The sequence below is a fragment of the Sminthopsis crassicaudata genome, chromosome 5 (genome assembly GCF_048593235.1).
Source record: "Sminthopsis crassicaudata isolate SCR6 chromosome 5, ASM4859323v1, whole genome shotgun sequence".
In the NCBI taxonomy this organism is placed as follows: domain Eukaryota; kingdom Metazoa; phylum Chordata; class Mammalia; order Dasyuromorphia; family Dasyuridae; genus Sminthopsis; species Sminthopsis crassicaudata.
In genome coordinates, this window is record NC_133621.1 from 47324621 (window position 1) to 47468799 (window position 144179).

General features: G+C 38.6%; 2 protein-coding genes across 5 annotated transcripts; both read right to left on the bottom strand.

Moving 5' to 3' along the window:
- Nucleotides 1–9918: 9918 nt before the first annotated feature.
- CFAP69 (cilia and flagella associated protein 69) lies at nt 9919–74062 on the bottom strand. 4 transcript variants are annotated; one of them, XM_074266581.1, is made up of 23 exons: nt 73517–74062; nt 67855–67917; nt 65919–65984; nt 63281–63390; nt 60407–60483; nt 55697–55795; nt 52629–52778; nt 52334–52511; nt 48174–48297; nt 45917–45965; nt 45669–45790; nt 43502–43718; nt 39521–39685; nt 36015–36127; nt 35199–35317; nt 33634–33715; nt 31760–31952; nt 28813–28950; nt 25634–25710; nt 22892–23089; nt 21282–21368; nt 19633–19737; nt 9919–10224 (listed from the first exon to the last, which is right to left on the bottom strand). In XM_074266581.1, exons 1-23 carry the CDS (start codon nt 73763–73765, stop codon nt 10060–10062), a joined length of 2946 nt encoding a protein of 981 aa, XP_074122682.1. In that variant the 5' UTR covers nt 73766–74062; the 3' UTR covers nt 9919–10059. The 4 variants fall into 4 exon arrangements, 3 of the variants coding, with proteins under 3 accessions (XP_074122682.1, XP_074122681.1, XP_074122683.1); XM_074266580.1 differs by lacking the exon at nt 9919–10224 and adding an exon at nt 18244–18625; XR_012482123.1 differs by lacking the exons at nt 9919–10224; nt 19633–19737 and having other exon boundaries at nt 21345–21368; nt 22892–22995.
- Nucleotides 74063–79720: 5658 nt separating this feature from the next.
- Nucleotides 79721–108587, bottom strand: STEAP2 (STEAP2 metalloreductase). Its single transcript, XM_074266583.1, has 5 exons — nt 108369–108587; nt 94032–94549; nt 84274–84801; nt 83800–83964; nt 79721–82234 (listed from the first exon to the last, which is right to left on the bottom strand). Exons 2-5 carry the CDS (start codon nt 94521–94523, stop codon nt 81950–81952), a joined length of 1470 nt encoding a protein of 489 aa, XP_074122684.1. The 5' UTR covers nt 94524–94549; nt 108369–108587; the 3' UTR covers nt 79721–81949.
- Nucleotides 108588–144179: the final 35592 nt, after the last annotated feature.

The window sequence follows — 144179 nt, forward strand, 5'->3', positions numbered from 1 at the left end:
TTATTTTTATATTTATTATATTTTTTAAAATTTCTGCAGGGGCATATTGAGACATTTCAGCTGAGTTGCTGCTAATCTTGGCTGCCTGTAATAGATCCCTAAAAGGGACCTCGAGGCTTATCTAATCAAATCTTTTTATTTCCATTTTACAGATAAGGAAACTGAGGTCCAGTAACGTGCAGTGGCTTGCTCCAGGTCATGACTCATGATTCCTCATTTCCTAGAATTTAAAATAAAATTCTCTTCCACCATACCACTTTAAACACTTCTCATTGCCTCTGCTTTTTCTTGGGCTCAGGCCAGTACTTTCAGTGTTCATTTTTACCCAATTTCCCCCATACTGACATCAGGTAGAACAAGGCCCCCCACTGTGAATTGTCCTGGCTCTCGAATCCCCCCGGAACGCCAGCCCTGGATGCTGTTAAAGCAGATCCTTTGCACCTGTGTATCTCACTGCTTCATTTTCCAGTTGAGAGGCAAAACTCAAATCTTGTATATGTTCTTAAAAGAACTAAACGACATTTGTGGCAAAAATAATGTAAAATAGGAAGTTTTCTAACTTCTCTGCTTTCAGTTTTATACATATTCAACCTCACCTCCCTTTTCTCCAAACTTTAAGTGAATAAGGCAGAAAAGGTTAAATAAATGACATTTGGGGCAAAAATCATATAAAATAGGAAGTCGGATAATTGGTCTGCTTTCAGTTTTATACATATTCAACCTCATCTCTCTTTTCTCCAAACTTTAAGCGGATAATGCAATTAAAGTGAAATAAATGACGTTTGGGACAAAAATCACATAAAGCAGTGTGCTGCCGGGCTTTCAGTTTAGTCCGCATTCAGCATCGCCTCCCTTCTCTGCTCGCTGCAGCAGTGCGGCAGAGGCACAAAGGCCCCCTCCTCCCTCTCGGGCTCCCCATCTTTTATCTGCTTCTCTCCGGATGGCCAGAGAACCTCACAATTTCTGCCTCGCCTTCTTCTCTATTCAGGCGCTTACAATATGGCCTCCACAAGCCCCATTCTGTTGAAATAGCTATTTCCATGGTCACTAATAGGCTCTTTATTGGAAAACCCACCAGCCCCCCCCCTCCCCGTCCTTATCCTCCCAGACCTTTCTGTGGCATTTAATAACACGACCATCACCGCCTTATGAATATTCTGTCCTTTGTTCCCAGCCCTGCACTCCCACAGCCTCCCCCCTCCTGATTCTCCTGGGTTTTCTTTGTGAACCCTAATATTCGTTCAGCCCCCTAAACTGGGGGTGTCCGGCTCTGTCCCGAGGGCCCCCCCCAGGAGGATGAGTGGGAGGCCCGGGGGGTGGGGGCTGGGAAGATGCAGGGGACAGGATCTTTTTTTTCTGGTCTGCAGTGAGGGACACGTGGAAGAGGGCTGTGATTTGTTCTCTCTGGCTGCAGAGAAAAAAAAAAAAATCGATGGTTGCTAAGAGGCCAATTTCATCTTAACGTGAGGAAAGAAAATTTCCTGAAAATCAGAGCAGTCCGAGGGGGGGGACGGTTGCTAGGAGAGATGGTGAGGTTGTCAAGCAGGCCTGGAAGATATTTGCCTTGTTGCTAGGTAGAATTAAGGCAGAGAGCTCGAAATCATCAGGCGCAGGGGCTGGCTGGGTGGGGGATGGGACTCTCCAGCCCGTGCAGACACAGCCAGTGTGGGGGCCCTGCACGGTGAGGGGGCAGAAGAGGGGCCAGGCTCGCTAATCAGTGCGGTGATGAAGCCGGAGTCGTTAGTGACCTTTCTCCCCCCTCCCCCCAGCCCCCGGCTTCTGCCTCATCTGGGGAAGCAGAGCGGTTACCTCGGGGAGCTTCCTTACTGTTGGGCTCGGGGTGGGTCCGGAAGAGAAATTGTTTATTGTAAGTGACTAGGCCGCGGTGCAGAGGTGTGGGGGTTCCACGGACCGCTGAAACACAGGCCTGAGTGCGCACACTGTAACACACAGACCACATACATTGTCATAGGGGGGTGCCTTCTACGGGAGCCGTGGCTGCGGGAGGTCTCACTCAGACCTACAGGACGGACCCCCTCGTGTGAGGGAGGAGGACGACACAAGGAGACCAGAGGCCCGCGTCCTCCGACCTCTCTCCTCCTCCCTCTGCCTCCAATTTGTTTCATTCCCAATCCACAAGGAACACCTGCATTAGTAAAGCCCCCTCCCCCCAACTCCTTCAAACTTTATGATCCACACTGCGGGGAACTGACCTGCGCCTTCCCCCAGGGCTGGTCCTTAACATGTGCACAAACACAAAGAGATACATATCCACTGGGTGTGTGTGTGCATGTGTGTGTGTGTGTGTGTACAAAGATATATGCATACATATGTATATATGTTCATCTGGTGTGTGTGTACAAATGCAAATATGTTCATTTGATGCATACACCAGCACAAGTATGTATTCATTGGGGGAGGGGCGTGCAGCCCATGTAGGGTCTCATCCACATAAAACTGGGAAATGGAAAGTGTTTAGAATCCTTTCCCTGTGGTTTCTCTCCTGCCGCACCGCGTTTCCCATCTCGGCCAGATGTCATTCTGTGGATCACCACGGGATGACTTTTAACTCTTTCGAACCTGGGATGCTGGATCCAAGTACCTTCAAAACTGAATGTAATTAACTAACATTCCCTCTATTCTTACCCGGCTTGTCAGTATTGGGAACATCCTATTAATTTCTAGATAGGAAATCTTAGGGAAGATTGACATGTCCAAAGCACAGCTAAATTAAAGGGACTCAGGATGCAGAGCCTGAAGATTATTTAAAGATGCAGGGACACAGTAATTTCCTTTACATATCTGTAAGGCTGTCATGGAACTGAGATTAGATCTTAGATACATTAGTTGTTTTTTTTTCCCCCACAGGAAGAATAGCAGTATGGAAGCTGGCTGACAGCTGCTTTCTAGCGTGGTACAAGGGATCTGAAGATTATTTATTTATTAAACCTTTTTATTTTTAAAGCATATGCATGGATAATTTTTCAACATTGAGCCTTGCAAAACCTTTTGATCCAAATTTCCCTTCTTTTCCCTCCACCCCCTCCCCTAGATGGAAGTAATCCAATGTATGATGTTAAACACGTTAACAATATATGTTAAATCCAATATATGCATACATATTTATACACTTATCCTGCTGAACAAGAAAAATCAGATAAAAAAGGAAAAACATGAGAAAGAGAACCAAAGCAAGCAAACAACAATAAAAAGAGTGAAAATGCTATGTTGTGGTCCACAGTTCCTATACTCCTTTTCTGGGTGTAGATGGCTCTCTTCTGAGATTAAAGAAGCAGGAGTATGGTAATTTTCCTTACATATTTGTAAGGCTGTCATGGAACAGATATTAAATATTATATATATATATATATATATATATATAAAGAGAGAGAGAGAGAGAGAGAGAGAGAGAGAGAGAGAGAGAGAGAGAGTTTTTCTCAGAGGGAAGAATAGCACTATGGAAACTGGATGAAAGCAGATTTTTAGCTTTGTAGAAGGCACCTGAAGATTATTTAAAGAAGCAGGGGTATAGTAATTTTCCTTACATATTTGTAAGACTGTCATGGAACAGACATTAGATCTTAGATTTATTTTTTTACAGAAAGAAGAATAGCACTATGGAAGCTGGATGAAAGCAGATTTTAGCTTGGTACAAGGAACCTGAAGACTATTTAAAGATGCAGGAGTATAGTAATTTCCCTTACATATTTGTAAGACTATCATGGAACAGACATTAGATCTTAGATGTATTTTTTTCCCAGAGGGAAGAATAGCACTATGGAAACTGGCTGAAAACAGGTTTTTAGCTTGGTACAAGGAACCTGAAGATCATTTATTTATTAAATCTTTTTATTTTTAAAACCTATGCAGGGATAATTTTTCAACAGTTGACCTTTGCAAAATCTTGTGCTCCAAATTTTCCTCTCCCTTTCCCCATCCCTTCCCTTAGATGGCAAGTAATTCAATATATGTTAAATCCAATATATGCATACATATTTATACAATTATCTTGCTGCACAAGAAAAGTCAGATCAAAAAGGGAAAAAATGAGAAAGAAAATAAAATGCAAGCAAACAACAATAAAAAGAATGAAAATGCTATTTTGTGATTCACACAATTCCTATACTCCTCTTTCTGGGTTCTCTTCTGAAGATTATTTAAAGAAGTAGGGGCACAGTAATTTCCTTTACATATCTGTAAGGCTGTCATGGAACAGAGATTAGATCTTAGAAGCATTAGTTGTTGTTGTTTTTTTTTTCCCCAGAGGAAAGAATAGCTGTATGGAAGCTGGCTGACAGCTGATTTCTAGCTTGGTACAAGGGATATGAAGATTATTTATTTATTAAACCTTTTTATTTTTAAAACATATGCATGAATAATTTTTCACCATTGACTCTTCCAAAATCTTGTGTTCCAAATTTTCCTCCTTTTCCCTCCACTCCCTCCCCTAGATGAAGTAATCCAATGTATGATGTTAAACATTGAAAATATATGTTAAATCCAATATATACATACATATATATATATATATATATATATACATTTATCCTGTTGCCCAAGAAAAAATCAGATAAAAAAGGAAAAACATGAGAAAGAGAACCAAATGCACACAAATAACATAAAAAGAATGAAAATGCTATGTTGTGATCCACACTCAGTTCCTACACTCCTTTCTCTGGGTGTAGATTGCTCTCTTCTGAAAATTATTTAAAGAAGAGGAGTATAGTAATTTTCCTTACATATTTGTAAGGCTGTCATGGAACAGACATTAGATCTTAGATGTATTTTTTTTTTACCAGAGGGAAGAATAGCACTATGGAAACTGGCTGAAAGCAGATTTTTAGCTTGGTAAAAGGAACTTGAAGATCATTTATATATTAAATCTTTTTATTTTTAAAACCTATGCATAGATAATTTTTCAATATTGACCCTTGCAAAATCTTGTGCTCCAAATTTTCCTCCCCCTTTCCCCATTCCTTCTCCTAGATGGCAAGTAATCTAATATATGTTAAATCCAATATATGCATACATATTTATACAATTATCTTGCTGCACAAGAAAAGTCAGATCAAAAAGGGGAAAAAATGAGAAAGAAAATAAAATGCAAGCAAACAATAAAAAGAATGAAAATACTATATTGTGATCCACACAGTTCCTATACTCCTCTTTCTGGGTGTAGATGGCTCTCTTCTGAAGATTATTTAAAGAAGCAGGGATATAGTAATTTTCCTTACATATTAGTAAGGCTGTCATGGAACAGAGATTAGATTTTAGATGCATTAGTTTGTTGTTGGTTTTTTTCCAGAGAGAAGAATAGCAGTATGGAAACTGGCTGAAAGCAGATTTTTAACTTGGTACAAAGAATCTGAAGATTATTTATTTATTAAATCTTTTTATTTTTAAAACATGCATGGATAATTTTTCAACACTGACCCTTGCAAAACCTTGTGTTCCAAATTTTCCTCCCCCTTTCCCCATTCCTTCCCCTAGATGGCAAATAATCCAATATATGATGTTAAACATGTTAAAAATATATGTTAAGTCCAATATATGCATACATATTTATACAATTATCTTGCTGCACAAGAAAAATCAGATAAAAAAGAAAAAAATGAGAAAACCAAATGCAAGCAAACAACAATAAAAATAATGAAAATGCTATGTTATGATCCACACACATTCCTACATTCCTCTTTTTGGATGTAGATGGCTCTCTTCTGAAGATTATTTAAAGATGCAGGGGCACTGTAATTTCCTTTACATATTTGTAAGGCTGTCATGGAACAAAGATTAGATCTTAGATGCATTAGTTTTTTTTTTTTTTTTTCCAGAGGGAAGAATAGCACTATGGAAACTGGCTGAAAACAGGTTTTTAGCTTGGTACAAGGGATCTGAAGATTATTTATTTATTAAATCTTTTTATTTTTAAAACCTATGCATGGATAATTTTTCAACCTTGACCCTTGCAAAATCTTGTGTTCCAAATCTTCCTCCCCTTTCCCTATTCCCTTCTCCTAGATGGCAAGTAATCCAATATATGATGTTAAACATGTTAAAAATATATGTTAAATCCAATATATGCATACATATTTATACAATTATCCTACTGCACAAATAAAATCAGATAAAAATCTGATAAAATCAGAAAAAATGAGAGAGAACCAATTTCCAACAAACAACAATAAAATGAGTGAAAATGCTATGTTAAGATCCAAATTCAGTTCCTACACACCTCTCTCTGGGTAGATGGTTCTCTTCTGAAGATTATTTAAAGAAGCAGGTGTATAATAATTTCCCTTACATATTTGTAAGACTGTCATGGAACAGAGATTAAATCTTAGATGCATCAGTTGGTTTTTTTTTCCCAGAGGGAAGAATATCACGATGGAAACTGGCTGAAAGCAGATTCTTAGCTTAATACAAGGAATCTGAAGACTATTTAAAGAAGCAGGGGTATAGTAATTTTCCTTACATATTTGTAAGGCTGTCATGGAACAGACACTAGATTTTAGATGCATTAGGTTTTTTCTCCAGAGGGAAGAATAGCATTATGGAAGTTGGCTGAAAGCAGATTTTTAGCTTGGACAAGGAATCTGAAGACTATTTAAAGAAGCAGGGGCACATTAATTTTCCTTACATATTTGTAAGACTGTCATGGAAGAGACATTAGATCTTAGATCTATTAGTTGTTTTTTTTTCAGAGGGAAGAATAGTATTATGGAAGATGGCTGAAGGCAGATTCTTAGCTTGATACAAGGAATCTGAAGACTATTTAAAGAAGCAGGGGTACATTAATTTTCCTTACATATTTGTAAGACTGTCATGGAAGAGACATTAGATCTTAGATCTATTAGTTTTTTTTTCAGAAGGAAGAATAGCATTATGGAAGATGGCTGAAGGCAGATTTTTGGCTTAAGACAAAGAAAACTTAATAGAGCTGTCAAAAAAAAAGAACAGACTTTCTCATAAGGTAAATACATCATCGTCATTGGAGGCCATAAAACAGTCATTTTTGTGGGTGTTGTAAGAGGCTTCTGCTTCATCATAGTGTAGACAACATTGTCTTATTTCTTAACTTTTCCACATTTCCAGAAAACAGGAAAGGGAAGTCGAGTCTTATTGTTCCAAAGGAATTCTGCAGAACACAGTATACTCCATGGCTATGATCTCCAAGATCAAAGTCACCTTCTATGAAAACCCACTCTGGTTCTAGCATATTAGTACAAAGCGGTGGAGACAAGGCTTGAATTTTATAGTATAATAGTTAGAAATCATTGGTCATTGAAATAAGTTGAAAAAGAATGCTGGGAGTGATATTTTTATTTATGTTTAATACACATTGCTTTATGAATCATTTGGGGAGAAAAAAATCCGTACAAAAGAGAAAAACCATGGGAGAGAAAAAAACCAGAAAAAAGTGGAAATAGCATATGTTGATGTATATACAATCTCCATAGTTCTTTTTCTGGATGCAGATGGTGTTTTCTGTCCCAAGTCTATTGGGATGTCCTTGGATCACTGAACCACTGAGAAGAACCAAGCCTTTCCTAGTTGATCCTCGCACATTCTTGCTGCTACTTGTACAGTGTATTTCTGGCTCTTGTTCCCCTCAGCATCAGTTTGTGTAAATCTTTCCAGGCCTTCCTAAAACCAGCTTATTTATTGTTTCCTATAGAACAGTAATATTCAATTACCTTCATGTACCACCACTTGTTCAGCCATTCCCCAACTGATGGCATCTGCTCATTCTCTGATTCTTTGCTATTACAAACATTTTTGCACATGTGGGTCCTTTCGTCTCTTTTAGGATTTCCTTGGAATACAGACCCACTGCTGCATCAGAGTATGCCCAGTTTGATAGCCCTTTGGGCATAGTTCCAAATGGCTCTCCAGAATGGTTGGATTCACAACTCCACCCGATTTCCCACATCTCCTCCAACATTTATCATGATCTTTTCCTGTCATTCATACCGGTTCTCTGTGGAACTGAAAGCGAATGGGCTTGTCATTGGAAATCACAGAGCAAAGTCTGGAAAAGCACGTTAGGGGCTATTGTATGGAGGTTTCTGCTTAAGCATGAATTGGATGGGAATACTCTGATGTTCCCTTTTACTAACTTTTTTTTTTTTTCCTGAGGCTGGGGTTAAGTGACTTGCCCAGGGTCACACAGCTAGGAAGTGTTAAGTGTCTGAGATAAGATTTGAACTCGGGTCCTCCTGAATTCAAGGCTGGTGCTCTATCCACTGCGCCACCTAGCTGCCCCCCTTTTACTAACTTCTGAGGCAGTCTATCTCTATATATGTGTGTGTCTGTCTATGCACATGCATGGGATTATGTGTTTTTTCTATCTATCAATAGTGGAGAAGTAATGGTATAGTTTGATTTTTATCCATAGGTAATTCTGATTGATCTTGATCAAGCTATACAAATGTGTACCTATAATACACACACACATATATAATTCGTATGTATATATGTGCCCATATATGATAAAAGTATGGAATGAATAAATATTCTTGTAATTTTATGGAGTGTCACAATCACTCACTCCCATAGCTAACCAGTCACCAAGACTTGCTGAGACTTCCACGAACACCTTTCTCCCGTCTCTCTTTCTCATCACCTTGGGTTGGGCTGTCCATTAGGCCTTAGCTGGTCTCCTACACCAGCCTCCTGATGCTTTGGCTCTCTCGGTTAATCTGCCCATCACACAGCTAGCAGAATAATCTTCCTCAGGTTTGCCACCTCATTCCCCACCCTACAACATTCTGTGGCTCCCTGTTGCTCAGATAGTCCTTTACAGTCTGATTACAGTTGATCTTTCCTGACCTATTTCATATTACTGTCCTTTATACCGTGATATTCCAGACAAACTGCTTCCTTGCTTTCTTCAGAATTTGTCATGTTTCATCCCTTGTCTTATATGCCTGGGATACACGTCACCTTGCATGGGGAAATTTTCTGGATGTCCTTAGTACTTAGTACACTCTTATCTGCATAAATGATGTATTTGGATAGCAGAATATAAGTTCCTTTTGCTTAGGAAGTATGTTTCATGCTTTTAAAATTTTGTCTTTGTATCCCAATATTAAATTCAGCTTTATCAGATACCTACTAGCTCAATCCTCTTTGCCTCAGTTTCCCCATCTGTAAAATCAGCTGGAGAAAGAAATGCCAACAAGAATCATCGAAAGTTGGACATAATTGAACAACTTCTAAACTCTCTAATGCAACGTCACAGGCCTCTTAAATTCTAACAAATGACTTAAGACAATCCTATGCACTGTGTGGCGGAATTAGAAATATATTTTTCGTGTGCTAGTCCTTATTTAATTCAATCTCCAAATATGGATGAATTGCTTACCTTGTGCCCTGCCCCACAGGTACAGCTTAAAGAGAAGATTGCTAAAATCTCTGAGGAAATCATTGCCCTCCTTGCACTAAGAAAGGGGAGAGAAGCGAGATATATCTCACCCTGATTTGGAAGGTAAATGCCATGAAAGGAGCTGGCAAAAGCTTGGCTGCTGTGCAGTCAGCCATGTCCCTCCCCTCCCCTTATGACCTTTCTGCACAGCTTTTGTGTTTGGTGGTTCCCACAGAATGGGAAATGCTAGTCTACCATTCCTATCCCATGTGGAGAAAGTGGAGGAAAATCAGGCTTCAAATGCATTTTCAGACGACAAACAAGATATTTTCAAAGTAGTTTATTTTGAATTTTTAAGCTAATGATAAACATTTCTTTTTATAGCAAGAATAAGTTAACTACCATATTTCTATTATTTAGTTTTAGAGAACATAAAGCTTTATTCAGCTAGAACTTTGAAAAAACTATCAATAGGTTCCTTAAGTTTTCTGATGCTACATGTTACTGAAATGTTCAGTCACAAAACACATTCAGAGAACATGGTTAATTACATATTTCCCACCAAACCCCATACAGTACTTTGCCAAAGTCATAATAATATATCCTATATATTTGCCATAAACATTTTACATAAAAATATATTTATTTGCTATAAAACTAGAAGCAGTATTTACTTTTTAAGTGTATATGAAAGTCTAATGATAGCTTTTTGGCTTATCTTCTACTTTAATTTCTTCAACTCTTTGTAAAGCTCCTCCTCGAATAGGCAGTCTTTTCAGGGCAATGTCTGTGTCTGCTAATGGACCCCCTATTAAATATAGAGGTGTACTTTTCACAGTTATCACTTCACCAGTGGGAACCTAGAAAAAGGAAATTCCTTTTAATCTTTCAAAATGATAGAGTAACGCCCCAAATCCTTTAGTCCAATTCTGAAGATCATCCCCCAGACAGATGTATTCACATTTTCTTCAGGATTACTCAGTTAAAGATCTGATGTTATAGTACGTGGTGGAAGGTAAATGACTATTTAATAGGAGTACACCAATTAATGTTTAATGTGTTAGGAATCTTATCATGTACGCTCTAACAGGTTGGATAGGTAGAGAAGTTCTGGTTTGTAGAAACACATGATAGACTAAATGATAATCCAACTAACAGTGAGGGAAGATCTCTTGAGCTCCAGTGGGGCCCAGAACTATTTTATTTTCCATAAAGTTAATATTTAGTCAATGCAAAGACAGTCAGGATTCAGTTGGAAGCAATTCAGGTTGAATGGGCGATAATTCTTTCAATTTAATAATAGATTTTAGAATTGGAGAATTTAGTATTTCTTAACAGTGTGCAATGTATGCTATTAACATTGTTTTGAATGTCCTGTTTTTTAAAGATATTTCCCCATTCTTATTGTTTTCAGCTTTGTACAAGTAGAGATGGCCACTCTTAGTCTTAATTTACAGAAGAAATATTCTGAGAGACATTAGGTGACTTGTACGGGCATTTTGTATGTACCAGAAACCCTCGTCACTATGTTTAGTGTGACCCTAACGGAACAGAAGAACACATACTTCTATGTACCACATACCTGTGTACACAGGCTGTGTAAATACAACAGAAAAAGTTATGTAAAAGGAAAAGTAAAAGAAAAAAAAAAAAGAAAAATAAAAGGCGGGCAAGAGCAAGGAAAGATGTATACATATAATGGGCAGTGTAGTGGTTGGCCACCCTTGTCCAGAGTTTGGTTTTGTTATTTCCCCAGAGAACAATTTCTACCCAGTTTATTCTGAAGAAGCAAAGGTGACTCAGCTAGAGATGAGAAAGGTAAACGTTTTTATTGGTAGACTTTATTTTATTGGTAGTCAATAATCCTTGTGTTTAAATTAATCCACTAAATATCAGATGTTTATTGCGTCCCTGGAAAAGCCATAAAAAATTCATGCGTATAGTGACCAAAGAGTGGAAGGAATGGTTTCTTCCATTGCCCACATTTCCTTGAATCAGTTGGTTTCTATCTGATGACTCTGTGAGGGGGTGGTTTTGTTTTGTTCCAGAGCCTATGCTACAAATGCATTTGTTATTTTCAGCTAAGAACCAAAGTGCATTTTACAGAGCAGGGGGAAGATTGGAGGAGCCAGAGGGGAGAGACTTCCCCTTTTCCCATTTCCTTTACTATGAAATTGGCCCACAATGAAACGGCAGTCCCAGAGAGCATAAGGCTTGTAGCCATGGCACGCGGGCAGTCTTGTCGCTGAGCTTTTACATTGTGGCCAGCAATCCTACTGTCCAAAACTCCCCGATGTGTTCCAGACAACTACATTAACAGAAGGCGGTGGTCAAGTTCCTCAGAGGAATGGATGGGTCTTAAAAATGCTATGTCCTGGTAGAGGGATTCAGAGAAGCCTGGGAAGAGCCGTTTGGAGGCAGAACAGAGTCGCAGAACCACAGTTTAGCCACAAGAATAAAAAGGAAAAACCTCTAAAAGATCTCAAAACTTGAATCAAAGCAGGGCCAGTCATGACTTTGGAAGCCTGGGGAGAAACCTGCTTCTTATTTCTTTGCAGACAGGGGGTGGACAACAGGTGAAGAACGAGGCATATGTATGTTTGTAGGCAGAGCCAAGGAGTCGATCTGTTTTGTGGGACTGTAATTGCTATAAGGTTGGGTTTCTTTGGGTAGTAAGAGGAATACAAAAAAAAAGTTTCGATCAAACATTATAAAATCACACAGAAAAGAAAAACAATACAAAGAGTGGAGCTCAGAGGGGATTTGACATGAAAAAACCTCAAATTTTTAAGTTCCCAGGTTCACATATAATCTTTTCTGTTCCTTTATTTAAACATTTTTTAAAATCCATAATGAAAAAGGAAATTAAAATAAAAAGAATGTTGATTGAACAATTACAAAGAAATGGTGATCATAGGGCAAAATGGAGAAGAAAGAAAATGAATTCAGTTTTGAATATATATTGAATTTGCAGTGCAGATAAGATATTTAGGTGGAGGTGTTCTCTAGGTGGTTGGAAATACCAGTCTGGAGCATAGACATGAAGGTAAGAGAGAAAAACTGATTTGATATCAATTATTTATGTGATCGCTGAAGCTGAGAGACTAGATGAAATTTGACAAGGGACAGAATGAAGTCTGTGTATATGTCACTGGATTGGGAAGTCCATAAGGGCAGGGATTGAGTCCTTTTTATTTAAATCCCGCTTCTCTCCCCCCACCCCGTTCTAGTACAATCTTTAATCAACAGTAGGTGACCAGTTACAGTATATGGAATTCCTAAATCTCAAATCAAGAATAGGATACATTAAGGGATCTTTGTTAAAACCAGATTCTGTATAAAAATTGTCCATCCCCGTACCTCTTACCCATCTGAAATATTTTCCTCTGGATCTGGGGTGATGTTTTGGGAAGAGGGAGACTGGCAAAATGGTGTCAGTTGACCCAAGAACACACAAGCAGCTCACTGCCCTTGTCCCCTCCCCAAAGGCACGGGGACCACCCTACAGTAAAGCAGGGAGTGAAATCTTGTCCAGGGGCTGGGGAGAGCGAGCCCCCACTGGCCAGGGACTGAAGTGGCCTGGCTGGAATGTTGCTGAGGCCCTGCTGCCCATCTGAGTTGACTGAGATCACCGGGCCCTGGTGCTGGGTGGGAGGTTCTGATCCTGGTCCAGGGAGGGCTTTCCCCTGGGTACTTCAGAGACAGTGAATCCACATAACCCCTGATTCACTTCTTTCCGTGAGCTAAGGATGCAGCTGCTTCAGGACTTGCTCCCCTTTCCCAGAAGAGGGAAAGCAGGAGCAGGTTAGAAGGCTAGGGCCTGATGAAGCCATAGAATATCCATGACATCGCAGCTTCTCACAATATCAATCACAATGCCTCAAGTTCTGGGGCTACGGGTGGAGTCATGATGAAACCCCACAGAGATGGGCTGGGAGGAGACAGTCTCCAGGGAAGCTGAAGGCTTTTGTATTTTGAAAAATTTCCTCTCTTAGTTTAATTTAAACCGGGCCAGTCCCACCACTGGGAGACACAGACTTTTGAGGAAAGCAGCCTTGATGTCTACAGGCCAATTGTTGCTGGAGGCTGGGAGGAATTCTGTTTTCTTAGAGCCCTGCCTCCCAGGGTGATGAGTTTCTGAAGATACCTCTGGGCGAGTGATTGAAACAGGAGCACTTTTGGGGGGCTACTCCTCTGCTGCCTTCCTTTGCTACACGGAACACTGGCTGGAGCTTACTAAGGGCAAGAGGTGCCGGAGAAGGGGATTCCATGACTTCAGACATTGCACCATGGCTGCCCGCCACGGTACCAGCAAACCCCAAGCCTCCATCTTGCCTAGATTTCACTGACACGGGTAGAAAGAAATCAGATTCTTAATGGAGGTTGTCTAAAAGCCAATTCCTTTGGAGGCTTTTAACTGGGTCTAGTGCTGAACATCATGTTGACTCCATGGTTGTCTGTTAAATATCCCAGGAGCTCAGTTGACTTTTAAACAATTCCTGAGTAGATCCAGTGGTCATTAGAACAGTCAGTACTGTCTAGTATCTGGCCATCTGCTTATTATTTATGACGTTTGATTAGACATTCCTGTTTTCCCCATCTGATATCAATGATCACCTTAGCTTTTTCTCTCTGTACGCCTTCCTTACATTCTCATTTTTCATGATTGTGTTCCTTGTCTGTGTGCAGTATATGAATGGGAATGTAATCCTATCTTCTCACTAATTGGCTTGATAATTAGATTTCTCAATCCACCAAAAAGGTGGTCTCATGGGGCTGATCCTCTCTGAGCCTCATTCTTCTTGCCTGATTACCTTTAATATATAATGCCCTCGGATCTTCTAGCTTTGTGATGTTCTTGTATCTTCTGGCAACTCTTTTGGTGGGTCCTTGCACTTCACTTCATTGCAGGGTTGGCCACTTTCCCACTGCCTACTTTCTCTGAGTGATCTCACCTGCCCCAACTATTATCTCCATGTAGGTGATGCTCAAATCTCCTCCTGTTTTTTCTTCTTCAAATCTGCATCAGGTTCTCATTGACTTGGAATGTTAATAAATCATGAAGATAAGAGGCAGAAATCCTTGTTTCCTTCACCTCTCTGTTGGTATTGATGTCAGTATAAAATGTTTTAAGTGCCCTTTAGAGTTTTGTTTTAAAGGAAGCTCATCCATTTGTCTTTATGTTTGCTTCATAACTTCTGAAAGAATGAAATGATTCTGACCAAAATTGTTTTATTAAGAATACCAATGTATACATTTAGCTCAATGTGTTTTATCCTGAAATAAAATGAGAATAGGTAAAATTTTCATATAAAGATATCTTTCCATATTTTTTTATGGATTCAACTGAACTGGTAAGTAATGATTATAAAGATATTGACAAAAAGATGTGTACCAATTCAATAATTTTGTTAAAGTAATGCCAAACTTGATGCTTCTCGTGACTTGGTTTTTACTAAGTATAGCAATGCTGACTCTCTCCTCTCTCTCTCTCTCTCTCTTTTTTTTTAGTACTTAGTTTTTTTAGTTTTAGTTTATAGCATTCACACCATTTTTTCCTTGTGGATAATAATACCTAGCACTCATAAAGTGCTTTACAATTATTGCCTCATTTTATCTTTACAACAAACCTGGGACTGAGGTACTATTATTTCCCCCATTTTATAGAAAAAGATAAGTGTCTTGCCTAGCATTACACAGCTATGAAGTGTCTGAAGCTGGATTTGAATTCAGGTCTTCCAGACTCTGGACTCCATGCGCCACTCATTGTGCCAACTAGTTAGTAAAGTATTTCTGAGTATCATTTTTCCTTGACAAATCCAGATAAAGTCTTTGATGCCCAAGCTCTGAGTCCTGTTTCCAAGGCTGCACAACACAGTCCCTCCATGTCTTGTCTTGCCTGTGTTTTTCAGGCACATCCTGCCTAAAGGCTTTTCCCAGTGTTTTGGATCTTTTAATATACCAAATGTACAAATGCAGCATTTTGATTGTTCATTTTTGGTCTGCCCTAATTCTTGTGCACATATATACTTGATGACATTTATTATGTCATTCCCTTTGTAGAGCCGTCATTATTAATGTGCTGTGGCAATCAGAAGCACTCCTTTGAATCCTTTGGATCACCTGAAATTTGGATTTTTTCAAGTTCCTGGTGTTTTGTTTACTATAGCCATAATCACTGCAAGAATATGGTTAATTAGTAGGGCTTTTCTGGGAAGTAAGCATCTTAGGATCACTGAAAAGCATCTTGCAATTTTCCAAACACGCTTTAATTCAAAGATGTGTATGTATGTGGTGTGTGTGTGTGTGTGTGTGTGTGTGTGTGTAGAGAAAGCTTAATGGCAGTATCTTTAATTAGTATATAAAACTATGAAAGGAAATGAAAATAAGATCTGCATTCTTTTCTTTTCTAACTTTCATTCAAAATGAAGTATAAGCTTTATTGAGGAGACAAGTCTTTTTACTTCCAAAACAAAAAATGCTGTCAAGTTCTGGGGAGTACAATGAAAGAAATGGAATGAATTGTCTGACTACCGAGAGGAGGAAAATCTTTAGTTCACACAAGAGACAGGATGGGCTCAGTCTTGTTACAACATTGTATAATGGTCCTAGGCTTCCTGGGACACAGTTCCATCTAGTGAGAGGATAAATCTGATTACTGATAAAGGGCTCTTCCACTTTTATTAATCCATAATAAATATCTTTGTCAAATATTCTCATTACTACTATTACTACAAGTAATTTTTGCACATGTATTTTCTCAAATATTACTACAATCAAGAGAATGGTTAATTCCTGATGTCTATTCCTATTTTTCATTTCTTTAATCCTTTTGGATTGTTATACAAATACTGAGACTATCCTTGATGAAAAATGAGAAGATAGGATTTTGCAAGTAATTTTCTTTAACAGACTATGCTTTCATAGTAAATTGCCAGAAAAATATAATGGTTTGCTGATTATTAAAAAAAATCTCATGATACATTAGAGCAAAATGCCGCCAGCCACAGAGAGTTTCCTATACCAAAGTGTTTTCCATGTATAGCTTAAGATGGAACAGGTTCTTTGATAGATCTAAGAGATGAATGTGATTCCCAATTCTCTGGTATTGATTCTGAGGGAAGCCAGGCAAAGTCCTATCCACTCCCCGCCATCCTGGCTCCCACAATACTCTTAATTCATGAAGCAATACACAAAAAGGGGAGTTACATGCTCACAAATGTGTTTGCTTCTAACATGGAGGATGTTTGGTTCTGAATATAAACAGAAGGATTCCATATGTTCATGTCTGCAATGCTACTGCACATAAATAAGATTTACTGCCATTTCTAGGAGTTTGATCTAATAATCTAGGGAGAAAATACCAAGTAGATGAGGAACGCCTATTGTCCAGACAATAGTTAGAGACAGGCAGTTCGCAGAGCTGGCTCATCAGCACACATATCATGGACAGATACTGCATACACATGGTGAACAGGATTTCATATTGAATAGAAGAAAGAAATGAACTTGACTTGGGAAAAACTGCACAGTTGTTTTAGTGAGCCTGAGCTTTTTCTTAAAACAAAACCCCAAATTCTTCTACTTAAGGTAATTTTGCAAGACCATAATTTAGAGAAAAATTGCTGATCTGTGTTGCTAAGTGGAATTTACTTCCTACACTGACTCACAGGACTAGAACAATAACAGCAAAATCTCCTGGGGTTCCTGTTCTCTATCTGTCAATCACAGAATGCTGCAGTTTTCCAAAGAAGCAAAATTTCAGGTTGAACAAAAGGCAATAGAGAGATGTACGGCAGTATAAAGAGGCTGCAGATTACTGCCAACAATGAATTATCCACAAATGTTTTAAAAGATATGATTTGAGATGTATGATCAGAAAACGAGGTGAGCCTCTCACGTAATGAGTCAAGGATAAAATATGGAGGGCTTGTGAGCTGCATTTGTACTCGGGTAACATTAAAAGGCCAAGAAAAAGTCTCCTGATACATTGGGTTGTATTATAAAGGAGACGGATAAGAAGTCGAGAATGGATTGAAATCTGAACTCCTCATAATTAAATAACCTTAGGCCCATTAAAAGATGAAGCAAAATCATTTTCCCTTCCGATGCTTCTGACCACAGGCTTAGAGGGAGGCTCAGCAGAAGAGGGATGTTGGGGAATGTAGCCTCGGAGACTTGTAGCATAAAAATGACAAGTGGCAAGGAACCCCCCGGACAGATCCTGAGGAGGAGAGCCCAAAGCTAGAGAGGCAGAAGGTCCCGCCAGGACCTTGAAACTATTTATGCTAAAGGAGACAGAATGGGAGACAGGGGTCTGAGTCTGGCTGAGACCAAACAATTGGCATTTTAGGACAAAGTGGGATGGGAAGCCCTGGCCCAAATTGTGGAGGCCGAGGGCAGGTAAGACTGGGATTAAAACAGCTGAAGAAGGCCGCGTGTTTTGTGTTTCTGCGATTTTCAGGTGCCTTTTACGAGTCCCCGAAGGCCTATTGGGCATTTATTCTTCTGTGGGGCCTCTCAAGCTGGAACGGCTGGGAGAGAGGCCCAGGGATGCGCCCGTCTGTTCTCGGGCTGGCTGTAAGATGGTGAATGTTTTGGCCACAGCGACTCTTGAAGAGTTGTTTCAAATTACAGAAGCATTCGAATCTATGTCGGTGGAAGAGAACCCACAATAAGGAAACCACAGGCCTTTGAAGTGTTGGGGGTAACTGCTGATGTGGGAAAAACTGGAAGACAAAAGCTCTCCTGGGATTAAATCCAAGCTACTGTTCCTAGAGTTTTGTTTCCATGAAACCCCTTCCTGCTAGGTATCTTAGACTACAGAAGATTTTTCTTGCAGCAGTTGTGTGAGTCTTCTTATATAGAACTTTCTCTCTGTAGAAATGAAATGTGTGCATACACATGTGTCCTAAACGTACATGCAGACGGAGCGCTGCATTTTACTTTTTCCATCCACTCCTAAGTGGTGAATTTTGTTTCTAATTGTGACCGAACTGTTCGCTTTGAGCGGTGATGGTGTCAAGTGCTTTTAGTATTTTTTGTTGTGATTTGATTATCTTTTGTTGTCTTTTTTTTTAGTTTTTTGGTCTGAGCTTCTGATGTATCTGTGAGGAAATTCCGTGTTAAGTTTTCCTGGTTGACATGTTTCACAGAAATATCCTGCTGAGGAGGTGGGTCTTTAAAGGCCTTCTTTAGAGAACTTCGCCCATCTGTTTTTTGTTCTAGCTTTGTTGAACAGACTTTCCCATCACTGCTTTCCTGTTTTAAAATGTGTACACAAGGTTTTAGGCATAAAGGTTTTGGCTTTGTAATTTTCTACTGTCCTATAAGCCTAAGTATTTTTCAAAATATTTTCCTTCTTATATTTGTGAATGTTTTAAAATATATATATATATATATATATATATATATATATATATATATATATATATATTTAGTTCAGTCACAAGTATTGCAAATAGTCTTAGCACAGTTTGGGGTAGAAATTATAAAAATGCAATTATAAAAAAAAACAAGCACTAAATAAACACTTTGCTGAATACTTGAGTTGCAAGGACAACTGATATTTTAAATATCTCAAAATTATTAAGAGGAAACACTGGATTAAAGATTACAGTGCAGCAGAAAGGGCGCTAGACTGGGTTTTAGGAGACTAAGATCCAGTCTGTGAAATATTTTAAAGGCCAAACAGTGGAGCTTAATTTTTACAAGAGAGGCAAGAAGGAATGCCTGGAATAGTGCTTTAGGAATATCAATTTGGCAGCTGTGACAATGACGCATTGGATAGGATTGATATGAAGATAAACCATATGAATATAAAGCATCACTTAAGTGCAAGCTATTGATATTATTCTTATAGAACATGAGAGCTGTGTTTTCAAAAAACAATGTCATAGCCTAAGAAGGAATTATTTTTGGGGAAAAGTATTGATTGCTAGCAACCATTGTTAGGATGATGTCCTGATTTAAATTTTTGCATTTATATCATCAAATTTTATTTTGTTTTCATGATATTAATAGATGTGTTATGATAGGAAAAAGGGATATATAGATGGATTTCATTTCCACTTGTATGAGACCATCACTAGCTACTTTTATAATATGATTTTGGAGCCATGCTCTATAGATGAGTGAATGTGGCCTTTGTGAGATCAAAAGAGAAGCATCAGTAAAGTTTAAAGCTATTCAGAAGCAATGGATAACTTGTTTACCTAAATCTCTGTAAGAAAATAGGTTCCTGGCATTAAGAGAAAAAAAAATCTTACTGTTATATTCAGGCCTTTGATATCCATTGGGTGAATTATGGCATTCTGTGGATATTCTTTGGGTCTGGAAGACTCAATGGCTTTTTCCTGAAGCTTCTTTGCTTTCTGAAGATATAACAAAGTTTAAAAAAGAAAATAAGAAAACTTCTACATTTCTACAGCAGCAATCACTTTTGTGTTCAGAATGACAGAAAGAATTTTTGTTTACTTTCTAAAGTCATTAGGATCTTATTAGAAAGTTATATTTTCAGTATATTAAATAAATCTGCATAATCTGGAAAGTTAATGTCATTCGTAAATATATTTGATTTAAAAATCAAGGATAAGGCTAGGCCAATGGGATCTGGCTTGATTCATGGAACATGGCTGTATAAAATTTTGAATTTAAATCTATTAATGCAGATTTCTGTATTATTTTGTATAAATCTATATGATTTGCCTAAAGTTAGTTAAAATGTAATAAATTAATATAATTTGTTGTGGTCATATTAAAATTTAACATTTGCTGGAGGAAGTAGGGGAGGGGAAAGGTAAAGACTAATCTGCAGAGGCAAGTAGTAGCTCATCTAGAGTGTTTCTCAAATCTGAAAGAGTGGCTGGAGGTGGTTTAAGTAAGGTTAGAAGGGCTGTTTCCCAGACCAGGTACCTCTGGCAGCTCTGTTACTGACTTTTTTTTAATACCAGAATTTGGACTAGACTGGTTGCCTTTAGATAGGAATTTGATGCTTGTAATCTAGCTAGGAACAGATTTGCAATGTTGAATAAAATATTACCAAAAATTGAATGGAAATGGTTTTAAAAGAAAGAACCCACATTTCTGAAATCTGCTGCCTCTCTCACTTAAATAAATAAATAAATAAATAACATCATCTATTAGACTGAATGGTGCAGCTGGTGCTCAGTTTTCAAATAGTAGAAGTGAAGATTTGCCCATCTTATACAGCATGTAGATCAGCTTTTCCCATAAGTCCCTTAATGTGTTTCACTAAACACTTTTTCTTTTCTTTTTTTTTTTTATTTTCCCCTTTATTAAAACTTCTTATTTTTCAAAATATATGCAAGGACAATTCTTCAACATTAGCCCTTGCAAGACCTTGTGTTCCAATTTTTCCTCCCCAACCCCCTCCCCTAGATGGCAAGTGGTCCAATATATGTTAAACATGGTAGAAATACAGAACACCTCTTCCCCCCCCCCCCACAGAAGTACCTAACAGATGGGCAGGGATACGGGATATAGAAAAGCTGTTCCCCAATTTATACCCCTGACTTCAATGTTTTTTTGAAGAAAAATCAGCCCACTAAGTGATGGACACAGGAATATAACAAGATTGAAAAAGAAAAATACTCTTTCTACCCTGCACGCCTTATCATTGCTTTTCTCGTGTCCTGCCTTCTGGCCTCTCACAGTCACTCATGCCATTTGTATTTCCCTCTGCTAAACATATTCCATGAAACTAATGGAACTTTCTGGTGGGAAAGGAAAACTACCATTTTCTAAATCATTGCTATAAACCTGTTATGTTGTGGCTGTATTGTTATTATATAGAAATGCTACCACAAATATGAACAAAAGTTGCTTTTGAAGCCTAATTAGTCTGTGAATGAACACAATTGCTTCTTAGGCTAGTATCATTCTTTCAAAATCTTACCTTTAAAGCTTTAGTATTTGATGTTCTACTCAAGAATTTTGCCCAAGATTTATTAGCCATATCTTTTTGCTTATGAGTGGCACGTATCTGTAATGAGAAATATTTTAAAAGTTTACAAATGTATGCATACTTTTTATTTTAAAAGATTTCTGCATGTAGCAAAGGAATATGGTTTTTGATATCTGAATTGATGATAAGTTATTTATTTAGAAAGCCCTAGATTTTGAAGGAGGCAATTCTTTCTCACCAAAGTGAATTTTCAGGCTGCTTATAAACTTAATTAAAGGAACTAAACATTTCAACATTAAAGATAGAATTAAATTTACTCTAAAAGATTCCTTCATTTTCTGTATGGCTAAGCTTTAGCTCAATATGTGAATCGCCAGTCAAAGGAATATTGATATAATATGATACTATTTTTTAAATAACCGTGATCTTCTAAAGCAGGTCTGATTACTCAGACCTCTCCATTCTCATCTTTGTATTCCCAGAGCACGTTGTCTGTGTGTTTGAATGAAGATAATATCTTCATTTTTACATAACACTTTAGGCTTTCATGTACTTTCCTCATAACAATACTGTGAGCTATATAATACAATTATTATCCCCATTTCATAGAAGAAACTGAATTTCTTAAGAAATCATTCAAAGGGACAAATGGCTTCCCTAGAGCCAACAAGCTATTAAGTGTTGGCAAGGTCAGGATTTGAATCTAGTTTTCATGTCCAAATCATGTGATCTTTCTAGTGTACCACAGCATCTCCTTTTGACTTTCTTACAGTACTTTATTTTTATTATAACTGTTTATACGCACAAACAATTCCCTTATTATATATAGCTTCACTCCTTAAAGGTAGTTCTGGATATCCACTCTTCCGGGGCATGGAAAGTCATTTATTCATGAGATATTTATCAAACTAAAGAACATCACAGTAAAACCAGTGAGCTTAGCAAAAGATTCACCATTTGGGCAATTATAAAAAACTAGTGGTGATGTAAGTTCAGAAAACCTGTTTGACTTGTTTCATCTTAAAATGCAAACGTTCCTTAACTACTCAGTTAAAGCGCTTTAAATATTTCTCTGATTCTTGTATCTTAGAGACGGTTGCTATGTGGCAAATGTTGCTACTCCCATTGAACAAAAGAATGAAAGTATATAGAGTTAAAGAGATTTTGAGGTAATGCAGTGTCTAGAATGTCAACAGGATTCTAGAAATATCTGTTCCTCAATGCCATCCCTCATTTACTTTGGGTCCATGTATTTTTTCCAATCTTGTCTCTCTGGTTTAGGAAAGCAGGAGCTCCTCTGAGTTCTGAAGGACTACTGCCCTGTTAATTCTACTTTTCCATTATGAAAAAAGAACATGGAAGACTGAATAGCTGAAGTGGCAGCTCATTAGAAATTGAAATTGATTCAAGGCACTGAAACTAGAGTTTTTAACTCTAAAGCTTTATCTTTAAACCTGAGTGAGGAATGTCTTAGAAAAAATAAAAAACAAAAAAAACAAAAAAAAAAATGGTTCTTGCAAAGTAAGCAACCCTTCTTATACATGTTAAATGAGCAGTTCTGTATGGATGGCTGCTTTTTACTTAGATGCCCTCCAGCTTACCTTTGTATAGGCTTTCTGTTCACTTTGAATGTCTTGGCTTCGTTGGCTCTCCACCATTTCATTCTGCAGTGTAGCCACCATTTTCCCAATGTTTTCTGAAGCTACTGTAATAGAGTCCAGTATTTCTTTATCGGTACTGATGGGTCTGAATCGTTCAACTTTTAGTTCTTCATTTATTTCATTCCATATTTCTCCAGTCTTTTATAAGAAATTAAGTCTTATGATGAGTATAGGTAAATTTTGGATTTTATTCCACTTGATTCCAGTTTTTATTAGAGAATTGACTCCTCAACAGTACTATGTTCTTAGATTTCCTTCTATTACCTCTCGAGAACGTTAGGCACTCTGTACGGCAGTGATGGCTTAGTAGGAACTTATTTATAATAGAAAGCATGCTAAATATTAAATGGTTTACATAGGGTCGAGGGAATAAGCCAATTTAAGCACTGCCACATAACTCTTACTCCAAGCTTATTGCTATTGCCTTCTAGTCCATGACCCTCAGTACTTTCTGAGAAGCCAAATGTTGGGTTGGCTTCCGTTACCTTATTTCCACTTCCTGAGTCACAGGTAAAACCTGGACCCAACCCTAAATGGAGATAGATTTAAAAATGATCAGCATTTGCTTCCTGATACCAGACAGAAGAATACATTATTCCTTAATTAAAGCAGATTAAATCCCTTATACTGTACTTGTTGAGTATTAGAAAATTTACTTAAATTAAGATAAAATTCCATCAATTCAGGAAAGAAGAAAATCTAAACTTTCTAAAACTGATGAGGAATGGATAGGGAAAATGTTGCTTAGGTTTGCTCAGGAAAGGAGGAGAATGTTTACAGCAACCAAACAACTTCCTAAAACCTTAATTTCACACACACACACACACACACACACACACACACACACACACACACACACACACACACACAAAACCTATGTAATAACAAAAGGGAAAAAATAAGAGAGAAAAGACAAAGTCTTTAGTTGGTACTCTGAAGTGACAGAAAAATAATAAAATGTATTATTTTTATCTATTCAAGAAATAATAATGTTTAACTGTGGACAACATTTTAGAGCTTAGTTCCAACTGCTAACTGTTCAAAAGCATTAAAAAGAAAAAAAAACTTCAACCACAAAGTTGCATGTGACCATAAGCCACTTTCCAATATATCTGTTAAAACATCAGAACAAACAATTATCAAAAGAAGAATTATAAACTATTAAAAGGCACTTGCAAGGATGCTGTACTGACAGAAATCCCAACCGGGCAGCCCCCTGCTGTAGTGGATAGAGAGCTGAATCTGGAGTCAGAAGACCTGAGTTCAAATCTAGCCTCATACACTAGCCGTGTGACCTTGGGCAAATCACTTCACCCTTTCTGCCACAGTTTCCTCATCTGTCATATAAGCTGGGAAGGAAATGACACAAACCCCTCCAGTTATCTCTGCCAAGAAAACTCCAAATGGGGCCATGAAGAATTGGATATGACTGAAAATGACCCCAGAGAACAAAGAATCCTGAGGATTCAGCTTACCCCCCCTACAAATTGGCAAAGATGACAAAAGATGGAAACAGTCAATGCTGGAGGGGTTGTGGGAACTCAGACACTTGTTGCGGGGAGTTGTAAATCTATACAAAATGTTAGAAATAAATTGGAAATTATTTGAAATTAAAATCAAATAAAATAACTAGAATATCCCTATCCAGTGACGGAAATATTCCATTTTTTTTGTTGTTGTTTAGTCCTCTCTGACTCTTTGTAATCCACTTGGGGTTTTCTTGGGAAAGGTTTGCCATTTCCTTCCCAGTTCATTTGACAAATAAGGAAACCGAGGCAGACAGGGTGAAGTGACTTGCTCAGGGTCACCCAGCTAGTCAGTGTCTGGGGCTGCATTTAAACTCAGGTCCTCCTGGCTTTATGCACTAGGGCGCCCCCTAGCTGCCTCCACAGATTCCTGGGCTTATACCCCAGGGAGTTCACTGACAATAGTCAAGTCCCCACAGATTGCCAAAATATTGATTGCAGCACTTTCTGTGACAGCAAAGAACGGAAACAGACACTTATCAATTAGGGAACGGCTAAACAAACAGGGGTACATGATCTAAGGAGATGCTATTGTGCTGAAAGAAATGAAGAAAGGGCAAGGGAAGATCTCTATGAACTGATCCCTGTGATGCAAGCAGAACCAAGAAAACAACACACTCATGCACTCACTACTACAACAGAAGCCGGAAAAATAAAAATAAAAAAAAGTCCAAACATTGCAAAGTTACCAAGAACAAGCAGGAGCTTTCTAAGTGCTAAGCATAGCAATATTCTCAGAGTTCTCTGCTGTACTCATCAATTAGACTGATTATTCCCTCTTCTTTCGATTTTATTTTTGTCATGAAATAATATTGTTTTATGAGATGGCTCTTTGGGAGGTATGTGGAGGAATATTGAAGAAAATTATGGTGATAATAAGACAATTAAAAAAAAAACTTAGCTAAGCCCATAGTCTATAATTTCATTTGACTATATATTAATTCTTTACATCCTTAAATAAATCATTAATCTGAATGAAAAAGAACTAAGATTGTAAAGAGAATCTGTTTCTTTAACAATATCAGATATTCTATAGAAACTAAAAACTATGTGATGCACCCAATAATGCTAACATTTAGTACTCAAGCTACCTGTAAATTTCTTATATAGTTTTTATAAATCACATTAATTGTAGGATCATTAAGAAGATACTCACTTTAAAATCAAGATATCTATGTATGACACAGAGGGTGACAAAATCTTCAGCAGACAAGCCTGGTAGATTTTCAAAATCTAAACAAAGTTTACAAAACAGGAATTACATGAACATCATAAGAGACATTAGAAAATACATACTTTTCATTGAAATCAATGCTGGTCAGTGTTACTACTGGGCTTATATCCCAAAGAGATCTTAAAGAAGGGAAAAGGACCTGTATGTGCCAAAATGTTTGTGGCAGCCCTCTTTGTGGTGGCCAGAAACTGGAAACAGAGTGGATGTCCATCAGTTGGAGAATGGCTGAATAAAATTGTTGTATATGAATATTATGGAGTATTATTGCTCTGTAAGAAATGAGCAGCAGGAGGAATACAGAGAGGCCTGGAGAGACTTACATGAACTGATGCTGAGTGAAATGAGCAGAACCAGAAGATCGCTGTACACTTAAACAACAATACTGTATGAGGATGTATTCTGATGGACGTGGATGTCTTTGGCAATGAGATGAACCAAATAGAGCAGTAATAAACTGAACCAGCTACACCCAGCGAAAGAATTCTGGGAGATGACTATGAACCACTACCTAGAATTTCCAATCCCTCTAATTTTGTCTGCCTGCATTTTGGATTTCCTTCACAGGCTAAATGTACACTATTTCAAAGTCCGATTCTTTTTGTACAGAAAAACAACTGTTTGGACATGTATACATATATTGTATTTATTTATACTTTAACATATTTAACATGTATTGGTCAATGTGGCATCTGGGGGGGGGAAGGAGGGGAAAAATTAGAACAAAAGGTTTGACAATTGTCAATGCTGTAGAATTACCCATGTATATATCAGGTAAATAAAAACTATATATAAAAAATATCAATGCTGGTATGCTAGCCACTTTTGTTTTTAACTCAATTTAATACCTCTCATCTGTGACTGACTGTTTTCTGTTCATGAACTTGTCCCGATTAACTATTAATAATTCTTTATTATAGAGTAATTGTGGAGGAAGAAGCCTTCCTGCTGCTCAGTAGTTCCATGTTTAAAATAAGAATTCTGAGCTATTTTAAAGGGGAAGAGGGTCTGGTAGCTTTGATGTAGCTTCCTAGGACAGAACCCACTTTTGCTGACCAATACATTAAGCAGCCAAGGGATCCTAAGAGTGCTGACTTTGGGACTGGAGAAGCTATTGTGTAAGTTAGTCCCTATGTGACCCTGGGGCACTGCCTGAACCATTCTGGGTCTTCTTCATCGGAAAGATGAAGAAATTGTTTCAGGTGTGTTCTGGTCTTCCTTCCATCACTAAGTTCACATCCTGTCCACCACTTCCCAGGCAGTAAGGAATTGAGGATTCTTTGGCACTACAGATCCCTATTATCATGATGGCTAAATTGATTCTATTATTTTTTCCCCTAATAGGATGGCAGATTCTTTTCTGGAAGTTCTCCTATAGCAGAAACTCCCCAGTTTGGCTTCTGCAACTTGATACACTGATTAAATGTCCTTCCTTGATTTATCCACACATTTATTTGAATGCTTACTGGCCCCTGAGGGCAGGAGTAGAGGGCGAGTCCCTGCCTTCAGGGAGGACCCTTGGCTTTGGGTCAATGGCGGGAGGCGCCGCCCACTCAAGGGGAAGTCAGAGGGGAGTCCTGGCAGGACGGGAGGGGGGCCACTGACCTAGAGAGGAGTGAGGAGTGGGGACTTGCGGGAGCTGGGAGGGCTTGCGAGGGTTTGGACACTGGCTGAAGCTCCCTGGCTACCCCAGGCAAGGCAGTCACTTACTATCTGTCAAGTTCCATCTCTGCAAAGATGCAGGAACCATGAAGGAGAGAGACCACTCTGGATCTGTTCTCCAACAAGGAGGGATGAGAACAATGGGAGCTTGGGGAGACCAGAGCCCTGTACATGGCCCGTGGTGATGGAGAGGAGGAGGAAGCTCCGAAGAGTTTGGAAGGGTGGATTTCAAAGCTCAGAAGTAACAAACAGGTCTGCAGAGAGAGTCGGCTCTCAACGGGAAGATCCCAGGAAACAGAGGGACGGCTCCATGGAGAAGGAGAGCATGGCGGATGGGCCCCACGAGTGAGCAGGACACAGAGACAAGGGTGAGCACAACCTAATTTAAGGGAAGATGAGGGGCTGCACAAACAGAGGTTGGAGGAACCATCTTTGGTCCAGCCAAATGGTCCCTTTGCAGAGGGATCATTTTTGGACCAGCCAGGCCCAAGGGGCCTGGTACCCGAACAAGCAAGAGAAAGCTTCGATACTCTATGGGAATTCAATCGCCTGGCCCAGGACACTGAAAGACATGGCAGATTGCTGTTGTTAGGGAGCTCTTGAAGACTGGAGAGAGAAAGGTGGACCCTAGGAATGGAGAAGGGCAAAGATCCTGAATTTCAGCAAGGGCAGAGAAAATGGAATTACAAAATCTATGTGAGCCTGACTTTGATTCCTGGAAAAATTCTAACTCTGGGATAATTAATGAGCATTTAGAAAAGGAAGCAGTGGTCACAAAAAACCTGTATAACTCTGGGAAAAAAACAGGTCCATAGGATAATGTGCTTTTCTTTTTTTAAGCCATATGGGGCAGATTGACAGAGCAAAGAATGCTGTAGAGAGTGTTAATCAAAGCATTTAACAAAATCTCAAATGCTACTTACTTGGAAAAGATGTAGAGATGTGGGCTAGATGATAGCACAATTAGATGGAAGTGCATGGAATGGAAAAGCACTTAGTAAGAACTGATAATTTTCTAAGCACTCTGTTAAGGGTAAAGTGCATCAGTCCTGGCTTTCAAAAAGCTCAGATTCTAAATGGGGGAGATAATAAATCAGGGCAGGTGGAAAATTAGCTGGAAGAGCCACATTCACCTCATCAGGGACCTAGAAGGGCCTCAGCCCTTAAGTGTTGCAAAGGCAAGTTCTTGGTGGGAGGAGGCAGGGGAAGCAGAAAAAGAAAGAGGGAAGATAGAGGAAAGGGAGTGAAGGAAGGAGAGAGAGACACACACAGAGAGGCACTGAGGATGTGAGGGTCCAGGGACCCGTGCAACTGTGGGGATGGCAATGGACAGAGGCAAAGGTAGAACACTCACTGGGCCAACACAGAGGCTCTACGGATTGTGATCTTATGCCATGTCTTCTACCACTTGGCCATTTCAATGAGTCTGGTTAATTTCTTACCTAGTTTGCCTAATACAGCATAAATTTTTGCTCTGATATTTTCAGAAACCTCCATGACTGAAGTAGTTGGACAGGAGGGAGGCGCTGGAAGGATTTTTTGTTCTTCTTGAAAAGTAGTAATTAGAGGTTTCTTTGCATCTAATGGTTGAATGTCATGGAAAATAAAGCAAGAGAAAGAGTTATAGTTACTAAAGATTTACTTTTTTATGAAATGTATTTAAGACATTAATAATACATATCATGAAGAAAAGAAAAAATTAAATTTGTATTTTTTTCATTATTCAGGAAAAAATCATTTTCATTCTTTAAAACATGAAAATGATTTCAAAATTGTTTTATTTAAAAAAGCATTTCCATAGAACTCTCTATCCTAATTTGATAAGTAATATCAGGCTAAGAATGATGGCATCTCTTCTATTGCTTATTATGTGCTATAATTAAATAAAAATTATTTTATGATTCAATAATTCAAAAAAAGCCCTAATAAAAATGATGACTAACTTGTTATTTTAAGAGGAGGAGTTGGTGGTGGAGTTGTGAAGTGATCCAGCCATTCTGGAGAGCAATTTCGAACTATGCCCAAAGGGCTATCAAACTGTGCCATGCCCTTTAACCCACTACTGGGTCTGTATCCCAAAGAGATCTTAAAGGAGAGAAAGGGACCCACAGGTGCAAAAATGTTTGTGATAGCCCTTTTTGTAGTGGCAAGGAACTGGAAACTGAGTGGATGCCCATCCACTCCACATCCAGCCATTGGAGAATGGTTGACTAAGTTATGGTATATGAATATTATTGTTCTGTAAGAAACAACCAGCAGGATGATTTCAGAGAGGCCCGGAGAGACTTATAGGATCTGATGCTGAGAGAGATGAGCAGAACCAGGAGATCATGTGCACAGCAACAAGATTAAATAATGTTCAAGTGTGATAGATGTGACTTTTTTCAACAATGAGGTGACTCAGGCCCATTCCAATGGTCTTGTGATGGAGAGAGCCATCTGCACCCAAAGAGAGAATTATGGGGACTGAATGTGGATCATAACATAGTATTTTCACCTTTTTTTGGTTGCTGCTGCTTGCTTGCTTGTTTTTTTTTTTCCTCTCATTTTCCCCTCCTTTTGATCTGATTTTTCTTATGCAGCATGATAAATGTGGAAATATGTTTAGAAGAATTACACATGCCTAATCTATATTGCATTACTTGCTGTCCAGAGGGGAGGGTGGTAGTAAAGATAGGAAGAAAAATTTGGAACACAAGATTTTGCAAGAGTGAATGTTGAAAGCTATCTTTGCTTGTATTTTGAAAAATAAAAAGCTATCATTCAAAAAAATTTGGAGGTTTTTAAAGGAAAATTTTGTTAAAAGGAAACACTTTCCATTTAAATCTGAATAAACAATAATTAGGTTTAAACAAAACTATGATATGCCTCTGATTCTGAAAGGCTGGAGCTCTGTGAGTTATTTTTTTCACCTAGAGAGTGGTAATATTTATACTTTCTATTTACAAGGTTACTAGAAGAACTTTATACATTTTAAAACTCAAACATAAATTTAAGTAATGATTATACTTGGTTTCCTCATCTACATGCTGGGGGTATTGGACTAATATTTCAGATTCTTGCCATTTCCAATTTGAGGAAAGAATGAAAGCTATCTTAAAATTTTCAATCCTTCCAAAGGGTGATTTAACCTTGTACTTATACAAAGGACCAACACAAGTGATTTGTCAATAACTTGGGGCTTCTGCCCACATTTTGGCAGAAAAATTTACTGTATTTTCAAGTCATACTTTTCAAAGATGAAGCTGCTTTAGATTTTTTTGATACTTTATTAAAAAAACTCTTATCTAAAGTGTATATTTTGTTCATTTTTCTTTTAATACACTCAACATTATTAATATGCTTATGTTTAACAGGTCATAAAAACACAAGCATATTAATAATATTGAGTGCAAAATGAAACTGTTTTTTGACATTTTATTGTCAGTTTTCAGTCAAAGAAATCAAAGCCATTTATAGTCATATGAAAAAATACATCATTATTGATTAAAGAAATACAAATGAAAACAACTGTGAGCTATCATCTCATATTTATCAGAATGGCTATTATGACAAAAAAGGAAAATGATTGATGTTGGAGGGGTGGAAAAACTGAGACACTAATACACAATTGCTGGAGTTGTGAATTGATCCCCCTGTTATGGAATGCAATTTGAACTATAGCTAAAGTCTATAAAATTGTGCATACCCTTTGAACTAGCAAAAGACTGCTAGGTTTATATCCCAAAAGTGTAAAAAAGTCCCCCCTCCTTCCTTTTTGTACAAAAATGTTTATAGTGGTTCTTTTTTTGTGGCGGCTAAGAATTGGAAATCAAAAGGACATCCATCAATGGAGTAATGGCTAAACAAGCTGTGGCATATGTAATGGAATATTATTATGCTGTAAGAAATGATGAACAGGATGATTTCAGAAAAACTTGGAAAGACTTACATGAACTGCCGCAAAGTGAAGTGAATAGAACCAAGAAAATGCTGCCCAGTGAAGAATTGTGAATGGCTTGGCTATTCTCATGAATACAATGATCCAAGACAATCCCAAAGGACTAATGATGTAGCATACTATAGGCCTCCAGAGAAAGAACTGACATTGCTTGAATATAGATTAAAGCATACTATTTTTCACCTTTCATTTTTCCCTTTTATTTGAGTCTTCTTGTACAAAATAACTAACATGACTAAAACTAAATGTTTTACACTATTGTACACACATTACCTATATCTGATTGCTTACCATCTCAAAGAGGGGGGAAAGGAAAAAGGGAGAATTTGGAACTCAAAACTCAAAAAAAAAAAAAACCCCAACAACCAAAAATTCAAATGTTAAATTGTTTTTCACATGTAATTAGGGAAAAAGAAAATAGAAGTATAAGAAAATGGGCTTATATTTACCAATTATCTTCCCATCTTTATCACGTTTTACTCCTAAGTCTTTTTCTTCTTCTCTCCACAGCTTAATTAAGAGATTTGCAGCTGTCTGGTCTTTCTTCCCTCGCCAAGTATTGACATGAACAGAAGTTTTGGGATTGTCACAGAATTCAACCATTATTCCAAGAATTAGATTACAGAAGTTTTTTTGGTTTAACTTTATCATGAAAAAGAGAGAAGGAAAATGTTGAAAGAAATTCAATAATTTGGACCAAAGTGAAATCTTCCTTTATGTTTCTTTAGATAGAAGAATCCAATTAAATAATATTTGGGATAATCTCCTGTTTAAATGAAAATAAATAATGCATGTAGTGCAATGGGAAATATTGCTGAACATGTAAAAATTAGAGAGAAAAAAATGAGATGACTGGCCAATATGAAAAGCAATCGTCTTTGAGGTATGTATATATACACACACACATATGTGTATAATGTGTATATATACAAATATACACATACACATATAAATATATGTGTATATGTAGATGGATATATATATATGTATCTTATATGTAAACAAACATATACATATATATTTATAAGAATTCAATAAATTGCCAATCTAGTTTAAAATCGATTCTCTTGTAATTTTGATTAGAATAAATCTGTATCCAGGATTACTTGGGCACATTGATATTAACTGAATCCCGTGATCATCCCAGGAAGTGCTAAATAGTTGATTTCCAATCTCTCACCCATTTCTATTGCCCAACATAGATATCTTTCTGGTTTAAGGTTTACTGCTCAATATTAGACTCACTAACCCCATTTAAAAAACTATATTTTCTCATGATTTTTTCTTCACTCTCAAAAGTTAGCCTCAATTCATTTTCATTCTTACAGTTTAAAAAGAAAGCAGATTTTCTTTTCTCTGGGCTAGAAGTTAATGGCAAAGTTTGGCAGACATAGTAGTTCTAGGATATAACTGAAAGTGAGAAAGTCTCAAGGACACATTTTTTCAGTTCAAAAAATATTCTTTTTTCCCCAAAAAATATTTTTAAAGAAACTTGTCCGTTATTCCTTTAAGACAAATAATAAAATATTGACACTGTGTTTTATTAATAATAATATACTGAATACTAGTTTCTTGACAGAAGAAAAATGGAAATAAGTTGGTCAATTTTTAAATGTATTCAAAATTAACATTATATTGCCTCAAATTTATATTTATCTTTTTAACAACTAGCTAATCAAACTGGTTATAGACATATAAAAAAGGGATTTGGGTTCCATGAATTTGAAAGATAGTAAAAAACAGTTGAAGAAGCTGATTCTAGATTCCCACCTCATCTTGACCATGGACTCTACAAAGAGCATCGATGCAGCTGGTGAGAAATTCCTCGAGGGCCAATGTGCGTCTTTTGAGTTGCATTGGCCTGCAATGGCCTATCTGCAGTTCCCTTACTCTGGGGTGCTTTTTCCCAGTCCTTCCATTTATTCTCTAACAAAGGATTACTGAATTGTGGCACTTAATAGTTGTACAAAATGGATATGGTTCTGAGGCCATTGTTTTCCTCTGCACAAATCTAGCCCTTAAAATGTCATATCATGGGGTTTTTTGAAATGCTTAAATACTTAAATTTTTTTTTCTAACAGTTGGGAGGCACAATGGATGGAGTGCCAGGTCCGTAGTTGGGAAGACTATAGTTCAACTTTGATCTGGGAAAGTTAACTCTCTATTTGCCTCAAGTTACTCATTTGAAGAATGGGGATAAGAGCACCTACCTCCCAGGGCTGTTGGGAGGATCAAATGAGATAAGTGTAAAGCATTTAACATAGTGCCTGACACACACTAAGTATTATATAATATTAGTTATTATTATTGTTGTATAACTTACAGCTAGCAGATCCAAAAGTAGGAAAATACCATCTTTTTCAAGAAAATAGTCTTCTAAGGAATAACATCCCAAAATACAGCACCTAAAGAGACACAGACACTAATTGTTTTTTTTAATGAGGCAATTGGGGTTAAGTGACTTGCCCAGGGTCACACAGCTAGGATGTGTTAAGTATCTAAGGCCAGATTTGAACTCAGGTCCTCCTGACTTCAGGGCTAGTGCTCTATCTACTGCACCACCTAGCTGCCCCCCAGACACAATTTATGGCATATTTTGTTCATTTAATAGGTATTCTAAAAGAAATATAAGGCATTCCCTTAAGCTAACAAGTTGATATTTTCAAGATATTAAAATAAAATTTGGATGTAGGTAATGTAATGTGTGTTTTTAAAGTTTTAAAAATGACAAGTATATTTAATTAAAAAAATCAATATTAACTTTCTCAAGATATATTAATTACAATGAATATAGGCACACAAAGGATGAACCCAGGCTCACTGTCATAACTTTTAGAAGGAGAACATAATTAGGTACCTATTAATTTAAAAAAAAATGCTTATTCTTATTTCAAAAGGTTTTAAACGTGATACATTTTAGGCTGAAACTGTGGGCTAAATAGTTGGTCTGACAGTGTCTAGGACTTTTATACACTATTAGGGAGCCAATGAATTGAGAGGAATTGACAGGACACCCCCCACTTTGTCAGTCAAGCTAACTTTCCCCCAAGAGAGGATCACACAAATCTATGCATTCTGTATTAACAGGACTCAAGGCAGAATGCTCTTCATGCAGAATAAGATGAGAAGACTACATAAGTCACAAAGACTCTAAATCTTCTTGGAAAAACTATAGAGAGATCCATTTTACCAACACAATATAACAAACACTCACAGAGCACAATACTGCCCTGAGCACTGTGTGACAGGCACTGGGTGAAAGACAAAATTTAGAGAACAAGAGACGCTCTCAAGGAACTCAAGTTTTCTCTCTCTTTGACAATTATGGGATTGCTGGAGAACCGGGCCTTGCCCCGTATATCTGAAATGAGTTGAGTAGTCCTACAAGCTACTGTATACAGTGCATTTGGAGGGTGTGAGGAGAATTAGTTTGACATGTATAGTTTGCTGTGCCACGTAGCTCATGTGATTTACTGACTGAAGAAGCAAAAGGGAAATGTTAAGTCATTTCCTCCATCTAGCAAATTACTGTTTAGAGAAGCAATGTGTGAGGTTAAGACCAAAAATATTAAAATATTTGGAAAATAGCATTTGTAAAAGAGGTTAAAGACATTTCTTTAGTCTGTTAACAGATACCAAGTACATGAAGTACAAATAGCTTTGTTTTTGTGCTTAAATGATACAAGGAGAATTAGGGCAGATAGAATTTCAAAAATTAACATGGAGATGGACTAAAGTTTGCTTTGTCATTCACATGAGAAAGGTCTTAGTTCTTAGGGATTTCTAGTCATCTTTCTGGCATGGTTTAAATGCCAAAGATTTGACTAGGAATCATTTCTACTTCCATTACTTTACAGGATCAAACCATAGCTACTGCAAAATACTTACCACAAGCAGTCCAATGTACTGAAAAGAAGTCGTTTATAACCTAATCCACTCTGAAACTTTTTAGGGTCTATTTTCATTAGATGAAGAATCATATCCACTCCTTCATTTCCAAACATTTCCTATTTATGAAAGGTTTATTAAAATCATTTCTTAAAAGGAACAGATGCTCTGATCATTATTTTTCCTCATCCTATTTTTCTACCCTCAACAAAACATTGTTGAGAAAACATACATTTTAAATGTTGATTTTTAATAATTTGGCCTACTCAATCATAGATATTGTATCTAGTTCTTTCAAATGATTATCTTTAAGAGATGAGATTAAACTACATGACAATGTTTTTGAAATAAAATATTTAATTCATTTTTATGCGTTTCTTTTCCTCCTTTCTCCCCTTATAGACAAAAGGTCTTATAAGTACAACTGACTTCTAAGACTAAAATTCTACAACCTTATGAGTTTTGTTTTTGTTTAATAATTGTTAAATATAAATTTGATGACAGAAACAATCTTTGATCATTAACACGGGATTTTCTGTACCGCTGATTATCTGCTTGCCACAGGGCTGTCTCTCCCCACACCATTCACTTTCTATTATTTCTTGCTTCCACTGTCTCCATTATAGTTTTTCATTAAGACTGTCTATTATTTGAGAAAACGTTTTCTCAAGAGTTCTCTGCCCCTTAGATTCACACTTCTCTGTGGAAATGGGCAAACTCCTGAATGACCTGTACTAACACTGTTCTCCATTATTTCAGATAATTAAGAGTTATGTAGCCAAATAACATAATTTATTAATTCAGGGGAATACATACCTTCCTTTGATTATGATTTTCACAAATACCAGACAAGATAAGTAATATATCTGATTTAATTTCCAAAACAATGGCCTCTTCCTTAAGCTTGATTACTGTGGTTTTTAAGATTCCTGGCAGGATAAAATATAAAAGGTTGAAATTTTAGATGTTACTTGAATTAATACAGGATTAACAAGATTGCTGCTTGACTACTATATTTCCCAAGACTAAAACTTTTTTATAAGATGCTATCCAAGGCAAAGGACACAATGAACAGCCCCTTTTAAATCCGTTGGAACAGAGCTGCTGACTGAAGCAACAGTCCTTCGGAGATTTTTGTCCTTTCCAGTTAAAAGTTCTCCATAAAACGGCTTGAGCTCACCTTTCCAACTTGACCTCTGAGTATTCCCTTCCTCTGCTGGGGTCCAAGTGGCTACTCATGGATTACACAAGGGTAAGGGACATCAGGAACGCTCCCTGAGATCCAGCATGTCACACTTTACCTGATCCTGACACCTGATACCATTTGGAGCAAGTGTCTTCAGCCCGGTGAGGTGGGCTGACCAGCGGGCAGAGTTCTGGCAGTCCCGTGGGGGCAGGGTCCAGAATGAATTCCCGGACATGGACATGGACGCCTATCTCCAAGTCAGGGCAAGACTTTAACTCGTGGGCTGAGTTCCAATTACAAGGGGCGAAACCTGGCGGCCGGGCAGTCCTGCTTACACAAGACCGCCTCAGAAGCCAGCCCTGTAGCTCAGCCTTCAGGCTGCAAAGCTGCCGGCGTCTGTCCATACAGGGCAGTGCCCACACCAACAGGGCAGCCCCTGGAGACGCAGTCTGTGCCGGAACCTACTCAGCCCCTCAGTTATCCAGCCTCATTGGTGGCTGTCATTTCCTTAGACCAAGGGCCACAGCAACCTTTGTAGAACCTCAGGAAAAGCAGCCGCTAACACCTGGTGGTCATTTTTGGTGGACAGAGCTGCCTTCCTGGCAGGTTCCTAGGTGCAACCATATTAAACTACACCGCTTAAATGTCTCTAATAGGCAGGGATCCAGGGCAGCATGAGGTGGAAGAGAACAGGTCTCCTTGCAACCTTTCCTAAGAGGGCACCCAATAGTCTTGTGCATTATTCAACACACACTGGGTTTTGAGTGTGAGGCTTTCTGTTCCTTTAAATCCTAAAATCAGACATTCCCCTCCTACACCAGCCCATTCTGCTCCTGGATTGTCTAATTGTGGGGAATGCTTTTTTTGACAAATTCTAGTCAGTAGCTTCTGCCCTCCATCCCTGGCACTGCCGTCTCAAAATGAACCAGACCATTTTGTCTCTGATGTCTCCAGGCAGATTTCATGTACTCCCCCAGCCGGCTCCTTTCCAGGCTAACTGTTTCCACTAGTTACTTAATTAACAGTTGGTGACTGAGTTATTGATTGAACTGATCCTCATGCAGCATGGGTTCATTCTCACTAATCAATACCTGTTGTTCTCTTCATTTGCTCTAACTCAGGGATTCTTCAATCTTTTTGTATTTGTCATGGAGTCCTTTCAGCAGGTTGGTGAAGCCTGTGAACCCTTTTCAGGATAATGTTTTTAAATGCATAAAATAAATTATAGGAACACAAATGGGACCAATTATATTAAGAAAATCATCAAAATATTTTTAAATATAGCTCATGAGCTCCAAGTTAAAAATCCTTGCTTAGATTTGTCAATACTATTCTTTCTAAAATGTGTTCCTCAGAACTGAAAGCAACACTTGAAATATAATCTGATCTGGTCAAGGTAGAATGGGACTTCAATCTTGCTTATTTTGAATTCTATTTGAAAAATGAGCAGTTGGGGGGCTGCCACATCATTGACTGACTCACATTGAGGTTAATATTAGTTTTTCCCCCAGCTAAATTGTGAGGCAATGTGACACAGAACAATGAGAGAAATGATCCTTCATTATCTTTGGTGGGGGCGGCAGGTAAGGTAAGAAGGGCCTGCTAGGGGTTTAGAAGGGTCATGTGGACTTTCTTATCACTAGGCTGCCTCTTAGGCCTTTCCCTTTCCTCCAGCACCCTTAGCTTTTTGGGGTGGCTCTGCCTAGAGCACTATATACTGGTTGGTGGCCCCAGCTTCAGGGGAGCTGATTTGGTCCTTTAGGGTCGGGAATATATTTGGCTTCTTTGCCACCTAAAATACAAAAAGTCCAGAACAATCACTACAGAGAGTGTCAGAAGTTATAGCTGAGTAGACACTATTGCCTGCAGAGAAGGGCTTTGGGAGTTTCTGATCTGGTGATGATGAAGGGGAGTTGAATTTTATACCTTTCTTAACCTTGAAAGTTGTGTTCTTATGCATGATCACTGGTAAAAAGGATTTTTAATGGATTTGATGATCCAAAAGTGCATTTTAGCCCTCAAGCATGAATCCCTGGACTGGCTAATTTGGGTGAGGTTCAGAATAAAAGGTACCTCAGACAAACATGAAGGAGGTAGGAGCTGAACATTTATTCCTGAGGCTAACTCTCTCAATTTCTATGGCTAGATCCCCCTAGATCATGGCTTTTTAAAGTTTTTCCACTCTTTTTACCTGAAAATTTTTTACATGAATCCAGGTATATAGGTATATAGAGTAGGTATATAAACAAAACATTTACTGATAATAAATCATAAAGAAATTAATTTTAAAAATTCTTTGGTGTTTTTGTATAATTTTACCATTTCTTAAAGATGAAAAGCAAATTTGCATACTAATGAGAAGGATATAGTTGTTTTTTTAGTTTTTTTTTTAGTTGTTTATTTTTATATAAAGAATTAAATCTTGGCAGAATATTTTATATCGTTTACTGTTGCTACATTTTTTGTGAGCCCCGCCTTTCTATATCTTAGTATGGTATAGATTACCTATTATTCCTAAAGAGATACCAAATGCAGCAAAATTGTACATGTTTTAAAGAAGACCCAACTCACTTCCAGTTGATCAATGATGGACAGAAACAACTACACCCAGAGAAGGAACACTGGGAAGTGAATGTAAATTGTTAGCACTACTGTCTATCTACCCAGATTACTTATACCTTCGGAATCTAATACTTAACGTGCAACAAGAAAATGGTATTTACACACATATATTGTATCTAGGTTATACTGTAACACATGTAAAATGTATGGGATTGCCTGTCATCAAGGGGAGGGAGTAGAGGGAGGGAGGGGATAATTTGGAAAAATGAATACAAGGGATAATGTTATTAAAAAAATTACTCGTGCATATATACTGTCAAAAAATTTATAAATAAAATTAAAAAAAAATAAAACTGAAAAAAATTGTACATGTTTTCTAGCTATCAAAGCAAAAATACCAGATGAACAGATGTATGTGAAAAAATGTGTGTATGTATATATATATTATATATATAAATAGATGTATACCATATAAGAACATGTGTACATGTACACATATGTATATATAGTAATAAGTATGATGCTACATTTAAAAAAATAATTTTAATTAACAGAATATCACGTTATACTTTACCTATCAATTGATTAATAGCTCCATGGTCACAGAGATCCTGGTTTACAACATCGTTACCAAGGGATACCATAGCTCTCAAAAGCCTCATAGTGTACCGCATCTGCGCAAATTTGTTGCCACGGCCACCCGTGCCATGGAAACTGTTGCCTTGACTAAAGAAGGTTTCTAAGGAGGACATTAAAAAAAACAAAAATTTTATTTTGCTATGTAGCATGCATTATCTGAAAAGCTTTCATTGGACAGGAACTGTGTGTTTAAAGTAAAAAATCAATCCTTTCAGCATTTTATAATTTCATAATGCCAGAGATTTACAAATGGAAAAGTACATGAAAATGAATGAGATTTAATTAGGCAGCCTAGAAGCATAGTAACAGCAGCCTATAAATGGAAACACAGGCTATTATCTGACTGTTTGCAATTTCAATCTTTCCCTGTTGTGAGGCACCTAAGCAGAAGCCAGCTCCTTAACTCTAGGATCACACATTTAGTGCAGGAAGAAACTAGGGCGTTCCCTACCCCCACTCCCACCCCCATTTTATAGAAAGGGAAACTGAGGCCCAAGAAGGTAGTAAATGACAGGGCTAAGATATTTGATCCCATATTCCTTCTCCTTACATCTTATTGCCATGCTGGGAAAAAAAGGCATTCCCTTCTCTAGACAGGGTCTGTAGCCCCCAGGGGGCTATTGTGCTATTCTCCAGCTCCTTGTATGTAGGTCATCCCTGGTAATGGGCTACAGCTAATTTATGTCCTCCACAATTCTCCCCACTCCATTCTGTCTCACTCTTCATTCTGATTCTTCAAAACTGTGTTATTCTTGATTCCAAGTCATATGGTATCACTGAAAGCACCTCTATCCCCCAAAAGATGGGTTTTTGAGACAAATCACTGCTGATTTAGAGACGTGTAAATTAAACTGACTCTGAGAAATTCACACCTATCTGTGGCTAACGTGACAGAAAAGGAAAATGACCACGGCTGGAGCAGTAAGGAAAAAGTGGGACCGGACCCCAAGGCTCTGCTGGTGCAGTTGTTCCCAGACCGACCATCCTGGAGAACACTCTGGGGTTCTGCCCAAAGGGTCTTAAAAGTGAAGAGCAATGCCACCATGTCCGTGAGCCGGAGAGCAAAGAAAAGGGGAAAGGACCTGTTGTACAATCATGGGCAATGGCTGAGCAAGATGGGGTAGAGCACTGTGACAGAAAGCTACGGTGCTCTCAGAAGGGATGGCCAGGATGGTTCCGAAGAACCCGGGAAGACTTAGGTGAGCTCCTGCAGAGTGACACAATCAGGAGAACACTGTAAATAGGAACACAACATTGCAAAGATCATCAGCTGTGAGGGGTCTGGCTTCTCTGATCACGACAATGATTGAAGACAATTCTGATGAAAAATGCTATCTACCTTCAGAGAGCTAATAAACTATGAATGCAGATGGAAGCATTCTTCTTAAACTTTATTTTTATTATTTCATTTTGTTTATGTTTTCTTCTTGCAACATGGCTAATGTGGGAATATGTTTTTAATGACTATCCATGTAATATTGATATAAAATTGCTTGCCTTCTCAAGGGGCAGAGGGACAGGAGGAAAGGAGAAAATTTGAAAGTTTTTTTTAATTTTAAAAATTTTAAATATATATTTTTATTTTATAGGATTATATAAATATATAAAATTAAATATAAATTAAAACAAATTATATAAAATTTATATAATTTTTTAAGATTGTTAATTTTTTTACACATAATAGGGAAATAATGAAATAAAAATAATTTAAAAAATTATATGTATTCCTTTTTTTCAGGAATAGAATTCAAAGGTTTCTTCAGATTAAAATGTTAAGTTTATTTTCTTTATATATATATGTATATAGATATATATATAAAGATTATATATATATATATATATATTACACATATTGTTAATACTTATGCATTTAAGTCTCTATGAAATGTTCCCTTCTCTTACTTTTTATTTTTTATCAGTTACTAGTTTCATCTTTGATCAGGGCATCAAACCGACTCTATTATTTTTTTTTTTCTTTTTTCATGTCATGCCTGTTTTCTACAATATCAAGTTTTTCAGCTTTTCTGGACATTTTTATCTCCCTTAAATTTCCCTTGAGCACGTCATGCCTAATGGATATCATCTACACACTTATTCTTCTAACACTTTAAGGATGATACAATTTTCCCCCAGAGATAATGCAAACATCTTGCTTACCAAAATTTGAGTTAATAATAATCTCATTTGTAAAAACACACTGGCCTGAGAGTTAGATTACATTCTCTGTAATATTTCAGTCCTTTGCAAGCCAAATAAATGTGTACAAGTTCTTAGTATTTCAAAGAAGCAATCATGTAAAGTCTACTCTAAATTGTGTCAATCAAGTAGCTGAGAAATTAGAACTAGATAAATAGATTAGAGGCTTCTATTCTACATAGAGTATACACATCTGACCACACACATATATGCACACTGTGTGGGTTATATAGAATTGAAATACAAAGCCCGACTGAGCAGACATACATTTTTCTGGCTATTTGAAAAGACTGCCATTTATCTTTCTTGATTTATTTGAGCGTGTATAGTACAAGGGATTTTTTCAAATTATTTTTGTATTATTTAGCTTCAACCGTGCTGTCATTCATGAAATGGAGCTGCTCTGCTTTTCTCTCAGAGATGACAAGGGCTTTTTGTGTCTGTGTAGAATTTAAAAAAAAAGAATGATGTTACATTCCATTCGGTGTGAATGGTTTTTTTTTTTTTAAACCAATTAACAAAGTCCTTGTGAACAGAGTTATAAGAAAATGGGGCCAGGGAGTATTCCTTTTGTGTAAAATTATTCTGAGAATTCTATGATGTTTCAGCACATGTGTAAAAAAAAAAAAACAAAAAAAAAAAACCTAATAGTGATGTTTGTTTATAATGAAACTGCCATGAACTGAAATGACAGAATTGTAATAGGGAAAAAATAGATTTTTATAAATTGAAAAAAAAACACCTACATTGGCCTGAAGAAAAAGGTTATTAGTACAAATATAGAATACATGTAAATGTCTTCAGTTCAGCAGGATATAGAATGATAACTAGTATCTAGTATTATTTCTAGATAAGGTTTGAGAAAATAATAAAATTAGATAATATTGTATCTAATATTATTTCTGGATAAAGTGTGATAAGATAATAAAATCAGATGATATGTTTAATATTTTTTAAATGACTGAGTTGTTATAGACTTTAACTCATTTGTGTCATCTACAATTCTGACTCAGACATTTGTCAATTTCTGTTCTAATCTCTGAGTTCTGAATATTTTAAAAAGAGATTCTTAAAAAGATAAAATCAAAGAAAAATAACTTTTGGTTTGCACATTAAAGAGAGTGTAGTATTGTGGAAAGACACTGACTGATTTATCAATTAAGGGCTCTGGATTCTATTTCCAGCTGGGTCACTGACTTGCTGTGTGACAGAGTAATGACTCCATCTCTCTCTGGGTTTCAATAATCTTATTTTTATTATTTTTATTTTTTGTATTTTAAAGCTTTTTATTTTAAAAACATATGCATAGATAATTTTCTACATTCACCCTTGCAAAAACCTTGTGTTCCAATTTTTTTATGAACAAATAATATCTTAAACATGTGCACTTTTTCTCTATGTATTTCCACAAATATCATGCTACACAAGAAAAATCAGATCAAAAAGAAAAAAAAATGAGAACGAAAACAAAATGCAAGCAAACAACAACAAAACAAAAATACATGTTATGATCCACACAATCCCTATAGTCCCTTCTCTGTGTGTAGATAACTCTCAAGAATCTTGTTTTTAAGGTGGGAAGCTTGAGCTAGAATCTATAGTCAATCATGCATTCGTTTGATCAATCATCTTAACATTTTCTATTTTGCAATGGCAAAGTTCAGTCCTATTCGCTCTATTAGAATATCAAACCACAGTAGGCTTTTCAAAGCCCACTCACCTTCATTAACACACCATTCTAAAAACATCAGAATTCGAGAATTTCCATTGCAAGCCAGGTAATCATCTATCAGCAAAGGGGCCACTGATGCTAAGGTCGCAATTGCGTGGAGCTGTAATTCTTCATGCTGAGCAGCCGACCATTCAATTACTTTGTGTCTTTCGGTTTTTTTAACATAGGAAAACAAAGCTTCCACTGTTTTACCTTCAATTAATAACTGTAATAAAAAGCAAGGTACATGTAAGTTTAAAGGTATTATCTTTGTAGAAAGATGAATTTTTTTCTTTCTTCCTCCCATTAGTCTTTGTTCTGTTTTTTTTATTTTTTTTGAGCATAGTGCTTTCAAAAGCCTCCTGATACAGATAGACAAACCAAATTGACTACAGACCACTTAATTATTCTGAAATGAAAACAGTACATAATAAATGTAACAAATGTACAAAATCAAAGATTTTGGTGCAATCTATGACGATGTGGATGTTGCCTGTCTTTTAATAACAAAATCAAAAGGAAGAAGAAATTCTGCAGAATCAAATCAAAATTCATCAAAATAAATACCCAACATGTTAAAAATGACAATTTATCTGGTGCTGTGTGTTCTGAACAAATTATGAAAATCATAATGTTCTATGAAGTATTACCATAAAGTAATGTGATATTTAAGATAAAAGACCAGAATGGCTCTGTTCATTTCAATGCCACTGCTTTTAGAAACCCGGTCTCAAGACTTTATGGTCATGCTTATTTTTTGAGCTGAAAACCTGATTTTGAATATAACAAGGATGCTCTGAATGTCTTTTGGCTACTTCACAAATGCAAATACTTTCAAGGCACAAACATTTACTATTTCTCAGGATGTTTAAAATAATACGATACAGGCTCTGAAGATAATTCCAAAAAGGAAGTCTAAAAACATTTCAAGCAATTGTTGGAATTGTTGGCATATTTATATTGCCTCCCACCATGACTGTTTTGAAGGAGACACTCATTTGAATATGTAAATTCTGATGCATCTGTTAAAAACATCATTATTCTAAATATGACTACATATATATACACACACATATACACATATCATATAAATTTTCATCACCTACAGTGATCATATTTTCTTAATCAAAACTGGGACAAATGGTCTGCTAAAAAATATCCATTTAGCAAAGTCTTCTTAAAAGTACTCTTTTCCCTTCTTGAAATTGGGACTATCCTAGAAAATTCTGGTTGTTTATTTGTTATACCTCACATACAGTGAAGTTTAGGATATAAGGGATAGCCAAAATTTGTTTTAATTATGTTGTATTACACTGTTATTGATTTAGATGTTTGCAAAAGGCTGTGCTAGGTACTGAGGGATATCTTAGATGCAGAATTTGTATGATTCATAGTATATATGATTCAGTTAACATAATGAAAAATTGTAGTTAAGTTTTGAAAATTTTTTATTCTAGTATTTTCAAATGAAAGCTTGAAAATAAGCAGAAAGCAGCTGCTCCTGCTAAATGATTAGTACTCTGCTATTAAGAATAATATCAAACAAAATAGAAAACATGGCATAAGGTTTATAGAAATATGGAGCATTTTCACTTGATATACCATGAGTCGTTCTAGTAAATAACCGAGATGGTTTCTTCAGTGTGGGAATATGAAGGCCAAAAGACAGCTTGCTCGAAGTTTACAGTCTTTAAAAATGTGGACAGGGCAACCACAGACTTAACAGTGTCTGAATATTAGAACTGGGAAGTATCTCATAAAGCTTGAAAGAGGGGCCTTTAAGACAAATAATAAGAATAAAGAAGTCATAATAATATTGGCCCAAGAAGTGGCAAATTAATCATGGATTTCAAGCATGTCTCATGAATAAGCTAAGTTGATCACTATTTGACTGGAAGACCTGGAACTATTTATGAACTATTAGGGTCTTGAGTTTCCCTTTTCCTTGGTTTACGTTACCTAACATTAGCAGTTAGACTGAGGAAATTTTAAAAAGCAGAAATTTACATGCAATAATTTTCCTCCTTGATATGGTAAAAATTAATCCGAAAAGAAGCCTTTATTAAGCACCTATTTCTACTCAGGATACAAAAACAGAAAATTGGGAATTGACAAAGTCAAAGAATGTTCAAGAATTTTCATGTATATTTTATTTATTTGCTTTCTCACTCCTTACCTGTACAGTTGGCAAATCTCTACACAAAACCACAATGATGTTAAATAGCAATTTCTTCAGCTCAAAATCTTCATAGCTATTAGAAAGTTTAAGTCCCTTTACCAAAGGATCTTGACTTTTAACTGAAAAAAATCATAACAACATTACCAATAAATTCTATCAAAATCATCATTATCAGGTATGGAACTAGGTGCGGATGCGAAATACTGACATTACAATAAGTAAGTGAAAATAATTCAAAGTCATACCTTCATTAAATGTTGCAAATAGTATCAGATCTCGGGTAAATCCACTTTCCTAACAAATTGATAAGACATATAGAATATTAAATCATAATTTAGACAAAAATACCTGGGAAGTAAAACTTCTGGGAAGGGGTGGATCAGAGGCTCTTGTGTACTCTCTTAAATGTACCTGTAACTTGCCCATTTAGAGGTAGGAAATGAAAGGCAAATGGTCATATATGCTTGTGACTTTTTAAGCTATGGTTTTTGATCATTTTCAAATTTTACTTCTTACTTTTCAGACTTTTTCTAGGCTATTTTAAGATGAATATTTGATGAGCCATTTTTCAAAATTTGCTGACTATCCAAAATATGTTTGAACTGGAAAGTTATTGACTGCTCTTCTACTTTATCCAGATCAATATCACCAAGGGGGAAGGAGAAAGAAGAAAACTTAGCTTCAAGCTGGTTCCATTCTTGCTAGTTATTTTATTTTTTATTTTTGCCAATGAAAGAACCATATCTATTATTGGTGGTTTTTCTACTGTCAAATTCTTAAACAAGAAAGTCCCAGGAATGGTCAACTTGATGTGCAATGACTTGAAGAATGGAGTAAGATATAAAATAGTGCTTTAGTCCCGGGATAACATACACTTGCCTTTTTTTTTTTTTTTTTTTCTAGTGGCACTTTGAGCTTTCTCAACTCTGATTGAGATGAGGGCCGTGGAAGCATGACAGAGCCGGGGCCGTCCATACTCATCCTGGAGCCTCTCTAAGACCATGGAGTAAATACTAACCCCTTTAGGAAGCTGCAGTCCTAAGTATTAAGATTATCTTCTCTTATCGCAAACACTTATGGAAAACCACTGAAACCCTGGTTAAAAGGAGCAGTCAGTCAGTCAACAGGCATTTATTAGGCGTCCATGGTATGGGGCAGGCACTCCCCTAAGCACTAGGGATTTGAAAATAAAAATGAGCAGTCCCTGACCTCAAAGCTGGGGGTAAGAGTGTCCTAAGTTGGCCCGGGAACTCCAGTCACATATACATTTATACAGAGCATTGACGCTATTTCTGAGTACTTCCAGTCCTGTCCAATTCTTCATGACCCCATTTTGTTTTCCTAGCAAAGACATTGGAGGGGTTTGCCATTTCCTTCTCCAACCTGGTTACAGATGAGGAAACTGAGGTAAACAGGGGCAGGGACTTGCTCAGGATCACCCAGTTGGATCTGAATCACAAAGTGAGGGCTCTCTGCACTGCAGCGCCATATGTACTGGGGATCCCTGAACGTGGAGTGTCCGGGGTTACTTCCCAGGAGCCTGATTCCGAGGCAGGCCGCAGGCAGTCACAGACACCCGAGTGTGAGTCCTGCTTCAGGCCCTTACTGGCAGTGGCACGGGCAAGGCCCCTGGCTTCTAGCACTCTGTTTCCTCAGGGGGATCACAGCTCCGGCCCCCAAAGGCTGTTACAAGCCTTACATTTGCAAACTTCCAAGGCACTGTGGGAATGATGGCCACAGCCATTACATTCATGGGCCAGATTTCATTCAACAACTAGGTCCTGACAGTCTACAGAGCCTCAGAAGCTGCTCCAGGGCTGCAGTCCTAGAAAGGTGGAGGAGGGGCATCTCGTGCTCCTGAGGGGCCCACAGGTTACGGAGCTGACATTCCAGTCAGACAAGTCACCTCACTCCACGCGGGGGACACCAAGTGTGGGAGGATTCGTGAAGGAGAGGATCACAAGCCAATGTAAGGCCTCTGGGAAGGAGGGCAACGGGAAGGACCAATAGAACTGAAAAGGGGAGAGACACACACATATGCACACACAGACACATATACACATGCACACAGCACACACACACAAACATATACACACATACACATGTATACACACATAATATAGCACCACACACAAATACATGTATTGCACATGCACACACAAACACACAGCAATACAATATCACACTCACACACAAAGTGCCACATGCATGCATATGCACACACATGCAAACATATGTATGCATACACACATATACAAACACATACACACAAGTACCCACAAATACACATATACACCTAATGCTGCCAGAAGCTCAGTGCCGGTGGACAGCTGCTAACACTGTAGCACTTACAGGGAATCTCACCAAGATCATTTCATGGCACAATCTAGGGTGAAGTGCAAAGACATCACATGGAAGACAAAGACTGATTGGCAGAGTGACAAATAGAGTGCAGGCTCTATGGAAGCGAAACAAAGGGCAATTAGACTCATTAATACTTACAATCATTGGCGCTCCCGGGTTTTGAGCTATAATTGTGGTGATTACTAAGATGTCATTCCTAAGCTGCCGATCATAATGACGATAACCTTTAGTGAACAGATTCTTAAATACTTCCTTCAGAGCCCTAGGAGGAAAAATGGATTTTTATATTCTACAAAAGGAACATTTTAACTTATATGAATTGATTCAAAATGAAAACAGGAGAACTGGGAGAAGACTGTGTACAGTAACAGCAACATTGCTGTGACCGATCAACTGTGACTGACTTAGCTCTTCTCAGCAATACAAAATCTAAGAAGGATTCATGATGAAAAATGCTACATCTCTAGAGAAAGAACCGATGGAGTCTAAATGCAGAACAAAGCAGACTATTTTTTTTTTTCTTTGGGTCTGTCTTCTTTCATGTTGACTAATGAGGTAATGTGGATTTAACATGAATGAACATGTATAATCTGTATCAAATTGCTTACCATCTTAGGTCAGAAGAAGTAGGTAAGTATAGAATTTGGAATTAAAAAAAACCCCCACAAATGTTAAAAATTATTTTTACATATGATGAAAGAAAATAAAATTTTATTAAAATGAATACTAAATATTATATTTTACATATAACAGGAAAAATAAAATGTTATTTAATTTTAAAATACCCTTTTAATAACAATTTCCTTTTCAATAGTATTTTTTTCAACTCCCATGTCTAATCCCAGGGTTAAGAGCAGCATGAGGTAATGGATGAAGAGCTGGTCTTATTAGGCAAATCCTGCCTGGAGGGACTCAGGCAAGTGCCTTAACCCTTTCTGCACCAGATAACTCACTAAATTAGACATGAAGTTTAAAGTCCAAGCCTATGATCTTATGAAGTCAGAGTTCAGAGCCAAGCGGGTGGGTATGGGCTAAGTAATTTAGGGTTTGGAGCACACAGAACTTCACTGCTCTGGCTCTTCCAGGTTCCAATGGGAAAACAAGGACTGAAATGGCTAGTTTTGATAAGGTCAGATGGTTAATGAAGGTCTGGGAGAGATTCTCATTATGAGTTTGTAGGGATGGTGGGATTGTTTTTCAGTCTGAATCCTCCCATAGGAATTCTAATTAGACCAGAAAGACAATAAAATGAAATAACAACAAACACTAGTTTTAAGTTCTCTATCAGGTATCAAGGCTAAGCAGTTCTGTGTCTTTAATAGTATTCACCAAGGTAACTATTTAAATTCAAAAAATCAGTATTTAATAAATATTCGCCCTGCTGGAGAATACATTTTTTTTTTTTTTAATATAAAAAGCTAGATGGAGAAGATGATAGATGACTGATAGCTTGAGCTATTCAGAAAAGCCAGGCTAGGAGGGACTTAGCGAATCTTATACTATCTGTGCTTCACTGCCACCTGTTGACAGCAAACAGCAAATAAAAATCTCATGGAATAATCCACATTTATGGGGTGTGCCAATAAAAGTCCAACCTATTTCAGTGATCTTGCCTCTTTGTGAGATTAAAATAATGCACCTGATTTTCTAAAATGGCAAAAATTAAACTCTTCCCATCATCACTTGGATTATTATTTTTTTTCACTCTAGGCAGCCTGTCAGGAGGAGATGGGCTGATGGCCTTTGGGAGTAGCAGCGATCTTTCTGCCAAGACAATGGCTATGCTTCCCAGATTGTGGTAATGCACAATCTCAGAAAGAGTAATCTAAGAATTTGTGACCCTCATTTATGATCATTTATATTTTGAACAACATTAATTTCTATTGCAGTAGATATTTTCCTTAAATAGCTCTTGCCCTTATGATACAGAATCATTAAATTGTACTACTACTACCATGTAATATATATTCATATGATATTGTATTTAAAACTGAAAAATAACGAGAAATCTTCTTAGAGATGAGGAAGCCGAGGCCCTGTAAGCCATTTTAGCTTTCATGTTAACTGTTTAATTCTACTTTCGGCCAACCCCCTCCTCCTCCACGTCCCTTTTCCCAAAAGGCTCAGTATGGCTTAGATGTTTATTCCAAATGGACGCCTTTTCCATGTGACTTTGGGCCCACTGCATTCTGTCTGTCATTGTCAGCTACATAGTCTGTAACCATTGCCATGGTTACCGAGAGCTGGTGGGAGCGGAGACAAGGGCCAACAGGGACAAGGAACAGCCACTGAAAAGCAGTTGCATAAACCATCAGTATTGCTGTTTATCATCCACAAAAACGAGCAGGAAGAAGGAGTAAAAGAAATTTTGTTCTGCATAATGTACAAAATACTTGAGAGTCTAACTACTCAGAAATATAAATGTACATTATGTGTATGTATCTCTCTCTCTCTGTGTGTATATATATATATATATGTATGTAAGTATATGTGTGTATATAGGAGCTATATGAAGAGAGAGATAATCCAGCCAAATAAATAACTCATTCAGAGCCAGACTGCCTCCCCCTTTAAGAATTCCAAGGGTGTGCCCACAACTTGGGGGCTTCTCCCCTCCTGCTGGGCCGTCCCTTACCAAACTCTTCTTTGCTCACACTGTGACCACCGACCCCCCGACCCCTCCATTTTCTCCCGGGCCATCTCCCCTACACTAGCCCCTCTCTCTCCTCTGCACCCGCCCCCACTCCTTACGGCATTGCCAATCCCACCCTGCACTCTTGCCGCAGAGGCAAGGAATCGGGAACCAAGAAGCCGCCCATCAGCTATGGACAGGATGGATAAACGTGGCCTGGTTATGTAACAGAAAACCAATGTGCTGCAAGAGATGAGAGACTGATTTCAGAAAGCCCTGTGAGGAACTGTAGGAATCAGTGTAGAGGGAAGGAAGCAGAAGCAGGGGGACAGCTTATACCGTAACACGCTGGAAAAAGGTGAAAATGTGAAGGACTGAACTCTTCTCAATCTAATGCCCAACCCCAGAGAATGCTAGCCACCTCCTGGCAGAGAGGTGGGGGACTAAATATGCAGAATGACACACATTATGGCCAACAGGAGAATTCATTGTCTTGTTATGCAAATTTGTTACAGATTTGTTTTTGTTTTCATTTTTTCTGGGTGAAGGGGAGAGAAACAGAAGCTTGTTAATTGGAAAAAAAAATAAAGAGATGAGAGAAGGAGTATTCCATGAGGGATTGCAAGTGGGCTGCTAGTGCTGGATCACAGAGAGCCCATGTGGGAAGTCTCAAGCGTGAGCAGAGCTCTTTGGTCCTGGAGACCAAGCAGAACTTATTGGGTGAGGGGATGACGTGGTCAGAGTCACATTCAGGAAAAGTCACGCTGACACTGGACTGGGGCAGGGGCTGAGGTCAGGAGGCCCATTGAAGGCAGCAGCGTTAGCTTGGACTAGACAAGGGCTGAACCCGATCAGTGGCAGGGGGAAAGCGAGAAGGGAGGCCCGAGCTCTCATTCAGCCCTACAAGAATCACGAATGGAGGCAAGACTCAGTCACGGATGAGAAATGGGGAGCAAATGCTGCCTTCAGCAGCAACTGAAGGGGGAGGGCCTGGGGAGAAGACAAAAATGCTAAGGTTGGGATCCCTCTTGGACATTTGCAGACAGTCAGAGTGGGAGTCCGGAGAGAGCTCGGCGCCAGGCACGGAGAGTTAGCTTTTGCACTGAGTTGAGAACAGACCCTATGATGAGGTCACTGAGATGGTCTAGAGGGACAAGAGAGAGCTTTGGGGGCCCCCAATAAAGAGATCGGGCAAAGGAGACAAAGAAGCAGTGGCCAGAGAGGTGGAAGAGAACCCTGAGAGAGCAGGGTGTGAAGATTCAGGGGAAAGGAGCTCAAACATGAGAGACAAGGGGGCAGAGATGGGGGGAATGGTCTGAGATGGAGAGAAAGGAGAGAGCTGAGCCCTCGGGAGTGAGGGTGGCTGGCGCAGAAAGTGGCCTGTCCCTCTCACAGCCTTGTCTGGAAGAAGGGGGCTCCGAGGCCTCCCACGTGGCTGACATGCTCTAGTCCAGGGGCTTAGCCAGTACTAAAAATGGCCACTTTAAAAACAGCTTGCAGGTTGCACAAGTGGACAGCTCTACGAGGTCTCTTCCAGCTCTGGAGCTGAGGAAGGACTCACTGACAGGGCCTGAGGTTAGTTTGGCCTTCTCACTCTGAACCCAGAGATCTCACTGGGTACCTCTGAGATCTCCAGGCTTCTGAGGGTTTATCACAAAGGACTTACAGTAAACATTCCAAGTGGCTGAGCTGTTTGATGATTTCCTCTTTTGAAGATTTTTCTAATAAATTCCACAGGATTTCCGATGAACGGAACAGAAGCTGTCCAGAAGGATCTGGATTATTTAGGCAGGAGCAGATTTTGTTGGCTGCTAGGGCTTTTATCATTAAATTACAATTAATTTCTGAAAACATAAAAAACACACAAAAAACTGCATGAATTATTTGTATTATGAAATGCCCACTTTTTAGAAATATATCAAGTAGTGTGAAAGTTGATTATTTTAATGATAGGTACGAACCAGAAGTAGAGAGATGCTGCAAAGTTTTAAGTAACCATAATTTTTCAAGAAGTTCAGATTGAAGGAGGTCCCACGAAAGGACTAAAATTTCTGCCAACCCCCCTGATTCAATCATCTGAAGCTTGTAAGCTGAAGTAACTTGCTGATAACCTATAAAAAGTGAGGAAAATGCAGTTATTGCATATAATGTTAGTGTGCATATATATATATGTAAAACATGTAAAAAATAAGCTGAAGTAACTTGCTGATAACCTATAAAAAGTGAGGGAATATGCAGTTATTGCATATTATGGTATTACACATATATTCAAAATACATATGTACAAATGCACATATTATAAATATGTACAAACATGTATACAAATGCACACATTATAAATATGTATAAATATATGTATATGTATATACACGTACATATGTACATATACACACATATAGGTTATTGGCCAATAGGTTTTTTTTAAAGAGAGGGACTGGAAAATATAAAATTAAAAAATCAGCAAATTTTATTCTAATAGATAATTCCAAAATTTCCCTAAAATTAGGAATTTTAGGAAAAGGAAAACAATCCTTTTGTTAATCCCCAGCTTGCCCCTGAAACTTAAAACAGAGCTCAGTATTTTTCCTGCTGACAGATATTTGGTTAAAAAGCACTCAAGGCCCGGCATCTGTGTTTATTATCTAGTTTGCACCATCCTAAGCTGCCACAAATCTAAGGTTGTTCCTGGGTAAGCGGATGATCACAGGAGCCCCTGATTTGCCAGAAAAGGGCATCTCCCATAACATCAGATGACGATCCTGCCTTGGTTCCTGAGGACTTGCGCTCTGGGGATGCTTATCACTTGTATGGGGAGTTGCTGCTTCTCACTCCCATCCTCTGAGCCCTGTCACCTGGGACGCTGCCATCCCTCTCTCAGACTCCTCCCGACGAGTAGGTGGAGGTCCAGCTCCCTCCGCTCCCCAGCAGCAGCTATGGAGGTGGCTGTAAGCACATGGCACTGGGAATGTGTGTGCCAGAGGCTGCATCTCAGGTCCTTGGCTGCCTTTCCCTTAGCGTGGGGCTTCAAGAGGGAACCTAAAGAGGAATATTTCCAGCCTCAGTGGCTGTCTGGTGACTTAAAGAGGTCCAAAGTTCTTGAGTCAACTGCTCAGTGGGGGAAGCTCTAAGCCTCTATCACCTTCTTGGAGATGATCTGGATTAGGAGGATGAGCCAGGATTCCAGACAAATGGGCCTTGAGTAGTTGGTGAGACAACACAAGGCAGGGTGGATATAAAATGTGTTCAGCAGGCGCCTAGGTTCTTGGGTTTTTTTTTTCCTTCACAGCAAAGCAGAGATGATACATTACGTTGTGACCAAGTGTTAATGCCTATCAATGAGTTTTTGTATTTGAAGCATTTATTTTATGGTGGAAGAAATAAAACAACTCTCCTACAAACGTTTTCACTTAGTGCCTTGAGAACACTTCTAGAAGAGACCCACTCCTTTTTGGGAAGACCCTGGACATGAGCCATACAAAGTATATAGGAGAAGAAGGAAGTAGGAGGAAGAAGTGGGGTAGAAATCTAGATCCTTTCTCTTTGAGATTAGGTTCTCCCAGGACTGAAGCTGGGTCCAGAACAGGGATGTCTTTTCTAAGAAAGCCCCATCCCTGGCTGTAGATGAGATTGCTAGGCAGATATTTAGTCTATTGGTCCCAGCTTTTTAAAGGAAGATTTGACTCAGATTTCAAATATATACTTTTTGTCTACTCTACTGGAGCCAGAACTAGAAAGCACCTGAAAGGCTCCTCCTCTGTGGGCGGCCTCTCCTCAGTCTGGCCTCTGCAGGCAGCTTTTACCACGGGTGGCCTCTCACCCAGCACTCCTGCTCACGTCCTCCTCCTGGGACTGTCCCTGGTTTTCCCGCCTATTCAGACAAGCCTTGTGTTGCTCTCCTGGATTTTCAGGCCTCAGGCCCCTTACGTGGGGCCTTCCATGGGAGTCTGATGATCTCGGTGCATCCTGCCCACCTTGGGCTGGCTCCCCCCTCATATCTTCCAGCCCTCATCTCGGAACGCTCCAGGTGAGCTCTGGTTTCCTTCCATTCTGCCCCGAAGGTTCTTCTAGTTCCCAGTCATTTCCTTCCCCATAATTCCCAGTGGGTCTCACCAGGACCACCCCTGTGACCCATCCCCTTCCTGTCTCCTGGCACTCAGCACACAGCTCACCTATAGTTCTTCTCGGCTGTTCGTTGGCCATTCTTCCTCCTGTCTGGACTATTTTCCCTCCCAACTTCTCTCTCTTCGAGATTCAGCTCCAATCTTGTTTTCTGTGGGAGTCCTTTCCTGGCCCCCCGCTGTTAATGTGTTCTCTGGGATACCTTCTATCTATCCAATGTCTATGTTGTATGTGTCTCATCTTAGGATGCTGAGGGCCCTGAGGGCAGGGACTGCTTCCCCCCCCCCCCCCTTCATTTTAATCTCCACCTTCACTCCCAGTTCCAAATGTGCCTGGTATACAGAAAGTGCTTAATGAATGCTTGTTGATGGACCTCCTGATTTTGAAGTCTGAGGGATCCCACAAGATTTACCAGGTTTTAAGCTTTACCTGGATTACCAGTTTTGCTTTTACATAATGATCCCTGTTCTGCTTGCCACTCATAGCCTAGTATAACATATCACATCTTCCTCCATTGATCTTCCAAAAGAGCATAAAGAATTATTTCTATCCTAAAAGTATCTAAGAATAGTAATTGAATTAGATGATGTGGTTTTACTACTCAAAAAAGTGAAAAAATATTATGGATGATTGCAAAGTATCCTATATATTACAAACAAAACATGCCATATCCTAGGTACTTAGACACTATCAACTGTAAGAAAATGTATAAATGGTAGATCATTTAAAGTTATATTTTTTCATTAAAATTTTTAAAAGTCATGTTAAATTTTAAAATAAAAGGTATAGAAAAATTAATTTTTATTTAGAGCCAGCAAAGATTTAGAGGTTCTAGAAAATGATCTATTAGTAAAAGGGACTGCAGGTGCACTGAAAGTTCCATACAGCAAACATAAATGACATACTTCACCTGCAATTTGCTTTTTCAGTGGTTCTGCATGGTAAAAGTCAACAATACACTTACAAAGTTGTATCCTCAATTCAGAATTTGGTACCTTTATCAAGTTACCTGTCAGAAACAGAAAGGCAGTATTTAAGTGTGATTGTTACAAATCTTAAATAATATTTAGTTTCAGTGATAAAAGTCAATCAACCTAGTCACCATCTTTGTGATCACAAGTAAAAATTCAATCACTTTCAATCATTAAGCATTTCTTAAATGCCTACTGTATGTCAAGCACAGGAGACATAAATATCAAAGGAAGCCAGTTTCTGATTTTAAAGTGCTGATGGTTCTACTAGGGCCAGCACAATAGTAGGGTAGTAAATTCAATGATATAGACTATCCCAAAAGTCTTTGTGCAGTTTTAACCTTTGATAACTGGAAACTGAACTAGGCTTTTAGAATACTGCGTGTGTAAATGTGTGTGTGAGCTGTATGTACACACATACACATCAGTATACCTTTTATATACGCATATCTTTATGGGTAATTCTATGTGTACAGGAACACACATAAATATAAATATATATACAGATACCCACACACACACAGCTAAATAAAGAAATTGGTGGGGTGCTAGCCACTAGAAGACTCATGAAAGGCCTCTTGAAGGAGGTAGTGTTTGACCCTCACTTTGGAGATGGCTGAACTATAGGTTTTTAAGAAATAGAGGCCAGGAGGGATACCATTCCAGGCAGGAGGGAGAATGGTTATGTCTGGGGAAGAGTATGGGGCCCATTTGCTTGGAAGATGGAATGCATGGCCAGGAGGGGGACGCCAGCCCGGAAAGTTCATCTGGACCTAGACTTTCCCACTGGGCCGGGCTTTCAGTGCCCAGAGAGGCTCTGTGACCGCCCACGGCAGGCTGTAGGCCAACAGTCCATGAAAAGTTATGTAGAGGAGGGGCTGTGGAAATGGAGAATGGGTGGATTTGAGAGAGGCCACGGAGGCAGAGGAGCTCTGGAGAAATTCTGAGAAGCCGACCGAGAGCAGGACATTAGGGAGAAGTGCTCCGGCGTCTGGCTTGGGACATGCTGAGCTTGGCACCCTGTGGGAAGCATCCAGTGGACAGAGACGGAAGATGGAAGTCCCAGAGAGGAATAGGGGCTCATCCCAGGGGCTTGGGAGTCATCCATGGGAGGTAATGAGTCACTGGGAGAGAAGAGAGGGCCTGCATCAGTGACAGAAGGGTTTCCTGCTCTCCAGGGCCTCTCCATGCACTGCCTGAGGAGCTTCCTTCCCTCTCACCTGAAGTCCTGCAATCACCTCCTGTTTCTGTCTCTAGGGTCTCCCCTTTCTACTGCACACTTCACATGGTTGCCAAACGGTTAGTCCTAAAGCTGGCATCAGACAAGACCCCTCCTCTGCTCAAAAAGCTTCAGCAGCCACTACTGGACCCCAGGACCAAACAGAAATGCCCTTCCCAAGGTGACTTCATGTTATTATCCCTTTTGCTTCAGTCATCTGAACTGGCCCAGTTAGGGGACAAGAACAAAGGGTGGGCTCAGAGGAAGGCTTCCCAACTTATTCACCACTTGGAATTGGCAGGACTTTGAGCAAGAACCTTCACTCCCAAGCAAGCAGAACCAGGAAAACACTGGGCATAGCAACAGCAGCACTTGCAATGAACAACTATGACAGACTTGGTCCTTCTCAACAGTTTAGTGATTCAATGTAATCCCAATAAACTCTGGATGGAAAACACTTTCTCATCCAGAGAAAGGACTGTGGAGACTGAAATGTAGATCAGTACATAAGATTTTCACCTTTTTTTTCCCTTGTGATTTTTTTTTCTTTTGGTCTCATTTTTCTCTAACAGGGTTATATGAAAACATGTAAAATTAGTGTACATGTCTTACAAAAATGTTTTTACATGTAATGGGGGAAAATGAAAATAAAAATAATTAAAAAAGAAATAACAAAAAAGAACTTTTCCTCCTATGAATCAGTTTCCTCATCTAAACAATCAGTGTTGGACTCTAGCTTCAAAGCTCTTGCCGAACTCTAAATCCCATAAAAACTTCATCTCTGGAATCAGGTCTATCTTGATATTGTAGAAAATCCATACGTCTCTGGCATTTGAATCAACAAGGCATGTCCACTGAGTGCTTGGAAGCAAGAAAAGACAAAGGGAAATGAGATCATTCTATAAATAGACAATATGGCCCCTTGGGTGATGAGTTCTTGATACAGATCACAAAAAAATGGAAGATAACATCATTAATAAAGAATGGCAGCTTTCAAATTCAAGAAAGGCAGGTAACCCCACAAAGTGTCAGGAATCCAGAAGAAAAACAGATTGTTACAGACTAGTGGAGGGACAGAGGTTCTTTTTTTACTTCTTCCTTTTTTCATAGTTTTATAGCTTTATAGTTTGGGGGTCATCTTCCTTTCTTCCTCTCTCCCTTTTCATCTCTCTCTCTTCCTGTCTCTCTTTCTCTGTGTCTCTATGTCTCTCTCTTTTTCTCTTCCTGTCTGTCTCTCTCTTTCTCTGTGTGTGTGTCTCTCTCTATTTCCCCCCTGTCTTTTTCTTCCCATCTCTGTCTCTCTTTCTCTTTGTGTCTCTCTTTCTCTCCTTGTCTGTCTCTGTCTCTCTTTCTCTTTGGTCTCTTGCTCTCCTCTCTCTCTCACTCCCTCTCCTCCCTTTGTCTCTTGCACATATTCAGCTTGCTTTACTCCTCTCTGGATTTCAGAGCGGCTCTCCTTTTGTCCATCTCTGTCCTCATCTTCTCCTATTCCCTCTGGGCTGGAGGAGCTAGCCACTAACCCCTGCCTCCTTGATGTGCCTTCCCCGTATTGGGGTCTGCTCCTCAGCTGAGGGCTGCGTGTCCTGCTCGTGGAAGGCTCGCCCCCCCCCCCCCCCGTCTCTCCTTTCCTGGCACCCTCAGGTTCTCCACTGCAGTTGCCCAGGCAGGTTATGAGATCTTCACTGTGCTTTGTGATCTCTTCTACCAGCTCAGTGTCTGTTTGCTCAGTTGAGTTTGGCTCTGAGAGCGGAGGCCATTCCGCTTTGTGACATGACTGACACGACTGAGTGTCCTATGAAAAATCAGGCTAATTGTGTGACATGTGAACGTTTCTATCCACACACTTATTTTAGTGACTGACACAGTTCAATCATCAGTGTGGTTGCTAGCAGAGAGAGATGATGAGCACAAACGACTACCACACTGCTCTTCGGCTCCCACTTGCTTATCTGACAATATCTGGTTCTGAGAGACTTCTGGTTGTTTCCCACAACCCAGTCTATCCTTTCTACACAGAACCGGGCGGTACTGGGATGGCTCTGCTTGGGAAAGCCTCGCAGCCGAGCTCTGCCACAATAATAACCGTCTCATCCCCCAGACACACAACTGCGGCCCCCCACCCCGCTCTCTTTGTGGTGGGTCAGCCCGCCAGCTGGGCCTTTCCCTGTACACCTGGCTCCGTCTCTTTCATGCTGCTGGCTAATTCTAATTAAAGGCCAAAAGGCTGCAGCCAAGATTATGGCTGCCATGGTAACCGTCCTACTTGAGAACCTTAGTTAAGTGCTACATTTAAAAAGAAAAAGCCTCATGGATGCCTTTTGTTTGTATAATACATACACACCAGGGTAACCGTACCTACACCTTGTAACAACACCCTCCAAAAAAAAAAAAAAATAGTAAAAAAAAGAACGCAGATAACGACCACCCTTGGCAATGTAAGAAACAGGAAATGTTCTGTCCCTGGCTCCCTGCCTCTCAGCCGCAGCAATCAGAGTTCTAATGAAGACTCTGGATGCTGGAACAGCAGCTCCCTCACCAGGACGGCAGCTCTCAGTGACATCCCTAAGATGGAGCTCAGACTCAGGTCTCCAAAAGGCAAGTTCAAAATACATTTTTAGCAAAAGCAGCACTGCTGGACGGACCGGGTGTCCCAGGCGGCTGCTTTCAAAAGGATCAGGCACTTCTGCATTTACAAATTCTGATGTTTATGTTTATTGTCATCATTCTTTTTGAAGAGACAGTCACATTTCATGGGGCAGTGAGGGGAGCACTGGATAGAGTGCCGAGGCCGGAGTCAGGAAAGCCTCACTTCAAACCTAACCTCAGGCACGCTCTGGGTGACCCTGTTTGCCTCAGTTTCCACATATGTAAAATGGGCCAAGGGAAATGGCCAACCACTGCCAGACTTGGGCCAGCCTCCTCCAGACCAAGGCCTGGCCCTTAGCATCCTACAGCCTGCCTCCATTTCTTCCCTGTCTTGCCCTGAGGCCTTAGGCGATTCCCTGGTGCCCATTAAACAATCCCACCCCAGCCTGGGTCAGAAGTCTAGATGCAGCTTACAGTCTCAGAGCTGTCCAGAGTGCCGAGCTACGACCTGACTTGCCCAGGAACACTGCATGGCTCAGTGCAGGATTAGAACCCAGGACCACAGGGCTTTGGGGCAGGCTCTCTGTTCCCTGACACCTGCTCTCAACCATCTACACAGAGAATCAGTCCAAGATGGAGGGAGGAAGGCACAGTGAGGAGTTCCAGCAAAGCCCCCGGGGGAGCAAAGCATTCTAAGAGTCGGTGGGAGCGGAGGGCAGCCAGAAGAATCACCTCTCATTACTTATTTATATAAATTACATTTATATATTTCTTCTTCTTCTTCTTTTTTTAAAATTATATTTCCTCTATGTGGCCTGTTCCATAGGTTACACATTAGACTTACCTAGAAGTGAAACTGCCTCTGAAATTTCTTTTGCATAAGTGATTTCATCTGAAGCTTTCTTTTTCAGAAACGGCAAACTGAAATACAAAATGAAGAATGTAATTGCAAGTTTTTAACCTGTATCTTGACCCTGGGAATATTTACAAAGTAAGAAAAAGTCTTTCCTTTCAATCAATGGGGAATGGGCTCGGCATACTACACTTTGGCAGTGGAATTTTGAAAACAACTATTTAACCCATAAATAAGAGTAATGTTATACCTTTATTATAGGGATATTAACTAGGTTTATTTAAAAGAACTAAGACAAATAAATGAAAAGGACAGGTTGGAAAAGAAAGTCTTTAACCTAACATACTATAGAATGTATGTAGGTAGAATTAATTTATTAAAAAAAATCTATAATTGTAATTCTACTAAGGTCGTGAAGACTTTGGGTTGTGTGATATGAAACAAATTCTGGATTATTTATAACCTAAAAACTCATCAAGAGCTTTTTCCTGAAAGTATTACAAATTTTGGCTCATGGATCAATGCCCAGTTTGTTTTTTGAAGGTCAATATCCATTCCTTTATCATTTGGACAAGTTACTCAGCTTTAACTACATAGATTAATGAATATCTTTTGCAACTTCAAGTTAAAAAACAAATATCAAAGTCACATGGCATTCCCTGTCTACCTAAAATTCTTAGTACATTTTTGAAAATAGAATAGTTTTGAATTTTAGAAGATTTATAAGTCATCTAGAAGTACTTCAGGCTGTGGTTAAAAATATGGACTATTAAATAATACTTAACAAATAAGTCTATTAGAGAAAATAAACAATTATCTAGAACTTAACAGAATATGGTGTATGAGCTAACTAAAATGAAAAATACTTATTAATCAAGAAAAGAAAAATACTGCAAATTTCATTATGTGTTTATTGTTTGTCCTTTGTTCTTGAAGAAGACCAAGGACATCAGCAGGGTGATGTCTTGAGAAGTTTCTTATATTATATCCAATTCAACTCTTAAAAAGTATGTGAAACAATTTCTTGTCCTACGTTTTCAAGTATTTTTTTAAGTGGAAAAAAACATGGGAAAATGGAAAAATAATCAGTATCATAGTATGGATAAAGTGGGGAAAGCTTACTGTTCCAAAGTCAAAATTAAAGTTAAAAAAAAATAGCTTATCTTCAACCAAAATGACCTGAAAGAGGAGACTTTTCTGAGGTAAATGCCATACATCAGCAAAAAGAAAAGGGAAGAGATTAGTGTGACTGTGCTGTAAGAAATCTGAGAAATGATGAACTAGTTGATTTTAGAAAAACTTGGAAAGACTTGCATGAAATAATGAAAAATAAAGTGAGATAAACCAAGAGAATGTTGTATGTAGTAATAGCAATACTGTTCTAAAAACAACTGAGAACAACTAAGTTATCCTAAGTATTATAAATACTCAAATCTATTTTGTTAAGGAAGGACTTTGTTAAGGAAGATGCTACCCACCTTCAGAGAAAGAACTAATAAATAGAAGTAGGCATAAGTTTAGTTTTACAAATATATATATACATGGATGTATCTCTGTCTCCCTCTATCTGTGTCAAATGGTAGCCTTTTTTTAGTGCAGGATGGGAAAGGAGATAATCTAGAACTTCAAATGTAAGCAAAAAAAGGAAATAAAAAACTGAAAAAACAAAGCGATATAACATCTGAAAAGAGTGCTTAAATTTACACATGAGACTGAGGAAAGTGAAAAACAACAGCATCAATTATATCAATTTATTAGGTTGCTAGAATGTTATAGCAACATTAGTGTGGATAATATAACCCCTATTTATATAGTCTTCTTAAACTTGAACATCTCTAAAATGTAAGGGTAAATTTTAGAATGGAGTGGATTCTACTACATAGACAATAAATTATTTTGTTTTATAATCCTTAGCCAGATTGCCAACTCTTTGAATGGGCCATGTCATGTTTTTCTTCATTCCTCAAATTTAGTGCTCATTAAACAGCTGTTGGTTTCTTAACCATAACAAAAAAGCAATAAAAGTATAGATTGCATAAAGCAAACAGTGAAGTGAATCTACACTTTTGATTCTAAATGAGTATTTAAAGATTTATTCTAACTTCAAAAAGATTATTTTATACTGTTTCGCAGAACAAACGAGAATGAATTTTGAAACATAGGCTTTCCTTTGCCACTAAGTGGCAGCAAGGAAGCACAATCAGTTCCTAGCCAGATACCGAGAAATCAGTGAAGAAAATGATTCTTTTGGCTAAAGAGTCTTAAAAATGATGCATGTCAAGTTCAACTTGTATCTTTCAAGATATATGCCAACTTAATTTAATTTTGAAAAAAATGCACAGAATTATATGAATTATCATTCTCATTGTAATAAGAATGAGAATTATAAACAAAATTTAAGATATCAAAAGTGTCACTACATCAATTTCTTTTGCCAAAAGAAGAGAAAAAAAGCTGTCCTTCCAAAATGCTATACTTAAAATGACAAATCACATCCTGCCAATTCATTCACCCATGTATGTTGTCCCATAAAAATTCTCTAAGGATATTATGATTCCTTGGCTTCATGTAAAGTTTATGCCTCACCTGAGAGCCATTGGTAACAAGAAAACACACCTCAATAATACTTATTGTTTAATCCCTTGGTGTTGGAAGTCTCAGACCAATCCACTGCAGGTAACTGAGTGCCCCCTGAGAATCCCAGCTGTTAGAATCAAGGGATCAATTAAAGTTTTCTCAGCGTTGTAGCAAGCTGCTACTTACTTCATCAAGCACCACGATGCATAGTCTATTTGCCACAGAAAAAAATGAGATGTGATAAAATACATTGCTAATGTGACATAGAACTCAGGAAAAAGAACTTACCGGCACAGTTTCAGAATTTCACAGACAATCTCCAGAAAAACGGGCTGTTTTTCAATCTTTTCTGAACATAGACTCATGATTTTGAATATTTGTGCCAAATCCCTGAGAGGCTTTTCATATTTTTCATTAAGAAAATACCTGTTTTCAAAATGACAGCAGTCCCTGTTCTTGTGGGAGGCAGGTAAGAAGCCCTTCCCATACCTGTGCCTCGATGGTTACTCTGACAGCGTCACCTCTGTGGCCATGTCCATCATGGGGACGTCCCATCGCCCTGCCCAGTAACCACCTTCCCCCATGCAGAGCCCTGCACTGGCTGCCCTTCCCAGGACAGTCCCCAGCCCCCGGGCAGACTGCCCTTCATCCCTCCCTTCCATCTGGGCTCCCTAACACCTCCAACACGAGCCCTTTCTTGGTCCCTGGGTGACCTCTCCCCAATTCTGAAGTTAGACCAAATCGGATGTGATAACTTCATAATTATGAAGCCTTGTGGTTGCTTGGCCTGTACCTGACATTCATTTGGGCCCAGGGCACTTCGTCCCAAGGATGCCAGTCCTGCCAGGGCAGGGACCATTTCAGGCGGCCTTGCCTTTCCAGGGCCGGCAGCCAGTAGGGGGTTAATGAACTTCCAGATGTGAGGGGCTGAAGAGTGATGGCTTCCAAATGGCTCTTGTAATTCTGAGCCTCTCTGGAGAGCCAGAGGAGAAAGGAGACATGCTCCAGCAAAGTGGGCCAGACTCGGCACTTGGCCTGCAGCAGGTGGGCGTCACATGAGCACCAGTGAAAATGCAAGCCTGCACCCACCGGCTCCTTGGGTTCCAGATTTCTCTTTCCAAGTGAGAACTTTCCATGTCCACCTTGAGTCTAGCTACGTTCCTGTCGACTAAGGCACCAGGGGGGACTCTTTCTAGAACTGAAGGGACCTCCCAGAGCCCTAGTGCTGTTCCAGATACATGGCCCTGCTCTCCCCAGGAAACAAGCCTCTGGCACCCCTGAACATCTCTAGCGTCACAACACCCCCAATCTGGGAAGCCCTCTGGGATGGCCTAGGCTCTAACTGCTGGAAAGGCCACCCTGCCAGCCATCTGGATGATTTTTTCTACAGTGTCCGGCCTTTGGGATCAATGACACATTTTTATTAAATAAAGCTAATGTCTGAATTTCTCAACAGATAAAAGCAAAGCCATACAAGTCCTAAACTGTCTCATTAACATATGTTTACTTTATTAAAATTAATTTCAGATGACTTTGCAGTAAAAGCTTACAGTATTGTGATATCACAGTTTTGTTTCACTCATTCACCCAACAAGCATTTATTAAGCACCTACATACTTGAGAGAGGGGAAGATAGACCAAAAGCCAGTTCCTGCTGTCGGGGTGTTCAAATTCTGCAGATATAGTCTATCAACATGTGTAACTATGTACAAGATAATGTGTGGAAGGAGGGAGCACGGTACAGGGGGAGGAGCCCCAAGGCCAAGCCTTGAAGTAAGCCAAGACGGGGTACACTCCTGGCCTGGGGGACGGCCACAGAGGGGGAAAAGGAAGGCAGAGACTGAAAACCAGCAGCAGGCCCTTCCCCTCCAGTGCATGAAGGGGAAGATGCAAAATCAATCTGTGAGACAGACAAAAAGCCTACATTCTCAAGGGTCCAGGAAACGCAGCTTTAAGTGGTGTTCAAATACAAAAGAACCCTGTTATTTTGTTATATTTTTAATATTAATTAATTTATATTTTGCTATAAAAGTTCCGCTTGCATATAAGCAATCTTTACTGTACTTGATCCTTTTGAAGAGCTAAGGAGATCTGGGAAATGACTCATTTTGCAGACAAGGAGACAGAGGCCCCCCGAGGATATGAGTGCCTGGACAGGACCCAGTGGATGACAGAGAATAGGGCTCATCACAAAGCGGAGGGGCCTGTTGCTTGCTTCCCTAGCTGACTAGCTCGGGTGACCCTCCATCTACTCTTTCCTTCCCCCACCTGTCTCCACATCACTGTCCCTTACGCACAGCCCCTCACCCTTGGCCTGAGCCCTGGCTGGCCAGGGGCCCTACTGCCGCTCTCCTGGATACATTCCTGGGCTCCTTAGCAGCTCCAGCACCAAGGTGCTGCCTTGGGTGCTCAGAGCTCATTATCCCATGACTTAGTCCCATTATCCCCCCTCTCCCCCTCTCATACACACAAGGCTGTGATCCAGGAAAGCCTAAGGAGACAGTGGCTGCCCTTGGGCCTTCTCTCAACAGCACCCACCCTGTGCAAGAAGCCTCCCGGATGGCCTGCACTCAGAGCCTCCCCGGGCTGATTATCTGCAGGCTGCCTCCCCCCTTAGAGACATCACAGCTCCTGGAGAGCAGGGCCTACTTTTTGCTTATCTCCAGTTCTAATAGCACAATGTCTGGCATGCAGTAAGTGCTCAATAAATGCCTGTTTGATTGAATGAATCTAGATACCTTGGATCCTTCTGAATCCAGAGAAATCATAGGATTTGTTCTTAAATGGATTACAGTATAATTTATGCTCTTCATTTGGGGAACAAAAAATGATAACATTTTGTAAAATCACATAATGTTAATTATTTTCTTATTATCATTCATCCACCTTTGAATAAAGAAATTAATAATTAATTTGTAAAGGATACAAATCCATTCTGATAACACTGCACCATCATCTTAATAGACTGGAGTTGCCTTTCTTCTAAATCATCCTACAACCAATAATAAGGAGTAATTCTTTTGGGCTGATAAGGTATTGGAAACATCCTTGTTACCCAAGGTAAAAAAACAAACAAACAAAAAAAACCAACACAACAACACACAATCATTTATGAATCATGGTGACATATATGCAATGCTATTAAACAAAAAGCTTTTTCCAACTTCATCACATTGTAGTTTTGAAATACTCTATTCACATTATTTTCTTTTTTTTCTACATTATTTTATGAAATTAGAAACAAAAAACCATGGTGAAAAGAAATTTAACTTAATGTAACATATTAAAACTATATAATATTAAAAACAATCTTCTCTACATAAAACAGACTCAGAATTTCTAGTTCTTAAAACTTGATGAGAGACAGTTTGTAGAGGAGTTTTCATAGCTAAATTATCTTTTACTAAAACTGCCTGAAAACTGGTCAGATTCCTTTCCCCCCTCCCATTTGCCATTTTACCAGGCAATTACTGGTTAAAATATTAAAATATATAAGCATAATCTCTGAAACAGAGGCCAACAATTAGGCCATCATTTTTAAAAGCAATTAGAATCTTCTTCTGGAAGGGAACTTGGAGTCAAATTATCACTCTTCATACTCATCCAGTCTTTATTTTACTTTTTTTTTTTCTGTAGGCATGATTTCTTTAAATTTGAAAATGCTACATAATTTGATCACTAAAACTGGGGTCAATAATAGTCAAACTCACTTATGTAACGTTTACAGAGCTCAAGGTTAACAACTAAATAAATTGTGACTAAGTGATATTTTTATTAATGACTTTAAAGATTTTTTCCATATTAAATTCTATTATAAATTATTTGCTAAAATTACTATGATAAAGTATAGCAAAAAGAGAGTAGGAGATTGTTGGTCTATACTATAGACTATGCCTACATAGTTAGAAGAAATTATTTAACATATAAAATTTATTTTATTTAATTTAGATATAAAATTATACTTTAATTTATATATAATTAAATTTTTAGTATCATACTAACATAGGAACCATTTCATTGGAAATAAGAGTTATATGCTCAGGACAAACAATTTTCATTATTAAATGTATCTGTTAACTTATTAAGCAAATCATCTTCATCCCATGAGACCTTGCATCTAGAGCTTTTAGGGTCTTCCTTCCTCTAATATAAATCTCTGATGTTATATCATTAAATGATTAAAAATAAATCTGTTGAAATTTATGTGCTAAAAAATGTAATATCCATGACTACAGTTTTTACATTTAAAAAAAATATCCTGGGTTGTTCATGAATTTTGGCACAAATGTCCCAGTTATATTTAAAGTATTTTTTCATGGATTGGCCACTGTTATAAATACATTATGCCCAATGCTGAATATGATATTGCCTGATGGCCACTATATATATTACGATTAATTATATTGAGTATACCGATTCTAATGGCTGAAAATAATTTTGTCATGATATTTTATATAAAGAATAATCTAAAAGAATTTTTCTGCTAATTTTATATGATGCTTATGAAGCAGGAAAATATAAAATGAGTCATTTAACATTTGTTCTTTATCCAGGGGCAGCAAGCTCTTCCTGCAAGTAGATTTTCTTTTTAAAAGCTGATTCTTTTAAAAAGTATTCCTACTGTTATTTTCTCAACCCAGATCTCTCATCTGATTCTCAACTCTACATCTTCCTTTTTCAATTAGCATCTGATTGAATATAAAATACACTGTATTTAAGGTGTCATTGGTTTTAGGATAAAATTCTTGTTCTTTAAATAAAAAAGAAGAAATCTGACTTATATTTGGCAAAATGTAACATTACCCTGAAGACCACAAAATTTTATGATGTAATGGAATAACTTTTTCTCGGAGAATACTTACTTTGGGTTGTTCTTCAAGGAGTTTGATGATGCTGTTCAGATCCATGGTCTTGAACTGCACACCCTACCAAAAAAAACCAATCTTAGTTTCCCACAGTTCTCAGATTTATAAAATGCTATGTTTCAGAAGATCTCATTAGATGCATTAATTTCACTAGAAAAACTCATGCCTGATTTATGAAAATCCTTAATAGAAAATTCCTTAAGGACAGGAGTCATATTTTCTTCATCTCTGAGGAAACATTTAGCATAACACTTTACATATAGATATTCAATAAATATCCCTTCAGGATAGGAAGCTGAACTATTTTACATTTGCTGTAACCCAGCATGAAAATGTGAGTCTAAATGCTTATATAAGTAGCCTAACTTAGAATCCAGAGGCTGAAAATGTTTGTGGCAGCCCTTTTTATAGTGGCTAGAAACTGGAAAATGAATGGATGCCCATCAATTGGAGAATGATTGGGAAAATTATGGTATATGAATGTTATGGAAAATTATTGTTCTGTAAGAAATGACCAGCAGGATGAATACAGAGAGGCTTGGAGAGACTTGCATTAACTGATGCTGAGTGAAATGAGCAGAACCAGGAGATCATCATACACTTCAATAACAATACTATATGAGGATGTATTCTGATGGAGGTGGATATCTTCAACAAAGAGAAGCTCTAACTCACTTCCAGCTGATCAATGATGGACAGAATCAGCTACACCCAGAGAAGGAACACTGGGAAATGAGTGTAAACTCTTTGTATTTTTGTTTTTCTTCCCAGGTTATTTTTACCTTCTAAATCCAATTCTTCTTGCGCAATAAGAAATTTGTTTCTGCACACAGATATTGTATCTAGGATATACTATAACATATTTTAACCTGTATGGGACTGCTTGCCATCTAGGGGAGGGAGTGGAGGGAAGGAGGGGAAAATTCAGAACAGAAGGGAGTACAAGGGATAATGTTGTAAAAAATTACCCATGCATATGTACTGTCAAAAAATGTTATAATTATACAATTAATAAAAAAATACATACATGTAAAAAACAACAACAACAACAACAACAACAACAACAACAACAACAACAACAACAACAACAACAACAGAATCCAGAGGCTGAAGAATACGATATCATATGATTGATATACCTGGGCTCAAGTTAGGGTGGAAGCAAAGCAGACTTCCCCTTTGGAAGCTAAGGATGGGATGGCGACGATTCAGAAGCTCCTAAATTCTGTGTATAATTCTTCCTTTATCCTATCAGTGGTCATAGTACTAACTGTGGTACAGAATGTGGTCCACGGCCAGTCCATTACATTTTCAGGCACCCATATATCAAAATGCTCACGGAGGAGGGGCAATGTGTTGTTAAGTTCAGAATTCTTTAAAAAAATTAAGTTTAAAAGAATTGGGAAAAAAGTTCATGTATTTGTAGAATCTGACTCCAACAGAAGTTTCATTGTTGCAGCGACTGGTCCTACATTCTCCCATTCCTAGAGAGTTGCCTGCATTGTGGCTCTGCAGATGGCCATGGATAGGGTGTCATGCTGAATGAATAAGATGGGCCTTGTTGCTTTGGGAAGGCAAAGTGCCCAGCCCACCCAGTAAGCACTGAAGAGAAATGCTCACTGACTGAGCAGTGGTGCCAAGAGGGCCTGGGGCCCAATGACCAAGAACTGCCTTCTGACTATCCCTTTTCCTTTTATTATGGGGTCTGTCAGGCATGACTGACAAACAGGAGGGCCTATGCACCAACTCAGCCAGGATACCGACTTTCTGGCCCTTCCTCGGGCGCCCAGTAACACACACACACAAACAGGGAGCCATCTGGGATATGTGAAGCCATGATATGCCTCTCTAAGACCAGTAGTGCTCAAACCTTTTGGTGCCAGGCCCCAGGTATAGCCTTAAAAATGATTTAAGAATCCCTCTCTTCCCCAAAGAGCCTATCTATTGAGATTGACTCTGTTAGAAATGACAGTATCTTGGTAGTATTTTGAAAATAGGTTTTGACCTGGCAGACTCTTTGAAAGGGGTTCAGGGACCTCCGGGGGGTTCCTGGAACATACTTTTGAGAACCACTATCCTAAACCACTACTAGAGTCAAGACACATCCTTCTCACACTAGAGATGAGGAGCCTGTGAACCAGACGCTGCTAAGTGATAATTCTTGAAAAACTATATTCTACATTTAGCTATGGAAACGGCTGCATCTAAAACCCATCTTCTCTTTAAATTGAAACAATTTCTTCAGGTTAAAGGTGTGAGCACTTCTGTTCTTGCCTTATATAAACTCTTTGAGCTTTCCATACAGTCCCAGTAGTTCTCACACCAGTAAAGCTATCTTTCACATAACAGAATTTCTCAAAATTTCTGAGTATAGGAGAGATCAGGGGCAACTCTTTATTATTCCCTATAGTCTCTTTGATTTTCTTACTACTCTCATTAGAACTGAAATTTGTTTTCTTACTTATCAAGTGATCTTAATATATCTCTCAACATCCTAACATAAATATCACATAAAATGATTTTGTTGAAAAACAGCCAACAAGAACCCAAGCAAACCAAGATCTTAGTGCTTTTATAGTCAATGACAATTCAAAAGGCATATAAACGAGAAAAGTGTTTTATAAAGCATCGCACTACCTATATTGTTTAGTGAGACTGTAGGTATAATAATCATTTTAATAAGTGGAAAAGGAACTCAAGCAGACTTTCTATGAATTATTAATTGTGACTTAATAAGGATTAGAATAAAAGCCTTCAGTATGCTGCTTTTTGAAAAATACATTTTTGAGTGGCTATTCTTCAATAAAAGCCAATAATGAAATCTATTCCATAAGCATAACCATATAAATACTGCTTATATTTTCTGTAATTCCTTATAAAAATACAATTTTAGAGTCTATAGCTATAAAAAATTTCTGAAACTTGATTATTCAATATGTTAGAAAAGACTTATGGTATTTATTTTCTTAACCTTTAAAATATATCAAAGCCTGTATTTCAAAATTTACAAAATGAACAGAGCCAACTATTGTGGGAGAAGAGCAGCAAAGCAGATTCACATCCGTTTACATTCATCAGCCTTGGAGTCTTTTCTCAAATCTCCTAAACAAGCATGGATTACAACTCTGGAGCCACAGGGTTTTAAAAAAGACAAGAATAGCAACCACCACCACCACCACCACCACCACCACACCACGCCGCCGCAGCAGCAGCAGCAGCAGCACCATTTATCTAGGTTTGCTATGTGCCAGGAACTGTGGTCAGCACTTTACAATTACTATCTCATTTGATCCTTAACACAACTCTTTGAGTAAGGTGCTATTAATAACCCTATTTTATATGAAGAAACAAAGTAGCTCTTTCAATTGCAGGTCTGAGATGTGGATATCAAGTATACTCACATCTACAAACACCCATGGAGGACTATGTGAAAGGCCACGCCAGCAAGAGCACACTCCCAGTAACTGGGCTCAGTGCCAGCCCAACTCAAGGAACTCTGCTGCTGAAAGACTTTCAGTGTGTAAACCCAGACCCTAATGCCCGTTCTGTCAAAAGCACCTACCCTTTGGAAGGACAGGGAACTGCTTTCAGGAATCCCTTAAATTGCCCCATTATAGGATCCAAATTGAGCTACCTCTGATGCACAGAATTTCAGAGAGAATCAGGACTGGTTTTGAAAGGACAGGGGACTGCTTTCAGGAATCCCATAAATTGCCCCCATTTTAGGACCCAAATTGAGTCAGGAAGCTGCCTCTGATGCACAGAATTTCAGAGAATTCTCTAGAATCCGGCCAACAGCACAGGCAGAGTAGCTCGGGAGTCCATGACATCCCAAGCAAAACCAGGTCCCCCTGTCCTGCTCCCATCCGTCTCTTACTTGAGAAACCACAAGCAGGCGCTGGCGCTTTTGGGGTCAGGATCCCCACCTTCTTGCAGCCATCCTCCCCTTCCCCGGATGCAGAGGCAGTGAAGGGGAGAGAGGACCAAAGTCAGTGACTGCAGCTCGGGGAGGGCTGGCCCCACCTCAGGACAGGGAGGGAGCACAGATTCCCCGTGGCATTGGGAGTGGAAAATTCTGTACCACCCTACACCAAATTCCCTCGATACTCCCCCTCCACGTGTAAAAAGGTACAAACTAGTGGGTAGATTCCTGATTGCTCTGTGACAGAAGCGGGTCCCTCGCCTCCCTTCCTCTCTCTGGGGTTTTACGAGGCGGACACAGAACATGGAGCTCTTGACGCATCTTGAGACTGAAGAAGCCTCGGGGGGAGCTCCCCAGGGCCAGGCGAGGGTGCGGGGCACGGATCCCCCAGAGAACTCCGGCTTTGGGGATGTGTGACAGGGGTCACCGGAGAAGCTCAGAAGCCTGCACTTTCAGGAAAAACCGATTAAGAGCCAAACGGCTGACAGTGGGGAGTTCTAAAGTGAAATTACTCTCACGTATTAATTTGAAGCAATTAGCTGAACTTATAGAAGATGAAAGACCAGACTGCGTCATGCTCTACAGATCCCGGCTGAGAAGAATCAAGGTGAGAATAACAAAGAATATTACAACTCTCCGGGGCTTTAATGCTATTTCTCAGTTCCCTATCTTCTAGGAGTCCAAAGTTTCCCCAAGAGACGCTGGATGGATAAAGAACATCTGGAAACAGAGATCTACGTCCAAAGTAACCAAACTATTCCATTGATCAGTGCAAGCCCTCAGGGCGGCTTTTGCGCTGGAAGGCAATTCCTCCATCTCTGCTGGGCGCCCCTCCCCCTCCTTTGCCCCTCGTGGGGCTCTGCCTTTTCTCTCTCTGGCAAACCAACAACACAACCGAGAAGGCGGGTTCTAAGGCGCCCAAGCAGCCTGAAAGAGGGGGAGCCCCAGTCTGGGCCACGGAGGCTGTCCTCTCCCTGCCCTCCCGCACCGCGTCAGCTGCATTTGCCTAAAGTTTCAGGGCGAAGCTAACTCCCGGGAAGCCCCTCCAGGCCTGGTCCGGCCTCTGCTATTTGTCTAGATGCGAGGGAAGCTAACGGCAGGGGTGCGCCCATTCTCACCTTCAGATCGGGAAACTGAGGTGGGGAGAGCTCCGCTTCGCCCCTCCCCCGCTCCCGTGCGTCTCCCACCCACGCCGACTCTCTACGATAAGGATTTTTAGCCTGGGTCCGCACATAGCCGAGGGAGGAGCTCTTCGGATACATTTCAAGGACGGGGGAAAAAGCTACTTCTTTAGTTTTCGCTCCACCGAGGCGTCTCCTTCCCGGTACCTTAGTGTGTAAAGGGGCCCGCGGACTTCGCTAAGGTCCGTGTGCCCGTGAAGCCCCAACAGCCTTGTCCCGGATTCCAGGAGGCCCTGGGAGAGAACGCGGGCTCCTCTCACGACCACGTGCCGACGTGGAGGAAGGCCTGGGTGCAAGTTCTGCCCCGAATCCTTGCCACTTGTGAGCAGGTGCACGCGTCTTTTTTTTTTTTTTTTTGTCTGTAAAATAGGGGTGATAATAGCTCGATTTCTCTGGGTTAAAGTTCAAAGTGGAGGGTCACAATAACACCACAGCGGTAATAGTTGCAGCAAGGCCGGACGGATGCCTTGGGTGGCCAGGGTGGCCGTCCCCGCCCCCTCTTCCCCCCCCCCCCCCCCCGCCACGCACACTCCCCCCGCCTCCGCCTCGGGCTCACCTGGGCTAACCCCAAGTCAGTGTCGGTGACCACCTTGAGCCTGACCACGGGGATGTGGTGGGGGCTGGCGCTGGACTTGGGCCTGCCGCCGGCGGCCAGGGGGCTCAGGGCGGCCAGGCCGTCGTCAAGCGAGGTCATGGCCAGGCTGGATGTCAGGCGCTGTCGACTCCTCCAGCCGCTGCCCCGAGATTTCGAGTCCCTCTTGCTCTGGGCAGAGACACTGAATCTCTGTGTGCCGGGATGCAGCATAGCCGAGGTCACAGGGCCCCCGGGGGGCGGGGGCCGGACCTCGGGCGTAGGGGTAGCTGGGGTTCCTCCATCGTAAGCCGCCTCCGCCGCCGGCACCACGGATGCAGCCGGAGCTTCAGCAGCCGCCACAGGCGTCCGCCGTCGAGTGGAGCCCGGGGTTGCCAATACAAGCCACCGCGTTGCTAGGGGGAGGGGCAGGAAGGGGCGTAGTTCGAGGGGAAGCGAGTCTCCTACGGAAGCCCTCGAGACCCATGTCACCTAAGAGGCGCGTGTCTAGACAGAGCGCGCAGCGAGAGTGGCGACTGGAGGGAGGAAACGCGCATGCGTGACTCTTCCTGCGCATGCCCAGCGGGAGTAGGGGAGGAGCTAGCTAGCTAGAGAGACTTAAGAGTTCGTGGTTCCAGCTGAGCGCGCGTCTTTTGTGACTTCGCTGGGTTCTGATCTGGAAGCTTAGGGGAGGGAGAAAAGTGAATGACCCTCGCCTCCATTCCCCCCAGGACTCCGGCGCGGAGGGGTCGGTCGGCCCAATCCCCTCAGTTGTAGAGAGGGGACCTGTGTCCGAGGTCACTCCCTCAGCAGCGCCAGAGGCCGGAGCTCCTCTCCTCCTCATCTCATCCAGCCTCCAGTGCGGTTTTGAGAGCTGGGCGGGACTTCAAGGATGCTAAAGTCCATCCTCGCCCTCGTTTTAAAGAAAAAATGAAGATCAAAGAAAAGTGCCGCAATGGGAAAGGCCCATCAGTTTCTATAGGGAACTGCAAATAGTAATCCTCCGGAAGGAGCCGCTGCTGTTATTCCCATTTTAATGATGGGAACTCGGGCGCTTAGGGGTTTGTCCGCTGTCGCAGCGTCCTGGACGGGACCCACCACCTCAGGCTGCAGAGCCAGCTCTTGCTGAATCGCCGCAAGGGCCTCGGAGACTCAGTCTGACCCTACGTCGTTTTGCGCAGGGAAATTAATTGCCTGGTCATTCGGTCCCCAAGTCAATATGTATTTATTAAGCTTCTGTCCCGAGCCAGGCGATACGGAGAAAGGCAAAGGGCTCCAGGGAAGAGTCTAAGTTGTGTGGTACCTTGGAAATTGTGAAGTGTTCTGAATAATTCCCAAGCTGCTTCCCACACAAAAGAATTCTTTAAAATGATTCTCCTGTTGATTCTTTGTGGCTGACAAGCATTACTGTCTCCAGAGAATCAAACTTGTGGGCGGGCCAAAGAGCAGTGGGAATACGTAGTGGGGGGTAAATAAGTTACAGATTGGTGCACGCCCTCAAGATGTGGTATAAAAAATAACATTCAACAAATGTTTAATCAGAAATAGATGGTCCAGGAGAGTCGGGAAAAACACGCTATTTCAGTGTTGTGCGTTCTAGAACCTACATTGTGAAACACGGAAGCTTCCAGCATATTGAGTGAATCCTCTTGGGAGGATTTGATACAGACAAGAATTGAGTAATATGGGATGGCATGGATACGGTGTGATTTATACTTCCATCAGTGACATAATGCACAGATGATACCTGTATATTTATGCATATATGTTTGTGTACATATATATGCTCATGCATATGTATCTCATGTTGCATTGCATTTTTATTTATTTTTGGTAAGCATTTCCCAATTACCTTTTAATCTGATTCCAATGGCATTTAGGTAGGCCCTTTATGCTGCTAGGCTATGATTTTTGATACATCTGATTCCATCCAACACAGAAGAAATAATGTAAAGGATAGTTTGGAATGAGTGAACTTCTTTCTAGAGAAGCATAGATGGATATAGGGAGGAGATACTCTAATCTTTAAAAAAAATTATTACTTTCTAATATCTAAGATACGGTTAGAATTTTTAATAAATTAAAAAGACTTAAAAGAACAAAACATAGAACTGTCCTGAAGGCCAAAGTTGTGTGTTTGGCTCAAACATAATTTCAATCTGGGTATCTATAAATCAGTATATGATTTAGACATCAACAGGGGCAGGGAGAGAAAGGTTAATATCTGGTCCAAACTTGTTGGTGAGGCCCAGAAAGTAGAAGTGATTTGGAAACATTGGCAAATAAACAGTAAATGGTTCTAAGTTTGAGTCTAATTCTCAAGCTTTTTTTCTACTGGACCATTCTGGCTTGAAAGTTAAATTCTTGTCTTCTAGTCAAATTCAGGTAGTTTATAAATGAGCTGCATCAAGTGATTGGATTTAATTTTTAAGTGGTATGTGGGTGTATGCTTTAAAGTTTTAACAATCCTATAAACCTAGTTTACCACCATTGAGGATTACTCTTCTCATTTATGGATTTTCCATCCCTCTTGATTTGTTTTAGGGATTGGCTTTTTGGCACACTCCTCCCCCGCTCCCCAGGCCCCCCCCTCCAAAGGTGGGAAGAGAGTGAAAACATTTCATGTTTGCTGTATCATTGCGGTAGATAGGTAAAAGTTAATTTTCTTTCTGACCTCATCATTATGCATTTATTTCTAGGAGTTTAAATATTACTCATTTTGTGCAAAATGCTGCTAACAGAATTTAGCAAGTATACAGTTACCAGTTATTTCCAAAGTGTTTAGTCAGGCATTTGTAGTTTCAAAAACAAATTTAGTGAGTTTTGTGTCTGAGATATAAACTTAAAAAAACATACAGGATCTAGTAGACTAAAGTATAGAGGAGATGTTTTTTAAGAGGGTGAAACAAAATGGAATATAATTTTTGTTAGTGTGATAAAAGAACAACTATTGAAAAAAAACTTATTAGCAATAACACAACGAATAAAAGAATACCACTTACCAAACTGAAATGCTTCCATTTTCCAACAGGACTGCACAATTTATCATCATTATTCATTTACAAACTTTAAATTTCAAAAGTAGCTTTAATTTTTAAAAATAAATGCTAATTTTAGCGAAATATTTCTTAATGATTAGCCTGTTGTAAAAAATATCTCTATTAACATGTAGTACAGTGGAAACTTTTAGATTAAAAAAATAGAAAAATATTAAATATATGGAATCTTTCAAATTGGTTAGAATTATAAAGAGAAAAAGGAATGGCGAGGTACTTCAAATGAAAAGTCAAAATATTTGATTTGTTACTTTTTATTCAGTTTCATGTAAGGCATATCTATGGAAATAATGTAAAAGCACTACTTTTAATTTAATATCTCTATTTAAAGAGATGACAAGGGGAACCAGAGAATATCATGAAATATTAGTTACATACAGAAAAAATAAGTAATACATCCACAACAGACAAAAAGCACAATGCCAGACTATATGAGGAATGGAAACAGCATATAATTAACTAAAAAATCAATTCTTTTGCAAATCACACATTACCGCATCAAAGTATTGGCTTTTAAAGGTAAGAATTATTGCAGTCCAGTTCATTCTTGCAGTATCATGTTATGACACAGTGTTACTGGTTGTCTGCAGGAGTAACACATTGTATTTAAAGAGAATATTACAAAGTCAGGAATAGACTGCTTTGAAGATAACATCTTTGAAAAAACATTTTATAAAACAATATAGCTTGTCTGCTTCTGCAGTGTCATTTAGCACAGCTATGAACATTTCCTTTGGGTGATTTACAGATTGGGTATTAATTTTGGCTTTGTCTAAACAATGTATACACAGAGCTGGAAAATGAAAAAATAAGTGCTAGCCTTTTTGTTCAGGACTTTTAAACAAACTGGTCTGACTCTTTTTATAATAGCTGCTCAACAAATAAAGTTTGTTTATATTAACTCGACTTGATTAACTTGAGTGTTGGTTTTTAGTGTCATATTTTCATATTAAAGATGTATATTTTCATTTTCTTATTAATATATATTTAAAAGTACTCTTATTTTTGAGAAAAATTAATTTCAGTACTTAGTTACCTGCCCTATGAATATTACTATTCCAGCATGCAGACAAATATCTCCATGAAAATTGTTATATTTATAACCATTAAGCATATATCAGGGTTTTTTTTGAATTTGTGAACAAATGAAAATGACTTTAAAATTCATGTTGATATGTCATAAAAACAAACGTTGAATTGAATTTTGTAACATACTGTATATAGATGAACATTGCTGCAAACTCGAGACATTTACAAAAGTTTTAAAATTCACATTTCAGAAGCAGAGATTTTAGACTGGATACAGATAGAATTAACTCAATGTTAATTCTGAAACACGAATGGATTGCATTTATGGCACTTCAGTTAAAATGCCATAAGAAAAATAATACTTTCATTGCCCTAACAAAAAAACCAAACATGTTTTTTCAGTTTGATTGGGAAAGGAGAGAAAGGGGAAGGGAGGGAATGGAGAGAGCATCCAGACTGTGATTTCATCAGTAGGAAGCACTGCCTCTCCTAGTGTCCAGCTACAACTGTTGCAGAATTCACAGCCTGAAAGCCAGGTGGCCTAGCTGCCCAGAATTCCACAGCCGTAAGTGTCAGAGGTCAGGCTTGAACCCGAGTTCATCCCTGTCTTTCCACTAGGCTATACAGCCTCTTTTAAAATGAATATATGCATAGAAATCTGTACTATTTGACAGGATGCTTGCAGTCTTGCATTCTGCAAGCAATTCTTTATTTTCATGGAAAAATGCAATATAAAGAGTAAGGCAGTCTTTATATTACATAAATATATATAACTAATAAAAAATATGACTGATGCATAAAACAATATATGGCCTACATTCCCGCAGCCCTTGTGCACAAAAAAATTTCAATATCTTGATTATGGTGAAAGTAAGATTTTACTTTAGGCATTAAGTGAATATTATTAAATATAATCTTTAACATAAAAATTTAAGTTGATAGGTTAATTTGTAAGAAGTTAATTATGTATCTTAACAATGGAACTCATTACAAAATCCCATATATAGCACAAAATAATTATATCTGATAAATACCTACAAATATAATCTATTCCTATTTTAAATAAAAAAATTTTTACAGTTAACCAAAAAACTTAATTTCCAGACATACTTTGAAAAATATATGATAGCATATTAATATAGTCTATTCAACATGGTTCTAAATATTGAAAGAATTAAGAAATCTTCAAACACAGAGATTAAGCAGCATGATATATCACGGTTATTTTCCTTTTAAAATAAAATTACTTATTGCATAGGAATGATTTCTCAGTGTTCTATTTTGGTTCAGGTCTAGGGATATGCTACAAAATACAGATCAATGGCCAAAGTCTCCACTGCTCAGTTTCCATTACTTTGTATTCTCTTAAGTCAAACAGAGGCTACCCCAAAATATGGCCTATTTGCATACCTAAATTTACAGCTTTTTGAACAGAAAACAAATATTGATGTTCACTGAAAAATACTTAGGCAAAATTATTAACATAAACTTAAAAATTTTTAAACTCTGAAATTAAAATAAAAGATGTTTTATTTTTATTATTACTACTCATTTGCATTGCTATTCTTTTTACTAATTGAGCATTTTCATATTTAGGGACTTTGCTCAGCTTTTATGTCAGCCAGATTAGAGGAAAATGGTATCAACTATGTTCAATCTAACATCATAATAAGGTCATAACAGTTGTATTTCTATTAATCTGGCAAGATGGTAATAGGTAGAATTTAGTATTATTTTTAAGAACAGTGGAAAATCATGAAAACAATCTATTAGTAGAAAATATTGAAGCTCTATTACAGTGGTCCTCAAACTTTTTAAATAGGGGCCAGTTCACTGTCCCTCAGACTGTGGGAGGGCCGGACTACAGTAAAAACAAAAGCTCTCACTCTGTCTCCATCCCTCAGCCCATTTGCCATAACTTGGCAGACCACATAAACGTCCGAGCGGACGCATCTGGCCCAGGGCCGGAGTTTGAGAACCCTTGCTCTATAAAATTATTTTTACATATAATTTATAATATTGTGTTGTGAATAATACACTCTTATTGTAATATCATACTTTTTGCTTTGTATATGCAACACAGCAGATGATTGTGCAAAACTTATTTCTTTTGTTTTTTTTTCTTGAATAGATTAAAAAAAATCTAAGAAGACTTCATTATTGTCTATTAGTGATGAATCTATCTGTACTATTAGCCAGTTGGTATTTTAACATTCCATTAAGAACTACAGGATTTGGGTTCTGAGGCAGGGAAACTTGCTCCTATTAGGATTTTAATGATAAAAGAGCACATGGAATGAACTGCAATTATTTGAAACTTTTGTTATTCTAAAGTAATCCTTAAGTTTTTGCCTTCAGGATTTTTCACACAACTAAGTTGCTATGATATAATAAATAACTACCAAGAGGGAAGAATGAAAAAAAAATAAAATGAAGATCTATTATAAAACAAAATTCATCAAGGATGGATGGATGAATGTGATGGATGAATTAATAGGCATTGATAATAATAAACCATTTATCATGTGCAAAGCACTACACTAAGCAATGTTCTGTAGGAACTCCATTGTAATAGGGTGAGACAAAAACTCAAAAAGGAAGAAAAGACAATATATTAATAATTACCAAACATACATACAATTGGTAGTTGGGAAATTAGCATTAGGAAGAGTTATCTTAAAGGAGGGGGAACTTTTCTATAAATCTTATATTGAGCAACAATTCCTCACTGAGTAATTAATTATAAGACCTTACTTTGAAAATCCATACTAGCAGTAACCTTAATTTTCCTTTTCAGTAGGAATGGAGGAAACATACAAAATAAGACATTAATCAAGTTTTGAAACAAATCAGTGTAAGAAAAAGCAAAACTGAAATTGATTTTGGAAATAATGGAGCTTCTAAAGCCAGCACATTAATAATTGTGTATGTGTATCTTTTACATACATGTAAACTTAATGGAGGGATGCCTGGGCAGGAGCTTTGCAAGGATGTTCAAAGGCCTGAAAAAAAAGAGGAACTTCTTGGGTTACCATCTTAAAGTAGCCTTTTGGAAGAGACTGTTAATAGGCAGGCCTTGTCCTTGGTCCAGGGACTTATGATCTTACTAGATTGGGGAAGTTACCATGGGTTGCTCAAATTGTCATTGTCAGGCTTTCTCCACAAATTAATATAAGAAATCTCTATCATGGCTGGATACCTGGAAGTTTCCAGGTTCAATAAAACCTGCTTTCTCATTTTTGAATATAAAATGAGGCAGCCTACTGCCAAAGCTACTGGAGGTTTCTAGGCTTTTAGTCCTGTAATAACTATCACTTTGAGCTAAGGTGAGAAGAAAAAAGGGGTTTGTGTTGATGTTGACTGTGGAACACAGGTAATGATTTTTTTTTTATGACAAAGCAACTTTATGTAGTATCATTTATTTTATGTTAGGTCAAATCGCATGTGTTGAGTGAACAAAAAGGACATGAGGTTCAAACCTTGCCTATAGCCTCATCCTGGTTTTGTTAAAGATGTTCAGTTATAGAGGTAGAATATTACCGAGACCTCTGTCTAATCTTATTAATATCCCAAAGTAATTGCTATATTGTGAACTGAATTAATATAATCATGAGGTGAATATTTTTAATACATGATTGTAGTACTTAAATCCATATGTAAATATTTTATCAATTCACATTCTAATGTTTTCATGGAGTTGCTTAATTTTTCTTTTAGAAAGAATTATTACATCCACATATGTAGGTTTCCTAAATGTTCTTTCTAGTGTGTTGTTGGTGAGCATTATTGATAGTTACCACGCAACTTTGTCCAGTTCCCATGTAACATTTCTTTTTTTGTAAACCAATTAAATTTTGTTCCCATATGTAATTTGAAATTCTCATCACAGATGCTTTATAATGAACAATTTTTGTTGTGTTGGAAATAAAATGTACATGTGTAATGAGCTATGTTAAAATTTTTATATGCTAGTTGCTTAAAAAAAGATATTTTTGGAAACTGATAAATATATTGTCAATACTAGAAGTAAATAGCATATATCTTGGATTACAAAATAGAGATTTGACAAAGCAACAGTAATAGTGATTACAGCTATGCAAAAGAGCACTTAAAATTCTGACAAATAAGGTTGACTCCCTAAAAAATTCCAAATTGCCTAACATGGCTTTATGAAAATTAATTTAAAAATAACTAGTACCAATTGCGCTTTGACCTTCTTGATTAAATCTCACACGGTTTTTAGTCCAGTTAGATAAACTTCTGAAAAGAGAGGTTATAAAGAAATGGTAACTCAAGTATAATTCTGTATGACACTATGTAGTATCATTTAGCATCACATTACTGTAACCCTTTCTGGTGAAAGATGTGGAATTATTCCACTGGCTACTTCTATAAATTGGCTCTTTTCCCAGCCTTTTTTAATTCTTTTCAATTTCCTGCTTATACAGGGAAAGAGTAAAATGATTTTCCCCAGAATGACAATAGAGGGCAAAACGAGTGCAAGAACAAAATTTGGTGGTGTATAGAACCTGTAGTATTCTTCTTCAAAAGCTCTCTTCCACCCGTAAATTAGAACATGGAAAGTACTGATGAGCAGGGCCACGTAGCCAAGTGTAGACTTTGGGAGAAAAAAAAAGTAAAAAGAAATTAACCTTGAATTCCTCTATTAACTTATCAGTTGTACTGCTTTTAAGTTCATTTTGAAATATGTCAAATTTTACTCTGCTATGAGATAAACTTAGCCTTAAATTGAAATTTTAATGTATTTTATTTAAGACCATTTTGAAAGCTTTGCCTCATTTAACATTATAAAATAATAGATTAATCTATGTTTTGATGATTGCTTTGGTTGTTTACAATTTCAAAATTTACAAGTCAAGATTCTTAAGTCTTTATGATGATGATATATTTTGGGTCATTAATCATATAAAAAATAGTGTTACACCAAGATGTAAAAATTAACTTTTACTGACATAGGCTATTCTAGAACCTTTAAGAAGAACAGATTTTCCTTTTTTCAATTATCTAAATTTGAAATATTTTGTACCTGTCTAGCACCTTTTATTCAAAGGCTTCCAATGCTTTTCAGGTATGATGAAAATCTCAGTTGAGAAAATATTTCTATTTTCCTACTTTCAGGAAGAAAAATAATTTAGACAAAGACCATGTCTTCAATTTGGGTGCAGAGGTATGGAAATGTGAATGAATTTAGTACAGTGGCCAAAGGATTAGTCACAACTTTTTTATACCTATTGTAAAAATTCATTTGGACTCATCTAATTTAGGATTTGTGAAAATTGAAATAGGACACAAGCTAGTATCTCCTTTTCATTTTACATTCTAAATTCAAAGGTGTCCTATCATATTAATCTCTAAGATTCTAACTGGTGGCAGCAGCATTGGAGTGAAAAGAATGCTAGGTTTAATGTACCTGGGGTGAGCCTCAGTTCTGACACTCATCATTTAGTTGATTGTGGGGGAGTCACTTAACCTTGAGACTCAGTTCCCTCATTTGTAAACTGAAGGGATTAGGTTGGCTTCTGAGGTCCTTTTCCGCTTAACCTCAAGGATCCTTTTTTGTGTAACTAATAAATGAATTACATGTGCTAAAAGAGCAGATCCCCAAGGCCAGCTCCTTGTAATACTTTCAAGAATACAGAGTTGGAAGTCACTGGGATCATGTATTCCAACTTTTGGAAGAAAAAGGGAGTTTATGTTTATTAAAATTTGGCCACAAACTGGATATGGGGATAAGTAAAGGACCCCAGAAAGCTGTAAAGAGAGGGTGTTGGTACCCTTAACAGGAGGGGGAAGCCTAAAAAAGGAACAGGTCTGAGGGGAAAAGAGACAGAGGTCTATCTCTGACATGTTGAATCTGGATGCTTACAGGGAAGCGTGCAGACCCTTGACCCCAAGTTCAGCTCTCTGTCCATTACGTTACACTTACTCCTTTCAAAGTATTAGCTGGTATTATAACCGTCATCAGAAATTCAATATTCTTATCTTATCCTTATTTCATCTCACCTGAGGTGATGCTGAATTGATCTGGCTTTCACAAACCAGGAAACATAACTAAGCTAGTGCCACAAGGAACTTATTTTGAACAGAGTATCCTTTTAAAAAAAGTGGAAATGTAGTGACTCGTGAATTAAAATAAAAAAATTTCCTTTCCCCCCAACATACCTGGATAAAGCTGAACTCTCTCCAATTTAAGGCATTGCTCACTGAAGGGATAGAAGTTACTGCTAATAATGAAAGTAAACCGAGGCTCATTATTCCAAAAGAGATATACATTTCAATTCTCCACACTTCTTCTTCATTCCAGGAGTTTTCAATATTTGCATGAACCTGACAAGGAAGTAAATTTGAATTTCCCTTATTTGGTACAACATTTACAGAATCAGCAGGGCACTATATAAAATAAGAGACATAAAGAACATATTTCTAATAAAAATGTCTAACATGTTTGTGATAATCAAACTTCAGGTCTTGAGTCACATGTGCCTTTCTTGTTCAATACCATCGTTCATTAACTGTATTAAAATATTATACCAGAGTTTAAAAAGCAGCTGGTCTTTAGGCCATTTAAGGTCTGATGCTACCACAACTGAAGCAGCATTTTATTTAAATAAGACAAATAAAAAGCGTGTTCCTTACCTGCTGATAAGCCATGTTCAGAAATAAGTATCGCTCTGATCTTCTCATTGGTAAACAGAGGCTATAAGCAACATGGACGGCAGCAAAGAAAAAGCTCAGTAACCCAAGCTGTTTTCTGCACTGTAACCAAGTCTCTAGCCATGGAGGAAATCGTCTATATTTGGTGCCATAATATAGCTGATAAGCAGCAGCCAAGAGGCCTGCTAGGTAAACCAGAGAGAGCAAAGTGATGGCCACAATGGGTAACGTCTTGTTCACAATTTCAATAGGAATCTTGTAGAAGTCACTCTGCTGGTTTCTGGCGTATGGATGGATCACGTCTCTGACAAAGGAATAAAGGAAGAAAAAAGTGGCCAGGCTTATTGCTACTACTACTGGTCCTCTCCACAGGGTGAATAGTCGCAAGGGTAAGTTCTCAATCTCCCTGGCCGATGATAATGATCCCAAGTCAATAGGAATGAAGTTCAGTTGACGAGCCAGTTCAATAACTTGATGTCGAGCTTGAATATTGTTGCTACATACATAGATCTGGTTTTTGGTTAAAAAAAAAAAGACAACATAAAATTCTGTAAAGATAATTTGTCCCTATGCATACTTATATTTTAACATGTTTAACATATATTGGATTATTTGACATCTAGGAAAGGGGGTGGGAAGAAGGAGGGGAAATTTGGAACACAAAGTTTTGCAGAGGTCCATGTTGAAAAATTATCCGTGCATTTTTGAAAATAAAAAGCTTTAACAAAAAAGATATAATTTGTCCCATAGTGTTCAAACTACATAGTAGCACTGCTAATTTAAAAAGATGTGAATTACAAAAGCAGCTAATGTTAAATAACAACAAACAAAGGTATTGTTATATATAAAACATGGATGTCTAGATGTCAGAGGTCTGTAATGTGATGAGTATTTCTTCTGGTTATATGTATTGTACCTTCACATCTTGTGATTCCTGTCTATTTCCTTCTTTAATTCCTACAGAAAATCTATCTAATATTCTTTCCTTTGATACTTCTAATACTTTGTGTCTACCAGTTGTTCAATATGTAAATTATCAGGTCACCTCCTATTCCTGCTATATGATTCACCCTTCCTATTTTCCAGGTACTTTTGCTTTCCTTGAAGTCTTTTTTGCCACTTTTTGTGCACAAGTCATCCTTGGTATTACATGTCCCCTCATGTACCTTTTTTTTTTTTTTTTTTTTTTAGTCTATTCCTTAATTCAGGCTGCGCCACAGAGCACAGAGTGCCTGGCCTGGAGTCTGGAAGCCTCATCTTCCTAGGGTATAATCTGGCCACAAACACTTCCTAGATGGGTCATCCTGGAAATTCACCTGTTTGCCTCGGTTTGCTCATCTGTAAAAGGAAGGGAATGGCAAACCACTCCAGTATCTTTTCTGAGAAAAACCCAAATGGGGTCAAGAAGATGAGGATGTGACTGAAACAAATGAACAAAAACTACAAATCCCATAATTTGCAGCCATCTAGCTTTTCTGAAAGAATACTGATGAAAAAACCCACAATATGTGGTTGGATTCAAGCTGGTGATCAGTAACAAAGTCCACACTTGGTGAACAGTTCACTTGATGAACCTGCCCATTCTGCTGCGGGTCAGGGGAGCAGCTCAATCGAATCCAGGAAGCAGGGATGGACTGATGGATTTCCCCTGAACATCAGAGAGTTCGAACTGAAGGGGCTTGGGAGGTTGGCCCGCTCCATGCCCTCACCCCATCTCATTTTAGACAGAAGGAACTGAGCCCAAATTCAATGACTTGTCCAATCCCCCCAGCTAGGACATCCTGAAAGGTGGACTTGAATCAGGGCTTCCTGACTCTCTGCTGCCTTTATAACTTCTCCAACTTCTTTTTTTCCCTTGTCTGGATTACGAGGTCAATTTCTATTGAGTAGTGGATTTCATTGGGGAGATCCTAAGAGAGTAATAAAGAGTTTGGACCCTTCTCAAATAGGAACATTTGCAGAAAATCCCTCTTCCCTTTGGATTTACCCAAGACAATGTGTCTCCATATTTTATTCCTTAATTCTAATAATCAGAAACACCAAACATTTGAAAACATTTATTAAATGTCTACTTTTAGGATTGTGTCTCAAGAAATTCTCTATGATTTTAACCTATTGAAATAATAAGTTAAAAATCTTTTGATATGTGATGCTCTTCGTAACTAATGAACAATTATCGCAGTAGGACCTTGTATTCTCTACATCTCATAGCCAAAGTTTTTGGTTTATCCATTTCCTAGTCACCTGCTTACTTGGAACTGTCATCACTAGTCTTCTCTCATGAAAAAGTTGCTTGAGGTCATGTCTCTGTATCATTCCACACTCATTGTAGACACTTAAATTTTTGCTGACCATGACTAATATAATACTAATTTTAACCATTTCTCTAATCAGTCATCAATATAAAGGCTCATAATTGATTCTAAAATGACTGCCACATCAGCAATTAGTTGCTGATTAGTTGTCAAGACAGTCAATTTAATTTTTCATATTGTTTAATACTATGTCCAATGTTTTTAAACATTTTTTGAAGATATTAATTATATGCTAGCCCGAATTTTTCAAATATTTCACACATCTTTATTTAATTTCTAATTATATTTTCCAAGTTATCTTTTTTGGGGGGGCAGTTTTCTTGTACTTATTTTTGCCTTCAGATCACCAAATATTAGTATAGATTTTTACTTGGATGGAGAATCTTGATAGCTGCTTTGTAAAATTTCCCTATTTCTTTATATTCTTCAACAGAAGTTGGAGCATATGTTACAGCTCTCTTCATATGGTTTCTCCTTGTTTATATTCACTGTGAACACTGAAGGTGAGATAACCAACTGTTCCATAAAATTATGTAATGTCCTTAGGCACATAAAACCTATTCCACAAACTCCTGAAGGTGTTTCTAAGGAGAAACCAGAATTCATTATGTCATTCACTTTCAATATGGATGTGGTTCAGTTCTCCCAAAAACATTTTTATATCATTAGATGCTGGGACAGAGATCTCACACATTATACTAAGAGTTAAATTAATGTTTATATTTTCTGGTTGAAACTCATGTGATTCTTAATAACCTATCCCTTTTTCACCAAGTCATCACGGTCAATGAAAGGAGGAGATTGCACAGGACTGAGGACCACTTTTATTGCTAAAGTATCCTCCTGAATAATGAGCTACTTAGCTGATGATCACTTTGTTCTGAGAAGGCCATCTTGAAGTTTGTTGGGCTGGTCCTTGGACAGCAGGCACAGTTGGTAGAGCCTAATAATGGAACTTATACTCTGTGGGTGTGACTTTTTACGAACTCAAGGCCATAGCCCTGCTAGAAAGAAGCATTGCTATGGGACTTTTATAGAAGTTAAAATTATATCATACAAACAATAACGACAAACAATGATAATGTATGCAGCTCAATCAGAGGGAAGAGAATTACCAGAAGAAATATGCACTGTCCCCTAAGAATAAAGTGGCAAAGGAAAATCTCCCTAAAACCTAATACATGTTGCATCTGAACTAGTTGGAGGGGAAATAAAGGAGGGGCTACTTATTAATGCTTCTTGACTAATATTTTTTATATGAGTGCTATTGAAGACTGATTCACCAAAAGTATTTCTGAAAATCTTTGGCTAGCCTTTGACATGATCACTCGATGTCTTCATTTCTCTTATCTCTAATGGTGATATCTCACGGAATATTTTCAATTTAGCTAACATAGACAGTAAAGCCATTTTTATGTTCCATGTTGTGTAAGTGCTTAGCAGCGAATTAACTTAACGTGAAAAAAAGAAAAGTAAGCATAAGTCAACTAAAAAGATATTAAAAATCTCAGACTGCCCATTGCGGCCCCGTTGGATCCCTGACCATCTTTGGCACATTGTACCAGTGTATTGGGAACGTCTCAGCAGAATTAACCAGGGGTACATGCAGGGAAGCTTGTCACCAGCCCCAAAATACAGGTTAATTAACTTGCCCTCATGATATTGCAAAACTGTAGTGTGCTGGATGTTCTGAGGAAGTGGTGAACTTTGACTGAAAGGAGGGAATGTGAAGAATATTATTAGTATACTATATATATTTAGTATATTCTTATATAATATCTACTAGTATTATAGTATTAGTATAATACTTAGTATATTCATTATATACATCATATGTATAATTATGAAAAGTCTAATAATAGTCTTCATAGGTCATACCTTTGCCAGTTACTTGGAAGTTCTCTCATTATCCCTGTTTTGTGATAGTCACTTGTATGTATTTAATGATTTTTAAAGGAGTAGACTTAATCATTCAGAATAACTATCATAAAATTATTGTAGGTGAGACCATTTCTGTAAATCACTGTAATCACTGATTTTTCTGCTTTATTTTCCACTTTAAACATTTTCTGAGCAATGGCAAAAAAAAGGCCACTTAACTAGGGAGTGTCTAAGGCCACAGTGGAACTCATATTTTCCTGACTCCAGACCCCAGCTTTCTACCTGCTTCTCTGCTATGACCTGACTGGGAGGTAAGAGATCTGGGCCCTGCTTACATATCTGGCTCTGAAGAAATAAGCTTGGGCTTCTGGGCTGGATCAGTTCTCAACCTGTGGGTGGGACCCTAAGGCAATCCCACAGAGCTCTGCAATGGTACTTGATGCTGAATGTGGCTCTAGAGGACTATTTTCTTAGTCACTGGTTCCCTCATCAGATATTTGGTCCACATTTGCATATAGTGGCCAAATATGTAGATAGATATTGTTAAGAGTAATAAAATAAAATTCTTCTAAAAGTGGAACAGAGTTCATAACTTTGTCATGAATAGTTTTCAAACATATTCTGTCCCGATTTCTTGTCAAATGAAAATCTATACTTTTAAAATTGTGTATATATAATCATCTTGTAAATGAAAAGCTACTTGCTAAGTAGACTTTTGTGTGGATTTTGAAAGATTTTCACCTATCACATCAAGATGAAATGCTAGTATTAAATCAAGTACTTGTTTAGTACAGATTTTATACCAAATGAATTTATTAATATTCAAAAATTGTTGCTTTTGAGAAAACAAAGAAAAGCTATTTTTCTCACTTTTATTTGTAAATACATTTTTATTATAATAAGTCTAGAATAGGTATAGAAATTCTTTTTACAGTTAATTTAGGAAAATTAGTATATATTATATGATAATAGCATTTGAGATAATTTTCAAATGAATTAATTTTGAAATGATGTGTGGAAAAATACTATGTTAAACATATATGAAAGACCTATTATGTGAAGGATGTTGTGCCAGATATTTTGTTACTGCTCAATTATGATCTTAAGTGTTCTATGGAAAGGAATGTGGTCCCTTTAAAAATATATCACTGTCAGCGCCCAGATTATATTACAGCAGGGTTTAGGGAAATATTTAATGAGTCAATTCAAACATTATCTGTAAATTTATAGCAAATACCTAATGGGGAAAACAATTACTGTCCAAACAGTCCAGAGGAGACTCAAACATAATATCGTTCTACAATTCTTTCTTCTTTAGTCCCATGATGAAGGGAACCACACAAAAACTAATAACAGCCCAGGAATGCTAGGAGGAAAAAAGCTGTCCCTCCCATTAGTTAACAGCCTAAAATGAGTGAATGGAGGGCTGAGAGAAAGTCAAAGGCTAAAGAAATATAGCTTCAAGATCTTTTGACACCAAGTTGCCCTGCAGCATGGATACTCTCAAATAATATGACTTGAAAAGGCTTTGACTTGACATATAAACACCAAGGATTAGTTCTGTTTAAACACTGGAGAGGAAGAGCTTGCTTAAGTTAACAGTGATTGATACCAGTTAACAATAAAATAACTTCTATTCATACTTAAGTATTTGAAGTATATTAAATCTTCTATTACATTACAGAATATGCTTTAAAAGATGATGTTCCTTAAAGCTTATTCTTAGCTAATTTTAATTTTTAAGAAAGAGTTTTATGTTACCTGAATAAAAAAAATCCAGTTGAATAAAAAGCACTCTGTTCCTTCATTTAATTAACTATTTCTATCAGCAGCCTGGCTGTCCTGACAATAAAACTAAAATTAATGAATTACTGTCTAATTTGTGGCAACTTTACCTAATTGTAGGCCAAAGCATCTACAAGGAAATCCATCCATCCATCCATTCATCCATCTAATCTAATCTTATCTTTTTCTTTCTCTTTTTCTCTTTCCTTATTTCTTTTTTTCCTTCCTTTCTATCTTTTTTCCTTACTTCCTTTCTATCTTTTTTCTTCTTTCTTCCTTTCTATCTTTCCTTCTTTCTTTTTACCTTTCTCTTTTTCCTTCCTTCCTTTCTTCCTCTCTCCCTCCTTGCCTCCTTCTCTCTTTCTCCCTCTCTTTCTTTCTCTCTCATTCTTTCTTTCTAACTTACAAAACACAAACCTTGAAAGTACTTGCAAATACTATTCAGATAATGAGTAGCCTGTCCTAGATTTGGAATAAAAGGGCTTTGGATTCAAATTCTGAGTACTTTTGTAGCTGAGCTAATCACTTTTCCTCTCTGCTTCAATTTCATTTGTAAAACTAGGTTTTAGACTAGATGACTGGAAAGGGCTCCTTTAGCTTGAAATCTTATGAATTCCTGAACAGTAATAATAAAAGGTAATTCTTGGATGGGTCCTTGATTTTATCATTATGAATACCTCTGCCACGAAGGTAGATCATAGTTCCTCCAATCCTAGAGCTTTATAACTCACTCTTAGTGGTCCCCCCATCCCTGGGTGGGGTCCAGCTCAGGACCCAGCTGGTTTCATATCTCGAACAAAGCCTTCCCAGTTTGGGGAGGCTGACAGAAGGCAGCATGACCAGCAGCACAGGTTGGATCTGCGTAGTCTCACTTAGCAAATGAGACAAGATGAGTAACAATATAGATTACAGACCCAGAGGCCCAGAAGCAGGTTTGGGAAGGTCCCAGTTCTGGGTTACGTACCCAGGAAAGCAAGCTACCCATGGCGACAGTTTTCTGCATTTGTTCAGGTGCATGTGCATGTTTTTAATGGTCCTGCCCTTCAGGTTCTTCTGAATTCTCTTCAGTGGAAGAGCTCCTGCAACTGTTACATTCATTCTTTGACGGGTCAGCAGCTGACTCTAAGGGACATCCAAAAATACTCTCCCTGAATCCCGGCCTTCTCCCCTCAAGGGCCAATTGTGGAACACAGCATATGCTAGGCTAGTCCTGGGTCCTCCTGGCCTACAGCCCTTCCAAGCCCACCAATGGCTCTGACAGTAAAGGACAGAGGTCTTTCTTTATAATGGTCAAGAATTATAATTTACTTATCATTCATAAATAATTCTCCTTGCTCCTCTCCCAAAGTTGAGAAAGGGAAGAAATGTGGTTCTGACTTATGCTGACCCAGGACTGTGACCCATGAAAGGTCTGGTGAGTGGTCACTGAAGTGGGCCCCTGGCTTCCTGTCTGGACAGTGGACATAGTGCTATAGCCTCATCTCTGAGACCCAGCCACACTTAGATTCCTGAGACTCAAAAATTAATTTAAAATTTTTTTGTATTATATATTATATTTTATATATTACATTTCTAATATTTATATTATATTAATATATCATATTTTATTATATTTATAATATTTTATTTACACTTCTTGCTATCTTTAATATATTTTGAGCACCTTGTCCTGTCTTCACCTTCCAGTTCGTACCTTGGTGTGGGGAGACAGCTTAGGAAAAATGAAAAGCAAAGACCAAAATTCAATTGCAAGATATTGCTTACTGTAGAAGAATTTGATGAATTGACTATCTGGGGGATGAAAGTCTAAGAGTGGGATTCTGTTGTTGTGGCCATTTGACTCTTCCTGCCAGGCAACAACTGGATTTAAGTAAGGGCAGTGGGGAGATGAACTTGAACCTGAAGAGAAGGAAACAAGGAATGCCTGAAAGGTACACATTTGGGGTTCCTGCATGAAATGGGACGATTCTCATGCTATGATACAAAGAAACTCAGTGCTCCAGTGTTAGCCTAGTTTAACTAAGGCAGAAACATCCATTAAGCCCCTCAGCATGGAATGTCAGCCTTGTCCAAAAATGAAGGGTCCATTGGACACAGATGGTGGATATCCTGGCCTAGGGATATGCATATTTCAGAATTACACACCCCTTTTTTCTGAATTTTACTCTACTACAAGAGGCAATGCATGCAACACATGGAAAGTTGGCCAAAAGTCCAGAAGGCCTGTGTTTAAAGCCTCTGAGCAAATCCACCTCTCGGTATCCCTAGACATCTAAGGCCAGAAGCTGCACTGGTAGGGGGAATTTCCTCTCTGGGAATTGTCTACACCAGTGGTGTCAAATTCAAATAGAAACTACCAATTCAGAAAACCAAATAATAAAATGTAATTCTTGGAAAGAAAATCACAGTTCCTCTAATTTTAGTCCTTTATGATATTCTTAATGGTCCCTCCACCCTGGGTGGGGCCAGATCAGGACCTATCTTGAGCTTCTGCTATACTGGTTATCTGTGTTGCATTTTTATTTAAAACATTTCCCCCCAAAGGACCCACATGTGCAAAAATGTTTGTAGCAGTTCTTTTTGTGGTAGCAAAGAATTGGAAAAGGAATAGATGTTCGTCAATTGGGGAATGGCTGAACAAGTTAGGGTACTGAAGATAATGGAATATTACTGTTCTACAAAAAATGTTGAACAAGCTGATTTCAGAAAGGCCTGGGAAGATTTACATGAGTTGATGTTGAATAGAACCAAGAATACACTGTACACAATAATAACAAGAAAGTGCTAGGGTCAACTATGAAAGAGTTGGTTCTTTATGGTTCAGAGATCCAAAGCAATCCCAATAGACTTTGGACAGAACTTGTCATCTGCATCCAGAAAAAAGAACCAAGAAGACTGAATGTAAATCAATCTCTTCTTTTTTTTAAATCTCTTCCCATAGTTTTCCCTTTTGCTCTGATTTTTCTCTCCCAACATGATTCATAAAGTAATGTGTATTAAAAATAAATGAATTTACCAGGGGAAAAAACATTTCCCAATTACATTTCAATCTGGGTTAGAGCACTGTGGAATTTTGGGAGCATAGAGGGCAGGGGCTGTGAATTTGCCACCTCTAGTTAATACTAATGAAACAACAGGAGCCAGACAAAACCAAAACATTGCATTATGTATTGATTTTCTTCTCCTAATTTATCTGGGTTTTTTAGTATATCCTGCATCCGGAACATTAGATTTACCAAACGACGTTCGGATTACAGCTAGAACTGGGGATAAAAATTCCTTGAAGGGCATGGATCTGGGGCACAGACTACTCCATAATAATAGCAGCCTCAAAGGGATGCCTAATTGGCATTTGGGCAGGTTCCTAACATCTGCAGTTTCCAGTTTGGGCACTTCAAAATATGTAGAGGCAGGTTGTACACACTGATGTTTTATAAGCCGGCTGAACTCTCATAAACAACGTAATGGCTGATGCATTGTGAAACCAATTTATCTCTATCAAAGTGAAACGGAGAACTGAAGCAACTGGCTGGGGAACTGAGACCCCAAAACTTGCCTTTTCTTGAATTACTTGGATGCCTCCGGGAAAAGGCAAATAATTGCCCTAGCTCTTTGTTTTGGGGGTGGAGTTGTACCTTTATAGGGTCAGGAAATTGATGGTTAAAAGCTGATGTCTCAATGGAGTTTCAGCCCTTGGTAGGAATGAGTACCTAAATATCCATCTCTAAAAAATAAAAAAATAAAAAAACCCAAACCTACCTGCCTGCTGGCATCCTTGGGCCCCAACTGGAGGGCCCAAGCTGAGACCACGTTAAAGCCTTTCACGATGAAGGAATCGGGGAACAAGGAAGCCAAATATTCTGCATTGGACTCTGGGTACTGGTTTACCCTCATGTTATTGCTGACATCAATCAGGATTTTACCCACAAGGAGATGCCGAAGGTCCCACAAAGAGGTGTAATGTTCTCTGTGTATTGCAATAAAAATAATATTTGTTTTTGTGAGAGCATCTTCATGATGGGTAACGTCAACCACGTGCGGGAAGAATTCTGAGGCAAATTTGGGGTTTCTGCTCCCTATGACTACGTGATACCCACAGCGGATCAGTCGAATGGTCAGAGACTTGGCAAAATCTCCGCTTCCAATTATACCTATGGTAACCTTACTCGCATCTTTGATACCATTTATACCATTGGGTAAAAATGTGTCGTTAAGACTCTTAGGACTTCCCATCATTGATATGGATTCCATGATTTGAAGACAAGTACAGCATTAACCTAGAAAAGAAAAGAAAGGATTTTAAAGTCACTCAAAGCCGTAACTTTAAAGCAGTTCCACACAGAGTGAGATTTAGATTTAGGCCACTCTAAATCAGCTGGGAATAAAGTCAAGATCCTAGAAATAAAATAGGCCTTTGGAAATCTGAAATAGCTACCACGCTGGGGCGCACTGCAGCCCACAAACTTTGTAACTGAAGATGCCGTGAGCCTACTGACTTATTTTTATACAGTTGTGACAGGTACAGTGATCTGATTTCCCAGATGTATGAGAGGGCCTGGGAGAAAAAGGCAAACTAACAGAAACGAGAATTAACAGCTGACATCAAGAAAGGAGCCAAAAGGAAAAATAACTGCTATACAATGCAGATACAAGAATCATGAAAAGTGCAGCCAACTAGAACTATTTAGAATACCAACACACTTTGGTAGCTATTACATGTGCTGTGCCAGTTGTGTTGGAACTTCAATGAGGTCCAGAAACTATGCATAAACATCCCTGAAATCTGCATATTAACTTAGAATATCTCATATCAACAAAGTCTATATTTTAATTTATTTTAAAAAATATTTTGCAATTACATTTTAATCTGATTGGATTCATGCATAAGCATATTGGGGCCTACATATGGCCTGTGGGCAATGGGGCACTTTTGCATTATATTATGTATTACAGACCACTGCAATAATTGGTGGCAACAAGAAACACCCTAAATCAAAGAAATATTAAATTAAAAGTTTAATTAAATATTAAATTTAAAGTCCCCTCTTTAAGAAGGTACAAAAAAAGGAAATGTATTTCAGAAAGATTTCCTTTAAAATGATTATATTTTAAAGGTTTTTACTCTTTTGTGAGTAAACTTCATTTCTATGTCAAATTCACTTCTATTGAACTTGTACGGAATAAATCCCCCATTTTAACAAAATTATCTCCAAACTCTTTAAAAATTATTCCATTATAGAACACATCACATAATAATTGGGTTTTTTCCCCCTTTTCCTAATCATCCCATTCTCTCAACATTTACTTACTAAGACTTACTATGTATAAAATGCTATGTTAGAAATTGAAGATAAGTAGAAACAATAAAACAGTCTCTGCTCTTGAGAAGTGTATAAACACATGGTGGGTATGAGATACTGACAGAAAATTATAATATAATACAGGGTGTTATGAGGGCAAAGACGAGGCGGTAAAGTGCTATGACAAGTTTTAGGCTAGAGAGATCACTTTCACCTGGGGGAGGAGAGCGTGTGAAACTTCTTGGAGAAGGTAGTACCTGAGCTAGAAGCATGGGGATTTGGGGGAGGAGGGAAAAACATGGGAAATGTCACATTTCCCATGGAGAATGGAGGATGGATAGTGGAAAGGAGGGCGGGGAGAAGAGTTCTGGAAAAGGTCCATATTCAGACAGATAAAATTCAAGAATTTTCCTCCTTTCTTTATATAGCATATTCACATTTTACCCATCTGTGTGTTTAGGTTCCAAACATATGGGGATAGTGGTATGACAAATCCTAGTTCTTGGATGATGACTAGAATTAAAAAATATAACTAAATATAACTAGTTGGCTTTGCAGGTAAGTTAATAAACCTCAAAAGTCCTTAAGATGTTTTACTTGCATGCATAATATTCACTAATCCCCACATTTTTGCCAGCATAATTTTCACTCAACAACAAGCATTTATTAAGCACCTACTATATATGTACTGTTCTAAGCACCAGGGAAACATACAAGAATGAAAAATCAATTCTCAGGGAGCTTATATTCTATCAAGGGAGCCATGTACATTTAAAAATATATGCAAAATAAGTCTAAAGAGAATAAATAGAAAAGAATACAAAGTCATTAGGGAGAGAAGGGACTAACAACGGGGGTCAGGAAAGACTATTAGGCAATATGATAGAACTGAATTACTGGCTTTGCCAAAAAGTGATCAACTTCAACTACCCACTGTCCCCTACTCTTTTGTTCCTTTGTCTTATCACCACTAGTGCTTTTTAAAATCCCAAGCTTAAAAGCTATCTCCTCTGCTTCTTTTCCCTGATTTTACACAATATTGGAGAAAGTTATAAAATGTTCCTGATTCTATTGCAAACATGCTATTCGCTCTTAAATGAAGCCTCCCATTCCACACACAGTTTGTTCCAAACCTTGTCTTTTTTTTCAATTACCCAAGACCACTCTTTTTGTAGCTTAAGATCGCGTTTGCTTTTTGGGTTGTCAGGCTCCACAGGTGCCTCATTGAACTGTGTGATCCAGGACAAGTCCCTTTAATCCGTTTGCCTCCATTTCCTCATCTATAAATGAGCTGAAGAAGGGAATGGCAAACCCCTCCAGTATCTTTGCCAAGAAAACCCCAAATGGGGTCATGAAGAGTGGGACTAAAACAACTAACAACAAAATATAATAAAATCCCTAACTCGACTCCTCTCCATTCTAAAATGTCCCCACTATGATTTTCAGCAAGACACGACTAGCTACAGCTAGAACCTTCCTTATTTTCTAGCTTTAGTGAGATCTCATAATAATCACCAGTAACAAGGAAAATCACAGAATCTCCAAGTTTGAAAGGACCTTGGAGGCCATTTAATCCAAGCTATAGTTGTTCACAAGAATGTCTTTTACATCATCTACAAATGATCAATCAGCCTATGCCTGAAGACCTCCAATGAGAAGGAACCCATTGTAAAGTCTGTGGATCAATTCCAAATCTGTCTCTCTGTAAATTCCAAATGTAAACTCTAGGTTAATACAACAAACATTTATTAAGGACTTATTGTGTGTTCCAAGTCAACCACAAATTGCTGGAGATAATAAAGGCAAAAGTAAGAATAAGTGCTTTCTTCAAGGAGCTGACATTCTTCATTATTAAGGACTTATTGTGTGTTCTAAATCAACCACAAATTGCTGGAGATATAGAGACAAAAGTAAAAAGAAGTGCTTTCCGAAGGAGCTTACATTCTACTAGGGGAAAAAGGGGCACTGCACACCACTTACACAGAGAAATAGCATAAGCAAAATAAATACAAAGGTTGGTGGTTGGGTTTTATTTTATTTTGGACACAGAGTGCTAATGACTAGGAGGAGCCAGGAAAAGCCCTGTGTAGGAGCAGCCCTTGAGGCTGGAAAGGAACCAGGTGCAGGTGAGCAGGGGAGTGTTCCAGGAATTAGGGACACCCTGTCTAAGAGAACCACTGTGGAGGAGGAAGCTGTGCCTGGGTGATGGGTGAGGGACAGTACTGGCAAATGAGCTTGGGAAGGAAGTTTCAAGTGGACTTGGATCCACACTCTGTGCAGGACTCTGCCTCTTAACATATGACACTATTACACGCCCCACAGCCTGCTCTTTCTGAATGTTCCTCTCTACTGAGTCCGGGGATAATGACAATCTTTGCCTCCTTGCTTTAGGAGCTCTGATACACCTGGTTAATTCAGCATGCCTTATGCACATTAGACACCTAAAACCATGCTCTCTTCTGTGATGTGATCTATCTCCAGTCCCTTTCTCCTTTGCACTGTTATTCTTCACACATTGTTCAAGTTGCCAAATGTGGCAGCTCTACAAGCCAGTTTTCTCCTCCTTTCCTTTCCCTTTTTGGTTTCAAGTCCTTTTGACTTACTAGATTCCAGAAAAATTACATATATGCACATATCTAATACGTATCATCTCTGGCTGGAAGCCCGACATCTGTATCCTAAGTCATGGTCCACAAGTCCAGCCCCCTTTTAAAATAATTCTTTCCTAACCAGCTGACTTCTAAAATCAACTTTATGCTGCTGAATCCCTAGTTTACAGTCAGTAGTGATGAAAAATGCCACTTGTTGTTTCATTGAGGTTCTCTCTCTTTTTTTTTTTTGCCATATTTTCTAGGTTCTTTTTAAGAGCCCTATTTGTCCCCACCTGAATAAACAGGAGTGGATAATGGTAAAGCTCTGTCCTATCCCAGATACGCCCCTGGTTCTGGGTTCCTCGGCAGGGAGTTAGCAATACCGGTGCCCCAATGAGCTGTCCACCCTAAGGCCTTCCCGGAGGAGAACTGGGGAGAATCTCTCCCATGTAAGAGGGCAGGCCGCTTCCACTATTTCTTGGAATACTTCCCTCTTCAGGACAAGTTGAGAAGCAAAAATGCATCCTTCCTCTTCCCCAGCTTGTGATTCCATCAGTGCACTTGGAACTTGCAGACTTCAGACCATAATCTCTCCTTCATCCTCTCCAACCGCTGAGTGAGCTCCTCAGGCCGGTTGGCTTTCAGGGGGCCTTCGTGACAGTCATATTAGACTTACTCTTTCTTTTTTTTGACAAAACAATGCACTAACTATGCTATATTTCCTTTTTTAATTATTAAAGCTTTTTATTTTCAGAACATGTGCACGGATAATTTTTCAACACTGATCCTTGCATAGACTTGTGTTCCAACTTTTCCCTCCTTCTCTCCCCTTGATGGCAAGCAATCCAAAATGTTACACATGTTAAATAAAATATAGGTTAGTTCCATAGACTTACTATGTCTCTTTCTGGCAACAGAGCTATAATATCTATTCATCTGTTTGACTGGAAATTAACACATTCCTTTCATGCCCTATGACAGAACCAGAGGCAGTAGCCTCCAAAGAAGGTCAGGGGCTTGGCCTTGGGATGCTTGTCAAACCCACTATTTTCTGCCCTTCTGCTAAGGTCTTTGCCCATTCAGGCTCTTGGCCTGAAAACTGTAATCCAATCACCATCAGCAAAGCCTCTGGAAACGATTTGCTAATGGTCCTTTTTATTGTTCCACTCAACATCTCTGTGATCTCACAAACATAGTTCCCTTTCCTGACCACCACTTGCCCCTCAGAGGAGTGTTTAGCAAAATGCCAGGCACAAATAAACAATGAATTCTATTCATTTATTCACTTAATTACCCAAAGCAAGTATGAGTATGATGATTATTTCTTGTGCTTGAGATATACCTAACTCCCTGTACTTCCCTAATTGCTGAGCCTCTCAGGGTCTCCATGAAGAATGGGGAAATTTATATTTTCAGAGCTGAAAAATCCTAGAGAAGGCTGAGGCTTCCGGAACACAGCACAGAAGAGTTTAGTTAAGGAATTCCCTATTAAAAATAAATAGGTATCAATACTGCAGCATTCTTCAAATGCCCACTTGGTGTCCTGTTGCTGCTAACAAAATACCTCATAGTTCTTAGGGAAGGGAGCTGTAATGACCCATTAAAATATGCCCAAAGAGCTTTCCTTTGCCACAAGATATAAAATTTCTTTACTCATTTTCATTTCCTGAATAGAAAAATCACAATGAGGTTTTTCTTTGAGGAGAAAGCCAGATTTTTCTTCTCTTTCTGAGTGATGCTTTGAATGTGCAAGTTTACTGTTTTTATAAAGTGTAAATGTGTAATTCAATTTAAGCAAATAAGCCAGGCTGCTCAGAAGGATTACTTGTGTTTTCAACTGAAAATCCCCTTTGCTTTCCCCATTACATAACTTCTGTACTGCTAACAGTTGATGTGTCTATTCCAAAGGAACCAACACATTAATGGATTTTGTGTGGTCAGAGTTTGAGTATTGTGAAACATTAGGAAATGCGTTCCTTTTGGGCTTCGTGAAACCAAAGTCAGGAATTGTCTATTTCTGGATGCCTGGATTGACCTTCTAGAATTAATCTAAGACCTTAGTAAAATGTACCTTTAAGAAGTCATTTTTTTCTGTTTACATTTTATTTTTTCTCATTTTCTTCCCTTTTTAATCTGATTTTTCTTGGGCAGCAAGAGAATTGTGGAAATATGTATACATATATTGGATTTAATATGTATTTTAATGTTTAACATATATTGGATTACTTGCCATCTAGGGGAGGAGGTGGGGGGAAGGAGGGGAAAATATGAAACAAAAGGTTTTTCAAGGATTAAATTTTGAAAAATTATCCATGCACATGTTGTGAAAATAAAAAGCTTTCACAAAAAATCTTTTTCTCCTAGTGCTAATGTTACTCTTTGATACTAAGTGAGAAAGCAACCTGTTCCAATTAGGAAGATACCAATTAATACCAAGTTAATGCTTATTATTAATAAGAATAGTTAAAAATAAGGTAATGCTTTAAAGTCTGCAAAACTCTTTCCAAAATTTCATGCGATGCTCCCAATACCACTGGAGGTAAATGGATAATCTGAAAGAAGTTAAATAAGTGGCTTGCCCGGAGACACAAAATTAATAAGGGTCTGAGTCCACTTTGCTGCTGTTCTGCCCCTGTCAAGTCTTCTTAAGGTCCAACAGCATCTCATAGACGGAATTAAACAAATTAAACAATTCAAGAATCTCCAACAGGAACTTAGTCCACTGCAAGCAGCATAAGGGGAGGGGGGGAGGGCTGAGACACGGAGAAGAGGAAGCTTACTCTATCTTAGTTCTTTGTACAAACTTCATTTCACAAAGCAGTCTTCACAGCCTCTAAGCCACGAGGATTGGCAATGATCAGATTTAGCCTGGCTTGGGACCATCAGAAGCCTAAACTGAGGAACACAGGCACCAGCCAGCTGGGGAAAATCCCTCCTCATCCCTCCAGTCACCCCTCGGGGACTCAAAAACTGGTTATTCCCTTTCTTTCTTTCTTTTTTTTTTTTTTTTTTTTTTTGGGTAAGGAAAGATTTTAGGCCTTAGGACAAACCATTTCTGGCAGAGTGAGGTTGGCAGATTCCCACTGAAAACTTCAGGCCCGGCCACTAGTCCTGAGTGCTTTTTTGATGAATTCAGGTAGCCTCCTCCATGTTAGAAAAGTGTAATAAAGATAATAATAATAGTTAGCATTTATATAGCACTGTGATAAGGGCTTTACAAATAGCTCATTTGATTCCCAAAACAACCCTGGGTAGTAAATATTACTTTTATCACCATTTTATAGTTGAGGAAACTGAGGCTATATGTATAAATAGGGCTATTATTATATAAACAGCCTAAATTATATTAAGACCAGTTAACAGTTTTCTACTAGCACCGTCTTAATATTTGTAAGTCTTAATCAGTGACTATTATCTATCTTGTTTGGGCTTTGTTTATATTGTGTTTCTTATAGTAAATTCTAATTGAATTTTTTAAACCATATTAGTAACCATGTGGTTGTGGCTAATGATAGAAAGTAAATGCCATTCTTCATTTAAGTTATTAAAAATGTGACACTATTCATGCAAGGAGGGGAGAACTACAGTATATTTGGGAGATGGAATATTTGGGGAACTTAACCATCCTTCTTTCCTACTACTGTTTTTCCCCCCGCTTCCCTTAAGTCCCAACTAAAATCCCACCTTCTACAGGAAGCCTTCTCGAACCCCTCTGAATTTCAGGAATTTTCTTCTGTTAACTATTTTAACTATTAACTACAGGTTAACTACTAACCATAAGCACATAGCTGGTTTTGTATCAATTCGTTTGCATGTAGTCTCTTTAGACTGTAACTTTTTTAAGGGCAGTAACTGTCTTTTGCCTCTTTTTTGTATTCCTAAGATATGGCACAGGGCCTGGCTTAATAAATATTTGCTGATTGACTGATTGATTTAATTCCTTTCTAAATGTCAATCAGTACCATGTTTTTTAAAATAATATTAATCTTTAGAATCTATAATCTGAGTAGTGGCTCAGGATTTAGTTCAATGCAACAAAGATTAGCTTAGAAACATAGAAGAGCTACAAACGTGAGTAAACTGATTTTAAATTTTAAGTATTAAATTTGTTTCAATTTACCAGATATATGCATGGGTAATTTTACAACATTGACAATTACCAAACCTTTTGCTCTAATTTTGCCCCTCCTTCCCCGCCCCCAGATGGCAGGTTGACCAATACATGTTAAATATGTTAGAGTATAAATTAAATACAATATATGTATACATGTTCAAACAGTTGTTTTGCTGAACAAAAAGAATCAGTTAAGTACTAAACAATAGTCAACATTTGTTGTCTAAAGCCATCTGGAGATAGCTGAAGGAGCCTTTAGACACTTTTCATGTTTCTAAGAAACCTGTATATGTGATCCAATTATTTTTGGTTTTGTTTAAGATTGAGATGAGAGAGCAGAGAAATGGATTACAGGTCTCAACTTCTTTGATTTTCCAAGCACATCTAATGGGGAGCTTGTCTTTGATAGAAGGGGGACTTTGCCCAGTGCCTCTTGTGATCCTACCTTCATGAGACTGGACCTGGGTTCTCGTCCTACCTTTTCCATCTCTCTGTCCACTTCTCTGATCCTTCCTCTTCCTCTCTTGCCTCCAGTCCCGAACTGACCCCTTAGCTTTGGTGAGACACCTCATAACTATCTGCTGACCCTTCAGAATCATCACTTTCCCTCTGGGAACCAGTCTCTTCCTAATTGTCTTTTCTGCTGTTTCCAGATGAAGGCCTTCCTCCAGTCAGTTAAACTTGAAACTTGAGTCATTTTTCATCTTTTTCTGTTACTTATTACCAAAAAAATAATTTCCGAATCCTAGTCATTGATTTCAGCTTGTTGCTAATTCCCTCCTTTCTCTGCTCACTTCCCACCTTTCTAGTGCAGGTCTTCATCATCTTTCACTTAGACCTTTTGAACAGCCTCATAACTGAGCTTCCTTACTCTGGATTTATCACTCTTCAATCTATCCTTCACCCATTGCCATCATAACTATCATAATGTGTATATTTTATTACAGGTGATTTTCCCCTCATCAAAAAGCCTCAGTGGCTCAGAAGCATTTAAGGCCCACTTAAAAACCTTGCTCCGAACCATCTTTTTCAGTCTTATTTCATACATTTTCCTTCCTTGCTTTAGCCACAGTGGATTGCTCATCATCCCTGAATTTTGTTTCCTCCCGATGATGTGTAAGTCCTAAGAGAGAACATTTGACTTCCAGTCAGGAGGCTTACTAGTTTAGCTGAGTGCTCATGGACACGATAATTAATTGCTCAAGATCTTTAGTAATGTGAGAACAATCACTTCCCAATTCTGATGATGAGAGTACTTTATCATACCACATAAATGAGTTTGTATTGTCTTGCCTTTAAACATTTCCACATGCTATTTCCCAAGCATGGAGTGGATCTCATCAAACCATTCCCTATTCATTAAAATCTTACTTCAAGATCCAAGTCAGATAAGTCTGTTTTAGCTATTGTTATCCTTAGCTAAATGTGCTTTAGACACTGGGAAAAACTCTCCATAAGCAGCAATGGTTTCCTAAGCTTTCTATAGTAAAAACCTCTAATTATGAGGAGGAAACCTCTTTAAATTAAAAAAATCAGGAAACCTCTAATTAAGAGGAAAGATCACCGTTTGATTTAGGGGTTCTGAATGCTTTCCCTGAGGTAACGAGGGGAGACTGAGGAACACATTGCTCTGAAATTTTCTAATGCAGATTGAGAAATCCTAGACTCCCAGTTCTCTGTGGGCAGAAAGTGATGAGGCACTGTAACTGGGGGGCTATTATGGAGCAGAATGCCTTTTTATACCCATCACATGAAGAAAGATTTCAGACCTGTGACATTAAACTAATTTAAAATGAATTTAACAACTTAGGTAAAGGATTTGTGGACCTAAGGGAAGAAATCTGCTAACAAGTGAGATGCTTTCTATAAACCAAGAGCAACAGTAAATTTCATTTTGGGGAATAAGAAATGTGATGCTGAAGCAAAATTCTGTTACTTGGCTGTTTATTTGCAGTTTTGAGTCTATTAAAGTCATGTTATAAAATGATCCAACTTGCTAAAAACCTTTTGGAAATTCACAGCGTCTTCTCACTTGAAGTATTTTCCACTAAAATTTTTCTATTGCAGTCCTATTCTTATGTCTCTGAAATGGGAGCACAAGCTCCCCCATACCAGGGAAAATGTCTGGCCCCATACCAGGGAAAAAGCTTTCTAATTAGTTAATGAGCATTTCCTAAGCACTAATTAAGGGCTAGGTGTTGGGTTAAGCAGTGGGGATACAAAAAAGGGCAAAAAAAAGGGTTCTTGTCTTCAGGGAGCATATAATCTAATGGGGGAGACAACATGAAAACAACTAGTATGAACAAGCTATATGCAGGTTAAATTGGAGACATTTAATAAAAGGAAGGCACTAAAATGAAGGGTGATCAGGAAATGCTTCCTGAAGAAAACGGGATTTTTCCTGGGCTTTGGTAAGGGAAGCAGAGGAGGCCGAGAGGTGGAGATGAAGAAGAAAACATTCCATGTTAGTGCAGGCCTGGTGATTATTTGCAGCTTGGTTGTCACATGAGGCCTAAGGAAATTCAGAAAAGGGCTGTGATCTGTATCAGAGACACGGAGACCCAGCCACTCAGACAAAATCATTAATGATCTGAATTACTGAGACATTTATAAATGACAAGAATCACACAAGAAGACATTATTGTAACAGTACTACGTTTCCGAAATTTTAAAATGACAAATTAGTATAAGAATTCTCACTGTCAAAAAATGAAAGGGTTGGACCAGATTAGAAGAGAGAGCCTCCAAGATCCCTTTTAGTTCTATATCTATGGTTCTATGAAAATCTCTTAAATATATATATATATATATATGTGCATAAATGTCTTAAATGTTTTAAAATTTCTTTAGTTCACTCTCTAATAATCTCAAGGGAAGAAATAAAATTACAGTATAATTATATTTCACTTGACTGAACCTGACTGGAATGCTCAATTATCAAATATTTTTGTTTTTAAGAAAGCATCTTTTAAGAGAAAAAAGTCGATCAGTCCAAGAAAAGCCACTTTCAGTGTATTTCCTGAGATTAGTGTACCTACATTCAGATCAATTCCCTATAATTTGATGTAGAAACCAAAAACCCTTTCTCCCCAAGGTTAATTGGCTTGTCTAAGGTTACAGAGAGAATACACAACAAAGCTGGGATCTGCAATCTTTTGATTCTAAATCTAGTGCTCTTTCCATTATATCATCATGTTTCGTGTTTTATATCTAAGGTATGAAAGTGGAGGTAGCAGCTTGTCTGATGTCATTGGTTGATGTCACAAAAGCCACGATATTAGGTGAAACAGTTATTTGGGCTGATGGGTTTCACAAGAACTGAGAACTTCAGAAATAAGGATGGAGGTGGGAGAGTTAGGGACAGACAAAATAAGAGCTGCCTTCTCTGCCATCCTTTCTGAGCCAAGTTCAAGTCTCTGCTCAGCAGATGCTTAAGATGCCCTTTCTCCCTCCCCTTCATGATCCATATCTCACCATCCAAGCCTGGGAGTCCCCTGGGCCTCTTTATCCCCTTTCTCTGGGCGATTTTAGCAGTTTTTACACAATCAATTATCACCACTATGGAAATAATTCCTAAGTCATTATATCCACCACTAATCCCTCTAGAGTCCCACTTCACCAGCTGTCTGCTGGCTATCTCCACAGGGACGTTTTTGGATCTGTCTCAAATAAAACACATTTGACACTAACTCAGCTTCTCTGCTTCTCCCTCAAAGGCCTTCCTCCTCCGAATTTCTCTATGTCAAGGAATACTAAGTCTGCAATTTCACTGTCTTCCTTAACTGCATTCCATATCCAATCAGTTGCCATGTCTAGTCAATTCTCCTTTGATGACATCTCTCCTAGGAACCATTTTTTTGGTTTTGTGTTTGTATCCCCAGTACCTGCCATGGTGCTTTGTTCATGGAAGTAACTTAGTGAATGCTTGTTGGGATTTAATTGAATTCAATTCTCTGTTTTGGAATTCTTTTTCACTTTTTAAAGATGCCATTTTATAATGTTTCATTGTCTTCAAAAAGTGATCTATAATTTTTCCTTGCATGTGAGCTTCTAGGACAGAAAACAATTGGCTTTTTTTGGACTAGACCTGTGGTTTCCTCTGATTAGGGAATGCTTATGAGGAAATTCTACAACCAAACTTTCTTTACACCTTAAAGCAGAGGTTCTCAAACTACAGCCCGAGACCTGCCGGGTTATGGCAAATGGGCTGAGGGGCGGAGACAGAGTGTGAGCTTTTGTTTTTACTGTAGTCCGGCCCTCCACCAGTCTGAGGGACAGGGAACTGGCCCCCTATTTAAAAAGTCTGAGGACCACCGCCTTAAAGAGTAGCCTGGGGATTGGCTAGTAATAATGGCTGAAGGCCTACCTTGGGAAATCTGGACATATGTTAGTTGAAAAGGTAAGTGGCTGATGGGCCTTGCTGAATGTGAGAGAATTTTAGATTTGTAAATCATCTTGGAGATTTTCCAGCAGGATCCCTTCATTTTACAGATGAAGATGTGAAGATCTCAGCATTAGTGAAGAGCACATAACTAGTGGGATAATCCACTACACTGTTACCTTCCAGAGCCCACAGAAATGAGGCAGAACTCATTCTTCCATGTTCTTTGCCCTCGCTTCTCACTTCTGAGCTGAAAGACTGTTAATCTGCACCTGTGATGTCGGAACCTCAGTTAGGAGACTCCTGCCAAAAGCTCTTCCATGTTGAGCCTTAGAGCTCCCCAGCAACCCAAGCCTTCCTTCATCACCCTAAGGCTCTGTATCCACTATATATACCCTTTACCCTCACAGATAAAAAGCAAAGCGCAAATAAACTTTCCTATTTACTTCCATTCAGTCCACATGACATTGATATTGAAGAATAAAATAAACTCATTATGGCTAGATTATAATTCTCCCTTTTAAGAATTGGATATTGCCCTTAGCTAAGAGGTGGGAGAAACATGTAGAAACACCAATAATGTATGATTTGATGGCTAAGAACTGTGCAAAATAATAACAGCTAACATTTTATAAAGGTCTGCAGAAATTTAAATATAGCATTTCATTTAATGCTCACCCACCTGTGAAGTAAGTACTATTATTATCCCCATTTTATAGATAAGAAAACTGAGTCTGAAAAAAGTGTTGACTTTCCCAAAGTCCCACAAATCTGCAAAGGGATCCTTCTAATTCAGCTCCTCCACTAGACTTCAAGTTGATAGCTGGAGCCATGAGGTCACAAAACAGCCAAAGGCTTATGCTGAAACAACTGTTTGGACGTGTATACATATACTGTATTTTACTTTAACATATGTAACATGTATGGGCCAACCTGCCATGGGGGGGAGGGGAAAATTAGAACAGACGGTTTGGCAATTGTCAATGCTGTAAAATTACCCATGTATATATCTGGCAAAAACTAATAATAAAAAAGACTCATGCTGGTTACTTCTCTTAGGATCAGGGGCCCTCCAGGGCCATGCAGGCCCGTCGTGTAAAAGATGCAGACGCTGCTGCCGAGGGGATTTGGAGACCTGGGTGAAGTCACCGGTCCTCCGGGGGCTGGGGGGCTTGGAATGCGGGGCCTCTGCCTGACTCCAGTGCGTTCTCCGCCGTCTGACACCATCAATGGAGGGGCGGGGAGAAGGCACATAGCCCCGGAGGAAGATGAAGGCCAACAGAATGACAGCAAAGCCGCAAACAGCCTCATAAACTTCCCGTCTACAGACTTGTTTTTAAAGTTGAATTCAACCATTGATTTGTTTTCACGCAGGGGGCCTTAAAGAGTTATTCTGTAGATTTCTCCCCCTTCCTTTGGAGCTCTTTGGAATCCTTCCTCGCCGTGCCCGACAAGAAGTTTTCCGAACAGGACTCGATGGCCAGGAGAGTAAAACCTGCCCCAGTCCGAGCGGGAGGGGGATGGGGAGAGGCCTCCAGGACACAGCCCCCTTTTCTGCTCTATTTTCGGGCACAATTTGCAAGAAGCGCCGGATTAGCCCGGGCACAAAGCTCGGAGCCGATTTAGGGCAGCCAGCGCCGCTGATTTCATAACCCAGATGGCACGAAGGCCGCTCTCCCAGCACGGACGGATGCCTCCCAGGGGACTTACGCGTGTGCCCGGCCAGCGATGTCCGGACGGAGCTCTGCCCACGAGGCACATGCAGGGTCTGGTCTGCGGGACGGCGCCACCTGTGCGTGCGGACGGCCCCGGGCCCTGCGCCGGGAGGGGGAGACGGGGTCCCCGCTCCCTGGGGGCCGGGGAATCAGTGTCCCCGCTCCTTCCGGAGGGGGAGCCCTCGCAGGATGGATGCGCTCTCTCCCCCCGGGCGGAGCGGCCGCGGCCGAGGCGGGAGGTCTTGCAGCATCTCAGCCTCCTCCTCCGCCTCCTCCTCCTCCTCCGCCGCCGCCGCCGCCGCCGCCGCCGCTCAGGCTCCTCCCCCGGTGCTCTGCCTCCGGTGGCTGCACCTGGCCGGCCGGGGCCTACCGCCCGCTAGGAGCCAGGTGGCTGCCGGCCTGGTCCTTCCCCTTCCTCCGGCCCGCTCGCGGCGCGCGGACGGGAGGAGGCTCAGAGGCGGAGCACTGCGGCGGGGGGGGGGGGGGGGTGGGGGGAGCGGGGATACCGGAGGAGGCGGAGGTGGGCAGGGAGGGGGGCGCGCTCCTGCACGCAGCGCGGGACTGCGCAGCCCGCGGACACGGCGGCCGTGGCGCTGGACGAGGCTGTGCGTGCAGGGGGAGGGGCGGTCCGTCCGTCAGTCCGCCCGTCCGTCAGTCCGCCGTCCGTCAGTCCGCCGTCCGTCAGTCCGCGGTCCGTCAGTCCCCCTGTCCGTCAGTCCGCCGTCCGTCAGTCCGCGGTCCGTCAGTCCCCCTGTCCGTCAGTCCGCCCGTCCGTCGGGGAAGCCGCGCCGGCCGGGCCGAGCTCTGCGCCGAGCGGCCAGAGCTGCCCACGGAGAGGGAAGGGAGGGCCTCTTCTCCTTACAGGCTTGCCTTTTTGTACCCCTCTCCGAGTTTAGAACTAAACGGGTCCCCTCCGCCTCCGCTTCCCTCTCAGAACGTGCCTTTTGCGGTAAACCGCACGTCCGAGCCCGCCCTGCTGGCCCGGGGCCCCGCGGCTGGCCGCCCAGCTCGGGCAGCATCCCTCCCTGTGACCTTGACTCGGCCCGGCGGGAGCGCTCAGGTCCCCTCCGTCCCCTCGGGGATGCTTTGTGCTCTTCCCATTAAGGAAGGCCCCAGGGACCGCAGACATTAATCCGCTGCCGAGCATCCGGGATACTTCTTGGATTTGGCCCCTCTCTGGGGATTGATCAGTCCCACCCCGCTTAAGGCATCGGCCTTTTAAAAACTTCTCTCGGTCATTTATTAACCAAGAACGTGTCGGAGTCTTTCGGTCAAACCAGGCATCGCCCTTCCCCGTCACCACGGACACACTAACCGTCACCGGCGTCCCGTTACACCCTTTGGGAGACACCTCCTCGGTGCATTATCGGCACAGGGGATGGTCGGGGTGGAGGAGACCTCTCTGTAAGAAACGGCCTCCATCTGGGTTAGGCCCCTTGAGGATTCATTATGAGCAAAATCTTTATCTTCCATCTCTGTTTTTATAGTTGACTTCTCCCTCCTTTCCATTTTGGTCACAAATATCCCCCTTGATATTTTTAATGACAAATCATTGCTTATACCTTTCTGGTCGGAAATTTCCACTAGGAAGAATTGTACTGGTGAAATTCTGTATTTTTTGATGTCCCAAATATTAGAAGAGTTCGCATTCCCAGTGACCCAAAGGACAATGAAAAGATGTGTGGAAGGCACCAGTGGCTGCAGTATATGAGCAGTGATGACTTGTATACAAAAATATTACACAAAGGTCATTTTAATAAAGAATTTTTAGGAAGAGACAGGTCACATTTATCAGTATTTCAGAAAAGTCTTTAAATCTAATTTAATGCTGACTGGGTCACTTTGTATTGAGTGAGCTAAAGTCCTGAATGATATGTCTTCCTGATGAGGTCTTTTAACTTAATTTCATTGAAATCAAAAGAATCAATCTTTATAAAAATTTCATGATCTGAGATTTAATCATGTGATAAATGTTTTCCTGAGTCAGAGAATACAGATGCTAGAGAACCAGATTTTGGAAAGAAAGTTACCGTAAAGTTGAGTTGTACTGGTTAGTCTTCAGAATGACTATAACGAAGAAGAATGTTTGTGGGTCTTTTAGCCACTTCTTACCGTATTCTGTGTAAGTCAAGGCAGACCTTGTGGTTTTTACTTTACTTGGCAGCTTTGAACCATGTCCCCATATGCCAGCTGATGGACAAATGTATCAAGTGTCGGCAGATGCTAGCCAGCTGTTTCGCATGAGTTCCCTTCTGAACCGAGTCTGTTGATCTTCCAATATCCCTATAAAGACAGATATGATATTATCCTATTTTACAGATGAGTAAACTGAGGCTCAGAGACTGACTTACCAAAGCTCTGAAGTTGTATTTGGACACCTTTGCCTTCAACTCTTTATTCTAGTTCATTGCTTCTTCAATCGCAGGAAGTTCTAGACCGTGCAATGTAGAACACTGAATTGGGGTTCAGAGGACACGGCTATGAATTATCATTCTGCTCCCTAAATGTGAAACAAGAGCCTAGATGGTCTGGGAGGAACCTTTCGGTTTTAGTCCCTGGAGCTCCTTCATCATGGATACAAGACAAAGGAAAATGTCCCAACTACCCTATAGCTTTCAGTGTAAGCCAGAATAACAAAAACCAACTATACCATTTACATTTTAAGTCATTTTGCTAAATTCTTTGTCCTGGTAGCTACTGAAGGGCCAAAGGAGGATCTATTCAGGCTTCTAGAGGAAGTAGATAGAGCCAGGAGAGAGCAGTAGAGTATTGGCTTCTGGGTCAATTCATTCTCTCTCTTTGACCTTCAACAAAGTCCTAAATTTCTATTTTCTTCAATTTCTTCATATGCAAAATGAAAGATGATTCCTAAATTCCCCTTCAGCTCTAAGATTCTAAGAACTCCAACAGATTTGACAAATTAACAGACAAAAAGGCACTTTTTATGTCACTTCAAGTTTTGACCTTTTTCTTAAGTAACTTTAGGTACTGAGGAGAGAGTCTCTGGCTTCAAATTTTTGTCTTTTCCCATTCTCTGGTGTCAGTCTGAAACTGCAGTAAAAATGCTTAAAATAGTAGGAGGGAGGAAGAATAGAAACGAGGACAGATGGGTAATCGACAGAAGGAATAATCAGCTCCTCAAATGATTGAGAATGGGCTCTATAGTCTTAGGGAAAGAATTCCTATTTTCTTTACAACTTTTTTTTTTATTTTCAGGAAATTGGAAACTCTGAAGAAACATTAATGAGCCAGCTGTACCATCTTATGAAGGTGAAAGCAAGAAGAGGACACGATCTGAGTTTTGTTCCTAACAGCTTTGTACCTACACTAAAAAAGTAGAGACTAATTTAAAAATGCCAACAAAGTCCTCATGCATGTCATTTGATTTTCAGTCTAGTACCTATCTTTTCAATCTTATAAGAACTTTAAACTGCATTATTGGTATTCAAACATATTCTTTAAAATGATAAAGTTTTTTTTAACATCACTTCTTTGTAAAGTTTTCTTTAAAAAAAAAACATTTCTTAAGTGAGCTGATTTCTTGAATAATAGAGTCAGCAGAATAGCACAAGTTCTGTTGTCAATAACTGACAAAAAACACTGGCTTTAAATGGCCTGACTCAACAACTGGAACAACTATGAAGATAAACCTTTAACCTCAAATGCTGCTGAAAGAATCAAAGGGAATTTGGGGATTAAATCTTACTTGGAGAGAAGAAACTATGGGCAATGATAAAGCCATTTAAACATCTGAAATCCCAGACAATAGTAAAGTACATGGTTCTCTCCTTGATCCAGTTCTACTTAGAATATACATCTTCAAACACATTTAAGTCCAATAGAAATTGTTTGCTATAGACATATATTGAATCCAATCAACAGGATTTTTTAGGTACCTACTATGTAGCTGGAACTGTGTTAGATGCTAGAAAGACAAAAATGAACTAGTTCATTATCTCTAGGAGGATCTTACATTCTAATGGGTACCAAGATGCTTTTGCATAGGGATGTGTAAAACACATAAGGTGGAGGAACAAGGTGACCTTGGAGGGAACAAATGGCTGAAGGTGTTGCTTCAGAGTTCAGGCTTGAATTTGACTTTTGATTGAGAGGGGAAAATATAAAGCCCTCGAAACGGATTGAATAGTGTAGTGATATGGTTAATTCTTTGCTTTAAGAAAATCAGCTTCAGGACTATGTGGAGGTTGGATTGTAACTGGGAGAATCTGTGGGCAGGGAGGAAGTCATTGCACTAGTTTTAGTGAGAAGTGATGAAGACGGGAACTAAGGTAGTTGGCTGTATGAGTACAGAGATGCAAGAAATGTTGGGAAGATGGGAACAAGATTTGGCAAGGATGTGAATGAGCAGAAGAGTTTAGAATGATATTAAGGATGTAAACTTCAGTGGCAGAATGGTGGGACCCTCAACAGAAAGAGAGAAAATCCAGAGATGGGTTTTTGGGGAAAAGAGAATGAATTCTATTTTGGACATGTTGGGTTTGAGATACTTTGAGATACTGGGTATCTAGTTAGAAATGTCCAGGAGGCATTTGGTAATGTCTGACTAGAGCTCAGTAGTGGAAGAAACAGATTTGGGAATCATTTTCATAAAACAGTATAATTAAACCATGGGCAAGGACAAAGTCACCAAGTGAAAGAATGGAGGAAGAAAACAAAAGAGGGCCCAGGACAATCTTGGAGTATGTAGAAAGGTGGGGATCTTTCCCAAAAATATCATAAGAATGATTTATTGCATTTATCAGTGTCTGTAAAGGGCATTGAAATTCACATAAGATGATAGTAAAATGAACAATGATACAGTGAAGAGTATTGAATTTGGTACTCAAGTCCTATTTTTAATATTTTCATTATCTGTGTGATCTACGGCAAGTCACACCTCTGGGTCTCAATTTCTTCATCTGTAAAATGAACATTTGAATTGAATGACCTTTAAGATCTCTTCCAGATCTAAACCCATGATTCTAAACTGGAAAAAAATGAAGCAATTCTCAAAAAGTCTGTTACTCCTTGAGTAATTCTTGAATTAGAGGCTCTCATATAACACTCAGGGTTCAATTTGGGGGATTTCCCAATCTCTGGTTTGTTGTCTCCACCCAGAAAATGTGGGAGCTTAAATTACATGACATCATCTAATATAGTATTGCCAACTCCCCTTACAAGCACACAGTTCACAAAACTTAAGGAAAAATATTTTCAAGTTACAACTACAATACCTGGCACATAATAATAAATATCTTTTTGAGTGATTGATTTAAAATAAATAGCATTTTTTTATCACATGGAAAGTATGGACAAATACTATACATCTATTTAACCTTGATTGTTTATAGTCACACTTTATGTAGGACAACCAGAAAAATTTGTTATTATTTGGTTGTTTCAGCACTGTTTAGTTCTTTGCAACCCCATTTGGGGAATTTTCTTGGTACGGATACTGGGGTGATTTGTAATTTTCTTCACCAGCTCCTTTTACAGATTAGGAGGTTGAAGAAAAAAGGATTAAGTTGTCCAGTGTCACGTAGCTAGGAAGTGTCTGAGATCAGATCAGAAATCAGGTCTTCCTGACTCCACACCTTCTCCATTGCACTCCCACTTGCCCCCCAGAAAGTAATTCTCAGTTTCTCAGTGATTGGATCCTATTGGCTTCTCCATAGTTAACAGCAGATGGTTCTTGTCTCTCCTTTAGAGTTCTTTAATGGCTATCTTTCTTTTCTCTTATAGTTCTCTGTTTCTTGACCACATTAGCACTTCAAATGGATTTAAAAATTGAATAACCCCCTTGTTTTCCCATAGATATCTTTCCAATTACCCATGCACTTATTGGATAATTTTATCAATCAACCAAAAAGTATTTATTAAGCCTCTACTATGGGTAAGGAACTTTATATATAGGCCTGGGAATACAAAAAGAAAAATAAAATAATCTAAGTCTATATCCCAAAAAGATCCAAAAAAAGAGGAAAATAACTATTTGTACAAAAATGTTTATAGTAGCTCTTTTTGTGGTGATTAAGAATTGGAAATCAAAGCGAGGCTCATCAATTGGGGAATGGCTAAACAAACTGTGATATATGTAATGGAATATTATAATGCTATAAGAAATGGCAAGCAGGATAATTTCAGAAAATACTGAAATACTTATGTGAATTGGTACAAAGTAAAGTGAACCAGGAGAACATTTCACATAGTTAAAAGCAATATAATTTGATGAAGAATTGTGAATGACTTAGTTCCTCAGCAATACAATGATCCAAGACAATTCCAAAGGGCTAATGATGAAGCATACTATCTCCTTCTCAGAAAGAATTGATATTGTTTGAAAACAGATTGAAACACAATATTTTTCACTTTTTTCCTTTTCTTTAGTTTGATTGTTCTTGTACAAAATGACTAATAGGGAAATGTTTTATATGATTGTGTATGTATAACTTATTGTTTACCATTTTAGGGAGTAGGAAGGAAAGGGAGGGAAAGTTTGGAATCAAAATTTTAAATAAAAATATTTTTAAAAAGAAATAATCCCTGTCCTGAAGGACCTTGCATAAATATACATATTATGGGTGTGTATATATCTGTATATAGTTATCTTATATTACCTATTTAAATTCTTTTGAGGGATGGGAAATGATATAGCTAGGATCTGGAAAGGTCTCATATAAGAGATGGCATGTGAGCTGAACTTTAAAGGAAACTAGAGATTAAAAGATAAAATAGAGGAACAGTAAGAAGATCAATTTGTCCGAGGGATAATTCCTGGAAAGGCAGAATAGAACCAGAGGGTGAAGAGATCTCAAGGATAAAGCATTCCATCCTTCTGCCCGGACAAAGGCACCCTTGGGCCTTCTTTAGTAGGCTGTGACCTTGTTAGACTTGTGGTGGGGGGCTTTCAGGTGATGGATGGCTCTATGAAGGGGGATTAGTGTCAGGAGAGTCTTGAGACACGGGAACCCACTGGAAGGCTCTAGCAACATTCCAGGTTAAAGAAAATTAGAGCCTGAATGAGGGTGAGGGATGATGAGTGGATAAAAAACATGTTTGTAAACGTGGTGGTGAAGGTAGAATTGTTGAGCCTTCGCAACAGGAGGAGTGAAGAGTCAAGGATGATCGAGACTGGGACTCTGGGTACTGAGAAGAATGAGGGTGTTTGATAGACTCAGGAAAATTAGGAAGATGAAATGAATGTATTCTATGTAGATGTAAAGAATTTAGTTTACATGTTGCTTTCCCCATTAGACTGTGAGCTTTTTGAGAGTGGATTTTGCCTTTCTTTGTATCTGTATTTTCAAATAAATACAATTCAATTCAACAAGTACTTACTGAATCTCAGTTATGGTCTAGTGCTGAGGGCACGAAAATGAAAATGAAAGCTTTCCTGCCTTTGAGGATATTATATTTGACTGTGGAGGATACGCAGGGGTCTAGTGTCAGGAAAACTCATCTTTCTGAGTTCTGAGCTGACCTCAGTCACTTACTAGCTGTGTGACCCTGGACAAGTCACTTAACCCTGTTTGCCTCAGTTTCCTCATCTGTAAAATGAGTTGGAGGAAAAAATGGCAAAACATTCCAGCATCTTTGCCAAGAAAATCACAAATGATGGTTTTGAAGAGCCAGACGCAACTGAACAAGACAAAAACCATTCCTACTTTCTTAAGTACCACATTTAGCACCATGATATTAAAAATGATGAAAAGAATTTGTTATATAAAAATCTTTACAGATCTTTTGAATTTTTTTCTATTTGTACTTAAATGCCCTCGGAGTGAATTTTCTTCTTTGAATCTTTCACCAAACTTTAATTTTAAGAGAGCATTATTAAGGTTTCCATAAATTTCTTTTTACTCTCCACTGCTTCTTGCTGTTTCATGAGAGATGTTATTCATAATCTTCCATCATCTTCTATGTGATCTTACAGATGATTGATAATTAACCAGTTAATCAATAAACATTTATTAATTGTGTGTGATATGTCAGACACTGTTTTAGTCACCGTGGATACAAAGGCAAAATGAAATTGTTCCTCACCTCAAAGGACTTATTTTCGATTATGACAAACAATAAGCATATATGAGTATCAACGGGAAAGACTTCATCTAAAAGGGGCTGTTTTGGGTCTGAGTTTTGAAAAAAACCCCAGTGATTCTAAGAGGGAGAAATGAGGGAAGGAAAGAAGAAAGAAAGGAAAAAGGAAGGTATGAAAGAAAGAAAGAAAGAAGATTGATGGAAGAAAGTAAAGAAAGAAGAAAGGAAAGAAGAAAAAAAGGAGAGGACAGAAAGGAGAGAAAAGACATGGAGACAGGAGAAGGGATGTTGTATATGAGGAACAACAAGAAGACCAGTTTGACTGGAGTGTAGGATGTTTGAGTAATATATGATATGCCTGGAAAGGTAGTTTGGGAAAAGGTTGTGAAGCATTTTAGATGCCAAACAGAGAAGTGTTTATTTGATCAGGTAAGTATTAAGAAGTGACTGTATTTTGGAAATTAATTTGATCACCCTTATACATTAGAAACATAACTTTGGCAACTCTGTGGAGGACAGATTGGAAGATGGGTACTTACTGTTTGTCACAATAGAATATAAGTTCCTTGAAGTATAGAGAACAATTCAAAGGCTATTGCAATAGTCCAGGTGAGATATGATGAAGGCCTGACTTGGGGTGGAGGCCATGTGAGTGTAAAGATGGAAGTAGATAAAAGAGAGTGTTTTATCCCTTGTACTTTGCTGGCATATCTCACTATAATCAAGCATATCACATATATACAGGTTGAAGAATGTCTTGGGTTTTTTGTTGCGGTGATTGGTTTGGATCATTTGAACTGTCTTAGAAATAGTTAATATTGTTATTTAGTTGTTTCAGTCATGTCCAACTCCTCATGATCCCATTTGAAATTTTCTTGGCAAAGATACTGGAACGGTTTGCCATTTCCTTCTCCATCTCATTTTACAGATGAAACTCAAGAGCCATTGTAAAAATCATTTGGGGGCATAATATATTATTTCAGTGGGTCAGCTACTATCATCTGTCAGTTGTATTTTTATTTTTTATTTTTCTAACATAATATTTTTTCTTTTTGTACTAATAAGTCTGGTCTGACTGCACACAGATAATTGATTTGAGATCCATTCAAATTAGATTTGTTTCACACTAAGAATTGGAGTCAACTTATCATGACTTCAGAAGACTGACAACCCCTCTTTCTCTCGTTCAGAGGAATAGTAGATTGAAGATGCAAAATGAGGAATATGTTGTTGGACATGATCAATGTATTGATTTGTTTTAAATGATTGTAGTTCTTTGTTCAAGGGGGATTCTGTTATAGAAATGAGGATTGGAAAGTGAGAATGACAAAAAAGAGGATCAAGAAAATACTGAATTATGTAAATTTGTACAATCAATGTTACTTTTATTTGGTGTTTGTCATCTCCAGAGTCTCTTGGCTTTCTTTTTGAAGAAAATATTCATGGCATGTAGATAGACTTTTGTTTAGCCTGAAAGTTTGAGTTTCTCTTATTTTGTTTTACCCATAAACCATATTTTCTACATTTTTGGTGTCATTATCCTCTGGGCTATCTCTGTATTGTAATGACTATTATATTTTATTGAGTATAGGTTTATTTAATTTGGGCTGGTTTTTTTTATCAGTTTTATTGAATTTCTTTCTCTAACCCTTACTCTCTTACAGATATTATTGCAAAAATTGGCATCATTTTCATGGCCTAAACGTCTCAAGAAATGATGTTTCACATTACTTGGATGCACCACAAAGTCAACTCCACCAACTCTTTCCTGGAAAAACTATGAGTTATTCTTAATTGCAACTCTTTTTCTTTTTTTTTTCTTTTTGTTTTATTTCTAGTAAGAACATCTAAGTGGATGTAATTCAATTCTTAATCTTTTTTGTGTCATAGGCTCTTCAAGAATTTTGCAAAGCTCTTCTCAGAATCAGACTTTTAAATGCACAAAATAAATTATACAGGATTATAAAGGCAATTAATAACATTGGAAATAAGAGAAATGTTTATTTCTCTCATATTAATAACCAATTATTAACTGAGATTAAGATTTTCCCTTTTCTGTTTCTTATTCAGAAATCAGTTCCTTGTGGGTTATTTAGCCAAAACTGAAGATCATTGATGATAGATGAGATCAATCAAACCCTTGGGGTACATACTGATTGATGGGATTCTGCCCTGCTAAAAGATCTTCCAAAGAAAGAATCTAGTCTAAATGACACCTTGCCCTTAGGAAATAAGTCTGTCTGTCCTTATAACTTTCCATTTGAATTTAGACCTAGCTTATGAAGGGAAAAATCTTTTGCCCAGATTCCTGAAAAGTGGCTGAGTCTCATGATTAGGTCATCATCTCTGTAGGAGGAGCTGAAGACTTTTTGCCCATCTCCTCATTAATTGTTTAACCAAAGTTCAATTCCACTCTCTTTTCCAAAAATTTTTTAAACATTCAGAAACCGGGGGGCGGAGCCAAGATGGCGGAGAGGAAACACACTACTCAGTGAACGTCCTCACTCCCTCACAACCAATTAGATAAATTAAGTCTCAAAATTAGCTCAGGACTGACAGATACCACAAGGACTGGAAGCACGACTTACCAGCTGAAGAGAATCTGGAGTTTCAACAGGAAAGGTCAGTTCTCAGGGGAGGAATAAGAAAGACCAGCACAGACGGTGGGGTAGGGGCACACTGCGCCCATTGCGCTGGGAGGGGCTCTGGGATCAGAGAAGCCACTGAGGTAAAGGAATCTGGCACAGGCTGTTAGCTCTTCTCTGCTAATTATTTAGCAGTTCAGAAGAGAAAGCCAAAATATTTTAAAACTCAGATTAGATTCCCCCCCCCCCCACCCTGGGGGTGACTCAGGCACAGATCTCGGCACCAGGGGGTGTGGCCTCAGCTACCTCCTGAGAATAGTTAAGAGACTGACAAGTGGGTGGATACGGCCCAAGGCAACACACACTGCCTAGCTTAGCTGGAGGGAGTGGAACTCAGCTCCAGGAAGTCCCAGAGAAGCGGAACCTTTGAACTAGGGACCGCGGTTTCTGGCAGACACTTCCAGTTTGAGCGCAGGGGCTTCTCACGTCACCTGCTGCAGACGTCCACTCCCCACCCGGACACATAGGCTGAGCTTCTTGCTGTCTTCACTATTCTACGCCCTCGAAGCACAGCAGTGCTAATCACCTCTGAGGCGCTTCCAGGGAGGGGGTGGGGAACTCTCTCCCAGAGCTCTCTCTTAGCGCGGGCGCAGGGGCCGCTGCATCCATCCGGTCTGGGAGGAAGCTGGTAAAGAAGTAAATAATTTCCTACCCCAGGGACAGACCCCAAAACATTTTTTAAGTATGAGCAAAAAAGCTAGAAAAACTATAGATTCTTTCTATACAGAGAAAGAGCGGGTATCCAACCCCGAGGAAGTTAACAGCAAAGATTCAGAAGATAACAACCTAAAGGGGAACGATTCCTGCCCCCCATCACATAACTCTCTCCTAGAAGAAGCTCTTAAGAAATTGAGGGAGATCGAAGAAAAATGGGGAAAGGAAAGAGAAGTTATGATAGAGAGTAACAACGTCCTGAAATTGGAGTTGGAAAAAATAAAGAATTCACAGGAGATGCAGGGAAACAAAATTAGTGAATTAGAAAAGGTTAAAAAAACACAGGAAAGTAGGATTTCTGAATTGGAAAAGATAAAAAAGTCTCAAGAAAATAGAATTTCTGAATTGGAAAAAGAAAATAATTCTCAAAAAAAAAAAATTAGGGAAATGGAAAAAAATTCAATAGAGCAAAATAATTCATTTAAAAACGAAATTGGGCATTTACAAAAAGAACTAAAAACTGTGAAAGAAGAAAATAACTCCTTAAAAGTCAGGATGGAACAAATAGAAATGAATGATTCACAGAGAACCCAAGAATCAGTCAAACAAAACAAAAAAAATGAGAAGCTGGAGAACAACGTCAAATACTTACTGGGAAAATCTATAGACCTGGAAAATAGATCTAGGAGAGATAATCTGCGGATTATTGGACTTCCAGAAAACTATGACCAAAAAAAGAGCCTAGATTCTATTTTACAGGAAATTATCAAAGAGAACTGTCCAGAGATAATAGAAACAGAAGGGAAAGTAGATGTGGAAAGAATTCATCGAACTCCTTCTGAAATAGACCCTAAAAAAAGAACACCACGGAATATTGTGGCTAAGCTGCAGAATTACCACACAAAGGAGAAAATCCTGCAAGCAGCTAGAAAAAAACAATTTAAATACCAAGGTGCCACAATAAGGGTCACCCAAGATCTGGCTGCCTCCACATTAAAAGATAGAAGGGCCTGGAACCTGATATTCCGAAAGGCAAAAGATCAAGGACTGCAACCAAGAATGAACTACCCAGCTAAGTTTAGCATCTTTTTCCATGGAAGAAGATGGTCATTCAATGAAACAGAGGAATTCTATATGTTTCTAAGAAAAAAACCAGACTTAAACAAAAAATTTGATCTACATCCACAAGACTGAAGAGAAACAGAAAAAGGTACACAGAACCCTTGAGAACTGTAACTTTGTTGTGGGTATATAAAAAATACTCAAGGATAATTTGATTTTACTGATATAAAAGAAAAAAAGGGGGGTGTGGTAAAGGGAAGGAGGTCGGTTCAGAAAAAGGGGAAGGAGTGATAAAAAGAGGGAAACTACATCCCAGGAAGAGACATAGAAAATACACCATATCTGAGGGAACTTAGTGAGGGGGAGAATCATTGTGTGAATCTTACTCTCATCAGAAGAGGCTCAAAGAGTAAATAATTAACATATCTGTTTTTCAGAGAATTTTCTCTCACCTCATTAAAAGGGGGGAGAGGAAAAGGGGAAAGGAAAAGGAGAATAAGTGAAGGGACTTGGAGGGAGGGGGGAGGGATCCTAAAAAAAAAAAAAGAGGGAGGGTTGCGCGTCACAAGGGGGGTTTGTAAATTAAATATCGGGGAGGGGGATCAGGGGGGTCAAGGGAAAAAAGTATAATCTGGGGATAATACGATGGCAGGAAATACAGAATTAGTAATTTTAACTGTAAATGTAAATGGGATGAACGATCCCATCAAACGGAGACGGATAGCAGATTGGATCAAAAAGCAGAACCCTACAATATGTTGTCTACAGGAAACACACTTAAAGCAGGGAGATACATACAGAGTAAAGGTAAAAGGTTGGAACAGAGCTTATTATGCTTCAGGTAAAGCCAAAAAAGCAGGGGTAGCTATCCTTATCTCAGATCAAGCAAAAGCAGAAGTAGATCTCGTTAAAAAAGATAAGGAAGGAAACTATATCCTGCTGAAAGGTAGCATAAATAATGAAGCCATATCAATATTAAACATATATGCACCAAGTGGTATAGCATCTAACTTTCTAAAGGAAAAGTTAAGAGAACTGCAAGAAGAAATAGACAGTAAAACTATAATAGTGGGAGATCTCAACCTAGCACTCTCAGATTTAGACAAATCAAACCACAAAACAAACAAGAAAGAAATTAAAAAAGTAAATAGAACATTAGAAAAACTAGGTATGATAGACCTTTGGAGAAAACTGAATGGCAATAGGAAGGAATATACTTTCTTCTCAGCAGTTCATGGATCCTATACAAAAATTGACCATATATTAGGACATAAAGATCTCAAAATTAAATGTAGGAAGGCAGAAATAATAAATGCCTTCTTCTCAGATCACAATGCAATAAAAGCTACATTCAGTAAAAAGTTAGGGGTAAATAGACCAAAAAGTAATTGGAAACTGAATAATCTCATCTTAAAGAATGACTGGGTGAAAGAGCAAATTATAGAAACAATTAACAATTTCACCCAAGATAATGATAATGATGAGACATCATATCAAAATCTTTGGGATGCAGCTAAAGCAGTAATAAGGGGAAATTTTATATCTTTAGAGGCTTATTTGAAGAAAATTGAGAAAGAGAAGATTAACGAATTGGGCTTACAACTTAAAAGGCTAGAAAAAGACCAAATTATAAACCCCCAACCAAAAATTAAACTCGAAATACAAAAATTAAAAGGAGAAATCAATAAAATTGAAAGTAAAAAAACTATTGAATTAATAAATAAAACCAAGAGTTGGTTTTATGAAAAAGCCAATAAAATAGATAAACCTTTGGTAAATTTGATCAAAAAAAAGAAAGAGGAAAATCAAATTGATAGTCTTACAAATGAAAAGGGGGATCTTTCCACCAATGAAGAGGAAATTAGAGAAATAATAAGGAGTTACTTTGCCCAACTTTATGCCAATAAATTTGATAACTTAAGTGAAATGGATGACTTTCTCCAAAAATATAGGCTCCCTAGATTAACAGAGGAGGAGATAAATTGCTTAAATAGTCCCATTTCAGAAAAAGAAATAGAACAAGCTATTAATCAACTCCCCAGGAAAAAATCCCCAGGGCCAGATGGATTCACATGTGAATTCTACCAAACATTTAAAGAACAATTAGCCCCAATGTTATATAAATTATTTGAAAAAATAGGGGATGAAGGAGTCCTACCAAACTCCTTTTATGACACAGACATGGTACTGATACCTAAACCTGGTAGATCGAAAACTGAGAAAGAAAATTATAGACCAATCTCCTTAATGAATATTGATGCTAAAATCTTAAATAAGATATTAGCAAAAAGACTTCAGAAAATCATCTCCAAGATAATACACTATGATCAAGTAGGATTTATTCCAGGAATGCAGGGCTGGTTTAATATTAGGAAAACTATTAATATAATTGACCATATTAATAATCAAATTAATAAGAACCATATGATCATCTCAATAGATGCAGAAAAAGCATTTGACAAAATCCAACATCCATTCCTACTAAAAACTCTTGAGAGTATAGGAATAAATGGATTATTCCTTAGAATAATCAGGAGTATATATTTAAGACCGTCAGTAAGCATAATATGCAATAGAAATAAACTGCAACCTTTCCCAGTAAGATCAGGAGTGAAACAAGGTTGCCCACTATCACCATTACTATTCAATATAGTACTAGAAACGCTAGCCTTGGCAATAAGAGCTGAGAAAGAGATTCAAGGAATTAGAGTAGGAAATGAGGAAATCAAACTATCACTTTTTGCAGATGACATGATGGTATACTTAGAGAACCCCAAAGACTCTGCTAAAAAACTACTAGAAATAATTCAAAATTTCAGCAAAGTGGCAGGATACAAAATAAATCCACATAAATCCTCGGCATTTTTATATATCACTAACAAAATGCAACAGCAAGAGATACAAAGAGAAATTCCATTCCAAACAAATGTTGAGAGTATAAAATATTTGGGAATCCATCTACCAAAGAAAAGTCAGGAATTATATGAGAAAAATTACAAAACACTTGCCACAAAAATAAAATCAGATTTAAATAATTGGAAAGACATTCAGTGCTCTTGGATAGGCCGAGCGAATATAATAAAGATGACAATACTCCCCAAACTAATCTATTTATTTAGTGCTATACCAATCAGACTCCCAAGAAACTATTTTAATGACCTAGAAAAAATAACAACAAAATTCATATGGAAGAATAAAAGGTCAAGAATTGCAAGGGAACTAATGAAAAAAAACTCAGAGGAAGGTGGTCTAAGTGTACCTGATCTAAAGCTATATTATATAGCAGCAGTCACCAAAACCATTTGGTATTGGCTACGAAATAGACCGGTAGATCAGTGGAACAGATTAGATACAAAGGACAAAAAAGGGTACATCTATAGCAATCTAATCTTTGACAAACCCAAAGATTCCAACATTAGGGATAAAAATTCATTATTCGGAAAAAACTGTTGGGAAAACTGGAAATTAGTATGGCAGAAATTAGATATGGATCCACACTTAACACCATATACCAAGATAAGATCAAAATGGGTCCATGATTTAGGCATAAAGAGGGAGATAATAAATAGATTAGAGGAACAGAGGATAATCTACCTCTCAGACTTGTGGAGGAGGAAGGAATTTATGACCAGAGGAGAACTAGAGATCATTATTGATCACAAAATAGAAGATTTTGATTACATCAAACTAAAAAGTTTCTGTACAAATAATACTAATGCAAACAAGATTAGAAGGGAAGTAACAAATTGGGAAAATATTTTTAAAAACAAAGGTTCTGACAAAGGTCTCATTTCCAAAATATATAGAGAACTGACCCAAATTTATAAGAAACCGAACCATTCTCCAATTGATAAATGGTCAAAGGATATGAACAGACAATTCTCAGAGGAAGAAATTGAAACTATATCCACTCACATGAAAGAGTGTTCCAAATCACTACTGATCAGAGAAATGCAAATTAAGACCACTCTGAGATACCACTACACACCTGTCAGATTGGCTAAGATGACAGGAACAAATAATGACAAATGTTGGAGGGGATGTGGGGAAACTGGGACACTAATACATTGCTGGTGGAGTTGTGAAAGAATCCAGCCATTCTGGAGAGCAATCTGGAATTATGCCCAAAAAGTTATCAAACTGTGCATACCCTTTGACCCAGCAGCGCTACTACTGGGATTATATCCCAAAGAAATACTAAAGAGCGGAAAGAGACATATATGTGCCAAAATGTTTGTGGCAGCTCTTTTTGTTGTAGCTAGAAACTGGAGGATGAATGGATGTCCATCAGTTGGAGAATGGTTGGGTAAATTGTGGTATATGAAGGTTATGGAATATTATTGCTCGGTAAGAAATGACCAGCAGGAGGAATATAGAGAGGCCTGGAGAGACTTAAATCAACTGATGCTGAGTGAAATGAGCAGAACCAGAAGATCACTGTACACTTCAACAACAATGCTGTATGAGGATGTATTCTGATGGAAGTGGAAATCATCAACATAAAGAAGATCCAACTCACTTCCAGTTGATCAATGATGGACAGAGGTAGCTGCACCCAGAGAAGAAACACTGGGAGGGGAATGAAAATTGTTAGCACTAATATCTGTCTGCCCAGGTTGCATGTACCTTCGGATTCTAATGTTTATTGTGCAACAAGAAAGTGATATTCGCACACATGTATTGTACCTAGACTATATTGTAACACATGTAAAATATATGGTATTGCCTGTCGTCGGGGGGAGGGAATAGAGGGAGGGGGGGTAAATTGGAAAAATGAATACAAGGGATAATATTATAAAATATATATATATATATATATATAATAAAAAAAAAAAAAAAAAAAAAAAAAAAAAAAAAAAAAAACATTCAGAAACCCCCAAGATTTCATCTTTGGTTTATGAGAGAAAGCCAAATGGCCATCCTTTTATTAATTATTTGCTAGTCATAATTAGTAAAATGATTAATTATCTGGAAATCATGTCTCTATGACTTTTCATTTGTCATAAAATATAGCTACCAAAATATGTTTTTAAAAAAGTTTCCAGACCCTAGTTTAAGGGTCTTTTCTCGATTGGTATGTAAACTCACTGGTCATGCAACAAGGATAACATTTAGAGTAACAATAGCTAAGTTAACATTTATAGATAGTTAAAAAAATAAATAACATAACTGTAAGATTCTCAGCATCCTTGATCCCTTTTACACTCTTCTACTATCACTGCAGATGAAAGGGACCATATGGGACCAAGGGCCATTTGGTATCTTTCTTTGTTTCCTGGTTGCTATGGCCAAAGGATTCATCTCCAAGTAACTAGTCAAATCAGGGTGAATTTTTCTATACTTAGCTAGGCTGGTGCTCAAAGCACAGTCATAGTTTATACTTGAAGCTTTTCCTGGGCAGGTGAGCTTGCCAGAACTTTTGCCTGGGAAAACCCCAGGTTAGGGCCATGTCATAATGAATCACTGGAGTAGGACTTTGTGGTCTTTTCCATAAATTTAATCAAAAATTCATTTTGGATTAATGTGATGCTTTAAAAAAAATGCAACTATGGAAGTAGATGGATGAGTGGTTCAGGCTAATGGCCACGAATCAATATAATTAATATGAATCAAGAGATAATAATTAATTAGATGGTCAGAATACTTTCCTCTTGGCTGACCCCATTGTATAAGAGTAGGAGCTTTAAAGAAGGAATAATGGAATGGTGGGATTGGTGGAGGGATGGTTGCAGGGAAAGGAGAGTTATATTTGTGGATGATGGTGGTGTGGAAGAGCATGGGCCTGAGTGGAATGCTGAAGGGAGGGTTCCAGGAGTCATCAGAGAGGGGAGTACGGAGAGGGCCAGTGGGAGGATAAGAAAGGGAAAAAGGAGATGTAAGAGGGGATGGGGGAGAAAGCGCCCTGGGAGTGGGCCAGAGACCTCCCCATGCGACTGAAAAGAATCTCTCACCTGATGCTCTATGCCATAAACTTCTGAGGCCTGTTTTAGTGTTTAATATGATTGGGATTTGGATGAAAGAATTTCCATCACATACTGTTTATAGGCTCTTCTGGTATTTCCTGGGCCAGATGCTCAGTGACTAATTTTTTTCTCCAGAAGTGAGGAATGAATTTTGGGGAAACTTTATTGATTTTTTAAAGGCCATTTAATCAAGAATAATCTTTTAGTTAAGGAGATAAAAATTTTAATTGAATTTTAAAAATTTTCAAAACATATGCAAGGATAATTTTTCAATCTTGACCCTTAAAAACCTTATGTTTCAATTTTCCTTCCCTTCCCCCCAGATGTCATGTAATCCAATATATATCAAACATGGTAAAATATATATGTTAAATGGAGGTAAAATGTTTAAAAAATACATTTGAAACATTAGTCAAAGAATAAGAATACAATTTTGTTAAAGTATTAATTGCATGCTAACAAGAGGAGGGAATAGATAGGTGACGTAAAAGGTTCAGCACTCATCTCCTGATAGACTTGAATTTCACAATATTGAAGCTTTTTTGCTATTATAGCCTTTACAATTTAAATATGAAGAGGCATCATGGTTCAGTGGATAGAATCCTAGAATTGGATTCAGGAAGACTTGAGTTCAAATCTTGTCTCAGCAATGTATTATTTCTCTGTCACTCAGGGTCCTCACCTGTAGAGTAAGGGACCACTAAGGTTCCTTCTGACTCTAATTCTATGCTGTTCTTGTTAATAGTGGTCATGAAACCTAACAAATGGACTAACAGAAGCACTTTGAGAGAGAAAAACGGACTTCTTGGAATCAAGGAAGCAGTTTATGAAGTGAGGAATTGAATCTGATGATCTGTCAGATCCTTTCTGGATCAAAGATTTTATGATTCAGTGACATTATAATATAAAAAAAGTCTGCTTAACCATTAGAGCCATCCTAAATTGGAAGGCGCTGCCTTGGGAGGAGATGGACCTCCCCTAAGCAAAGATCCTAGGAGTGGTTCTCCCTGAGCATCCATCGTGGGCCCTACGGGCTCCATAAGGCAGGTGAGGAAAGGGTGCATTGAAGGTAGGGGAGTATGTAACCTGCTCAAAGACGTAAGAGGTAGGAAATGGAATGTGGGCTAAGTTTAGTGAATGGCACGGAGGCCAATTTGGCCGGAACACTGAGTTCACTAAGGCAAGTATTGTGTAATAAGTCTGGAAAGAAGGTTGGGAAGGATTAAAATAGCAAAAGAGCAGTTTACATTTTATCTTAGAAGCTACGGGAACTCATGGGTGAGGTGGGCAATGAGAAGGTCAGTAGACATCTCCCTTGGATGGATTATCCAAGCAGAATGTCCCATTAGGAGGCTAGTAGAATTAAGAATCCAGGAGTAAGGGGACGGAGGGCTAGGTGAGGAGAGAAAAGCAGATGGATATGGTGAGGGTGTTCGTGGCCCTTCCTTCTCCAAGGGGACCAGGGAGGCGATGCAGGGAGGGAGAGCTTTGACCAGTGGTCCAAGTGGTCAAAATCCACAACTCAATCATCAGTCTTGGGGAGTCACCTATCTCTGATTGATATGAATCCAGTCTCTTTTGGTAAAAAGAAGATGACTGGCTACATATATTGATGTCTTTCCCAGTTGGTTGTTGGTTGTATATAGTCAGACCATTGACTTATTGGTATAAACACCAAAAGCAATATCAAGTCATCCAGCAGTTTACCTAGACCCATCTTTTCTACTGCCACATCCTTAAGCTCCTGCATTTTCCTCCTGGTCCAGACCCTTAGACAGGATATCCCTCCATTAGAAATTCAGTTCTTTGAAGATTGAGATAATCTTAAGTTGGCTGTTTGTGTCCCCAAATCTTAGAACAATGTCTGATACTTAGTAAGTACTTAATAAGTGTTATTTCACTTATTTTTTCATAAGATCATATAATTTCTCCAACTCAGTGTATTTATATATATATTTTTGTTTTTGTCTTTTTGTTATTGTGTTTTTTTTTTTTTGGTAGCTTTGCCAGGAAAATAGGCATTCCCTGGGAATTTTTGCAAGAGAAACAGGCTTATGCAGTATAAAGGAGAAGGAACATTCCATCAGCTGACTGCAACGTTGTCCCCCATGCTAAGAAGGCTCAGTCTGTTGGAATCCCCAGCTCCATTCGATGTTCACATGATGCACTAACTCCCTCACAAGGCATTTCTTGTTGGCTTCTTGTTTTTGACAACTCTTGTGGATTCTGTCTCTACAATAGCTTTTCCTTCTGTCTGCTTCTAGTCTTGTCTCTACTGATTACATTCAAGGTTAGCCACTACTAATTGGTTTCAAATGAAGCCTGTGAAAGGCAGGTCAGGGGGCAATTCCAAAGGTGAAGTGAATTAATTTCTTTATTCACTGGGACATTGATCTGGGGTCTGGAGGTGCAGAAGATTCCTGATCCAGGTGGGGATCTCATTAACCAAGAAGAGTGGCCCAACGGATGGTTGGTAATCTGGGTGAAGTGTAAAGGGAAACATGGGCTTGACCAGTTGGAAATAAAGGGAAAATTGAGGTATTTGTTGACATCCTGCTTTTGTTGATGTATTTTTTTGTACACATGGATATTTCTAAGAATTACAGTAGAATTAAAGGAAGGCAAAGATATCTGAAACGAACTTCAGGTCATTTAATATCCTATGTAATATCTTTTGATTGTAATTTCTCTGAGCCCATCCTATACAGTGGATTGTTGTAAACTGTGGAAAGAACATCAGAAATGTTCTAGTCCAACATCACACCTCCACTTTTTGACTTCTCATGATTCCTCTTCCTCACCAAACACAAGTATCTCCCTACATAGAGAAACCCAGAGCCCAAGGCCTGTTTCTCTGTTTGTTATCTACCTCCCAGCTCACTATTTAATTTCTTTCTTTTTTATTTAAGTAGTATTTTATTTTTCCAAAAAAATGCAGTTTTCAATATCCACCTTTGAAAAATCTGATATTCCAAATTTCCCTCCATCTCTCCCCCCTCCTCAAGACAGCAAGCAATTCAATATAGGTTAAATCTGTGCAATTCTCCTAAACATATTTCCACATTCATCATGCTACACAACAAAAATCATATCAAAAGAGAAAAAAACATGATAAAGAAAAAAACCAAGCAAATAAACAATAACAAAAAAGGTGAAAATGCACATTTGATCCACATTCAATTTCCATAATTCTCTCTTTGAATGCAGATGGCATTTTCCATTGGAAGTCTATTTATTGGACTGTCCTTCAATCACTGCATTGTTGAGAAGAACCAAGTCCATCACGGTTGATCATCATATAATCTTGTTGCTGTATATAATGTTCTCTTGGTTCTACTCATTTCACTCAGCATCAGTTTCTGAAATCAATCTGCTCATCAATTCTTACAGAACAATAATATTCCATTTCTTTTCATATACCCTAAGTTATTCAGCCATTCCTCCTAATTGATGAGTATCCACTTAATTTCCAGGCCTTTCTGAAATCATCCTGCTGGTCGTTTCTTACAGAACAATAATATTCCATAACATTCATATACCATAATTCATTCAGCCATTCTCCAATTGATGGACATCCATTCAATTTCCAGTTTCTTGCCACCACAAAAAGGGCTGCCCCAAACATTCTTGCACATGTGATTCTCAGGTCACTATTTCACAAGGCTTCTCTTCTTGACTTCTTGGACGTCTCTTCCTCCTTGCCAGTCTCCTCCCTTCTTTGAGGACCTTATCCTTTTTATGTTCTCTTTCTCCTTTAGAATAGAAGCTTCTTGAGGGTAAGAATTGGTTGTTTGCTGTGTTTGTATCTGAGTGATCAGCATGATGCCTGTCCCATAGTAAGTGATTACTAAATATTCTGTCCAGGATATCCATGTCTCTGTCTGTCTACCAATCTTTTATAGATGAGAATATCCTAAGAAGCTGGATAAACTTGCCCAAAATTTGTAAATTATTATGTGGCAGAGAAGGGTTTAGGAGCCTGACTGCAGAGCTTACAATTAGGAAGGTTCATCTTCCTAAGTTCAGACAATTCCCAGTTATGTGATCCTGTGTGCCTCAGTTTCCTCATCTGTTAAATGAGCTGAAGAAGGAAATGACAAACTGCTCCAGTATGTTTGCCAAGAAAACCCCTAAAGGGGTTATAAGTTACACATGACTAAGTTGACTGAACAATTCTTGATGTTTAGTCCAGAGCTCTCTTTACTACCCTACACCTTCTTAGCTACCTCTTTGTATTTTATATCATCTTTCATTTTTGAGAAAATATGATTTCTTTCTCTATTCCTAGAGTTAAAAACATATAAATGAAAGACTATTCTGCCTGAATAAAAACAATGAAATTTACTTTTACCTAGTATGACATGAGATTTTTTAATAAGAATTTTGCTAAGATCTTTTGATGACAGTCACCTAAACATCTTTTTTTAATGATTTTCCATTAAATTAGTGGAACTTTGAATGTAAATTTTATTGTGCTTATAGAGTTTGGGTACATGAGCTATTTCTTTATTAGGAATCATTTTTGGCAAAAGGTGAAATTTCTTTAACAAAGCTTGTATAATCTAGCAAATAAGGAAGTAGGAAAGTGCTCAGGAAAGAGGTTCATTAGACTTTATTTATCTTGGTTTGCAAAACCAGCTCTATTTTTTTTTTAAATTCTAGAGGAAACTTTTTTACTTGCATGATTTGGCACAAAGCCTTAGGGATTTGCCTTTTACCTGGTGTTCACCCAAATGAATACTGAAATTAAAAAAATTCTCAGGAAAAAAAAATTTGCTCAAGAGATGAGAAAGGAACCAAGCAAATACACCAATAGATAAGAATTTCTTTTAGCAAATCTTAAGAATCACACAAATAGGTTTTATTATTATTCTAGGACTTGCTTTTGCCTTTTAGCAAAACCAAACAAAAATCAAACTGGTTCAATATTTATTCATTGATCTATTCAAGTAGTTTTCAAAAAAAGATAAGAAAAAAACAAAGTCAGATCCATATGCAACTGCCTTACACTACTAAATTCTCTTGGTGCAATGGAAGTGAATGAGATAAAAGAGCAATTGATCAACTGTTCAATAAATATTTATTAAGTGTCTTTTATGTGTTAGGTATTATGTGAGGTGATGGAGATGCGAGCCTGGGCCCTGGTGGAACATATTCTATTGGGTATAAATACCCTGTACATAAAGGGGTACATACAAAATAGTGCATTCTATATAATACATTTTTGGGGGACTGATTGAGGGCTCTGTAACCTCTCACTCTAATTGGTTGGTTCCTCCCAGACACTTTATGTGAAGGAGGGTATCTAGGGCAGCTACATTTTCCTCTTCTGGATATAGTCCTGACTGCATTTCTGGGGTACCTTTACCCCCCATCTCCTTGCCCTCCCATTTTCTTTCCCATTTCCATTTTTCTTTTAATAAACACTTGTTGGCTTGACTTGAGTCGAGACTAGATTGGAAAGTTAGGGCATTTCTGGCCTATATCTTATACTGTGTACTCCGCTAATGTGCTGAATTTTAACCAAGTAGTTCTGATGAAAGCTGATCTGTTCCTGTCACCCATGTACTGAAAACACAGCAGGGAAGTTCTCAGAAAAAGTTTTCCTGTACCTGATGAAGAGATCTGCCCTTTTCACTGTCTGACAAATCTGCCCAAATTCAGACAAATAAACCAAAAAAAGGAGGGTGGGATAGTCTGTCACCTCTGCAGGTGTCCTTTCTTCCCACCCTTGGGTTACAACTCCCCAGACTGGTAACCCAGGGGGGACATCTTGTGATAGTATGTTTGGGCAGGGAGCTATTGTCCTACAGACAATACCTTAGTGGTAGGCTGCCAAAGGGGGAGGCAAAGCTGTCAGGATTTATTCAGAACCTAAATCTTTACTCCCTTGTTGATCCTCTTAGAAATACGACACAAATCCAGCTACTGTCTATGGTACCAGCTTCAGCTTACGTCTCTTGTCAAGCTCTTCTTTAACTTGAGTCACTTGAGTAATGAATAGACATCATTTTTTAAAAGCAAGGTCATATGTGGAATCCTCCCCTCCCCCTGATTAAGAGCTTATATTAACTTAACTTGACAAATTTTTTTTAATCACTTTTTTTTTCTATTTAGCAGAGCTGATTAAACTAGATCAAGAATTCTTCTTTTATGTCATGGACCTTTTTGGCAAAGCCTTTTCAGAATTGTAATTTTAAAATTATAAAATAAATGTCATGTGATTGGAATGGATGTCAAAAGTATTAAAATACAGCTATCAAAATATTTATTAAAATCTATTTAAAAATTCAGTTAAAAAAACTTTAAGGGATGGATCCCAGACTAAGAGTCTCTTAATTAGATTAAACATATATATTGAATTATAAGGTAAGGTAGTTCAAAGCCTGGGACATAAATATACAGGAAGTTAATGTCTTGCTATAGCTTCATTTAGATTATTATTGTTATTAGTTCTTACTTTCTCTTCTCTATTTCATCTGCTCAGGAAATTCAATGTGTCTTTCAGGGTTTAGAATAATCATGGGGTCTCTGATCCAGGCATTTGGACAATTGATCTATTCTTTCCTGGTAGCTTTTAAATAAGAAAGATTTCTAGGAGCTGTTGGACAGGGGAGGGGAAAAGATGCTTTATCTAAGCACCTGGCTGCCTATGTGTCCATAAACACAGGAAAATTGTGGTATCTTTCTAATGCTTACTAGGTGAAATTTAAATTCTTTTGACAAGGAATCAAAGCCCTCTGTTTCATATTAACCTGTCCATGCCCTCTGTGTTCCATTTTGACACTTGAAAATGTCACTCTTACCTGGGCCTGAAATGTCTCCATTCCCCTTCTTCCCCCTGAATTTCTTTTTACTGGATCCCATCTTCTCCAGGGAGTCTTCCTTTGTTCCTTAGTTGACATTTCCCATTTCATGCCCTTCATATCACCTTTATTTGAAACCTTCTAATGCACTTATGCACTCTTATTGCTGTCTAATAGTAATTTATTGATCTGCGGTTGTTGAGTCATTTTCAGACTCTCTCTGACGTCATTTCTTAATCTGTCAGTAAGCCTTGTCTATGTGCTGGGTGCCAGGCTAGGTTCTGGGGTTATGAAGACAAAAATAAAAAAAAAACAATATTGCCTTCAAGAGCCTACACTCTATTGAAAGAGAGAACATGTTCTATGATAAGTAAACTGTGGGTAGATTGAAAATATAGGTAAAATCATACAATTGAGCGATTCAGAAATGGCCTATTAAATCGAACCTTGAAGGGAATGAGGGATTCAAGTGAGGGGAGAGAACCTTCCAAATGAGCAGAGCTATCTCTGGTCAGGATAATTTGCCAGATTATGGTTTTCCCTCATTTCAGGGAGTATTTTCTTTCTTCTGGATAATTGTGAGTTCCTCTAAAGAACTTCTCTTTTTTCTTAGTCAAACCATATGCTCTGTCAACTCTATTTCATATTTGCCATTCCTGGTGTCTATTGCATTCCTTCATTTTGTCTATAACCTCTTCTCTTAAATAAATCTCCCTTTTATCAAAGACAATGGCCATTGTGAATTTGTCACATGTTTATTTTGAACAGTCTTGCTCTCCCGACCATATCAGTACTAAGGTTCAAAGGGCTGGCTGGAGTCAGAGGAGGAATCAGTCCTGTTGAACTTTCTATAGCCCTGTGCTCTACCCCGAGGGCCAACTACTTGCTAATTATGGATAGGGTGGTGTAAGAAAATAAAAAGTTGAGGAAGACTTCTAAGTTTAAACTGGAAAAGTAATGGTACCCTTCAAACAAAATTTTAAAAAGTTAGAATGAGATTAAGAGAAATGCAGTGAGGTTGGTTTTGGGCATGTTAAATTTTTATTACTTTGTTAGACATAGAGTAGACCACTAAAGATGAGGGACAGGAGCTCAGGGGAGAGATAACTGATAGAGAAATAGATTTCAGAATCATCTGCAAAGAAATGACCCAGTGATCCATGAGAGATGATGATATTGTCCAGAGAGGGAAGAACGAGTGAGCCCAGAGCCCAGAGACTGCAAAGGGCAGTCTGAGAACCTTGTCTTATTTCTTGTCTTTACAATGGTCCTTGAGGAAAAAGGACTGTGCTTAATTAATACCTGTTTGTTGAATATAATGTCCAAGAGACAAATTTAAAGGCTGTTGGGGAATGGCTGTGGTTGGCCCTGTCTTTCTTAGGTCATGGATCAGACTTGGAGCCTAAGACCACTGAATCCCAGAAAACTCTTACTCCAGATCATCAACATGATCCGGGAAGCGCCGTCTAAGCCCAGGTCCTCCAGCTTCAAATGCAATGCCCTTTCCACTGTACCTCCGAATCCTACTTTCTGTGCCCTCTCCCTCCAAGAAAGGAGATTTCACTAGAACAGAGAAAGAGATACAAAATGATTAAATAAAATTCTATTTAAGTGGTGCGGTGGAGGCTGGGCCAGAAATTCAGGGAGACCTGAGTTCAATTAGACCTCAGACATAAACTGTATGACTCTGGGCAAGTCATTTCACCCATTTGCCTTGGTTTCCACATCTGTAAAATGAACGGAGAAGGAAATGGCAAACGACTCTGTTATCTTTGCCAAAACAATCCAAATAGGGTCATGCAGACTTATTCAGAAGTTGAAAGATTGCACAATGAGATCACAAGTTTTTAATTTTTTCCCATCCATTTAGTAGATGTCTTATCTGCAGTGATTAGTTTCCATTTTGCATCTATCCCTTCCCTCTCCATCCCAGTCCTCTGCTTTGTTGAATATATCTAGATTTAAGCCTTTGCCCATTCCTTCCCAAACAAGTCTAGCTCTAATAAGTGGGGAGGGGGAATTAGTTGGGAAAGAATCCTGAATGCCTGATGTTCCATCTCCTGGATTGAGAGGACTAACTCTGAGGAATCTCTAGGAAGCCTGCAACCGCTGGTACAAGAGAGTTTTCAATTCCAGTAATCCATCAGCTGCCTGCTCTAGGTCTCCATTTAGATGTCTCTTCAAGCATTACAAACTCAACAAAGCTCAATAGAGGTGGCTTGGAAGAGGTAGTGGATGGAGTTCCAGAAAGCCTCATCTTCCTGAGTTCAAATCTGGCCTCAGACACTTCCTAGTTGTGTGACTCTGGGGAAGCTCTTTAGCCCTGGCTGCCTCAGTTTCCTCATCTGTAAAATGGGCTAGAGGAGGAAATGGCCAACCACTTCAGTATCTTTAAGAAAACTCCAAATGGGGTCACTAAGAGTCAAACATGACTGAAAAGACTGATCAGGAACAAAAATCTCAGCAATAAAAATCCCATCACCCCCTGGCCCCTGGCCCTTGGGAAGCAGCCTGGAAAGAAGGATGTGGGGTGGATTTCTCAGAATCTGACAGGGTTGCCCTTTCAAGAGACAGAAGGGAAAGAGGAAATAAGGAGGAAGCTCAGAGCCAGGAATATCTGGGATCAAGTCCCAGGCTCTGACACAGACCAGCTAAGGGACCCTGGGAGAGTGCCTCGGGGCTACACTGGAAAGCAGGTGAGGATGGGCTTGGCAGCTCCCTACGGCAATAAAATCACAGGTACAAAACATTTCCTGCCCCCTGCTCTCTCCCAAAAAGAATAAAGACATGACCAGGACATGAAACCTTGTAATGAAAAGATTTCCCACCAGGACATCTGCCCACCAGGGCAAACAAATAGGTGAAGCTTGGAGCCATTGTCTGACATGTATATATATATATATATATATATATATATCCACACATATATGCATGTATAATCAAAAAAAAATTTATTAGGTTTGTTTCAATTCTTGTCTCTTCCATTCTTTGTTCTCCTCTTCCTCCCCTGTCCAGATTCTAGGCTTTAGCTATTCCATGAACAAGAGACTATCTCACAGCTCTGAGCATTTTCCCCAGTTGTCCCTCAAGCCACAAATATCTATTGACTTCTCTGGCTTCCTTTAACTCCCAACTAACACCTTCCTTCTTGGGAGGTCTTCTCTCACCCCTCAATCCCAGCCTTCCCTCCTTATTATTTCCCATTTATCCTGCATGTGCATTTGTTGGAAGGTAAGCTACCTGAGGGCAGGACTATCTGGCTTTTCCTTGTCTCCCCAGAGACTCAATGTTAATATCTGATTGGGATGGCTTCTGTCTCCTGGACCCTCCATACCCATCTTCAAACTCCTATTTATTGGTCCCATCCATAACCTCCCAACTCCTCTCACTGTTTCCCTTCTGTTTCCTTTCTGTTGACTTTCTGGTTTGTACTTTGGACATGACTTTGCCTTTATCCAGTACTTCTTCTGATACTCCCTAACAACCCAATCTGTACAAGACAAAGCTAACTCTGTAAGTCCTTGGTATCTATGTATGGCTGGCTAGATAAGTTAGTCGGGGCTAATATTGTGGCTTTAATGCCTGTGAAGGATAATTAGATATTCTTGGTGCTATTACTCTAGAACAGAACACAATTTAACCTCAGGCTAACCCAGAGCTATAACAGATGGAGTAACCCAGAAGCATCATATAGCTAATAAGTGTCCGAGGTCAGCTTTCACCTCAGACAGATGCTCATCCAATGCACCAACTGGCTGTCCTGTTAGAGCAACTAATGCACTGCAAATGGAGCCTTTTCTCCATTTAGTCAACTAATGTTTATTCGATAGACTGGAAGGAAAAAAAGAAGCAAAAGATAAGCCCCAAGAACAAGAATTCCTAGTTATATCATGTTGCAAATTATGGGAGAGTGTGACTAGTTTAGTGCAAATCTGTTAACAAAAGGTGAGAATAAATTTCATGCCCTTGCAAATGCACGGTCTGAACAGCATCTTTTTTATACATAAAATAAGCTATTATTATTTTCACTATTACCCTTCCCTACTCAGTTCTGACCTTACAGGAGATTTGCAAATTAAAAACCAAACTACTAATTGAAATTCTTGGAAGTCATTGTAGATGCACAAGTCATTTGTGCAGATTACTGAATTTTTTTTAGTTCAGTTTCTTATTAAAACTGAATTTGGGGCAGTTAATTTTATACTAGTGTCCTCGGTCCTAGGAGAGAGTACACTAACTGTTTGGCTCCAATTCAACTAAAACAAAAGCCAACATTATTATTTCTGCTTTCTTCTTCTAAGGATTTGTGACTCACATTCAATATTAACAAATTTAATTGCAGCAAGTATTTATTAAATTTCTATTGTGTACAATATTCTAGGCCAAGTTTAATGAAAAGATTTAGTAAAATTTACTAAAAAAATTAGTATCTGTAGTGCTAAATAATTAATTGCCACTCTGTTTTCTATTTTTTTATGATAAAAACTTTGAATGAGCTGCCTTCTGCTCTATTTCCACACCCCTTCTACTTTCTTTTTCTCTCCTCTTTACCACTTCTCTCCTCAGTTTGAGCAATCTGGCTTCTTTGTTCTTATGCTCTGGGAGTAGGTAAAAAAGTGGTACAAGGTATGGAGCACAGGACTTAGAGTTAAAATTCAACCATTCTGGAGGAAAATTTGGAATTATGGCCAAAGGGCATATTCTTTGATCCAACAATACCACTACTAGGTGGTCTCCCAAAGAGACCATCAAAAAGGAAAAAGGACCTACAGGTATAAAAATGTTTAAAAGAACTCTCTTTGTAGTGGTTAAGTGTTAGAAAATGAGGGAAACTCATCAATTGGAGAATGGCTGAACAATCACTGTAAATCTATAAATATTTATATAAAATAAATTTATATAAAAATGATGAATAGACTGATTTTAGAAAAACCTGGAAAAACTTACATAAACTGATGCAAAGTGAAGTGAGTAGATCCAGGAGAACATTGTATGTAGTACCAACAATTTTGTATGATGATCACTTGCAACTATTTTTCAGCAAAATAATGATTTTACACAATTCCCAAAAACTCTTGATGAAAAATGCTGTCTACAACCAGAGAAAGAACTGAAGGAACCCGAATGTAGATCAAAGCACACTGTTTTTGGCTTTCTCTATATATATTTTGTGTGTTTTTTTTTCCATTTGGTTCTGTGTCTACTTTCACAACATGATTAAACTGGTAATATATGTTGCATGATTGAACATGTATAAATCTATATCAAAATGTTCACTGTCTCAGGGAGGGAGATGGGTGAGGAAGTGAAGGAGAAAATTGGCAACAAAAAATGTTAAAATTGTTTTTAATTGTAATTAGGGAAAATAAATATTATTATTATTATTTTTAAAAGATAATGAACTCTTTTGAATATATTGAGGTGAAGATAGTTGTCTGTCCTAGGAAGTGGGAGATGGGGGCTCAAAAGGGAAGGCTAGACATGTAGGTTTCTGAGGAAAAGCTCTCTACTCTCACTGACTCTATCCTGTCCCTTCCACAGTGATGTCTGTATAACTAAGGAGGGGGCCCTACTCCTGTGGGCTTGGGGAAAGGAGTGGGAAATGAATGAGATTGTGCAGGGAGAGGTAAGGAGAAGGCCTTAGAGCTATGGGGAACAGCCATGCATTGGTGGTGGGATATAGTCGGGAGATGAATCTATAACAAACCAAGAATCCTCAAATAGGAAGGAAACCACAAGACTGAATGTGGATAGAAGTATAACATTTTCACTTTCATTGTTTTGTGCTTTTTCTTTCTCATTATTTCCTTTTTAGCCTGATTTTTCTTGCACAATATGACAAATATGGAAATATGTTTAAACCTATGTTTAACTTATATTGAACTGTTTGCTTTTGGGGAGAGAGGAGATAAAATAAGAAGGGAGAAAAATTAGAACACAAAGGATTATAAAAAAGAATATTGAAAACCATCTCGATATGTATTTGGAAAATATAAAAATACTATTGGAAAAGAACCACAATGGAGAAGTCATAGAAATCCAGAGAAAAGAGAATATCTAAAAAGACGTGACCAGCTGTGTAAAAGGCAACCAGAGAAAGAATTCTTAAACCTTAGACTTTAGAAAAATAGTTTGATTCTCTCATCCCAAACCTGTCTCACCACTTTCCTTCTTTTGTTCCTTTTCTATGTTTACTTTAGCAGGATTTCTCTCCTAACCCCAAATTCCCAACTCTTACACCTCACCCATCCATTAAGGACCTTCCCTTACCCATCCATTAAGGACCCTCCCTTACCCATCCATTAAGGACCCTTCCTCACCCATCCATTAAGGACCTCCTCTATCAAGACTTCACTAGTTACCTCATGGTCTCCACCACTCTGAACTTCTATAACATTTTCTAGCACTTTTATATAGATAAAAGCCTTTACACTTTTTTTTGGGCAGGGCTACCTATCAGAAGTATAGTTGGAACCTGAAAACCATAGACTAGCAATACCTAAGGGAGCAGATAGACACCTTTCTCTAAGGAGAAGAGTCCTTCACCTTCTGCTTTCCTTGCCTATAGGAAATAAACATTCCTTGGAGAAGGATGGGGACAGAAAAAGGCTGTTTAGCTGCCTCCTTTGAGCCATATAACGTCCCCTCTAGGAGACACTTTTGCTGTATGTAAAATGGGGATATTAGTTATAATGTCTGCCTTGTTCTTGTGAAGAAGGTGCTTTAAAAAATGTAAAGCATTCTGTAAATGTGAGCTATTTTGTAGTTTTTTATTACAATTCCATTTCTTCTGAAAAGCAGGGCTTCTTTGGAAGCCTCCTATCTTTCTGTCACTCAGCACTTTGAACATACTCGATAAATATTTGTTGAATGCATGAATAAATGAGTTTGGTTGTCCATTTCAGAAATGTATGTTTGCCTGTAGGTTGTTTACCAAACCTGTGCTCAGGCCAGGGTTGGATGTACAAAGTCCTCCTTTACTCCTGTCTAGAAGAAGGTCCCTGGGACCAAGAGACAGAGCTTTAGAAACGTGATATGAAAATAAGAGGGTTTTAATTTCCTCTCAGCCTCAGACATTATAAGCAAGATTAAATGTGATCATTTAATCTGTAATAGTAGGGTACAGGGAGCTACAGAAAAGAAGGAATTATTGAAGTTTACTCAAAGCAAGAGTAGAATTTCTGCATTCAACCTAATCACATGACCTTTTAGCAAGCTAATTCACCTGAGGTTTTTTTTTTTCTGTAAAAGGAGGAGTTTGGACTTGGTTCAGTTCAGTTCAATTCAATTTTTGCATTTCTTTATATGTTTAGCACTTAACAAAATTCTGGGAACATACTGAGTACTTAACAAATGCTTGTTGATAGACTGAATTAAAGAAGCGTTTTGTTTATTTTAAAGATTTTTTTTACATAGTTTGTTTTCATATCACTATAGTTTTTCCCAGCATTGCTTTCCCTCTTCCTCCCAGAGATATCCCCTATTACAAATAGTATTTTTTAAGTCAAAAAACAGAAAATGAAATGGAAAAAGTTGGTGTAATTGATCCATATGTCAAAGAAATATTTTATTAAAAGCCAGCTGTGAGCAGGGTATTGATTGTTCTATAATCAGTTTAAAAAAATTGGAAGACCCAACATGTGGTCAAACAGAGACTCCCTCTCAGGTATTCTAACTCCACTCTAGAGTTTCCCCCACATCATTGCAATGGTGGCTTGAATCAATAGCATTTGAAAGATATCCCAAATCCTTGGGGTGAATATGATCAGCCTACCAGGATGAATGTGGGTTAGGAACAGGACTTTTTATCAGATTCCCTAGTTTTAGGGAGTTTAGGAAAAAATGGTCAATATTCTGAAAAAAGGAAAAGTTGGGTCACATGCTTTGAAGTGGAGAGCTAGGCCCTTTGTTTCCATACCATTGTGAAGTATCAGAAACAAAGTTAAAGCTTACAGGACATCCCATGGGTCACCTGCACATGCTCACAGGCCAGAACCCTCAGTGACCAACTCACAGTTACAGGCAGAGAGTTTTACAAGGCCCCACTCACAAAAAGACAAAGTCAGACCACCGGAAAGAACTCCAGAATTTGGGCCTTTGAAATGTGGAATGGGCTTCTCCCTCAGGTCTCCTCACTGAAGGCCTTTGGTCAAAGCCTCCATGAGCCTTTATCAGGTTTGTTGGAGAAGGACTTTTGTGTTTACAGGTGTGAATTGGACTAGGCAGCTCCTTGGTTCCCTTATAATTCTGAAATTCTCTGAGAACACACTACTTGATCCCCACAGAGAGTTGCTTAGAAGGCTGGGAGGCTAGGCAATTGGTCAGTTGACCAGTTTGTATCAGAGACAAGACTTAGACTCAGATCTGCTTGACTTCCAGGCCAAGGCCACATCTATCAAATAGCATGTTTGTAAAGTACCGAGCCCTGCTCCTAGCCTATAAGGGGTGCTTCAGAAACACACACCCTCTTCTTTCTCCTCATCTTCTTGAACTTTTCCTCTTCCTCCCCTTTTTTCTCTTCTTCTTCCTCCTCCTTCATTTTTCCTCCTCCTCTTCTTCCTTCTTCCTCTCCCCCTTCTCCTCTTTCTCCTTTTCTTCCTCCCCTTTCTCTTCTTCCTCCTCTTTCTTCTCTTCTTCCTCTTCCTCTTCCATCTCTTCCCCTTTTCTTCCTCCTTTTCTTCCTTCCCTTCCTCCTCCTTCTCCTCCTCCTTCATTTTTCCTCCTCCTCTTCTTTCTTCTCTTCCTTCCCCTTCTTTTCCTCCCTCTCCTTCTTTACTGATGAAGAAATGAAGATTTGGGGAGCTGATATCTGATTGCTGGAAGAAGACCCAGCACATGGTCAAACAGAGAGACTCCCGCCCAGATATTCTAACTCTAATCTAGGGCTTCCCCTACACTACTGCTTGTTCCTGGTCCTTACTTATTGTTAAGTCCCCTCCAACACTTGATGACACACTTTGGGTTTTCTTGGTAAAGATATAGAGTGGTTTGCTATTTTCTTCTCCAGCTCATCGTACAGATGAGGGAACTGAGGAAAACAGTGTCTTAAGTGACTTGACCACGGTCCCAGCTAGTCAGTGACTGAGTCTGGATTTGAACTCAGGTCCTCCTGACCCCAGGAGTCCATCCACTCACCATTTGTACAGTTTCCCTGACTCTTGTAATCTCTGATTAAAGTTCTGGTGAAAACACAGGACACCAAAATCATTCTTCAGAGAAGTTTCACCTGACAGGTGCTTCTGTCCTTTTTTCCCCTGGATTCCCTTACTCCACCATAGGACAGATATAGGGGAAAAGCTGCTTCTGGTCACTTTGGGGAGCTATCGCTTTGGCAAGGGATGATTTGCACTTATTTCATTGGATCTTTGCCAGTTCCACAGTTTTATGGCTACATGAACATGATTTGGCTCAGCTAAACAGGAGCATTCTTTAAAAACCCAGGCTTGTCTCACTGATGGGAAAAGGAGGGAAGAGGCATGGAACTGGCCAGGTAGAATGATGCCCTTGGGCCATTCTGTGCATCCTGTGGAAGAAGGTTTGCAGGTAAAATGACTCCTCCAATTTCTCGATTCTGTGACAGCAGCACAACCATTGGGTGGTTCCCATTTGAAGATGGTTAAAGGAGAATTTAGTTCCTTAGGAATATAACTTTGCATATGTTTATATTTAAACATTAAATTAGAAGGCACCTAAGAGAGCATTCCCTCTCCTCTGTTTCCCCCTCTTTCCTCCTTCCTTCCTTCCTTCCTTCCTTCCTTCCTTCCTTCCTTCCTTCCTTCCTTCCTTCCTTCCTTCCTTCCTTCCTTCCTTCCTTCCTTCCTTCCTTCCTTCCTTCCTTTCTCTTTCTCTCTTTCTTTCTCTCTTTCTTTCTCTCTTTCTTCTCTCTCTCTCTCTTTCTTTCTTTCTTTCTTTCTTTCTTTCTTTCTTTCTTTCTTTCTTTCTTTCTTTCTTTCTTTCTTTCTTTCTTTCTTTCTTTCTTTTTCTTTCTTTCTTTCCCTCTGTCTTTCCCTCCCTCCTTCCTTCCCCTCTTTCTTTCCCTCCCTCCTTCCTTCCCTCCTTCCTTCCTTCCTTCCTTCCTTCCTTCCTTCCTTCCTTCCTTCCTTCCTTCCTTCCTTCCTTCCTTCCTTCCTTCCTTCCTTCCTTCCTTCCTTCCTTCCTTCCTTCTTTCCTTCCTTCCTTCCTTCCTTCCTTCCTTCCTTCCTTCCTTCCTTCCTTCCTTCCTTCCTTCCTTCCTTCCTTCCTTCCTTCCTTCAGATGGAGAAAGAGAGGATTAAACTGATGCTATGACTGGTCACACAAGTAGTAAATGTCAAAGGAAGGATTTGAACTCTGATTCTTACTGGGAAGCCGATGCTTTTTTCAATTGTATCACTTATTTTGAATAAGTGTTTTTTTGCCTTTTAAAAAAAAAATCATTCCATCAGTCCACAGTTAGTAATTTCTTAAATAAGCTAAAGCATGTGATTAATTTGTTCATGTAAGAGATTATATAATAGCATTGGCTTATAAATTGGCCATTTGACAGGAGCCAGGGGGGAAAGAGTCTAGTCTGAAGAAAAAAAAGATTTTAGTTTTACACAAGAATAACTTTTCAGTTTAGTTCAGTTGCAGCTTGGGCTAATTATAAACTTGTAAT

What these genes read in the sequence shown, in the direction of transcription:
- STEAP2 (XM_074266583.1), bottom strand. Translation starts at nt 94,523, where the DNA reads ATGGAATCCATATCAATGATGGGAAGTCCTAAGAGTCTTAACGACACA. An exon ending in CCAAGGATGCCAGCAGGCAG is followed by an intron (nt 84,802 to 94,031) that starts GTAGGTTTGGGT and finishes ACCAAAAACCAG; the next exon opens with ATCTATGTATGTAGCAACAA. An exon ending in TGAACATGGCTTATCAGCAG is followed by an intron (nt 83,965 to 84,273) that starts GTAAGGAACACG and finishes CTTCCTTGTCAG; the next exon opens with GTTCATGCAAATATTGAAAA.
- CFAP69 (XM_074266580.1), bottom strand. Translation starts at nt 73,765, where the DNA reads ATGCTGCATCCCGGCACACAGAGATTCAGTGTCTCTGCCCAGAGCAAG. An exon ending in TGCTGTATTAGGCAAACTAG is followed by an intron (nt 25,711 to 28,812) that starts GTAAGAAATTAA and finishes AACTTTGTTTAG; the next exon opens with ATTTTGAAAATCTACCAGGC. An exon ending in ATAGATATCTTGATTTTAAA is followed by an intron (nt 23,090 to 25,633) that starts GTGAGTATCTTC and finishes TTCTTATAAAAG; the next exon opens with ACTGGAGAAATATGGAATGA.